Here is a 128,133-nt window from a genome sequence, read left to right on the forward strand (position 1 = left end):
CGATCGGATGATTCTGCATTACCATTAGAAGCACAAGTAAAAACATTGCAAGTTCAAAATGAGCATAAAAATGCACTGGCACCTGAAAAGCTTAAAATTGATTCTTTGAACAACAAATTCCTGCATGAATTTATTCAAGGTGTCGAGATATCACCAAAGGTTGAAAAGAATGTTAAGTTTGCAAATGATTTTTCATCCACTGACACAAGTGTGCAATCATTCAGGAATCTAAGGGACACATCAAACAGAATGATGTTAGCATTGTATGGCACACATAATTCATATGCACACTATGTAGACCAAAAAGGAAAACTGTACAAAAAGGATCAACCAGTGTTTGAACAACCCACATACCAGCTCATAGAAGTGCGTGAAGGATAGATCAGAAAGGATGGCTCATTTTAGAAGAACGAATCTATTAAAGCCCATCCTCTCTAGAGCTAAAGGATATTACCCGAGTGAACCCAAAAATCTGTTCAGAGCCAAACTCTCCTCCATCAAAAATCAAGCTTTGATGTTGTAACCAGACGAACATATACTTTGACCAAAATAGTCGTAGATATAGACGGGAGTCTAGCATCTATGATGCCTTGGATCCTGAAACCATGGAAGCTCAAATCATAGGAGACCCATGGGATAGACAATATCAAGGCATAGATAATGCTATCTACAGCTTGACTTGGGGAATAATTTGTCATGTTTCAAGGAGATACATAGGAAACTGTGTAGAAGGTTTATAGATGCTAAACATCAACAATGCTACCCAAAGTGTACCTTCACAGTCCCAAAAGGTGAGACTGAACCAAAGCCAAACAATTTTGAACTCCTACAATGAAGTAGGTTATAGTGATCACCCTAGGAAGGGGGGAGTTGTAAATCCATCAAGTTCAACTTATGTACCAGGAAATGCTACACCAAGTAGAAGCCCTAGGGCTTCTAGCCAACATACCCCTTCAAAGCAGAAACCATTGAAAGATCGTATGGTTTATGGAAGTTTCCAATTGACCCATATTCCATCAGAGTCTACAGATAAATGCCTTTATGAAGATTATCAGGGACAAAAGTTTCAGCTGATCTCCACAAATCAAAGTCAAAAGCCGACAAATCCAATAGTGTTCAAGCAGTTACATGTGATCAAGCTCACATATGCATATCAAGATGCACATGGTAACAAATATCAGCAAGGTCATGACCTTGTACAAACCCCTACAGATGGCCCTACTGAAGTCAAAGACTATCTAAAGATGATGCAAAGCCTCAAGCTTCCACAACAGGTGATAGACAAGTCAAAGTCAATGGGAGCTAAAGTCCAGAAAGCTGCACAAAGGTCACCACCAAAATCTCCTTCGAAGAGACAGATTTTTCCAGAAAGTACACTGGATCTTCTAAGATCAAGAGTTACTCACATGCAGGTGGACAATGCTCATCAATTGCAGACAAGAAGTACAATATCACAGCCAATGGAGTCAACATCAATTGAAGCAGGTGGTCAAGGCAAAGAAAACGTAGATAAAGCTCAACCAAAGGATGTTGCCATAGAAAAAGAAGTCAGTTTAGACACAAATCGTGAGATGGTCAAGTGCAACATCATCGATGAAAACGAAGAAAAGTTGTCAAGAGAAGTACAGCTAGATTTTCAGTTAGACAAGAATCTCATGTCTTTTTGCACTTGGAAAAGATGTGGCCAACCACAACTGGAAGATGCTCCTGAATTTGTGAGCATATCAAGAAACAAACGAGCAGAATGCTTGGGAATCATCTCCACAACCATTGAAGTAACTTCACATATCATCATAGCTCAATTCTATGTGATCACAGCAAAAGATATGCCAAACAACATCATCATCGGAATGCCAATGGCACAAAAGATGTTAGAGATACAGAATGTAAACAGGATACAGTCATCAAAGACAACAAAGAATGAAGACTAAGACTGGTCACCCGTGGACGACAGCACAAAGTCCTCAACCACAGTTAAAATGGAGACCGATGCCAAAGCAAATCTTATTAAAGATGATTCATCTCCATTGATCAAAACTTCAAAGCAAATCAGGCAACAGCATGTGCAGATCAAATAGAACAAAGAGCAACCACAAAATCTATTGAGCAGAGAATTCCACCAAAGCAAGAAGTTAAGAAGAACAAGGTTTCCAACAACTAAAAAGCAATAGGAAGTCCAAAGATCAATCACTCATTGCCAGCAAAATCAACTGTTGTAAGTCAGATTGCAACAAAAAGTCTCAAGCTACCCTCCATAGAGAAACATTTAGATCAAGATGAGACCATGGCAAAAGCTGGACAAAGATCTCTAATAGAACCAAAAATGCCAAATTCAGAGTTGCAAAGTCACAAGGATCGAAGACAAATCTTGCAGACAAAGGTAAAGCTAAAGTGGAACTTTCACCGATTAGCAAAGAAGGTGTGACAGAATATGCCTCTACATCAAAGAACACTCATAGATTAGCTTCTTCACGCAAGTCAGGCTTTGAACATAAGTCAATTGCTAACCCAAGTGAACCCTCTAAGGAGACACCTAGAAAAGCAAAGATATTTCAGCCAAAGTACTCAAGAAAGAAAACAAAAGTCAAGCAAGTGTTTGTCCCGAGTAGTTTAGTCAAAGTCAATGATCCAGTTTGGATTAAGGACAGGAAATTAACACAGAAATACAAACACATGGGATGGATAGCATCACAGTGGATCTTCAAAGCACATGAGTTCTATGGAAGTAACAGACAAATATGGGTACCAAAACCGCAGGTAAGGACATATGAAGCATCACAGTGGATCTTCAAAGCACATGAGTTCTATGGAAGTAACAGACAAATATGGGTACCAAAACCGCAGGTAAGGACATATGAAGTAACATCAACTCCCTCCCAAGAAACAAGGTCCACAAGGTATCAACCTCGACAATATTCTAGGATACCTAAGAAGCAGGTATATAGCAGAACAACATCAAAATATGTTGAAGTCTACCACAACTCACAAGAGGATACAGAAAAAAGATGGATCTTAAAGAATTTTCCTCTTAGACAAGGATTCTACAGAGGTTATACAAAGATTTGGCTACCAGTCAACTGTAGCTACACCAGACCTGCATGAAGATCTCAAGAGCTCAACAAGATCTAGAGCTAAACAAAGTCAACAATGAATTTACAAAGTTCCTCAAGAGGTTTGGATTCCTAAGTCTTCCAATGCTCCTAGTCAAAAGTCAAATGTCAACGATCAACAGAGGCCTACAACAACATCAAAGACTTCTTAAACCAAGCCCAATTGGAGAATCAAATAGATAATGGAGTCTTCACAGTCAAAGAAGGACAACCCAACCAGCATGAATGCAGATTCAAAGATTATAAAAGAGGTATGGCAAAAGAAACCTTCAATGCCAACTTGGTCCTTCACTAATCCTCTTTTTCAGGATTCAAGCTTACTTTTACCTAAAGAAATGTTTGTAGTAGTAAGCACAAGAATGTAAAAAGTCAAGTCGACAGGGTGCAAAAAACACTCTTTGGTATAGTCAGAGTCGGGCTGCTGAGCCATAAAATGAGCAAAGCATTAGTCCCGAAGCTTCGAGTCATAATAATCTCTGTGTTAAGAGTCGTAGTTATTAGGCTTACGCTCAAGCTAGAAGAGTTGGTATATCTAAAGTCATGTCGCTCATGCTAGATGAGATGAGCATAAGAGTTGAAGTCTATTAACTTACAATTGGTGGAGTGTCGTAGAGTCCAACACTCACGCACAGTGCACAGTAAGATGAGAACATATATCCTCGTCAACAAAAACCATTCTTAAAGGGGTGCTAGCTTGCAAAGCCATGTCATATGCTTTTATAGATACACCATCTTTCTGAATTACCTCTCAAAATCATTCTTGCACAGCATATTGTTTCCCATGCATTTTTGTGTGTGCATAAATAGGATGTCCATCATTGTACATATGTATTAGACACTCTTTTTTGCTTCCACCTATGCACCTTGAGTGGACTACAACACGAAAACCAATGTTCCATCATGCTACCCTTTCATATTTGCTGCCTTTTTAATTCCATATCTATCAGCAAATAATCCCATCGGTACTTTATTAATATTTCCCATGCTAATACGTACTCCAATAATGCGCTTATCCCAAAGGCACTTTTTTCCCACTGGGTTTTTTCCCCTTTGGTCATCCAGGTATTAGACCCTAATTTAGATCCTCATCATTCTACTTCCCTTGTACTACTTTTCATAAATAAACAACAGCCTCATCATTATGCTATTACAACGGACAAATGCAACATCATCTCTCACAAAACAGACATATTCAAACCAATGAAGATGCTGCAACAGATTGAACCTCATCAAAATCCAACGACAAATGAAGAAAATCAGTCCATCAACAACCAATCAAAAACCTTTCCTTGCCTCCACGGACACTTTTCAACAGTACTCGAGGACGGGCACTAAAATAGGAAGAGGGGAATGTTAATTGAGTCAATGTCAGCTAACAAAAGCTGCTAAAGACCGAAGACATACGAATGCACATCAAGGATGAATGCAAAGAAGCAATAAAGATTGGAGTTACACATTTTCCACATTTTCCAAAATGGTCACGTATTGTAAATTCCCGATTTATTTCAAGCCATTATAATATTTTAATGTGTTACGGGCTCAATGGGAGTTCCAAGTTGTAAAGAATAGGTCACTTACTGTGCCTAGGTTGCAGATTCAGTAAGTGGTGAGCCCTAAAGGCCTTGGACGCCCAGACATTGCATATTTTTAACCTAGGTATATAAGGTAGTGTGTGAAAGAAATTAAGGTTCTCAAGTCATTTGTTGAGAGCACTCTTTGGTGAGAGCTCTTGAGGTGTGTGTCTATGGAGTCCTTGATCTTCTCCTTGCTCATGATACTTGATTAACACTAATCAAATGATTCATTCTCTCTCACTATGCATCTCTCTTACTTCTTATGATTGCCTATGATGCTTAGATTAACTAGATCTTAACTAATTAGTGGTTAATCCCTCTCTAATCTTGTGTGATTGCCCTCTTTTTCTTGTGTGTGCATGTAGGTTTGTTGATTGGAGTGTGGTACTCGACAGATCTATTGTGTGTGCTTGCAATTAGTGTGTTGCATGATAGGATTAGTGTTGTGTGCGTCTTGCAATCGTAGTGTGTGTGATTGGGTTGATTAGAGGTGAAGAGAAGTGGATATGGAGATTTCCCTTCATTGTGGCTTAGCTCCTCCATAGGCCGAGAAGCTCACCTCGTAGAGTTAACCATTTGTGTTGCCACGATTAGCTCACTAACCGTGTGAGTGTTTCCATGCCCTAGCCGGATAGCTCATCCCTCCGGATTGATAATTTTATTGGTCATTGGAGCTATTGCAACGATGGAACCCCCAACAGTGACAGAGATTTACCATATCTATTACATTATCCCAAGAAAAATAAGAAAGAAACAAAACAAAACCCTTGATACCAAGCTTAGTGGCCAATCTGTGTTGTTTGTGTTGCAAGCTCCATGTTTGGTGCAGGGGAGAGAATAAACACACAGTCCTTACACTTTACTCAAGCAGAAATCACACAAGGCTGACTGAGGAGTAGAGTGCATCCTCACCTCTTAAATAGAAGAAGGAGGAAGGCCACCATCACTAAATGCGTGTAGCGTGCAGAGAGTACTGAGTGCAGCGAGCTCTTCCTGGGGATCCGAGAATGAGATGCCGCCTGTGATGCAGTTCGTCATAGCAAAACCACCATAGCGCCTTCACGACAGTGTTTAGTGAGGGCAGTAGATTATAACCACATTTTTTTGCCAGCTAGGGGTTTTGTAACCATCATAGCATTATAAGGGTTCCACCCCACAGTGGATATCCATTATGCTAAAAATCCTATGGACAAGTAACACAGTGTGTGTGTACATGCGCACGCGTGCGTGCACATGCATGTGTGTAGCCCTCCCCCATCCCTGAGGAAAGGTACACTTGGTGGAGGATAGGCCACGAAGTGGACCTATCCTCTACCAATTTTGTGTTTTAAGGTATTAATGCTAAATCTAATGCCAGGAAACTTGCTTACTTCAATGAATTTGGTAATATATGTAACAATACGCTGCTTTGTGAAGCCGTTCTCTACAAACATAGAAACGAGTTTATTTAAATCTATAACATCGTATGATTCTTGGGATGCATTGTATAATATGGCCAGTACTTGTGATATGCATACATAATATGCCATCTTTCTTGGCCGATTTAGTGGCTACATGAATAAATGGAACATTGGTACATGGTAATTTGTCTTTTTTCCAAGCGGTGGGACACTTGTCTTCCAAAGAAATTTGAACGAGCTTCACCCTTCGGGTACTAAGGCCTTTAAGCATGCCAAAAAGGTAAGAAGATTTCAATTGTTCATATATATTAATTAACTTTTGATCACATGGAAAGGTAAGTCCAATCAATCAAGAAGGAAATAGCAAGTTGAAGGATCACAGTGGCATGATAGGAAACTACAGTGCAAAAGTAGAAGAGGGTTGTGTTTGCAGAAGTTATTAGGTCTTTATTAGCCTGCTAAAGGCCTTAGTACCCAAAAGGTGAAGGTCGTTTAAATTTCTTTGAGAGACAAGTGTCCCTAAAAGAGTCAAAAGTCTTGTAAATAGAAAGCTATTCTCCAAATTTCTTTGAGAGACAAGTGTCCTTAAGAGACTCAAAAGTCTTGTGAATAGAAATCTATTCTCCAAATTTCTTTGAGAGACAAGTGTCCCTAAGGGACTCAAAAGTCTTGTGAAGAGGAAGCTTAAACTTTTGAATAGAAAGCTATTCTCCAAAGTAGCACTTACTTGTTCGCTTTCTAAAAGAAGCGTTAGAGTTGAGTTGAGTTAGGCATACTTGCAATGTTTTTAGTGATGATTGAGACTTATATTAAATGTTATTTCAATTTTAGAATAGTAAATGAATCTTTTTGGCGTGCACAAGGCCATAGTGGGGTGGATGGATTTATGGTGCAAAACATGGACCGTAGATGCAAGGTAAAGGGATGCAAGACACGTGGAGTTTTGCCTTGAAAAGGAGGGATTTCATTAAGTTAAGTCTTTTCTTGCTGCGGCGTGCAGTCGGGGAGCTGTAGCTTGGATTTGGCAGGCCATGCGACGCATTGAACGTGATGGGGTTTCTTGCTGTGGCGTGAGGCTTGGATGTGGAGATGCCGTGCGGCGTAGTGAATGTGTGATGCAGTCCGTGCAGAGGACGCTGAGGAGGGCGTCACTTCGCATGCACATGAAGCTCAAAAGCGTGTCAGTTTATTTTGACAGCACGCTTGAAACAGTTTACCGCAAGGGTCACCCGCACCCACTCTCTCTATGTGTACAGTGTACAACTCGTCCTGCTGGTCTGAAGCCTTCTCTTTCAAGTGTAATGGTTAATGTAGTTTGTGGTCTTGTTGCATGTCCATCCACATGTGGGGCACATGAGGATGCATTTGGAATTTGTGAAGGGGGTAATGAAAGCATGATTTTTTGTGTGCAGTCTCCACAGTCCGATTGCAAAGTTTCAAGGCTAGGCTTTGTAATGCAGTGAATGCAGTGGGGTATTTGTGATGATTTGTAAGCCTTTGGACTGTCATACATATGTTGTATTGGTTTTTGCATGGAGTCTCTACGCTCCGATTTGAGAACTACAAGGCTAGGAATTTGTAATGCACTGAATGCAGTAGCATATTGGTGATGATATGTAGGCTTTTAGATTATCTTGAATGTGTTGTACTAGTGACCAGATTGGGAATTTGCAGAATGCTATGAATAGCCAATTGTATTGTGCGACTTTATGATTATGTAGAACTCCTCTATATAAGTGCCGTAACTGATTGCTTCTTTTTGTGTAAACCTGCTATGCAAACTTGAGAGTTTTTTTGTTTGTATAGTTTGTGGTGATGGCTTCTAAACGGCGTGCTGCTAGTCCTGTTGTTGACGTTGGTGCTGAGATGTGGTACGTGAGTAGTAATGAATCTGCGGAGGCTGAGAGCATGGACTTTGAGCAAGGTGAGGTATTGTAAAGGGCTAAAGATTTTCATTGGATGTTATTCTCTTCCTTCTTTATGATATATGTTATGCTCATTACTCGATTTGAATGCTCATTTATAATCTTTACACTTCTTATTGCTTACTCTTTAGTCATGTTTATGTCATAATAATCAATATCTAATTCTCCTAAATGACTTTCTCGTGTTAAACTGATCATTTAATATGGGGAAGTGCCAGGGGAGAAAGCTAGAATATTGGTTAAGTTAGCAGACCGGCCACAATAGGATCCAAAGGAGGGAAAATAGGGATCCAAAGGGGGGGGCCATCTGCAAAAGAGCAATGTGCAACAATGGGCTTAAAAGACCCTAAGGTTCAGCCCATTAAGACTTCCAAAATGCTAAGGTTCCAAAATTCAAAGGTTGTGTCCAAAGGTCAAACTTAGGAAATTTGGATGCTTTGTGTGTGTCCTAAAAGTCTTCAACCATCCCTACATAGGAGGGGGCGAGCCCTAGAATTAGGAGATGAGAGAGAAACTCACACACACACACACACACACACACACACAAGCTTCCTTTACACAAAGGGAATGAGGGACACATGTCAGCTCCCTAGCCTAGATGCCCACAAGGTGTACTCAATTCCTATTGGATGGCCTTGGAGGTGGACCAATGAGAATTAGGCTAGAGTAAATCTAGTTTAATTAATTTAAAAACACTTAATAAAAGAACCAATAAGAATTAATCTCTCTAGAAGATTATTGGACAGTCTCCCAAGGGGTCCAATGAGCATTCAGCAGCCCAATGGCTTGCCTGATTCCTATTGGCCAGGAGGCAAAGGGGTCCAATGAGAGTTAAGCTGCATTTATTAATTACCTAAAGGTCTCACAAAAGGGGAAAGGGGGACACATGTCAGAAGGCTATCACTTATCCTGCTTAATTTCCATTGGCTAGGCCTAGGGAGGTCCAATAGGGCTGTAGTATGAGCATTTAGCAAGGGGGGTCGACCAAGGGAAAGAGGGGGGGCTGATTTTTGCAAGGCATTATCACACACACACTCACACAATCTCATGTGTGAAGCAAGAAGACTCTCTCTCTCCTTCTCAAGCTTTAATGGAAAGCTTACCACCTACTCCAAGCTTGTGAGAAGGGAGGCCTACACCAACAACTCTTGGCTTTGTGATGCAAATCCAACCAAGAGCCAAGCTTCAATGCATGCTCATCTCCTCTACCATGCTAATTACTAAGCTAAGCTATGCTAATATGAGTGATTATGTGAGGAGATGTATATCTTTTTCGTAAGAATACTCCTTCTTCCTCTCAATCTACTCTCATACCCCGCTAGCTCTCACCAACTTCGAAGGTGTGTGAGGTCTTGGGTCTGAGACTATGAGGGAATTGATGTTGTATTTGATAAGTGTTTTGCTTAGTGCATGAAGTTTCCATCTTCGTTGCACTAGCTAGTATTGAAGGAACACAAAGAGTTGTATTGTAAAATGTCTCTCTTGATGGGAGAAACCATAATACAAAGCCTTTTGGAGGGGGGACCGGCTCCATGCAAATCCGGTCCTCAATTGTTGTCAATTGCGTAATTTCTCTCTCTTTTGAATTATTGTTCATCTATCTAACTAGGTGTTATACTTTTTGTTGCTCTCTCCACACAAGCACTCTTGTTATTCTCATTAGGAAGCTATTCTAATGAAATGCTCACTATGTTCATGCTATTTTCTGCTACACACAAGTTACTAGACCATTAAATGCTACATTGGTATCAGAGCACAAGGTTTCTCTTTTCTTGCTCAAGAACGGAGGTCCTCAAGCTAGCTATAAATGGTTGGTACTATTAATTGCATGTGAGTAAGTAGAATAGGGATTTTTCAGCCTTGCAGTGCGCCTGCCTTTGTGCAGCTAATGGGGCATCACCGTCAAGAGCTATGGTCTTAATAGTGGAGTCCTACGGGCTCCCTACGGGGCTTGCCTACCTCTTAACCACTATTGAGCTATTAGAAGCTTGACAGGAGCCAGGGCTGTTTTGGTGTTGAACGACCCTCTCTTCTATTCCTTGCAATTAATGGTATTCGAGCCACGGGTACAGTAGCTTGAGTGCTTTTTTAAAGGGGTAAAGAGGAGTAGCAACTAGGGCTTGAAGTGCCAAAGTACACCTAAAAAGTCTACACCTAAAAGTTGTTGGAATGGCTGACAATAGTAAAGAGAGTGAAATTAATGTTGATAACTTTGATTTTGCTAATGAGCACTACCCCAATGCTTGTTAACTATCTTGTTTCTAGGCTTCAACAAGCCATGGTCAATCCATCCCTCCAAAGTGAAGTGCAACGGCAGCTTCGTGCTCATGGAAGCTCCCCACCATGATGAGAGAGCACCTAGGAAGCCACCTTGCGAGACTTCCAAAAGAGGCCTCTCTCCGATTTGGGAAGAAGAAGAGGATCCATATGAAGGGCTCAGAAATTTGCTCCTTGATGACACGTTTCCTTCTCAAAGGAGAATTCAAGATCCTCCACCGAAGGAATGAGAAAGAAGTGCGTCTCCTCCCACCTCGGCAGAGATGGCTCCAAGAAGACGGCGGGCTAAACACTCTCCATCACCTCCAAAACTGAGAAGACCGTCGCATACTTCTCCACACCATACTTCAAAGAGGGATGACAAGAAGCAAGAGAAGAAAAAGGCGAGAAAGAGGACACCCTCTTCTCCATCTTCTTCCTCTTATGAAAGTGATGGTGTAGACAAAGAAGATCAAGGAAAGAAAAAGACAAGAAAGAGGTCACCCTCTTCTCCATCTTCCTCAAATTCTTCATCTTCTGAAGAAAGTGATGGTGCAACCTTTGAACCATCAAAAAGAAGAGGCCATAGGTAATCCTATGCCGCATGGAAGAGGTCGTCCAAGCTCAAGAAATTCAAAGAGGGAGGGAAGAGCATCTCTTTCCTTACCTATGATGGCACTTTTGGTGCTACAGACAAAGTCTTGGCCTTTATCCAACAATTCGATGCGGTGTTTGGAGATGAGGGCTTCACGGAGTCCTCTAAGCTACGCCATGTAGCTATGCACTTTCAAAAGTCTGCAGGCAATGGTGGTCTAGCCTCCATGCCAACGGTGAAACTCCACGAACATGGAAAGCTTTAAGAGCTTCCATTATGAAGCAGTTTTTGGCCACCAATGCCAAAGACAAAGTACTCACCGAATGGCGAAGCTTAAAGCTCTCTCCTTGCGAATCCATTCACAAATATGTAGACAAGTTTTGGGACCTACAACTCAAAGCCACTGTCTTCAAAAAGTTGGATTTTGGAGAGAAAAAGCAACAATTGCGGGCTTAACTGAAGAAATGGCGGAGTATGTCAACTCCCAAAGGCCACACACCATATCGACGGTTATACACCATACTATGGTGGCCTCTCGAATCAATTTCCAAACAGGGGCTAAAAGAAATTCTAAGCCCACAGAAAACAAAGGTTCCAATGAGCCTAAGGGGAAGGACAATGTCCAAAAGTCTCCTAAGGGCAACTCCAACAAAGCTAAAGAGAAGGGAGTTTATAAAGGCAAAAATAAACTCTCTCCTAAACAGTTTGAGTGTTATTGCAAGGATAGCCGTTGTTTCAAGTGTGGCAAGCAAGGGCATGCGTACCGCGCTTGTCCCCAAAAGAACACCCGCCATGAACCTCCTAGAGCTACCTTGGTTGAAATTCAAGAGGAGGAAATTCACCACAAAGGATCTCCTCTATGCCATGCTTGGGGAAAGGTAAGAGAACATGATGCTTTTATTCTCTTTGACCCTGGTTCTACTCACAATTTTATATCTATAGAGTTGGCCACCAAGCTAGGCATACAAGCTTACGAGATGGGAGATGTCCTACCTGCAAACGGTGCTTTCAAGGGGCAAGAAGCTTCAGTCACTCCCTTAATCAATAAATTGAGGCTCCATGTCCAAAGCTATGTGGACAAATAGGACTTCTATATCTCTCCTCTCAAGCATGAGGTTGTAATCATAGGGGCACCATGGTTTGATCGCATGGCTGCCAATGTTAAATTCCCTAAAAGGAGAATCTCCTTTAAGTTCATGGAAAAAGATATGTATATAGATGCTAAGGAAATGGGTAACACTATACCCAATGTACATACACAAGCTTTCAACAAGTCAATAAAGAGCTCTATTTCCGTGTACATGATTTTTGTTAAAGATTCTCAAAATGAACCTAATGTTTTAGCAAAAGAAAATATACACAATCAAAAGGAATTAGAGTTATCCAATTTTCTCAAGGGGTTTCAAGATTTCTTTATTGACGACATCCCTTGTGAGCACCGCCTAAACGAGGCAATGATGACCATGCAATTGAACTTCTTCCAGGAAGTTCACCGCCTAACAAACCTCCTTATAGATTTTCTCAAGCTCAACAAGAGGAGATTATGCGGCAAGTGCATGAGTTAGTTGAGAAGGGCATGGTTAGGCCTAGCTCATCTCCATTTTGTTCTCAAGTGCTACTAGTGCAAAAGAAAGACGGCACATATCGTATGTGTGTTGACTATATAGCACTAAATAGGATCACTATCAAAAATAGGTTTCCAGTTCCACGGGTAGAATACCTATTTGATAAGCTACAAGGATCCACCTACTTCATTAGGATTGACCTAAAAAGTGGCTATCATCAAATAAGGATAGTTGATCAAGACATTGTAAAGACCGCATTTCGCACTATGTTTGGTCTTTACGAATACATTGTCATGCCTTTTGGCTTGACCAATGCACCAGCCACATTCAACAGCTTGATGGAGAAGCTATTCAGGCCTCACCGAACCTTTACTGGAGTGTTCTTTGATGATATCTTCATCTACTCTAATTCATTAGATGAACACAAGCAACACCTCCAGGTAATATTTCAAGTTGTAAGAGAGAATAAACTTTATGTTAATTGAAAGAAAAGTGATTTTTTCTAAAAAGAGATTCAGTATTTAGGTCACATTATCTCTCAAGATGGCATCCAAATGGATCCATCAAAGTTAGACGTAATAAAAGGATGGCCTAAACCAAGGAATCTTCATGAATTAAGAAGCTTTATAGGTATGTGCGCATTCTATAGATGCTTCATAGAAAAGTTCTCACTAATAGCAGGACCATTACATGACCTAACAAAGAAAAACGTTAGGTACACATGGTCTACCAAGGAGAACAATGCTTTCGAAAAGCTTATCTCTCAACTTGTGCTTACACGACCGTATCTCTCAAAGCCATTTGAGGTCCAATGTGATGCTTGTGGTGATTGCCTTGGAGCTGTTTTACTTCAAGAAGGGCACGCCATAGGCTATGAAAGTCAAAGGCTCAACCCTGTTGAGCAAGCTCTAGGCATATATGAAAAGGAAATCCTCGCATTTCTACATGCCTTAGGCTCATGGAAGCACTATTTATTGGGGACTCCTTTCATTCTGCGAACGGATCACCAAAGTCTTAAATACTTCATGAGGCAGACCAAGCTCTCCGACAAAAAAAATGAGGTGGGCAAACTTTCTTTCGCAATTTCATTTTCATATTGCTCACATTGCTAGCAAGCATAATCAAGTAGTCGATGCACTCTCAAGGCGGCTGAGAGTGAATGCGGTTTCCATAGCAACTCACAATGATCTATCTTCTATGATAGATAAGTATGCTATTGATCCCAATTTTAGAGATGTGATTTCAGCCCTTGCACTAGGGAAGAAAGAAGGACCATTTACTTTACAAGATGGTTATCTTCTCTACGGCAATAGACTATGTGTTACTAGCTCACTACGTGAGAAAGTAATGTATGAATCTCATGCTCCTCCTTATGCAGGGCATAGAGGGATTCAGTCTACCCTAAAGGGGATTGAAACATATTTCTATTGGCCTACCATGAAAGCAAACATACAAGAGTATGTTTCTAAATGTGTGGTATGCCAAAAGACAAAGTTTGATAAAGGGAAGCAACCTGGATTGCTTCAACCTTTGTCAATCCCTAATTCACCATGGGAGAGCATATCCATGGATTTTATCTTTGAGTTGCCTAAGTCTATCCGTGGGAATACGGAAATATTGACGATATTAGACAGGTTCAGTAAACAAGCTCATTTTATACCTGTCAAAAAGACTATCAAAGCCCATCAAATGGCAACCCTCTTCATTTCACAAATCTTCAAGTACCATGGCTTGCCAATGTCCATAGTGTCAAATAGAGATCCTAGAATGACCAGTAATTTTTGGAAGGGTCTCTCTGAGAATTTAGGAACAAGGCTAAACTTCTCTTCGGCCTATCACCCGCAAACGGATGGCCAAAGTGAAATAGCTAACCTAACAATCCTCGATCTACTAAAAGCCTATGTAATGGAAGTAGATCAAAGATCCCAATGGGAGAAGTACTTACCCTTAGTGGAGTACGCCTACAATAACACTATACATACTTCCAGGGAAAAGCACCTTTCGAGGTAATTGAGGGAAGATCAAAAAGTCCCTTTCTACTTAAGGTACACGGAAAGATCTTCGCTGCAGATGAGTATAGCCGAGACCTACAAGAATCTTTCCAAAAGATTAGGGATGATATCTCTATCTCACAGCAAAGGCAAAAGGCTACTCATGAACAAGAACAGAAGAGCCCAAGCCTTTAAAGAAAATGATTGGGTCTTACTCGAATTTCCCAAGGCTCGATTAAGGCACATGACTTGCAAGAATCCTACGGGACACCAAAAGTACTATGCTAAGTTAGCAAAAATGTACTATGGTCCCTTCCAAATTCTTAGGCCAATCAATGAGATGGCATATCAACTCAAGTTACCCAACCATTGGCTCATACACAATGTTTTCCATGTGAGCCTACTAAAACCTTACAAAGGAGAGCCACCTTAAGAACCAACTATTGAAGACCCATCGGAGATCGAGGACCAAGAAGAGGTGTTGCAGCTCGAGTCCATTTTCTGACATGAATACAAGGTAGTAAGAGGCGGTAAGACTATCCGACGATATCTTATTAAGTTTAAGAAATATCCTTTTGAAGATGATAGATGGATGCAAGGTGTACAATCAAAGGATAACCTAAACCTTGTCAATGCTTACAATGCTTCCCTAGAGTAATCAAATGTACAAATGTTAAAAATAAACAAAGTTTTTGTCTTATAGGACTCTCTTTTTCTTTATAGTGTACAAATATGAACTAGTATGCATGCTTAGATCAAGTTTGCGGAGACGAAGTCTCCCAAACACCAAGTAGAGCTTGTCACTCTACTATGGAAGATTAATAGGACTAATGTGCAGACATGCTTGCGCCAGCTTAGGCTCTCAAGCACCAAATGGACTAGTCATCCATTCTAGAACGATGTCGTAGGGTAAAATAGGGATCCTCTACCCGCTAAGAAAAGGACTAATGAATATGCTTTATCTTCTCTACCCCATAGTCGAGGATGACTTGAAATCATAGTCGAGGACGACTATGATTTCAAGAGAGAGGTAATGTCATAATAATCAATATCTAATTCTCCTAAATGATTTTCTCATGTTAAACTGATCATTTAATATGGGGAAGTGTTAGGGGAGAAAAAGCTAGAATATTGGTTAAGTTAGCAGACCGGCCATAGTAGGGATCCAAAGGAAGGAAATAGGGATCCAAAGGGGGGGCCATCTGCAAAAGAGCAATGTGCAACAATGGGCTTAAAAGACCCTAAGGTTCAGCCCATTAAGACTTCCAAAATGCTAAGGTTCCAAAATTCAAAGGTTGTGTCCAAAGGTCAAAGCTTAGGAAATTTGGATGCTTTGTGTGTGTCCCAAAAGTCTTCAACCATCCCTACATAGGAGGGGGCGAGCCCTAGAACTAGGAGATGAGAGAGAAACTCACACACACACACACACACACACACACACACACACACACACACACACACACACAAGCTCCCTTTACACAAAGGGAATGACGGACACATGTCAGCTCCCTAGCCTAGATGCCCACAAGGTGTACTCAATTCCTATTGGATGGCCTTGGAGGTGGACCAATGAGAATTAGGCTAGAGTAAATCTAGTTTAATTAATTTAAAAACACTTAATAAAAGAACCAATAAGAATAAGCTCTCTAGAAAATTATTGGACAGCCTCCCAAGGGGTCCAATGAGCATTCAGCAACCCAATGGCTTGCCTGATTCCTATTGGCCAGGAGGCAAAGGGGTCCAATGAGAGTTTAGCTGCATTTATTAATTATCTAAAGCTCTCACAAAAGGAAAAAGGGGGACACATGTCAGAAGGCTATCAATTATCATGCTTAATTTCCATTGGCTAGGCCTAGGGAGGTCCAATAGGGCTGTAGCATGAGCATTTAGCAAGGGGGGTCGACCAAGAGAGAGAGGGGGGGCTGATTTTTGCAAGGCATTATCACACACACACTCACACAATCTCATGTGTGAAGCAAGAAGACTCTCTCTCTCTCTCCTTCTCAAGCTTTAATGGAAAGCTTACCACCTACTCCAAGCTTGTGAGAAGGGAGGCCTACACCAACAATTCTTGGCTTTGTGATGCAAATCCAACCAAGAGCCAAGCTTCAATGCATGCTCATCTCCTCTACCGTGCTAATTACTAAGCTAAGCTATGCTAATATGAGTGATTATGTGAGGAGATGTATATCTTTTTCGTAAGAATACTCCTTCTTCCTCTTAATCTACTCTCATACCCCGCTAGCTCTCACCATCTTCGAAGGTGTGTGAGGTCTTGGGTCTAGGACCGTGAGGGAATTGATGTTGTGTTTGATAAGTGTTTTGCTTAGTGCATGAAGTTTCCATCTTCATTGCACTAGCTAGTATTGAAGGAACACAAAGAATTGTATTGTAAAATGTCTCTCTTGATGGGAGAAACCATAATACAAAGCCTTTTGGAGGGGGGACCGGCTACATGCAAATCCGGTCCTCAACTGTTGTCAATTGCTTAATTTCTCTCTCTTTTGAAGTATTGTTCATGCTATCTAACTAGGTGTTATACTTTTTGTTGCTCTCTCCACCCAAGCACTCTTGTTATTCTCATTAGCAAGCTATTCTAATGAAATGCTCACTATGTTTATGCTATTTTCCGCTACACACAAGTTACTAGACCATTAAATGTTACAGTTTACGAGCTCTTTGTGATGGATGTTTTGTGACGGTTTTAAGTGTGCTTTTCTAGTGTTGTGAATCGTGACAAGGTTGCCTTTGTGTCCAGTGCTCAATCCCCCGTGCTAGTCGGCTTGCCCTTGACACTATGCCTAGTGCCACTTGATGCACAACCTGAAAAGTTTCGACGATGTGCTACTGTGGCCAGAATTTGTAGCACGGCTGGAAGAAGCAGAGAAGCCAGAAGTGTAGATGTTGGCTTTACCCTATTGTCAGTTGGGCCTTGCATATGGGTTTCATCCTGAACATTTTGCATGCTGTGTTGTTGGGGTCAAAGTATGTAGGTGGAGCCCAAACCATCAAAGAATCCAGAAGTGTATAAGGTAGAAGAGTATCTTATCTCTTCACGACTCATGCGCACAATCAACTGTGCCAATTTGTCTTGCTAAGGTAGGGGATGTTTGCCTGGTGTAATTTCCTTCTCTTTCTAAAATTGATCTACAGATGTTCCCTCTTTGCCTGTATGTAATTATATTGGGTGTGCAGCCAACTTGTAGCATTTCCCGAAGAATAGCCAATGCCTCTTCTTCATTGAAGGTGTCGTGGGAAGCGTGTACAAGTGCAAGTGTGAGAGCAGAGAGAGAGAGAGAGAGAGAGGCCTGCTTTGGGTGGAGCTCACAGCAACGTTATCATGTTGCAGTTCCTTATTCTATTGTATTAAAGAATAATTGTATACATGGTTAAGTTAATAGATGGGTTAGTAGTAAGTGGGATGTCCGGCCAGTTGGCTTGAATCCCAACAAACTCCCACTTGAAGGCCAACGCAGCCCAAGTGACATGGTATGTACAACCGTGAAGCAATTTAGTGGCTTCAAGATATACCCATCAACTCACTGCAATGTGTAAACCTCTCCAAAGCTAAGCCTTTTGCCAAAGCATCTACTGGGTTGTCGTCAATGTGTATCTTGACCAAATCAATGAGCTCTTTGGCCAAGAAATCTCTCACGAGATGATACCTGACTTCAATGTGTTTCGATTTGGAGTGAAGCACGGGATTCCTTGCCAATGCAAGAGCACTCTGACTATCACAATATATCACTGGAGTCTCATCAATGCCAAGATTTCTGACCAAGCGAGATAACAATGCAGCCTCTTTACTTGCATCCAACAATGCAACATACTCCGCGTCCGTAGTGGAAGACGATGTACAATCTTGAAGACATGAACTCCAAGATACTGTTGCTCCAACAAATATGAAGACATAGCCAGATGTCGATGTCCTATTGTTGACACAGCCCACATAGTCTGCATTTGCACAACCCACGATGGATGCATCATTGTTCCCGAAGCATAAACACCTGTCGATCGTACCTTTGAGGTACCCAAGAATGTGCTTCACTGCTTCCCAATGCTTGCTGCCAGGATTTGCCATATATCGACTCACTACTCCCACTGAAAAAGCAATGTCTGGTCTTGTGGCCACCATAGCATACATGAGACTGCCCACTGCCAAAGAATATGGTACCTTAGCCATTTCAGCTCGCTCAGCATCAGATTTTATTGCATCTTCCTTGTTGAGTTTCAAGAATGCCTGCATTGGGGTACTCAATGCTTTCCCCCCCTGCATATTGAAACGCTGCAAAACTTTCTCAAAGTATGTTTCCTGAGATAACTCAAAAATACGATGTTTGCGATCTCTTTTGATTCGCATGCCAAGAAAGTGTGTAGCATCCCCCAAATCTTTCATTGCAAAATTATTGCTAAGTGTTTTCTTCAAGTTGGCAATTTCCAAAATGGTTTCCCAGCTATAAGCATGCCATCAACATACAAAACTAGAATGATCATCAAGCCATCATCTAGCTTTCATGCGTACAAGCAGTGATCCTCTTCGCTCCTTTTATATCCTTGAGACCTCATACATGCATCAAATTTATGATACCACTGCCTTGAACCTTGCTTTAAGCCATAAAGTGCCTTTTTGAGCCTACATACTAGCTCCTCACGAGATGCATTCTCCTGAACAAACCCTTCAGGCTACTACATGTAAACATCCTCATCGAGATCCCCGTGAAGAAATGCTCTCTTTACATCCATTTGGACAAGTTCCATGTCCTCAATCGCTACAAGACCAAGTATGATTCTAAGTGTCATCATCTTGACCACAGGCGAGAAGATTTCATCAAAATCCTCTCCCTTTTGCTATTGGAACCCTTTGGCTACAAGTCTAGCCTTGTACTTTGGATTTGGATCACGTGAGGTAAATTTCTTCTTGTAAACCCATTTGCAAGGTAAATCTTTTGCATCATTTGGCAGTTCTACCAAGTCCCAAGTGTCATTAGCCAGAATCGAAAGTTATACTCAGATTCCATAGCGTGCTCCCACTTTACCACATCATCCGTCATCATGGCTTCTTGTTAGTAGCTTGGCTCACCACAATCGGTCAACATGATGTAATCAAGACCTGGCTCAAAACACGCAGGTGGACGAGAGACTCTAGTAGACCGTCTCACTCCTTGACCATTGCTATCTGCTCCCTTTGGAGCATTGCTAGTGGAAGGTACATCACTAGCCCGCTGAGTTGATTTCACTGTCTCCGAGGCAACATCCTCAAAAGTGACTCTCCGAATCTCTATTTCCTTGATAGGTTGTTTATGCATCTTCGACTCATTGAAGATCACATCTGAACTATGGATGACTCAATGAGATTCTTGGTGCCAGAGACAATATCTCATCTCTCCATCTGCACCATATCCAATGAAAATACATTTGTGTTACTTTGGCTCTAACTTCTGTCAAAGTTGTTTAGGCACATGAGCATAAGCTTCACAACCAAAAACACGTAGATGGTCATAGTGGGGCTTACGTTTAGACCATAACTCTTTTGGAATCTCATAATTCAATGGCGTACTAGGCGAACGATTTATAATGTGCACTACGATCAAGACGGCTTATGCCCAAAAGCCTTGTGTAAGATTTTCCCTAGAAAGCATGGCTATGACTCGTTCCTGAATTGTACCATTCATGCACTTAGTAACTCCATTCTGAGCTGGTGTGTTTGGTGCAGTAAACTACCTTTTAATCCCCCTTTTAGCACAGAAATTGTCAAACTCCTTGGAGACATACTGTCCACCATTGTCAGTCCGCAACCTCTTGAGTTTCTTGCCAAACTGATTCTCAACGAGTGCTAAAAATTTCTGGAACACAGGAAGAACTTGATCCTTATGCTCCAAAGGATATGCCCACACCTTTCGAGTAGAGTCATCGATGAATGTCCCAAAATAGCTGGCCCCCCCTAGAGGTTTGGTTGACATAGGACCACAAACATCACTATGTACTAAATCTAGAGGTTCAACTCGCTTTTGACCCAATGGTAAGTGCACGGACCTAGTCTGTTTGCCATAGATATAGTGCTCACAAACGGGAAAGTCAACATAAGACAAGATAGGTAAGTAGCCAAAACGACTCAGAGTTCTCATTCCTTTTTGGCTAATATGACCTAGCTGGCAATGCCACAACTCAGTAGACGGCAGCTCGGCTGTAGATATGTAATCATGACCAACATCTGACACATGCATGGAATACAAGGTACCATGCTTTTGACCTCTAAGTACAACAAGATTACCTTTTTGTACTATCCACGAATCATTGCCAAATGTGGTGTTGTAGCCCAAATCATCAAGCTGAGCAGCAAAAATCAAGCTTTTAGTCAACTTGGGCACATGTCTGACATTACATAAAGTAAAGTGCGTGCCATTCCTTAGATGCAATTTGACATTTTTGACACCCTCAATGTCTAATTCATAAGCATCACCAAGTCTCACTTTCCCAGAAGAGTGAGAATAAGTACAGAACCACTCTCTATGTGGTGTCACATGGAAACTCGCACCAGAATCTACTATCCAATTCTGTGCATACTGCGCATCTTTTGTAACAAGAGCCTCGATAGGTAGATCTGCTGTGAATACCAATACGTCAGAGGTAAGTGGCATAAAAACTGCTGGAAGAGTCTCTACAATAGGATCATTTGAGGACTCTATCACATTGATCTCCTCTAACTTTGCTTTGCCCTTGTTTGAATCATCAAACTTAGAAGTTTCACCGGATTGTTTATCCTTCTTGCTTTGCTGCCATTTCCCGCAATCCTTCTTCACATGCCCTTTTTTATGGCAGTGATAGCACTCGACATTATTCATAGAATCCTGAGACTTACTGTGCGAGCCCCCACGTTCCTTGCTTTTGGCACAACTTTGAGTGTGACCCCTCTGTCTATCACTAGCAACATACGCATCACCATCCTTCTTGCCTTCGAGAGATTTCCTGCGAATCTCCGCCGTAAACAGACTCCCAAGGACGTCATTGTACACTAGACTGGTACCAGGTGCTGACTTGCTAATCACAGTATAAAACGTATCCCAAGACAAGGGTAAACTGTAGCAAGAATATACATTTGATTTCCTCATCGAAGAACAAACCCTGAGTGGTCAGCTGAGTGAAAATGATATTGAACTCATTAATGTGAGTAGAAATAGTACCTTCTTCCTTCATACGAAGGTAAAACAGCTTCTTCATCAATAAAACCTTATTAGTGGCACTTTTGTTCTCATAACTGGAACACAACTTATCCCATACATCTCTAGCAGTCCTTTCTCCAATTATAGTAAAGTACACAGATTCGGCCAAATGCAAATGAAGGGTAGATTTGGCCTTAGCATCAAGTTTCTCCCACCTAACATCGTATACTCTCCCTCTGGGCGCTCCATGATTGGATCCAACTAGCCTTTTTGTATAAGAACATCTTGAATCTGCTCTTTCCAGATAGCAAAATTTGTCCCATCAAATTTCCGGATATTGTAAATATCCTTTTCACCACTAGATGATATGGTTGCAAGCTAAAGATAATATGGCAATAAACACTAGTAGTTCTAGAAAAAATACGGCATAGTTTCCCTAGAAAAACGAACAGAATCTCAATCCAAAACTGTCACACAAGAGATCAGTAACGCACAAAAAGTAATGCTCTCAGAGCATAAGACAGGCGCATCAACCACTAACTGTGTATAAAAAGTCAAAAGCTGACCCAAGACTGCCAACACGGCGTCAAATGCACCTAGCCCTCTCTATACATGTCCTATGGCAAGGCCACAAAAAAGGGGTACTCCAGCACCGTGTATCACCGAAAGGATCTCAACATTCGAGAATCCCCCAGCTCAAGAAAACCTCACTCTATCGACCCTCACAAAAGGTTATGCAGACAAGAAACCAGCCCAGTCTGAGAAAGGGCCTCCGAACAGAGTCTCAGAAACGGCCGAGACTGCAAAAAACAAGCCAAATTGGCTCCACAAAAGGTACATATGGCAGTTTTTGCAACTCAACGTATATCCACTGTCAACAATACTGCAAGGTGCAGTATACGCGCTCAAACAGGCGCCAAACAAAATGTGCAAGCAGTAAACAAATCCCTGCGGAGAGTAAAATCGCTCTCAAAAGAGCTCAAGCACTATCAAAAGTGCCAAAACAATGCATATGCACATCAAATACTCCCACTGAAATCTGTGCTGATGCTAAACACTGCAACCTGTAAGAAACCTGGATGTCCTCTATGTATGCAAGAACCTGTGAGGAGATGGATGCCTGAAAAATCAAAGACAATGTCAATCCTGAAAAGTGCTCCTAATTGGCCCATAAACACCGTCTCAATAGCACATAATAGCCATAAAATGGCTATATACAATCCCAAAATAGTCTCTGAACAACCTGCACCTGTGTCCATTACCTGTACCTGTACCTATAGCAAAAGTGGAGTTGAAAAAATACAACTCCTGAAGTGTATCTCGGATGAAGCTTTTGACTGCACGAACAGCTTTGAAAGGGGGGTAAAACACTAGGATGCCTGGGAGAAACGCTCTCGGAACGCTGAATTTGCCGATGCCAAAATCAGAAACCTGTTTGCACTTTCGAAAGTGCGCACTTGCGCAGACACAAAAACGGCAAGCACGAACCTTGCTCTGGTACCAATTGAAGGTGCCGCAGGAAGCGTGTGTGAGTGCAAGTGCGAGAGCAGAGAGAGAGAGAGAGAGAGAGAGAGAGAGAGAGAGAGAGAGAGAGAGAGAGAGACCTACTTTAGGTGGAGCGCACAACAACGTTATCCTGTTGTTGCAGCTCCTTATTCTATTGTATTAAAGAATAAGTGTATACATGGTTAAGTTAGTAGATGGGTTAGTAGTAAGTGGGATGTCCGGCTGGTTGGCCTGAATCCCAACATTCATGTCCCTCCTTTAGATAGTTATCGATAAAGGAATGATAGATATAGCGGTTCAGGACACTCTTTTTTGTACATGTTTTCCATTAGGCTTTTTGCCTTGCCCAATTCTCTACCCCTGCAAAGTGAGGCAAATAGGGTGGCATATATCCACATATCTGGGAAAAACCCACTTTTTGACATCTGTGAAAATCCAAAAACAGCAACACTCAATCTGTTTGCATCCACTAACACTGAGATGAACTCCTTATAAGTAGCCATGGTGGGATGACAGCCATAGCCTTTCATTGCCTCAAAGTCACTGCTTCACCCACAAGGTTCTTCTCAGCGAAGTGGCAAGTCTATTGATGAACCTCTGATTTCTTCCAGTTCATTTGTGCCATGGAAAAGCTCAAAGCAACAACTTTAGAAGCCTTGCATGGGTGTCGCACGTGAATTATTTAGCTTGGAAAAATCGATATGTGAGATATCAATGCTATCATTGCATTTTGTGTATGAGCTTTGTTTCATAAAGTTGTAGAGGTGTGTGCTTTTTTTTTTTCACGTTTCACAGCAAAGGGAGTGTCGGAAGAGTGCACTAATGTCAAAAAGCGCACACATATTGAGTTGCCTATTCCACTTCATGTATTGAGTGAGGCAAAAGCTCCACATATTGATCTTTGCCCACCACCACAAGCCACAATATTGCCAAATCCTGTCAACATTACACCTCTAAACACTACCAATGATCCAAGTGCGATTGAAATTGAGCCAAGTGTCCAACCTAGAAGTGAGCCTATTGTCCAATCTTACAGCCAATATGATGTGGGTCAATCATCCCAATTAGATAGCGAGAGTAACAATCTTAGTATTGTTCCATTTGGTTTGAATCTTCTTCCACAATTCTTGATCAAGGAATATTGGTCCATTCCTCAGTAAACCCAACACTTTGTCTGTATTGGATATTACAATTTTGGTGCCGGTTTATAGTGTGCGATTGAGACAGGAGCTTGCTAGTGCATTTGAAGTTCAAACTGAAAGCTTGGGCTACAATCGTGAGGTGACATTACATAAGAAAAATTGATCAATCATATACCATTTCTCCAATTGTCTAACAAAGTGTGCTTTTGCAGTTTGTTGGAACCCTTCGATTTGTGAATATCAACAGTGTGTGAGTGGAGAAGCATTGTACAAAGTGTAGGTCCACAAAAGTATATAGGAGTAGCGAAGGACCTTGTTGCAGATTGTGCAATAGCATCACCACTATAATCACAACTGCAAAGTTGGAAGCATGTATCACAGATAAAGACAAGAAGGTTTAGGATGTACAACTTGTTGGTGCAATAGTAGATTCGATACTTGCATTGGATAGAAGCTTCAACGAGATTTACCTCGACTCCGTCCACGAGGCACAAGATGCTTTGACAGCAACCTCACGTGTCGGTCGCTTCAAAATTAATGCAAGCAGCCATGTGGTGACATATGAGCCCGAAACTTAGTGTTTTGAATTACTCCTTCTAATCTCTACCTGTTTGTATTTGAATGATTCGTGTACCTACATATTTGAATCGGAGCTACATGCTCATCATCCTGGCTTGTTTATAGCTTGTGTATCCACAATTTTGGTTGTGCACTAAATTATTGTATCCTTTGTGTTTATAATCAAGATTTTGAAAATTTACAATGTCATTCTCTTATCTCTTTATCTCTTAAGTACACAATAATTTCATTATCTACAGCCACACACACACACACAGACAAAACATACCTTTTTTCACACATGAATAATCCTGCAAGAACTTGAAAAAACACAACAATTCTGTGTGTGTGTGTGTGTGTGTGTGTGTGTGTGTGTGTGTGTGTGTGTGTGTGTGTGTGTTACAAACCATCGCAATAATTTGTGTCAAATATTAAGCTTTTTGTTTTTATCTCAAACACACAAAAATATACACACATGCATTCAAGAAAGCAGTAACAATGTCTGATTGATGTACATCCCAACCAAAATGAGCTGCCAATGCACATAGAAAACGCACAGTAGTCATACGACAAGTGGGAGCAAAGGTCTCTTCATAATCTATGCATTCTTGTTGTGCATAACCCTTTGCAACAAGTCGAGCCTTATGGCGATTGATCTCACCATCTGGATTGCATTTCAACTTGTAAACCCACTTAGTACCAATGGCCTTTTTGCCAGGAGGCAAATCACATAAAGTACATGTGTCATTTCTTATAAGTGCATCATATTCTGATTGCATGGAAGCCATCCAATTTTCTGAATTCTGTGCTTCATCAAAAGACAGAGGTTCCTCAACATCATGTAAGCTAGACACAGCCAAAGCATAACAATATGATGCATAAGATGCATGGTGAGATCCTGAACGAGTATGACTAGACAAAGGTGTATCCAATTTACTGTCACGCAAAGTGTGCACCAGCCATTTTGGCATACCTCTAACCTGCTCATTTTCAGCCCTTTCCTCATCAAGTACATCATGTACATCTGCATCAGTAATAGGCTGATCTGTAACATTTTCAGAAACCCCCATAGGCTGTACATTTGCCTCATTGGAACTTACATTCGTATTTCCACCACTGAAAAGAGGCAACAAAGTGTCATAAATGTCCAATGAGCTTACATTATTGTCTCTAGTACAGGACAGCAAGGGCTGAACAGAATCTTCCACAAACACTACATCCCGTGAAACCAGAATACGTTTTGTTTGCGGATGATACAACCTGTAACCTTTGCTTTCAGCACTATAACCAACAAAAATACATTTGACAGTCTTATCACCCAATTTTATGTGCTGTGTTTGTGGCACCAAAGCATATGTTAAACAGCCAAAAACACGCATGTGCTCAATAGGAGGCTTTCTATCATGCCATGCTTCATATGGAGTAATAGACTACAAAGCTTTTGTAGGACACCTGTTTAGTACATAAGTGGCACACATGATGGCCTCAAGCCAAAAAGAATGCGAAAAAGCTTGACTTTTGACCATACATCGTACCATTTCCATAAGTGACGTGTTTTTCCTCTCAGCAACACCATTTTGCTGAGGTTTATAAGGCACTGTACATTGGTGTTTTATCCCATGACTAGCTAGAAATGCATTGAATTCATGAGACATATACTCCCCCCCTCGATCAGAACGGAGGGTGCCCATAGTACATTTCCAGACATTTTCAACCATAGCCAGAAATTGTTTGAAGCACATAAAAACTTCGGACTTCGCTTTAAGCGGAAATACCCATGCATGCCTGGAGTAATCATCAATGAAAGTCACGAAGTACAGGTAATTGCCCAAGGACGGAGTTTGCATGGGCCCACAAACATTACTATGCACAAGCTGCAACCTGCATGTGGCCCTAACTGAACCATCCTTTGGAAACTTAGAACGCTGCATTTTACCCAGAATACAGCCTTCACAAACATGTTTGCTAGGTGCTTCAAGAGGCGGCAAAGAAGAAACCATATCAGATTTCTGCATGAGGAAGATGATATGGAAACTTTCCTTGCTAGTGTCAAGGATATCAATGAGCAACTTATTTCTGTAGGTGAAGTCATTTCAGACAGTTCCCTTGTGCAGACTGTTCTTGATGCCTTATCAGATTCCTACCAAACTTTTGCTAGTACTTGGAGACTGATGACCCAAGGAAATCCTGCAGTTGTCAAGTTTGATGCATTATGCACATTGCTGTTGCAAGAGTCACTTTCTAGAAAAAACAGGACTAGGCAGCGTGCAGTTGAACAGGCTTTTATTCCTTCTCAAAGAAAGGGTGCTAACAGTAATGCAGCCACTTCTTATGGTTCTACTGCGAGTGGCAAAAATTCTCTTCCTAATGCTTCTGCTGGCAGTACTTCATCTGGAAATTCTGGTGATAAGGAAAAAAAGAAGATGCATTGCCATTATTATAAAGCCAATGATCACTTGATCAAGTCGTGTCCTAAGTTGAAGGCCAAAGAGGCTAAGAAGAAAGAGGGTGGTTCCACTGCAAATGCTGGTCCACTACAAATGCAGCCATTGTTGAGTCTTCTGTGAAAGGAGACTATGTTGTTGATGTTGATGCAGAATGGGCTTTTAGCGCAGAGTGCACTTACAATTCTGCTGTCCATGATGCATGCTTGTCAGTTGCTGCAGATTCACATGTGTGGTATTTGGACAGTGGTGCTACAAAGCACATTACCTCACATCATGAAATGTTTACCTCTCTCGAGTCAGTCCCTCATGGGAATTCAGTCACTTGTGCCAACAACGCCTCTTATCCAGTTCAGGGAGTTTTGACACGCGAGTGTCCACAAGTGGTTTTTGTTTCATGCTTGGCAATTCATGTATATCATGGTTGAGCAAGCAGCAACCTACTATGGCCACTTCGAGTTGTGAGGCTGAGTACAGGGCAGTCTTCACAGCTACGGTTGAGTGTGTATGGCTCAAACGCCTTATGGCTGATTTGGGTGTTGGACAGGACACTACCAACAATATCTACACTGACAGTCAGAGCGCATTGGCAGTTGCAAGGAAACCAGTTTTTCATGCTCGCACAAAGCACATTGAGGTGCATTACAACTATGTCAGGGAGAGGCTCTCAGCAGAAGAGATCAGCTTGGCTTATGTGCCAACACAGGACAACCTTGCAGATCTTTTCACAAAGGCATTGTCTCGTAAGAAGCTTGAAGCTTTCATCAAAGCTTTGGGCTTACTCCCCTTTGTGGACTGATCCTGTCCTCAGGGCATGGCACTTCCCTTTACTCATGTGCCAGCTCTCATTCACCGCAACACTCCAGGGGGGATTTGTTACCATATAAATGTGGTAGTGATGTGTGTGAACACACTAGGACCACTGGGGAATTTTTTCCCTCTTTAGGAGGCTATCTATCTTTCCATTGCACACTAAGTAACACACTCTCTATTGTGTGCCTTGAGCTTCCTTCATCTTCTCCAAGCTGTGTGTGTTTCTCTACAACCCTAATTCCAACAATCAGCAACACAGTCTCCTTTCACAAAAGACTCAACAATGGTTGCATTTGTAGTCGAACCAGCATTTGCAGTGGAACCACCCTCTTTCTTCTTAGCCTCTTTGGCCTTCAACTTAGGACACGACTTGATCAAGTGATCATTATCTTTTACAATATGGCAACGCATTTTCTTTTTGCCCTTATCACCAGAATTTCCAGACGAATTGCTGCCAACAGAAGTATTAGGAACAGAAGTTTTGCCACTCGCAGCAGAACCATGAGAAGTGGCTGCATTGCTGTTACCACCCTTTCTTTGAGAAGCAATAAAAGCATATTCAACTACACGCTGTCTAGTCCTGTTTTTCTCGAAAGTGCTCTTGCAACAGAAATGTGCATAATGCATCAAACTTGACAACTTCTCAATTTCCTTGGGTCATAAGTCTCCAAGTACTAGCAAAAGTCTGGTAAGAATCTGGTAAGGCATCAAGAATAGTCTGCACAAGGGAACTGTCTGAAATGACATCACCTGCAAAAATAAGTTGCTCATTGATATCCTTGACACTTTACCTGTAAAAATAAGTTGCTCATTGATATCCTTGACACCAGCAAGAAAAGTGTCCATATCATCTTCCTCATGCATAATCTTCGACTCGAGCTCTTTACGCAGCAAAGCAATTTTAGCCTCATAACGACTTGCATAAAGACCAACCAAAATATCCCAAGCCAGTTTTGCAGATTTTGTTGAACGGATGTGAGGAACAATGGTGCGCTTCACGGACAACGCAATCAATGCATGAGCATGCGCATCCTTTACATCCCAACGAGCTTGTTCTGTCGTAGGCAAAACAACTCTAATAGCAGCAATCCTTGCAGCAAGGCCTGCAACATCCTCAACATCGCCTACATCCTCAGAACCAGGACGTACATCAATGCCCTGCACAATATTCCAGATGCCTTTGACACAAGAACGTGTTGCATCATGTAAGCCCACATAGGGTAATTGTCCCCATCCAACCTGTCCTCAGCAGCAAACATCTTGAACACATCTGTATTGTTGTCAGCCATGGTAAATGTTGCACCTGATGTGAAAACTGCCCGGAAATAGGAGAAACAAAGCGGGAACAACACGTGCTATATAGCACAAACCGTGAAAATTGTAAGGAACCTGTTATGCAGAAAACGGCACTAACAAAAATTCTGCACAAAATGACGAAATTGCCTGTGCAGACTTGCCTGTAGTGGAAACAAAGGCCGAAATGAGCTCGAATCAGAAATTTGAGCAAACTAAGCTCTATGAGTCTTCCCGAATTGGTTATCGACCTGCGAACGCTTGCCAAACCTCACTGTACTTGGAGAAAGTGAGCAGGCGTGTGTTGGAGCAGCTGGTGACTAAGCTCGGGAGGACGTAACCTGCTCTGATACCAATTGTCAGAATTAGGGTTGCAGAGAAACACACACAGCTTGGAGAAGATGAAGGAAGCTCAAGGCACACAATAGAGAGTGTGTTACTTAGTGTGAAATGGAAAGATAGATAGCCCTAGAGTGATGGGCGTATATACAATGCACAGGGGAAAAAACCTCCTAAAGAGGGAAAAAATGCCTCGGCGGTCCTAGTGTGTTCACACCCACATGTATATGGTAACAATTACGAGGTTGAATGCTTTGTACAAAACTTGTAGTACATCAATGAGTCTAGCAATGGAGGTCATTAATATTTTTACACACAAATTCAAAAAAGCCCTTGTTCTCATGCTTCATACTGTTGCAACTGGAGAAACAAAAGAACAAATACTAGGGACATCACTTAGTAGATTTCACAAAGGCCTTATGATTATAGATACATCAACTATGGGTTTAATATATTATACTTTCACAGCTTGACATTCGCAACATAAGGTCATACATTGGACAACCGAACATTGTGGTATGTTAATGTAGTTGTGGCGACAAAATCAAAATAAGCCAACAAGCGAAATCGTAAAATTATTTCTTGAAAAACAAACACTTTGTGAGCATACACAGTCTGCAATCACAACGAAATTAAAACGACTAACAAATATAAACTCTTCACAAAATCCCCCATCAAACCAAGATTCTTTTGTTTATCTACAGCAAGAATCCAAGACTGTGAAAACAATAACGAAGGCACTAAATGACACACCTACCTATCCATGTGAAAAATGTGGACGCTTGCTTTTCCGCTCACAAGTTACACAAATGCACCATCCAATATGTTCACAAAATGGAAATAGAAAACGTAAGAGAGACTATTCTAAATACCATTCACGTGCGTGCAACCGAAAAACAAATAGTTCTAAAGTGTCATTCAAGAACTTACTCACGTTAGGGTTTAATGAGCCTTTAGCACCAGTCTCACAACTCAACTCTATCGAAGCATGCCTTGTCTCTATTCGTATACCATTTGCAAAGATTCGTGAACTAACGTATGATGGTCAATATGGCTTGCGTGGAAGTGTGGTTAACGTTCTCGCAAACACTGAAAAAGCACAACAAGTTCTCCCTCGCTTTATTGAAGACGAGGCTTCAATGTTGGTAGGCATTAAACGCAAGTTAGAGTTCACACATTGCTATTTATTTGGACTCGTGAGACCATTTCTTACATTAAAAGCCACGCATACTCTTCTTAATAGCTCTTTATATAAAAAAGACAAGATAAGCATAAACAAAAAATGGCTTGCTCACTTGCAACAAATCTCAAAAATATCAATTTCCTTGCAAGCAAACATGGATGAAATTGAGGATGATGACAATACTGACACTGATGTCATGCTACATAGCATCACTACCATTGAACAAGTAGTTGATTACAATGACAAAATTCTACATGTAGCACCATCAGAAGGCAACACGCCACTTGGCTTATTTACTAGTGAGTTCTGTGAAGAGCTTAGCTTTCCTACAATCTTCTTTGGAGAACCTAGGAAATATCATCATCACTTGTCAAAAAATTATCAAACAATAGTTAAATGGGAGCTTATGCACAAAGATAGATGTTTCACTCTTAATATTGAAAATTTGTTCTTCAAGTCCGTAAAGACCATGACACAAAAAATACTATCCTCCATTTGGATACTCCTTCGCAAACGAAACTAGACGGAGCAACATCGTGTGCTGCACAAGTTTGTCAAGACACAAGCATCAAAAAGCTACTATCATCACAACTAGGCTATAGAGATTTTGAGGCACTTTGTACTTTACTTGACTACAAAGAGAAATTAAAAAAGAATGTTTTTGGCATGATTCGACAATTGGGCCCACAAATTTTCTTTGTCACATTCTCCTCAGCCGAAAAAAGGTGGAAACCCACTGTCAATGCATTGCAACAAATAGTTCCCCTTGAACGACAACGCAATGAAAGTGATAGTTCTTTCATCAGACATCTAATCCGTGCAGATCTAGTAACAACAGCTCGCTTTTATCTTAACCACTTCACATCCATGAAAAGACTGCTTCTGAACGATAGTACAATCCTGTTCAAAAATTGTTGACTACTTCTTCGTCACAGAGTTTCAAAGCCGTGGTAGTCAACATGATCATGGCCTTTTGTGGGTCGAAGAAGCTCCAATATTTGATCATGACGAAGATAGCAACATCACTGCATTTGTGGATAAGCACATAACTATAGATAGCTCTAGACTCCCATCAAACCTTCAAGAAATACAACTACATCGACACAAAAAAACTACCTTAAAAAAGGAAAATCTTGCCGCTTTGGTTTTCCAAGATTTGCTATGCCTTTCACAATTATTTTGAGACCCAATTACAATAAGCACCAAAATCGAGCTAACAACAAAACGACTTTCAAACAAATTAAAAACAACCTTAATACACTTACTTCAAAAGATGACATTCCTTTCGATAAATGGTTACAAACCTTACAAATATCTTTCGATGAATACACTTTGGCAATGAGCAGCACACTCTCCACTGCAACACTAATTCTAAAACGACATGTAAAGGATATCCACATAAACAATTTCAACACCACAATTGCAACACTATGGGATGCAAATACTGACATTCAATTTTCTTGAATGCACATGGTGCAACAAGCTATTGCACTTCATACATGACAAAAATGGATAATATACTAATCCAAGAAATAAAATCCCAATTTGACATATGTGTGGCCAATAATGCAACAACTATTGAGAGACTACACAAGGTGGGCAACACTATTTTAAATACACAACAAATCACTGTGCAACAAGCAGTTTATATAGCATTGTCATTACTACTCCATAGTGCAACTCGTGACTTCATGTACATAAATACTAACTGCTTTGATCAACGTGCATTGGTCCTAAAAAGAAAATCGTCCTTGCAACAACTTGACCCATCAAGCAAAGACATATTCTTTTAAACTATTTTTTATAAATACGCAAAAAGACCAGAAAGCCTCCACTATCTATGTTTGGTTGAATATACAGCAACAATTAAGCAAGATGGAAGAGCATACAACACTACGAAAGGGTAAGATCATACGGTTTGTAAAATATAACGTTCTCAAAAGCCCAGAAGACTACTACAGGGAACAATGCTTACCATTAGAAGATTTCAGAGGTCATTTGGAGGGCCTTCTAAGAAATTCTATTTCTCTCTTTAGAAAATTTCTTAAAATACCTTCGTACTTATTCAGTACATCCAAAAGGACAACTAAATACTCTAAAAAGTGAACCTAACTTTTCAGCATTCCTTTGAAACGGTCACTTTTTCACTAAATGCGAGTGTCTTTTTCACGAGCTCGGCGTCGCTCATTTACGATGTCTTACGTCATCAATGAAATTTAAAAAAATCACAAAACTCTGAACTAGTGTCACAATTTGAAAATTTTGACACCGCCAGTGCGTCCGAAATGCCCAAAAACCTAAAAATCGAATGTCTACTTGCCTTTTTGTGACACCCAGAGAGGGAGAAATTACCAAAAAACCCCTAAAAATGGGTCTTGGGATCACGGTGCGCGAGGGACAACAAAGTGGATCACGGCGCGTAGAGGCCACTTTACAAAAACAAAAGTTGTCCCTTGCGCGTCGTGATCCCAAGACCCATTTTTAGGGGTTTTTTGGTAATTTCTCCCTCTCCGATTGTCAGAAAAGGGCAAGTAGACATTCCATTTTTAGGTTTTTGGGCGTTCCGAACGCACTCGCGGTGTCAAAATCTTCAAATTTTGACACTAGTTGAGAGTTGTGATTTTTTTAAATTTCATTGATGACGTAAGACATTCTGAATGAGCGGCACCGAACTCGTGATAAAGACACCCACATTTAATAAGAAGGTGACCATTTTCAAGAACCGTTTGCTCATTGAATGCATCTTTTATATTTTTGTTAATATCATGCTTTTTTCTACGTAACGTAAGCTCTTCTCTCATTGGAGGAGCTCTTTTTCCTCTCTCTACTACAAGGCCCTCCAAAAGACCTCCGAAATTTTCTGATGTGTACCTCCCTTGGACTACAAATGAGAACCAACATCTAAAAGAATCTTCTTCATGGAGAGATGTATATGACGAACATTCACAAATCATAAAATCAAATGAAAAAAAGTTCAATAAAGACAACACCCCAATAGAAAAATTACCAAAACAACAGGGCCTCTCTCTGACCACAACTACCACAGCAAACAATGACCCACAAGAATTACATGAAGCAGATATTGTCAATGACTTAAACATGCCACAACACTCTAAGACACAATCCTATGTACATAAATTCAAGTATCTCACAATGTCAAATAATGACTACTACGCTGGCATCGAGAAACTTAACCCCCAACAGCGACACATACTCAATGATGTAATGCTCAAAAAACAAATACATCCTAACAAAGCAATACATTTGTTCCTTACAGGAGGAGCAGGAACACGCAAAACTTTCACCTTGCTATTGATAGTAGAAGCATTGTGAAGATTCTATAACCATAAAATGCCACCATATCCAAATTTTCCAATGGCACTACTAATGGCTTATACAAGAAAGGCAGCTTTCAATATCGGTGGCACAACTATTCACTCTGCTCTCCACTTGCCTTTAGTTCCATCTTTGCAAACAAGTTTAAATGCCAAAAAATTGGATGCACTTTCTTTCCTCTACAAAGATTTACAAATTGTAGTTTTTGATGAGGTCTCTTTAATTGGCTCTATGGTCTTCTCAATGGCGGACTCGCGCTTACGTGCAATCGAACGAGTCCACGACAAACCATTCGGTGGATTGGATGTCATTCTATGCGGCGATTTGTGTCAAGCAAGTCTTGTAAAAGACACATGGATCTTTGTATAAAAAAAACACTCTTAGAAATTGTGTCGCCTTCATATTGGCATATACATCCAAAGTGCTATGAACTCACAATACCTATGCGACAAAGCGACCCAACATTCATAAATATCTAACAAGCTTCGAGTTGGGCAACATAGCATTGAAGATCTAGGCTACCTTAACAAAAACTACCATAGACCTGTTCCAAATAGCCTTCAAGTTTCTCATCTATTTTACTCCAACAAAGACAAGGACAACCAAAACCTTCAAGTAGTCAATCAAATAGAAGGAGAACCACACACATTCATTGCCATCGGTAAAAGAAACAAGTCATGCAACAAAACAATAATTATTTTGATAGATCCCAAATTAATTGCAGGGTTGCATTCCATTTTGAGCTTTAAAAAATCAAATATGGTTGTCGAGCTATGTGTAGGAAACTTAGACATTCTCGATGGATTAGTTAATGGCACTAAAGGCGAGTACAAAAATTTCACAAAAACACTTAACAAAATAATACTCTGGGTTCATTTTGCAAATCCTATTATTGGAAAGAAAAAACGCTATGAAAATCAAACACCATACTCATCAACCATCATTAGAGAATGGACTCCAATAGAGAATGTTGTGCGCGAGTTTCAAGTGGGAAAAAAATATTTCAACACAATGTTAAGATCACAATTCCCACTACAACCAGCTAGTGCACGGACAATCCACTGTTCACAAGGCCTGACATTCCAAACCCTTGCATTCAATCCCAGACACATACGAACACATGGCCTTGCATACACAACACTATCATGCATTCAAGACCCAGCAAACCTGCACCTGCTCGAAACACTACAACCTTCCCATATCAAAGTTGACCAAATTGTGCTAGAAGAATTAAATCGGCTCCAAGTACAAGCCAAATGGATCTCCACCCAATAGAAGATTATTGCAACACACATGTCATCATTCAATCACTAAACGTTGTGTCTTTCAACAAACACATTGCAAAGATTGTAGCAAGTTCCACATTAATGGCATCACATGTGCTTTGCTTGCAAGAAACGAGAACTGACAAATAATGTGCCACATGCCATAGCAAGCTACTTGCAACACCAATTCAATGCAAACATGGGCGTCTCTCTACCCCACCGACAAGATCTGCCCCACTCAAAAACTAGCTGTATCTCTCGTCCAGGAGTAGAGATATTGCACACAACTATCACATTTACAAACACCATACCATTGAGGTTGCTTCCAATTCCCCTGCAACACCCCTTCCAAATTTGATTGATGCGTTATCTCTGATTTTCAAAAATCGTGATACCAAAATTCCAATCGTTATCTTGGGTGACTTCAACATTGAAATTAATGCCCAAAATAAGTCATACAACCGTCTATCCTCCACGCTAAAAAAATGGGGCATCAACCAATTAATAAAAGATGTTACAACTATCCATGGATCATCCCTAGACCACATCTGGGCTACCTATGAAATAGGAACAAACTTCATGTACTTGTCAAATCACTCCTCGACTTACATTATCATCCCCTATTAACACCTTTAATATTTCCATTCCACACTCAACCAACTTCAATTAACTTTGTGCAGGCCACCGTGATTCTTCACCTTGTTATTTCACTTTCATTTCATATCCTGACATGTCTTGACTTTTCTTGCACTCTATTGTTTTGGAATGTGAAAGTGAAACTTCATTTGCATCATTCTAGTAAATCCTATGGATACCACACACACACATATATATATTAATGAGTTTTTTTTTATTTCAAATTTCATTTCACAGCCTCACATGGCTTGACTTTTCTTACATTTTATAACTTAATTTTAGTAAATATTCAAGAAAGCCTCTTTTATTAAGTGGTTGTCGGCTGAGTTTCCTTCCCACAAAGAAGCGAATCAAAAATACTAGCATAAATTTAAAATTTGTAGGATTTTTGAACTATTTTCTCACATATTTCACCAATTTTTCTTCGCCACTGTTAGCTTTTGTGTCATGTGTAAATCATTATACTGCTTCTACTTGATACATGACTTAATTAAAGCCTTACAAACCCCAATTAATTTCCCAAGTTAGTAACTTGCTTTAAAAGGGCCTTATCCGACATCATTCGCAATAGATGACCATATGAGCTATCATCGTCCATTTGTCCCCAAACCTCATATACATGATGTGCAGGGGGCTATTCGGTTTCAAATTTGAAAAATTGCATCTTTGGCTAGGGGTTAGACTTCTATCCTTTTTCAATTTTTATTCACCCTTAGCTTGTATTCTTTCTTCATAGCCTACTAACAAAGTTTGGCTTGATTTGGACTTGTATTTGGCACTTTTTGGATTTCAGTCTCGACAACAATGTATGGGCATCTCTGACACCTTCTGACTGCCAAACTTGATGAAATCAAATATACCCTGAGCATCCTTTGAACATGTAGAACCAATGATGAGGACCATTTGGTTTGACCCTGGGTTGCTGTAAACATTTATCGCGATAGATGACTAGATTGTCATTTCTACCCCCTTTTTTTTCTTGTCAATAATGTTAGTTACTTTTGTTTGTTAGGCTTCATTAAGTCACATACAAGATATAAGATTTACATATAAGTATACTTCCTGTATATGGCCTTGTAGTCGCATGAAGTGTCTGAGAGGCAACTTTGCACTTGATTCGTGCTTGTGTTTAGTCGCATCATCAACTTTCTTTGTCCTTGTACGCCATCTACCACTCTCAGTCATTTTCGGCCTCATATTGTTGTCGAAGATTGGTTGGCGATTTTTTTCTTACCTTTCACATCATAGCCTTGTGCATATGGCTTTTGACACATGCCTCGTGAAGTTTTGTCATTTTTCTGTACCTTCTTCTCTTTCTACTACTTAGGGTCTCTTCAGCGTTTTCTTCATCTAGATTATGGATTTTTTTCCTTTTTTTCAAGAAAATATCTAAAAACAACTAAATAAAACCAAAAATCAACTCAACAAAAAGCAAAATCATTTGAATAAAATTCTAAACGCTATGTACATTGTACACATGTCCCTAGGGGCTCATATATGGATTTTGTCCATGTACTCATCTTGTAACGCTATTATGAGGACATATACTCTGAATTTTGTCAAAAAATTATCGCAATCAAACGCAAAATTAAATGTAGCTCACAAAACGTTGCCCTCTAATATTCATAATAATAGGTTTGCATTTAGAATGTTGCCCTCCCTCCTATTTGGAGTCCTCCTGGACAACAACGTATCATCAAGGGTATGTGTTGTGCTTGGGCAACAACAACAACGTATCATCAAGGGTATGTGTTGTGCTTGGGCAATTAAAAATTGTGCCAACGCAGGCCTTGTAATGTAGCCCTATTATGCATACATAGTCAATGCATGGAAAAAATTTATGATGTGCAAGATGTGGGTATACACAATTTGCTTTTTGGCATTTGTTGGCGAGGCTTCATGTGATGGTCTTTGAAGCTCCTGTGCCGTTTGCTTGATTGAAGGTTGTAGAGAGATTTGGTCTTCCTCTTTGGTTGCCTATGGTTATTTTCCTTCGAAGATTTTCTTGTGCATTCACTTCATCTCCTCATCCATAAGGCTTTGTGAGAAACTTGATCTCTTCTAACTGTACTGTAATTATAGGACGAATTGAAATAATTCAAGCAACAGTGCGGTGATAGTAAAGGTTTATTGATTTCCTTTGGGACCTACTTCTTTGTGATTACTGGCTATTTAGTTGACGATGCTCGTTTGGGACCCATACTTGTCCCTGCTTTGTTTGTGTTTGAAGAGACTTCTTTGGGATCCACCTTGTCTTTGTGTGAGTCAACAACTGTCTTTGCTTTAGCCCTTGTATGCTTGGTTAGGGACGGGATTCAGACTTTGGGAGTTGACACTTTAACCATTTCGGAATCCAGATAAACTATTGACCTCTTTGTGCTTGAATCAACTTCTTTGGAATCCAAATCTGAGTTGGAAAAGCTTGAGACTTTGTGATCTTCTTAGCGGTTCTTGCATACTTTGACTGTTTTCCTTTTGGTGTTGTCTCTTGTGATTTTTCATCAAAGATCTTCATCTTCTTGATCATACCTGCTTTTGGCCGAGCTAGCTCTTTGGTATCCAGATTTGTCAAACTTTTTGGCTCTCACTTGTTGTTCTTTGCTTTTTGCCTTCTATGGTTGTTATGAAAGATACTAGTGAGGGTGATGACATGAGTTCCTGGTAGGGGATCTCATAAGAATCATCACTATCGCTAATATCCTTAGCAAGGTTGAATTTTGACACTTTCCCTTTGTGGTTTGGATGCTTATGGAAATTTACTATAATTTTTCCCCTTGGATTGTTGTTTTTGGGATGACTTTTCTAGCCAATTGATTAGAGCGTTGTTAGCCCATTGACATGGCCATCTTCTTCTTGGTTGAGTCTTTTCTTCATGTATAGGAGCCGTGTATGAGATTGCTTGTTGCGTTGTGTCACCACTAGAGATTTTGGAATCCACTTCTGATGCACTTTATTCTTGTAGTGGTGACACTGGTTCCTAGATCTTTGATCTAGATCATCATAAAATCGTGAATTAGTCAAAGTTCTGTTCATGTCATCTTTTGGGTTGTCTGGATTTTTGTTTTCGGCATCTTCTTGAAGCTCCAAGTGTTCTACCGAGTCATAGAACTTGTCTTATGATTTGTCACATTTCTTTGTTTGCCCTTCATCTCGTGAACTTTTGATGCTTGGTTCTCTATGTTTCCTGGATCACACTCACTACAAAGTAAGGAATGACATCATAGCCATCTTTATGAAGAAACTTTGTTGTGGGACCATCAGCCACAATGCACACATCTAGAGTAGACAAGATGTGTTCCCATTCTAGTGGCTCTAATGCTTCTTCAAGAAATGGTTCTGGGATATAATCCTTATCTTAGATCACCCTTTCTATGATACATTCCTCTCTCTTTAAGCTTTCACATTGCAAAGCTCCATACATCCATAGTTCTTTAGGCTTACCCAACCATGCTAGAAGTTATAATCCTGCTATCGTAGCGGAATCAAACTCCTCCATGGCGGTTCGGTTCACATCCTTGTAAGTAAGGTCCTGGAGATTTATTCTTGTCATGGTTTCCATGTGTCTCAAGTAGATACGGTCATATCCCCAATCTTGGACCATTTTTAGTTTCCGCATAAATGGTCTTCCCAATGTTATGTTGTAATTGTTCTTGCCAAAATCAACAATAGCAAAGGTATGCCCAATGCCGTAAGAAGTAACTACTTTTTCTAGCAGTCATATGGGCTTTTCCATGTGTCCGTCTACAAGCTACGGTTTCAACCTGGTAGCCCTCACTGCTTGTTTTCCCATTGTTTCCAAATCTCTTTTGTTGTGATGGCAACACCAGCTCCACTATCAAGGATTGTCACAATTTTTACACCTTTATATTCCACAAGAAGAGTGGTGTTCCCATCTTCTTCCTCATAGTACTCACCTACCTTGTTTAATGCCATTGGCCTAGTGTTTAGCTGAGGCATTTCAAGATCTTTGATCCCTTCTTCAATTTGAATGATTGGTTTTTTAGGCCAAATTTCTCTAAGCATTTTTGTACAGTAGTCCACATGTTTGGTCTTATTCTGAGCAACTCGGCTAACGTTATAGCACATTTGATTGGGGTAGATAGAATATCTATTAACCTTTTTGAATTGACGACCTTGTTGGAAGAAAATCTCTGTGATGGAACTATAATAACATCTAACTTGGCCTTGTGCTCTCCCGTATAGGACGGCAGTGTTCTTAGCAAATGGGGTTGATTGTCCATAGACTGTACAGATCCTTTGTCTCCCCAATATGATTGCACTTCTAGATTCATTTGAGATCCAACCTCAAATTCACCAGTCTCGTTTACTCGCCTACTTAGCTCACTGGCTTCATTGGCCTCTCTGACTTGTTTCCACAATCCGTCAAGACCATCTATTTCTTTATAATCCTCAGGTATAGCTAGGTGAAATCCCTCGGAAGAGTTATCCGTGGTATTCAACACTATCATTGGTTTTGATGTTGGGTCCTTGAGCAATGGTCCGTGCTCGTGACAGTAATGTGGCTCTATTTGTTTCTCGTTTGGTGGGATTACTGGTGTAGGTGGTACAAGGATCACATCTTCAAGTTTTCCAATTGGTGGTTCTAGTAAATCTTGGGCGGTTTGAGTCATTTTCTTGCATATTTCAAGCCTTTGCTTTTCTAGTTCCGCATAGGGATATGTCATCCACCTTTGTTCTTCGGTTTGGTTGTTTTTGAGCCGCACTTCATAGGCTTTCAAGAGGGCATCTAATGGCTCATTAACCTTCTCGACCAACATTGGTCCTCCTGAACTAGCACTTCTCAATTTCTCTTCCATGGATGGTTATTCTGGAGGTTGAGACGTCTGCATAACAGAAGGTGCAACCCTTTCCTCATTTTATCTTATCTTCTCTTAACTTGGGAAAGCTCCTCAGCTAGGGATTCCTACTCTCATTCCCTACGTGCTTTCATCCTAGCCTTTCTAGCTTTCCAACTGTTTCGTTTGCTCTTAAGTTTTTGACTAGGTGCATCAGTCTTTGGTTCACCCGTCCCTAAACTCACATCAATTTTCATTTTTTGTGTCTATAGGTTCTCATCATCTTCCTTTTGAGCTTGGGCTCTTGTAGCTACTTGAATTGGCACGTCGTTTTTGTTTTTTGAGCTACTGGGTAGTACCTGATACTTTATGACTTGGTTTGGGTTTCTTGGACAGTCGGGGATCATGTGAATGACACCACAATCAAGACAATAGGCATTTACTTGAGTGATCTCCGTTTGAGGACATTGTTTGACCAAGTGGTTGTCATAGTTGTTGTGACAATTTAGCTTTGGTTGAGGAGCTTCTTCTTGCATTTCCTCTTGAGCTCTAAACTGGCTCTGACCTAGCTAAGCCGCTATTTACAATGAACTGCTTTTGTCTATCTCATACCTTCTTCCTTCAGGTCAAAACACAAGAGGTGGAGGTTGTACCGGCCTCACCATTCCATGTGTTTCTCTCATCTTCTGTCATTTCAAAGGGCAGTGCCCGCTTTGATTGTTATAATACATTGTAGTTGGTACTAGTGCTTGTTTATTAGATGCTTTTATCATCGGTGTGTATCTCATGTCTACAAGCATTCTAGCACCTGACAGTGGAGGTTGTTTTCCTAAGATAGGATGTGGCCTTGAAATTCCTACTGGACCTCGCGCATTCTCCGTAACGTATTTAGGTGGAGTAGGTGCTACTCGAATAGGTTGTACATACCTCTCCCTAGTATATTCCATGCTATAGTAACACTCTTGCCTCATATGGTTCGTCCATTTCCTCTCAGTTTTGCACCACTTAGGCTCTCTCGAATCAGCCTTTATAAGAGGAGTTAACCGTTTGACCATTTCGTCTCGACAAACTATTCTTGATCAATAGGGGTCGTTGGTTTTGCAATGGACTCAATTATCTGTGAAAATTTGAGCTATGCCTTTCTGCGAGAATTCTTCGATGATTCCTCAAAGAGCTTGTTTAGAGTCTGAAAATTGCATCTTTCCACTGAGTCGAACCATGTAGCCTCATCATCTTCCAGGGTCAGTCCGAATCTCGCAAATTGTGTTGCAAAATCCAAAACTTCCTTTGCTCTATTTGAAAGCCGCTACATGATCTCTTGGATCTTTATCTCCGATCATATTTACCCATTTTTGAGCTTGGGACGGTCTAACTCTCCGATTGTGTACATGTCTAATCAAAGACTCTCCCAATCCTTCTCTCGCTTCAGGCCTTCTACTATGCCTTCTTCTTTGAAGGGATTGGTTGTTCTATTGGAGATTGGTCTATTAGGGAGATTCACTTGAGGAGGCTTGTCTACCATCTCTGTGATCATTTCATCTCTCGTTATCGCTCTAGGAGGGAATCCATGTGGTTCTCTCTTTGGAATTCCCTTAGGAATTCTCGTGTTTGGTGAAGGTATCTGTTGTTCTTTAATGACCAAATATCCACCTAGTTCTAATGCGATATGTGGATTTGTGCTTTCTATAGCTCTGTATTCTAGTCCATATTTTTCGACAACTATAGACTTCCATTGACAATCGACTCTGTATGTTTAAACATATAAGAGCTTGTAATCCGTCAACTCTTCTGGGTATGGCTCTGAGCACCTATAAACGTTGACTTCATTGTCATCAATGTATCTATACAGTCCTTCACTCTCATGATCTGTCATCCAAACTCTCTCAAAAAAATTGATCTTTATGAACTGCAAGTTTGGAAGATCCATTATAGGTGGATACTCCTCTATCCGCTGGGATCCGGAAGCTTGTGTAAGCTGAGTTTGAATCTAAAGTAGACATGATTTCTGGGCTTAACAGCTCTAGCATGATGTAAGAAGAATTATTCCAATGTGTTCAAGTGCTTTTGTTAGGAAAAAGTTGAAACTATGTCCAAAACCATGACCGTTTTCTCACAATTCTCTAAAATTGTCACTTTTAGACACAACTAACTTCCGGATGTATTTTGAAGCCTCAAACGATGTTTTTTTGAACGTTGACCATCAATGAATAATTCAAAGAATTTTTTATTTTTATTCAGGAGGGCTACACTGAATCTTGTAGAGCTACTCTGGAGCTTTGCTATGGACAAAACAGTCTTCTATTGCATTCAACCTTCTTGTAGGTCAATTTTGGCAATTTTAAAGTGTAAACACTAGATGCATGCTTTGGTCCACTTACAAGTGTCCAGATTTTGTTTTGGAATGATATTTGGGATTCTAGGGTCAAAAGGAAGTCCTTTGACTAGTCAAAGTTCATATCTGGCCTCAACCTGTGGCTGGGGAGTCTTCATACGTGTATGATGTCTCCTGACTTAGAATTTCTCCAAACTTTAACTATAGACTCTCCTTGATGTACTCTAACCATTCCAAGTCTCAGTTTGTGATTCTAATACTTTTAATCAGGTCTATCACTCCTTTTTTTGTTTGGTTGCTTGCAACTTCCCTGGGAGGTTGAAATTATGTCTGTATGCCTACTTTGTGATGGCAAACACTTCTGTGTGCTCATATGTAAGTTTTGACCTCAAATTTGGCATTTGAGACATCATACATGTATGATGTCTTTTGTGGCAAAATGAATTGACTTTTATCCCAAAAACTCTTTTTCACTCAAGCAACTCTCAATTGCTTTCAAAATTCAGTTTCAACACTTTTTGTGCAAGTTATGGTCAATACAAGCATGAACCTTATCCAACTCCCATCTTTGTCACTTTATAGCCCAAATGAGCTCTCAAATGCAATGAAATTTCGGCTAGGGACTTCTTTTATGCTTTAGGACAGTATGGTATACTCAAATGTTTGATTTGACCCAAATCTGGCCTAAAAGTCTTCATACGTGTATGATGTCTTTTGGCTCAGATTTTGCTTCTGCTTCTTCCCAAGGTTCTCCTTGATGTATACGGCAAGAATATGTGCTCACAAAAAAAATTGGATGTCAAAATTTCTCAAAATCACTACTTTTTCACCTTTACCTTCTTAGAATTGCATAAAATTTTCTTAAATTCAAAGATATGTGTCCAAATGAGATGAAATTTTGCAAACAAGCTTAAATTATCATTTCCAAATCTCCTATGTGGTCAAAAGTGTAATTGGACCTTCAGATCTTGACTTGACACATATGATGTCTATGTGCTCAGATTTTGGAACTGTCTTTACCTTAGGTCCTCCTTATCATAAGCAACAAGAATATATGATCACAGCAAAGTTTAAAGCTCAAAATTGCTCTTTAATTACAAATTTTACTTGTCACCTCCATGAAATGCAAAATCACACTTTCCTCTCAAGACATATGTCCAAAATGATTCAAACTTGGGGAGGATGCTCAAAACAATGTATCAAAGCACCCTATAGTGACAAATGGTCAGTTTTGTTCAAAAATTGGCCCAGGAGACATCATACGCGTATGATGTCTATGTGCTCCAAATGCAATGAAATTTGGTCTCTAAGCTTGTTCTTTGGTGCTAAACACCCTGGTAAGCTCTGATGTCAGCTTTGGCCCCTAAAATTTCCCTTTAGACATCATATGTGTATGACGTCTCATATGGGTATGATGTCTAGCTGGTCAAATTAAAGTGAAACTTACTCCAGAGATCTCCCACCTCACAAGAAACTCACAACAGCTTTCAAAATTCAATTCCAATGCTTTTGTGCTAGATATGATTAGTTCAAGCATTCATTTTGCCTAGATACGTCTTGTGGCCTTTATAAGTCCAAAAATGCTTCAAATTCAATGGACTTTTTCGTATTTGCTTCCTAAATGCTCTAGATCACAAGGGTTCACTAAGATGTATCTTTTGACCTCAAATCTGGCTTCTAGGACATCATATGCGTATGATGTCTATCTGGTCAAAATGGACTTCTGTTTCTACCTCAGGTGCTCCTTGGTATGTACAACATGCACATGTGCTCATATCAAAATTTGGAAATCAAAATTGTACAAATTCACCACTTTTTGACAAGGAAATTTCTTGAAAGAGTAAAATCTCCTCAATTCTCAATTTATATGCCCAAATTAAATGAAATTTGGTATATGTGCTCAACACAACTTGCAGAAGATGGGTATAATGTCAAAAGTTTATTCTGGATGCCATAATTACCCTTCATACATCATACGAGTATGATGTCTACTAATGAATTTTTGGCCAAAAATTTACCACAAGCATCCCCAAGTCTCCATCAATGGTTTTCAAGCACTTCTACCAATTTTCATGCAAAGATATGCCCAGAATCACAAGTTTCTCTTTTCCCAATTTTTGACACTTCGTCTTTTGTCTTTTGGATACCAAGGATTGGTCAAAACTTTAGTCTCAAGGTACACTTAGGGTAAAACACCCCTTTTGAACACTCTATTGTAGTTAGATTTGTCAAATTTGGTCTCCAGATGCCTCTTGAGACATCATACGTGTATGATGTTCAAGTTTTTAGAATCTCAATTTTTCTACACAAAACTCTTGCAAATGCCCTCTTATATGCACAACATCAATCAATCTCATGAAAAATTATACTTACTTGTTTATTGCATTTTTACCCTCAAAATCAAACTTTCTCGTGATTTCAAATGCAAACAAGCACTTCAACAAATAAAGCAGTGATGAATAGCTCTAGATCAAAATCAGATCACTTATCTAAAGCTACTCCCACAGATCATATGGGGTTTTACATTTATGAGTAGAAAAACGCTTCACTGCCACACACGGATTAGCAAATGCTTTTATCACCTCACAAATCACTCAACCACCAACAACTACTCTAATCTACAACTAATACTACAAATCCTAACTAAATTTATATAGTCGCAGACCCTCAGCAAGACACATGCGTCTTGGCTATCCACTTGATCTTGAAATATCCTCTTCCGGATCCACTTAAGAAGAATTCTCTCTTTAGTCAAAACTAAAGCAAGAAACCATTGCACAAGTGTTAGTAGGATTACCTACTCAAGTCCTTGTGTCCCCGACAGTGGTGCCAATGTTGCAGGAGCAAACCACACCACCTATAAAGTCCATGCAACACTATCTAGATCAACATAATATCAATTGAAGACACAGATGACATGATAGGCACACAGAGGCAATCTCTATAGCTTGTCAGGCTGAGACCATCCCACACATACAACACTCTAGGAGGCCAACTAAACCAAAATCAAGAATCTCACAGCTCTCAACTACACCACCCATCCCACATACACACAAATGGAAGGAAAGTCACCAAATCATACAAGAATCGTACAAAACTTAAAGAACACCAACCCCTCACTAGGACACACCTACCCCAAAGCCTCTACACTCAAAATCCTCACTCCAAACCCATCTACAAAAACGCATATAAAGACATAGCAGGATTTTTAAAGTGCCCAAAATTGAAATCTATGAATACCTATGTGTAGCTTATGTCGCCATGATTCTAATGAATAATTGCACGCATAAAACAGACATTGTTTGATACACTTATGACCACAAGAAGCGTTAACATGTGTGCTCCACTTCACGTGGAATGCTTGGTGTTATTGCGTAGCTCTCATTGAGTCTATCACAATGGTGCAGTCGAATCTCCAGTGCGATGAGCAAGGAGGAAGTAGTGTCAGGATGAAGCTCACGCTCTCTCTCTCTTTCTCTCTCACACAGTTGACGGTAGCTGGAAACTTTGATTATGATAAAAGTTTTCTTATTTAAAACAGCTACACACACACACACACACACACATGTGTGTGTCAGGATGAAGCTCACGCTCTCTCTTTCTCTCTCACACAATTGACGGTAGCTGGAAACTTTGATTATGATAAAAGTTTTCTTATTTAAAACAACTACACACACACATGTGTGTGCGCACGCATGCATGCATGCACACACACAATGTTCTTTTATGTTTGATGAATATCTTGTGTCATCGATTTTGTGTCGATAGAGGAACAAAAAATCCATTGGCAAGTTATGGTAAGAAGCAATATTCTCACATAAGCCAAGCATAGACAAGAAGAACATTATGAGGAGTCATGATGAGATTGTTGTTTAGGGGTTGTTGCATGAAAATGTTGTGTTGGTCAAGAGTTGTTGCATAAAAATGTGTTTGTCTAGGTTGTTGCATAAAGATGTGCTTGGTGATGATGTATGCCAAATGTGGTGCCCTCACCAAAGCATAAAAAGTTATTGATGAGCATCCGCTATGAAATGGCATGGCATCACTTGGAACGTGTTGATTGCAACAAGTGGCTATGACAAGAAAGCTCTTGACTATTTTAGGAAGATGCAACAGAAGGACTTTCTCCAAATGCATTCACCTATGCTTGCACAGTGTAAGGAGGCCTATGGCCTTAAACAACATCTTCACATGGCTAAGAGGAAAAACTAGTTTGGGACTATTGGAGAAAGATGTCAAGTTTGGCCATGCTTTGATCAATTTGTATGCCAAATATGGTGTCGTCACAAAAGCACAAAGGGCTCTTGATGAGTTTTCAATCCAAAATGTGGCACTAATTGCAAGATATGCCCAACATGGTTGTGTCACAAGGAAGCTCAGGGCTGTTTTGATCAGATACGAAGGGAGGGCCTTCTCCAAATGCAATCACCTATGCTTGCACCTTGAAGGCCTATGGCCTTACACAAGCACTTGAAATGGGCCCAAAATCTTTTGATAGTGTGAGGGGAAAATATAGCATTTTAGAACCCTACAATTGCATGGTTGAACCAACTCATTTGACTCAACACAAATGCAACTAATGAAGCACTCTAGTACCAATATAGGACTTTATGCGAAAAGATAAACTCAAACTTTGCATGTGTGTCCCACCTTTAAGAGTTGGAACAAGTAAAAGCACACTTTTCCAAATTTCTTTTGTTTCTATGCTACACCGCTTTTATTATACCTCCTATCTTAGGATTCATTGAGTCCAATCTTTTGCAAGCTTGCAGGATATAAAACCCATTAAGAGGAGAGTTAACTCCAGCAACCTTGAGGATTAAGCTTCAAGATCGATTCCCACTGGCATTGCCAAGGCAAGAAAAAATGGGTGGACAATCGAGAAAGCACTCTAAAACAAGAAAAAAATACATGGACTATTAGCACAACTCAACTACATGTTCAACTCATGAACAATGCAAACATTGTGATCTCATCCTCAGCAAAATTTAAATTTTGTGAGTCTAGAAGTGTGATCCCATTCTCATCTGCCCAATGCAATTTGTTGAGTCACTTGTGGGACAAATATATTTCCACAAAGCTAGCTTTGTACAAGTTCACAAGAGCAATTTATGAGCTATGCATATGATGCCCATTGTACTATCAAAAACAAATAAATTTACTAGCAGACCTTCTCGAAGGTGGTAGGAATCATTTTCCCATCATTACATGTGTTGCACAAAGATACCTAAGACTCAATGCAAGATTACTTGGGACAAGCAACACACACAATTTGAAAGGCTCAGGAGCAATTGAGGCTTATAGGTACCATAATTCTAACAACACGTGTTCACAACAGACATTTATCCGAGCATGACTCATTTATACTTTGCTAACCTAATGAGAACAATTTTGACATATAATGAAAAAGTACCTACATGGAAGGATATCAAAGGTTAAACATCATCTTTGACATGAGGATGGTGATCTGCCTCAGGTTGAAAGCACATGGCAGCAACTTGCACAACATTAATGACAATATACATTTATTATTGAGAGTGCTTTGCTGTGTCATTTCTAAGTATTCTTCCATCATAATCACCCATTTCAACTCTTTAACGCTTATACATGTATAAACCTTAGATCCTTTACTACAAATTGTCCCGATCCACCATTTCCATGAGCTATGTGAGTCAAGAAGTGCCTAGAAAGTACTTTTGCATTAGAAACATATTGCAAGTACAAGTGGCTACAAGGCATCTAGAAAATGTTGAGGCACCATTTTGAAGCTTACCTAAGAAACAAAGGCACCTTGCCTAGGTGGCATTTTCAAATAAAGAGAAGCTCAAGTAAATAACACCATAGCTATATACATTTTACTTTCTTGTCAAATGCCCCTTTAATGCATACCTTCTAAACACATGGAAGAGCATCAAGAAACTCTGCCAGTGCTCAAGAGACTATTGAGATCCAATGATGACAAAACCCATGGCCTTTCCTTTTGTAGCTTGCCAAAAAGTGTAGCACAAATCAACCCATGCAGCTGCAATTGCATTGAACACTCAACACCACTTGCAGGCAGAATTGTACAGAGAAACAGTTAGCAAACCCAGAGAAGTGCACATAAATTTGCAATAGAAAGAGATCTTCTATCAATGTTACTAATAAGGATCTCATTGTTTCCTTGTAGATGTTGCATCGTGCACAAAACTCGCGATCACAAACAAAAATGCAAGCATGTGTTGATCGACCCATGCGATCATAATTGCATTAAACACTCAACATCTGCATGCAAAAATTGTGCAAATCACTAGTCAACAAAGGCCGATGTGGACCTCATTGTCGCCCTGCAAACATTGCATTTTGTGGACTCTATTCACATGCACAAGGGCCGATCTCTGCCATGAACTCTCCGCATAGGGCACGAGCGTGGGCCCAGACGTCGACTTAAGCCACATATTCCCCTGTTGCACTGTCTTGAGGTTGTTGTTATTGAATGCGCCATAAGCTAGCATTGTCCTTCAAAAAAGTAACCTGAACCATGGCCATCCATGTGGACGGTCCATGGCAAAGTACGCCTAACGCGACTGAACACTAAGGCCTTTTTTTCCAGTAGGCCAAAAAGTGAACAACAATTAAAAGAGAACATATTACAAATGATCCGGATCATCATTTTATATGAATTCTAACCGTCCTTATGGTTCTTTTGTGAGATATACTGATCAAAAGTAGGACATCACAACATCATAGCGTACTAAACATTGTACCAATCAAAAGGACACATACTTTGATGAAAACATAGCACAACACCAAAAATCATCAAGCACATTTTTGTGTGGATGACAAGAATGCACATAGTACCATGAGATTTATTCAAACAAATAATCTATACTATTATAAAAGAGGGAGTGATTCCACCCCCCTTGACATGTGTCGCAACCTCTTTCAACCAGCCTATGTTCCTTGCAACTTAGACGACACATTAGACAACGTGCACAACGAGAAAGGTGCAGAGAGAGAGAGAGAGAGAGAGAGAGAGAGAGAGAGAGAGAGAGAGGCGGCCGACCACACTAGTATAATATTTTCTTGAAACAAATTTAAATGTGCCATGTTGGGTATTGTTTTGGTCAAGATGTTTTCAAATTGTGGTGATCAAATTGAGAGAGAGGCGGCCCAAGGCCGCCACCCACACTAGTATAATATTATCTTGAAGCAAATTTAAAATGTGCCATGTTGGGTATTGTTTTGGTCAAGATGTTTTCAAATTGTGGTGATCAAATTCTTGACGCTTTTTTCTTAGGGTATGGTCTCTTGCAATTCAATGAGTGCAACATATATGACATGGCTTGAGCTTGCTCGATAAGAGCACGATCAAGAAGATTTGAGTTGTTTACAACGAATTTAGAAAGAGGATTGTCTCCAAATGCAACAAGGTGAAAATTCACTATGGCCTACATAAAGCTACATAAGAAGAATTTCATAATAAGGGGCTTCTTTGTGAGAGAGAAAAATAGAAAGTGACACTAGTATTTTAAAACATGTGGTATCACAATAAAAGATTATCTTTTTTGAAAAAAGTGTAAGAATGAATTATTTAGATTACATTATATTCCCAAAGCATAAAACATAATGTTTGAAACAATACTGAATGCCCAAGAGGTACACAAATGTCAAAACCCTCTCACAAGGGCATTAAATAATATTAAAAAAATTATCATTAGTTTGCAATGTGGCACTAATCTGCAAACTTTATCCAGTGGTCCAAAGATGCACCCAAAATCTGACCCTTTACTAAGGACTACTTATGTAGTCCAGAAAAATAAAAAACAAGGTGAAAATTAACTATGGCTTACATAAGGCTGTTGAGAAGAGTCTCATAATAAATCATATAAAGGCTTCTTTACGAGAGGGAAGAATAGAAAGTGACACTACTATTTGAAAACATGTGGTAGGATTAAGTTTTTTGAAAAAAAAAATGACAACAATCATTTTTTTAGTTTACAATATATTACAAAAGCATGAAAATAATGTTTGACACAATACACAATGCCCCTCTTTAAAGAGAGGTACACTAATGTCAACATTCTCTCACAAGAGCTTGCAAGAAATCATTTAAAATAAAGTTTAATATCATTAATTTACCATGTGGCATTAATCTCTAATTGTCGAGATTTGCACCCAAAATCCACCCTTTACTAAGGACTACTTATGTAGTCCAAAAACATACACTAACGAAAGGCAAGATGTTACACGCATTCTTCTATATATTTGAGTTGTTCTAGCTTCTACCTTTGACCACTTTACTCTCAATGTCTTTGTCTACCTCCATTCATTTCAAACTAGTGTTCAACCCGCACGTTGATGCGGCCAATGAACACTTGGCCATTAGGTCACGCACACGCACACATTTGGAGGTGTGTGTGTGCATGCATGCAAGCAAGGAGGGTGGATTTTAGTCCCTGTAATCACTCCAAGAATATGAAAATGCTCTCTCTCTCTCTCTCTCTCTCTCTCTCTCTCTCTCTCTCACTCACTCACACACACACACACACACACATAGTGGTACTTAGATATAGTTTCTGGCATTTATTTTTTAAACTTCACCTCCTCACCATGGGACTAGGCCCGTATCCATTACCTGTAAGTAGGTTTTTACTTAATGGTTTACTACCCTACTACCATTACTTGCCGTGAAGGCACAAGGGCTCTCTCTCTGCAACCATAGGCGGCCTCACTGTCGTGTAATGCAGTCGGTACACTCATGGTGATTCTTCTCATGACTGCGATCTAGCGGATTGCCTCCCTCCTTCCTCTATATAAAGAGGTGAGGCCACTTCTCTAGCCCTCACTTAGCTTTAATTTGTTGTTGCCTTGCCTTGAAAAATCTGTGTGGTGTTTTGAGATTTATAGCATGGAGCTCACTACTTCTAGCACACAGGTCCGCTTCCTTGGCCATATGTTTTTTTGTTGCAAGTTTTTTGAAATAACTAATGTTGAGGATGGTTTTTTCAACAAAAAAAAAAGTATGTTGCTCTTGCTTTAACACGGGGTTATGATACTCTTTGATGAGAAGCACACATGGATTATCATGCCATGACATGGTGGCTATGGTAATGTTGCGGCACTATTAATGTTAAAAGATGTTTTCTGGTTGCATATTACATGAGGCTTTTGATATGTGCTGCATTTTTCTGTTAAAGATAACGTATTAGTGGTTCTTTTTTTATAGCTTATTGTCTACTGATTGCTCTTAAAAGCTTTGGTTCTCTACCATGATACAAATCAACTACTATATCGGTGGCTGGACCACTTGTTTGGCTATGGCCTTTTACCCTAGTAACTGGTACAGACATGCATTTTTTTGAATACGCACTAATCTGTTTGCAGGCTGGCCGGCTAACTGGTGCCTTGATTACATGGGTTGTTGCCTTTTGACTGGTTGAACCATAGTTGGGTTTGGATAGTGAACTGGGAAAAGGGGGTATGGTATTCCACCCTCTGCACACCGATTGTGTGTTTATATGCATTGTGCCAGGCTGTACATTATGGCTGTTTCTGAACGACAACCTTCATTTTGAAAAAAAGCTATACTTTACGTCTTAGCCTGCCCACTAGTAGTTGGTGTTCCCTTTAAGGACTTGATATTATGGGTTACTGTTGTCTGCGTTTTGAGACTAGTTATATTACTTTGGCATCAATTTGGTAAGAAAAAGGGGTTATATTACTTTGGCATCACTTTGGTAAGGAAAGCTCTCATAAATGCATTCGATTACGTCTTTTGTAACGATTCCCTAACTCTGGCCGATATACTGCTTTTTTTGCATTGGCATCTTGTTTTGTAAAAACAAAAAGATAGAGCTTCACCCTTCTGCATACGGGTGTTAGATGGTTCTTTTACACCCTACTTCTTTTACTTTTGTAAGGTTAGGATATACAATACAGTTTTTTAATTCACTCGACCAAATGTTGCTCCGGTTATAGCTTTGGTTATTGTTACGGTGCTAACACTTTAAACATGGTATATCTTTTCCCTAAAAAAAATCTTCATGGTTCGGAGTAAGGCCTAGCTTTTAGCAGCGCTCCTTGTTACTTGGATGGCTTAAGAGAAGTATATGGTATATGATGTGCAAATTTAAGGGATGATTTGGAGTCCATTCACTATAATGAGTTTCTATCCTAATAGCAAGTTTAAACGAGCTTGATATTTTATATATTTAAATAAAACTGTAAATAAAACTTTTTATAAACTTCATTTGGTAGAGCTTTCATAACTGATAAAACTGTTGAAAATATATGGATAGGGGGATTCTGACACTTGGATTAGAAGGGGTGATGGCCTTCTAATCAAAATGGTATTCTTTGACTAGAAACTGTGGGACTCTTTTTGGAAATTAGAGAATATATATATTTTAAACTTTGGACTAAGCTTGTAAAGTTCAAAAAAGTTTGTAAGATGGACATGGATAACAACTGGTATAGTCCATTGATACCTGTAAAACACACCAAGGCTAACTGAATTGTTGTCTTGTTTGGATGGATGCAAGTAAGGACTCTATTTTATCTTGGAGTTTTTTTTTTTACTTTGGCAAGCTGGCCTACACTAGATTGCACACTCACTTATGATTCGGGAAGTTTTTCTACTACCTGTATACTGGAATGGACCTCATTCCTACAAACATTGTACATAAATGATTCTAATACTGAGTTGTTTCTGTACTTATCTTTTCTTTGTTCCATAGCTAGCTGTCTTTTGAATGTAAAAGTTCAATTATGTCTTATTATCTAAAATTAAACAGCTACACACACATCCTATACATAAGGTTTTTCTTTCTAGAGAAACCTAGATACTGGCTTTGGAAATTAATTCTGAAATTGAGCTCTAGGTTGGACCCACAGTCTATAATCCGTTGAGACTGGTTGACTGGTGTTAGGTGGTCCTTCATAGACTCTATTTCTGGTCCCCTGCTCACCGCTACTATAGTCTTTGACTTTGCCGGTTTAAGGTTTGCAAGCCCAAAACTACAATTACTGTTTTTATTTTTATTTTTATTTATGTTTAAACTATTCCTTTTTCAGGACTACATACCCTTTAGAAAGACAGCCCGCATGAGTACTAAACACAACCCTGAGAATCTTGCAAAGATTCTTGAACAGATTAAGCTATACCTTAAGGACCATAAACCAAAGAATGCTTTGGCAGTTAGAACTAGACCCTTCCTTACTAGGAAAGCCAAAGATTGTATTACTTACTACGATAAGAAAAAGTAAACCTCACCACACTTTTTTGAAATATTGCAGACTCTTGTCTCCTCTCACAAGGATTAGAATTGACTTGTGAGCCCCTCTCAGTGGCCACATCTCTTGTACTCAGATGTATTAGCAGCTTGGATGCTTCTCAACTAATATATGACTCGGCTCTTGTCTCCTCTCACAAGGATTAGAATTGACCTGTGAGCCCCTCTCAGTGGCCACATCTCTTGTACTCAGATGTATTAGCAGCTTGGATGCTTCTCAACTAATATATGACTCACCTCTTACCTCTGACAAGAAATTGTCTTGTCTTACATATGTTGTCTTTTAATGATTGGGTCAAAATTTTGGCTACTCTGGACAAGGACTCCAAGGAAGGGGTGAATTTAATTACCCAATACATAGCCCAACTCCCCTTACTGTCTTCACAGTACCAACAAGAGCTTGCCCTATTCTCTTCCTCAGGTGCTGATCTGTCTAACTTTCTAAGGAAGCTGTGCGGTCTCAATCCCTCTTTTGTCTATACACCGGGTACTCCGACTATCCCACAATCTGGTGGTATCATTTGTAGAGACAGTGCAGCTCTTGAAGCAATTAAATAATTTCAGAGTAATCTTTGTTCCCTCAATGACTCTAACCTCCTGGAGATGGTACTTAAGATCTCTAAAGTTTTTCATGTTAGACAAATTGAAATTGAATCCCTTGGGGTTAACCATCAGCTTTGGGTCGTGCCCAGCGTTCTTAGTACCCATTTTGAGTGAAACTTGGGTATACATTGCCAACCTCCCCGCCTCTACTGTGGAGGACAACAGACTCAAGATTTTGAAAGGAGGACAATTTTTGGACAAAGGGGAGATCATCAAAGCACCCTTAAACCTCAATCTCATTGACCACTCCAAATGTCCCTCCAATACCGGCCTCTACATCCGCACTAAAGGAAACATGGAAGTTGTTACCATATACATGTGGTAGTGATGTGTGTGAACACACTAGGACCGCCGGGGCATTTTTTCCCTCTTTAGGAGGTTTTTTCCCCCGTGCATTGTATATACGCCCATCACTCTAGGGCTATCAATTTTTCCATTGCATACTAAGTAACACACTCTCTATTGTGTGCCTTGAGCTTCCTTTGTCTTCTCCAAGCTGTATGTGTTTCTCTACAACCCTAATTCCAACAATTGGTATCAGAGCAGGTCACGTCCTCCCGGGCTTAGTCGCCAACTGCTCCAGCACACGCCTGCTCACTTTCTTCGATTTCAGTGAGCTTTGGCGAGCGTTCGCAGGTCGACAAATATTTTGGGAGCGCTCAAAGAGCTTGGTCTGCTCAGAATTTTGATTTGGGCTCATTTCGGCCTCCGTTTCCACTATAGGTAGTACTGCACAGGCTATTTCGTCATTTTGTGCAGAATTTCTGTCAGTGCCGTTTTTTGCATAACAGGTGCCTTATAGTTTTCTACGGTTTGTGTTATATAACACAGGTTGTTCCCGCTCCGTTTCTCCTATTTTCGAGCAGTTTTCACATCAGGTGCAGCATTTACCATGGCTGACAACAACAACACAGATGTGTTCAAGATGTTTGCTGCTGAGGACAGGTTGGATGGGGACAACTACCCTATGTGGGCTTATATGATGCAACATGTTCTTGTGTCAAAGGGTGTTTGGAACATTGTGCAGGGCATTGATGTACGTCCTGGTTCTGAGGATGTAGGCGATGTTAAGGATGTTGCAGGCCTTGCTGCAAGGATTGCAGCTGTTAGAGTTGTTTTTTCTACGGCAGAACAAGCTCGTTGGGATGTAAAGGATGCGCAATCTCATGCATTGATTGCGTTGTCTGTGAAGCGCACCATTGTTCCTCACATCCGTTCAGCAAAATCTGCAAAACAGGCTTGGGATATTTTAGCAGGTCTTTATGCAAGCCGCAATGAGGCTAAAATTGCTTTGTTGCATAAAGAGCTGGAGTCGAAGATTATGCATGAGGAAAATGATATGGACACTTTCCTTGCTAGTGTCAAGGATATCAATGAGCAGCTTTTTTCTGCAGGTGAAGTCATTTCAGACAGTTCCCTTGTGCAGACTGTTCTTGATGCCTTACCAGATTCCTACCAGACTTTTGCTAGTACTTGGAGACTTATGACCCAAGGAAATCTTGAAGTTGTCAAGTTTGATGCATTATGCACATTGCTGTTGCAAGAGTCACTTTCCAGAAAAAACAGGACTAGACAACGTGCAGTTGAACAGGCTTTTATTGCTTCTCAAAGAAAGGGTGGTAACAACAATGCAACCACTTCTTATGGTTCTGCTGCGAGTGGCAAAACTTATGTTCCTAATGCTTCCGCTGGCAGCACTTCGTCTGGAAATTCTGGTGATAAGGGAAAAAAGAAGATGCGTTGCCATTATTGTAAAGCCAATGATCACTTGATCAAGTCGTGTCCTAAGTTGAAGGCCAAAGAGGCTAAGAAGAAAGAGGGTGGTTCCACTGCAAATGTTGGTTCCACTACAAATGTAGCCATTGTTGAGTCTTCTGTGAAAGGATACTGTGTTGCTGATGTTGATGCAGAATGGGCTTTTAGCGCAGAGTGCACTTACAATCCTGCTGTCCATGATGCATGCTTGTAAGTTGCTGCAGATTCACATGTGTGGTATTTTGACAGTGGTGCTACAAAGCACATTACCTCACATCGTGAATTGTTTACCTCTCTCGAGTCAGTCCCTCATGGGAATTCAGTCACTTGTGCCAACAATGCCTCTTATCCTGTTCAGGGAGTTGGAAAGATTGTGCTCACTGCTGCTAATGGCAGTTCCTTCACACTTGTTGATGCACTTTATGTACCTGGGATCAAGAAGAATCTCTTGTCTGTATCCGCACTTGCTAGACTTGGACTTGTAGTCAAATTTGTGGATGACAGATGTACAGTTGATGATCTCAGTTTTGGTGATGAAATTGTTGCATCTGGGCTTTTGTGCCGTGGTCTGTATAAGCTCACTTTGTATGACAAGTGTGGACAAAATTTTGCAAATACTGTTGCAAATTCAAGGGCTATTTCAGATGCAAAACTTTGGCATGCACGTTTTGGTCATCTGAATTTTGCCAGTTTGCTACGTTTGCAGAAATCTGATATGGTTGCTTCTTTGCCGCCTCTTGAAGCACCTGTCAAACATGTTTGTGAAGGCTGTATTTTGGGTAAGATGCAGCGTTCTAAATTTCCAAAGAATGGTTCATTTCGGGCCACATGCAGGTTGCAGCTTGTTCATAGTGATGTTTGTGGGCCCATGCAAACTCTGTCCTTGGGCAATTACCTGTACTTCGTGACTTTCATTGATGATTACTCCAGGCATGCATGGGTATTTCCGCTTAAAGCGAAGTCCGAAGTTTTTATGTGCTTCAAACAATTTCTGGCTATGGCTCAAAATGTCTTGAAATGTACTATGGGCACCCTCCGTTCCGATCGAGGGGGGGAGTACATGTCTCATGAATTTAATGCATTTCTGGCTAGTCGTGGGATAATACACCAATGTACAGTGCCTTATACACCTCAGCAAAGTGGTGTTGCTGAGAGGAAAATGTGTTGCTAAGAGGAAAAACAGGTCACTGACGGAAATGGCACGATGTATGGTCAAAAGTCAAGCTTTACCGCATTCTTTTTGGCTTGAGGCCGTCATGTGTGCCACTTATGTACTTAACAGGTGTCCTACGAAAGCTTTGCAGCCTATTACTCCATATGAAGCATGGCATGATAGAAAGCCTTCTATTGAGCACATGCGTGTTTTTGGCTGTTTGGCATATGCTTTGGTGCCACAAGTGCAGCGCAGAAAATTGGATGATAAGGCTGTAAAATGTATTTTTGTTGGTTATAGTGCTGAAAGCAAAGGTTACAGGTTGTATCATCCGCAAACAAAACGTATTCTGGTTTCACAGGATGTAGTGTTTGTGGAAGATTCTGTTCAGCCCTTGTTGTCATGTACCAGAGAAAGTAATGTAAGCTCACACGAGATTTATGACACTTTGTTGCCTCTTTTTTAGTGGTGGAAATACGAATGTAAGTTCCAATGAGGCAAATGTACAACCTATGGGGGTTTCTGAAAATGTTTTAGATCAGCCTATTTACTGATGCAGATGTACATGATGTACTTGATGAGGAAAGGGCTGAAAATGAGCAGGCTAGAAGTATGCCAAAATGGCTGGTGCACACTTTGCGTGACAGTAAATTGGATGCACCTTTGTCTAGTTGTACTCGTTCAGGCTCTCGCCATGCATCTTATGCATCAGATTGTTATGCTTTGGCTGTGTCTAGCTTACATGATGTTGAGGAGCCTCTGTCTTTTGATGAAGCACAGAATTCAAAAAATTGGATGGCTGCCATGCAATCAGAATATGATGCACTTATAGAGAATGACACATGGACTTTATGTGATTTGCCTCCTGGAAAAAAGGCCATTGGTACGAAGTGGGTTTACAAGTTGAAACGCAAGCCGGATGGTGAGATTGATCGCCATAAGGCTCGACTTGTTGCAAAGGGTTATGCACAGCAAAAAGGCATAGATTATGAAGAAACTTTTTCTCCCACTTGTCGTATGACTACTGTGCGTTTTCTATGTGCATTGGTAGCTCATTTTGGTTGGGATGTACATCAATCAGACATTGTTACTGCTTTCTTGAATGGTGACATATTTGAGGAAGTTTATGTAACGCAGCCTCGCGGTTTTGTCATAAAAGAACAAGAGGACAAAGTGTGCAAATGTAACAAGGCTTTGTATGGGTTGAAGCAATCTCCTCGTGCTTGGTATGAGAAAGCTGACACTCATTTGGTCAAACAAGGCTTTCGTAATAGTCCAACAGAAAGCACATTGTATGTAAAGCGTGAGGGTGATGTACCTCTCATTGTGGTTCTTTATGTTGATGATTTGCTGATCACTGGACCAAATGAGAGACATATTGCTGAATTTAAGGCTGATTTGAATGCTACTTTCAAGATGAAAGATTTGGGGTTGTTGCGTCATTACTTGGGTATACAGTTTAAGCTGTGTGATGGTGGTATTGCCTTGTGTCAGAAAAGTTACATAGAGACATTGCTATGTAAGTTTGGACTTGAGGATTGCAAACCTATTGCCACTCCCATGGAAACAGGTTTGAAGTTGAGTCTACATGATGCTGGCGATCCTGCTGCTGATGTCACTCTTTACCAAACTGTTGTTGGCTGCCTCATTTATGTATGCAACACGAGGCCGGATATTCAGTTTGCAGTCTCACAGGTCAGCAGATTTATGCATAGCCCAAGGTCTAAGCATTGGGAGGCTGTCAAGAGGATTTTCCTCTACCTTAGTGGCACTTTACATCTTGGCTTGTTTTATCCCAAGGGGAGATCATTGCCGCCGGACTTACATGCTTTTTCGGACTCAGATTGGGCTGGTTGTTTTGACACGCGAGTGTCCACAAGTGGTTTTTGTTTCATGCTTGGCAATTCATGTATATCATGGTTGAGCAAGAAGCAACCTACTGTGGCCACTTCGAGTTGTGAGGCTGAATACAGGGCAGTCTTCGCAGCTACAGTTGAGTGTGTATGGCTCAGACGCCTTATGGTTGATTTGGGTGTTGGATAGGACACTACCAACACTATCTACACTGACAGTCAGAGCGCATTGGCAGTTGCGAGGAACCCAGTTTTTCATGCTCGCACAAAGCACATTGAGGTGCATTACAACTATGTCAGGGAGAGGCTCTCAGCAGGAGAGATCAGCTTGGCTTATGTGCCAACACAGGACAACCTTGCAGATCTTTTCACAAAGGCATTGTCTCATGAGAAGCTTGAAGCTTTCCGCAAAGCTTTGGGCTTACTCCCCTTTGTGGACTGATCCTGTCCTCAGGGCATGGCACTTCCCTTTACTCATGTGCCAGCTCTCGTTCATCGCATCACTCCAGGGGAGATTTGTTACCATATACATGTGGTAGTGATGTGTGTGAACACACTAGGACCGCCGGGGCATTTTTTCCGTCTTTAGGAGGTTTTTTCCCCCGTGCATTGTATATACGCCCATCACTCTGGGACTATCAATTTTTCCATTGCACACTAAGTAACACACTCTCTATTGTGTGCCTTGAGCTTCCTTCGTCTTCTCCAAGCTGTGTGTGTTTCTCTGCAACCCTAATTCCAACAAAAGTTGCTAAAAGTAACCCGGATTTCTACACTGAATCCATCTGGAATGTCTTTCGGTCTTATGTAAAATGTGCCTGCAAATTTTTTGACCCTAAAGCCTCTTGTGAATCCAGCATCATGTGGTTCGATCATACCATTTGGTTTATTCTCAACCATCTTGACCTACTCTTCTCAGAAAAACTTGTGGATTTTCACCTCTCTCTCATTTGCTCTTGGTTGGGTGGCCAAGCTAAGCAAATTGTAATTGCGCAGATTGCCTTAAACATCTTCCGTGGACTAATGCTGGATATCCTGAAGAAATTAAAAATTGATGAACCTGTGATTTACCTAACTACTTATGCTAACTATAAAGGTGTTAAGATCATCACTAGTTTACTTAAACCATGTATTGATGAGGATGACTCCCTTGCTCTAAAAAGACCCAACTCTTTGACTACCCCCAACTCCTTCACTTCCGTTTTAACACCTAGCTCATCCTCTAACCGGGGAAAAGCTCGTAGCTACACTAGGGGTAGAGGCAAGATTCCCCCCATCAGGAATTTCCTTGAAATGTAATCCTTGATGATATTGCAGGTTACTACAAGCCCTTGCGGTAGAAGAACTCTCAACAAAGTGGTTCCGAACAAAAGATATATCTACATACACTGTCTCTTTCACAATGTACTTCTCGATTGGATTCAACCAAAAAACCTTTTTTGTGAGTGCTTTGAACTCCTTTTTGGCAATCACAAATTACTTGATAATATACTCATAGGATGGAAGTATCAACAACCCGTGAAAAATTTGGTTTACAGTAATTACTTTCTTCGACGTGATTCTGTTTCCGAACGTACATGCTATCAATTTACCATCTTTTGCAGGAACTTCGAGGCATATGGAAAACATGTTTGTACCTGTGATCTTAGCATTATTGAAAATACTAAAGTACGTAGAATCTTGGCCAATGGGCTCGATCATATACCTAACTTTCCCAAAAACCCTACCTTGCTCTATTAGCTATACTAAGCTGCCTCACTGATCTTGTCAGTGCTCTCCAACTGGAGATGACAGTCCGATCGGACTTAAAAAAAGTTGTGAAGGAATGCTTCCTTCGAAAAATATCACAAATTCCTAGAAAATGGTTATCCTTGGATGAATCCTGGCTTACATCACAACTTGACAAAATGGTTTGTAGTTGGGCTTGACAAAAGCTCTAACTACCCCACTCTTATTTGCAAATACCTTGCTTGGAAGGCTGCCTGCGATCGAGTATCTGGAAAGGAATTCTACAATATTAACTCTTCACTACAAACAGTTACCGATAACATCTCAAAATGCTTAGGGAATCTAGGCTACTTTGTACAGAACACTAAGCTACCAGTATTAGTTCCCACCTATAAGATTTATTCATAAGCATAAGTTCGGATGGATATTTGATGCTTCCAATGGTATCTTTACTGATATCACCAAGGATATCATGCTTTGCCTTGACCTTATACTAGCAGAGTTTGAGCTTTTTGTGCCACTAAACAAAAAATCTGCCATGACTTCTTTCATATACATTACAACCGAGTTTGAACTTTTTATGCCACTAAACAAAAAATCTGCCATGACTTCTTTCATATACATTACAACCCCTTTTGGCTTACGAAAAACTCTACAAAAGTCTCGCTTAACCTTCCACAACAAATCTTTCACATTTTCACTGCGGACATTACACAATGCTACGAAAACATTCCCCTTGATGGGGATCTTGGCCTTAAGACCATTCTTGCCAAGGTGATTAAAATGGCTTTTTCCAATGCTAGAAAGAAGAAACTGTTTTACATCTCTCTATCCAAAAAACCCAGGTGGATTAAAAAATATCACTCCTTACACTTCAATGAAGAAAAGCTTTGCTTCTACATCTCATGGCTGCTTAATAACTGTACTATAGTTTCCGGCGGTCTATGCTTCAACCAATGCCTAGGCATCCCCATGGGGTTCTCATGTTCTCCACTTATGTGTAATATCTACCTTGCTTTCTTCGAATATGAATGGTTTTATGAGCCATGGAATCTTGCAAAAATAACATTTCACAATTCAGACATACCTATAAATATATGGATGACTTATTAAGTGTCAAAAATACAGCCTTCCTCAAAGAAATTTGTCTGATTTATCCTCACTGCCTTAAAATTGAACCTACATCTTTACATGGGATCATTACACCCAATGGGGATTTTTGCACATTAGTCCAATTCCTTAACCTTTCTATCTCTCTTCATGTTACGTCTGTCGGTGGATATGACCTAAGGTTCGTTTGGAAAAGAGATCTCCTGAAACTACCACTTGTGGAGCTCATAGAAAGGAATACCAATAGGCCTCACAAGGCTGCTATTAGCTCATGTATCAGCCTGCTACACGTAATTTTCTATTTTTCCTCTGATTATTTCCTTGCTTGGGAGGATGTTAATTTACTAATCAGAAAGTATTACCTTAACGGGTTTAATAGAAACCAGGTCTGTGACATAATTACACAATCTCTCACCCAGCATAATTGGGTGGATTACACTTTAACCAAGATAATTACACAATCTCTCACCCAGCATAATTGGCCTGGATTACACTTTAACCAAGATAATCTCATTTCTCTAATAAGGTAGTAGGCCCATACACAATGGGCCTACTACCAACCCATTGTGTATGGCGCCTGGGTTAGGGCAGGTACACACACACACACACACACACACACACACACAGTGGTATTTAGATATAGTTTCTGGCCTTTATTTGTTAAACTTCACCTCCTCACCATGGGACTAGGCCCGTATCTCTTACCTGCAAGTAGGTTTTTACTTAATGATTTACTACCCTACTACCATTACTTGCCGTGAAGGCGCAGGGGCTCTCTCTCTGCAACCATAGGCGGCCTCACTGTCATGTAATGCAGTCGGTACACTCATGGCGATTATACTCATGACTACGATCTAGCGGACCGCCTCCCTCCTTCCTCTATATAAAAAGGTGAGGCCACTTCTCTGGCCCTCACTTAGATTTGTTTTGTTGTTGCCTTGCCTTGAAAAATCTGCGTGGTGTTTTGACATTGAAGCATGGAGCTCACTACTAATTCTAGCACACAGGTCCGCTTCCTTGGCCATATGGTTTTATGTTTTGTAGGTTTTTGAAATAACTACTGTTGAGAATGGTTTTTTAAAAAAAAAAGCATGTTGCTACTGCTCTAATACCGGGGTTATGATACTCTTTGATGAGAAGCACACATGGCTTACATGCCATGACATGGTGGCTATGGTAATGCCGCAGGCACTGTTAATGTTAAAAGATGTTTTCTGGTTGCATATTACATGAGGTTTTTTTTATCTATGCTACGTTTTTCTGTTAAAGATAAGTATTAGTGGTTCTTTTTTTACAGCTTACTGTATACTGATTGCTCTTAAAAACTTTGGTTTTCTGGTTGCATGTTACATGAGGTTTTTTATTAGTGCTACATTTTTATGTTAAAGATAACGTATTAGAGTTCTTTTTTACAGCTTACTGTCTAGTGATTGCTCTTAAAAACTTTGTTTCTCTACCATGATACAAATCAACTACTATATCGATGGCTGGACCACTTGTTTGGCTATGGCCTTTTACCCTAGTAACAGGTACAGACATGCATTTTTTTGAATACGCACTAATCTGTTTGCAGGCTGGCCGGCTAACTGGTGCCTTGATTACATGGGTTGTTGCCTTTTGACTGGTTGAACCATAGTTGGGTTTGGATAGTGAACTGGGAAAAGGGGGTATGGTATTCCACCCTCTGCACACCGATTGTGTGTTTATATGCATTGTGCCAGGCTGTACATTATGGCTGTTTCTGAACGACAACCTTCATTTTGAAAAAAAGCTATACTTTACGTTTTAGCCTGCCCACTAGTAGTTGGTGTTCCCTTTAAGGACTTGATATGATGGGTTACTGTTGTCTGCCTTTTGAGACTGGTTATATTACTTTGGCATCACTTTGGTAAAGAAAGCTGCCAGAAATGCATTCGATTACGTCTTTTGTAACGATTCCCTAACTCTGGCCGATATACTGCTTTTTTTGCATTGGCATCTTGTTTTGTAAAAACAAAAAGATAGAACTTCACCCTGCTGCATACATGTGTTAGATGGTTCTTTTACACCCTATTCTTTTACTTTAGTAAGGTTAGGATATACAATACAATTTTTTCATTCACTCGACCAGATGTTGCTCCGGTTATAGCTTTGGTTATTGTTATGGTGCTAACACTTTAAACATGGTATATCTTTTCCCTTAAAAAAACTTCATGGTTCGGTGTAAGGCCTGGCTTTTAGCAGTGCTCCTTGTTACTTGGATGGCTTAAGAGAAGTATATGGTATATGATGTACAAATTAAGGGATGATTTGGAGTCCATTCGCTATGATGAGTTTCTAACCTAGTAGCAAGTTTAAACGAGCTTGATATTTTATATATTTAAATAAAACTGTAAATAAAACTTTTTATAAACTTCATTTGGTAGAGCTTTCATAACTGATAAAACCGTTAAAATATATGGATAGGGGGGATTCTAACACTTGGATTAGAAGGGGTGATGGCCTTCTAATCAAAATGGTACTCTTTGACTAGAAACTCTGGGATTCTTTTTGGAAATTAGAGAATATATATATTTTAAACTTTGGACTAAGCTTGTAAAGTTCAAAAAAGTTTGTAAGATGGACATGGATAACAACTGGTATAGTCCATTGATACCTATAAAACACATCCAAGGCTAACTGAACTGCTGTTTTGTTTGGATGGATGCAGGTAAGGACTCTATCTTATCTTGGAGGTTTTTTTTAACTTTGGCAAGCTGACCTAGATTGCACACTCACTTATGATTCGAGAAGTTTTTGTACTACCTGTATACTGGAATGTGACCTCATTCCTACAAACATTGTACATAAATGATTCTAATACTGAGTTGTTTCTGTACTTATCTTTTCTTTGTTCCATAGCCAACTGTCTTTTGAATGTAAAAGTTCAATTATGTCTTATTATCTAAGATTAAACAGCTACACACACAAAGTTTTGAGTTCAAGACTTGTTGGGTAGATCTTTGAAATCTTCGTTATCGAATAAGAAGAGGAAACTGGAATAACTTTGAGTGTGGTATATTGGTTATCATAGTTCCCTCTGAAATACGGGGTCTTAAGTTCAAGACGGGGAAACTGGAATAACTTTGAGTGTGGTATATTGGTTATCATAGTTCCCTCTGAAATACGGGGTCTTAAGTTCAAGACTCGTCTTTGAGGCCTCTTGATGTGTTCATGTGACATTAAAACCTCTCTCTCTCTCTCTCTCTCTCTCTCACACACACACACACACACACACACACACACACACACACACACACACACACACACACACACACACACACACACACATGCACACACACGTTGGATTTTAGCCCTCAGTTCCCCTCTTTTTCTCCCCCCCATCAATCGTTCTCTCCTTATGGGCAAATGCAGGCCGGTAAGGAGTTGCAACTTTCTCTCTCACACACACAAAAGAAGACGGTGTTGGAATAACCTTTCTAATTTGTTATCATAGTTCCCTCTTGAATAAACATGCCTTCATTTCAAGACTTTGCTTGAGATTGTGTCTACGACGTCAAAACTCTTCTCTCTCTCTCTCTCTCTCTCTCATGAAGTCTCGTGTTCAATACTCATTGGGCATATCTTTGGTGCTGTGTTGGATTTCCTCCAACAACAAAAAAATTCTCTTATTCCTCTTTATTGATTATATTCCTTTCCCCTTCTCTTAGTTCTTGATTGAAGACTCGTTGGTTAGGTCTGTGTGTGTGTGTGTGGATAGATGATCCTTGTTGAACAATGTTAAGATATCTTTTCTAGTCAAGATATGCTCAATTTGCATGGCCTTGATGCCCCTATGGGGAGGAAATCTTGAGATAAATTGTTCACGCATTCGATGCCTTTATGTGGAAGAAATCTTCATGAGTTCTATGTAAAAGGCAATGTCTTATGAACCAGATCCTAGTTCTGCAACACAAATGCAAACGCCCTCTACTCTGAGAAAGTTAAGGCTTTGGGCCTTGCCTATTGAAATTGTTATTTGGATATCCAAGTTCAATGGTAATATAATTCTACGCACACCACCTAAGCTCATGCGAATTTTCAAATAATACTTCTCATTTCCCTCAATTAAATTTTCTTTGTTGCGGGTCTCAAAAATACAACCATAATAGCCAATAGTGTAACGTCTCAATCCACCACCACAATTTCACTTCCCTCTTTTGATGGTCAACCTCAAGTCCTTCCAAACTCTGTTTTCGTACATTCAAGATACTTCGTCTTTGGTTTTTCATAATATTTCCTTGGCAAGATTGGCATGTCTACAAACTCTAATGCCACCACTCTTTCAGCTTGTGCAACATTGAAAGCCAAAGTAGTGAGTGCTAGGGTAAAGGAGCCAGTTGTAACACAGGTGCCTTTTAAAAGTCATACACGCCTCGATTTAGAGACACAAAATTTACTAGGAATCTTGCTTATGTGTCAACTTGTGATTTGTTGAAAACTGTCCCACTACTGGGCCTTGGGTGTCTCTAACCCCTAAAAGACCTCAAAATTTAAACTTTCTCAAATTGACTGACTAAATTAAATAAAAAAAATATCAATCTTGGTATTACCTAATCTGCCTTTGCATGAGGAATCTCATACAATTTTCAAAATTCAAATCTGACCAAATTTACAAAATCCCGCCTAAAATTACGCTTGTTTTCTTGAGTGTCTCTAAACTGGCTCCTTTACCCTATAGGTAGATAAAGGATTTCTCATCGTAGAACTCCTGACTCCCTTTTTTTGTGAAACGGTTTGTGGTTGCTTTTGGAGAGCTACCAAGTTGCCGAGGAAACTCTCTCTCTCTCTCTCTCTCTCTCTCTCTCTCTCTCTCGCGTTGGTGCTTCACGCGAGGGTGTAACAAATTTTTGACAGGTGCGTCCCTCCTCTCTTTGTAGAGCATGTCCCCTGGGTGGCGAGATAGTGATCGTGGATGTACTAAGCATCCAACTTTTCTACATCCATCATGTCCTTCCATTTTGGGCTACTTGAGACCGGAAGAGTTTATAAAAGTAGAAGGGTTTTCGATTCCAAGCTTTCATTGAAGAAATCTGGCACTTGCAAATTCTTCAAATTTTGAACTAAAAACTCGAAGAGTTTCAACTGTGCCCTTATTTACTTCCAATGATCTCAGAAAGTTGGAGTTTCATTTTTTCAAAAACTTCCCAAAAATGCAAAATCTTTGCTACATTCCAAGCTCTCCTTGAAGAAAATTGGTAAAATTTTCCCGCTTTTAGGATAAATATCGGCAAATTCTTCAAATTTTGACCTTAACACGGGAAGAGTTTTAACTTTGTCCTTACTTACCTAAAAATTATCTTGATTAAGAAAAATGTAAAGCCTTGTTCAAGACCTCTCTCTCTCTCTCTCTCTCTCTCTCTCTCTCTCCATATGCTCATGTTGCCCACGTGAGGCACATGTAGTGCTAGTTTGACTCCGAGACCATCCTACTCTATCTCTTTGTGTGAAGCTACATCACATCCTCAAGGCTAGCAAGATAAACGTGTGGAGGTGCTCAATGCGATGTTGTTGATTTAGCATTGTCCAAAGCTTGGAAGCATGAGAGTTGGACATTTCCTCAAGATCTTTAAGATAAAGTATAGTTAAATACATGTCTGTCTCTTTTTCAACCATTGGCCTTCATTGAATGAAATAACTCTCTCTATCTCTCTCCTTTCCCTCCTCATTTTCTGTCTTCCTACTCTCTACCCACATTTTGTCCCACCCTCCTTACCTAGCAACCTCTCTCTCTCTCTCTCTCTCTCTCTCTGTTTTTGCCTTATCTTTTCTTCCTTGAGTGCCCATGTGCAGTGACATCTGCACGCTCACACCGTATTTGGTGATGCACCCATGTCAAGTCTACTCTGACCTTGAGCTACTTCTGCTCTTGAGCAGCTTCAACAATCTATTGCTCGCAGGCCCTGCTCCACAACTAATTAGCCATGTTCGATATACTGCACCTCCACCTCTGTTTCGCCTTCAACAATCTCTAATGCATGCCTGGTCCCCATCTCTGCCTAGCTTTTTAGCATGCCCAATCCCTGTCTCCTACAACTTGTCGATTTTCACCTTTGCGACAACCTCGTCTCTGTCCATGTATGCCTGGCTTTACCGCCTCGTCGCCACTGTTCGCTGCAGAGCAATACTCACTTGTAGGTTTTTCAAAAATTTGGATTTTTTTTTTCAAGTATTGACTCCCAATCGCTTTCTCTCTCCCCCTCTCTCTGTCTTCAGTGCACAATAATGACATCCAAACAGATACATGCACACTGTTTGTCACCCTCTCTCTCTCTGACACACACACACACACACGCTGTACGCATGCGAGCACCTACAACCAGTAGGACCTCTCTCTCGTAGGCCTTTGGGCTACTGTAGGTATGTAGGATTGAAAAACAAAGTACCTTCAAGGCTACACGTAGTTGTACGCGATGCTTGGAAAAGCATATAATATCGCATGGATGGCTACGGTCAACAACGAGGAAGGCTGAAAGCGATGGAGTCCATGCAAGGCCTGGAGAACTCGACGCGTGGAGGCCTTCTCCTTCTTCAAAAAATTTACGTTGCATTATAAAGAGTATAGCTGTGGCATGGACGGATGCTGTCAACAACGAGGAAGGCTGGAAAGCGATGGAGTCCATGCAAGGCCTGGAGAACTCCACGCGTGGAGGCCTTCTCCTTTCTCAAAAATTTTACGCTGCATTATAAAGAGTATAGAGCTGCATTATAAAGAGCATAGATGTGTCGCACTATTCAATTATACTTTTTTGTTCGTAATGCATGGACCATTCCTAGCACCCCAAATAGCCAGTTCTTCTGTCTACGCGAAGATGTAACGCTATGCCGAGAGTATCAGAGTGATCGCAAGCCTCTTGCGTACCGAGAGAGAGAGAGAGAGAGAGAGAGAGAAAAAGAGAGAATGGTTTCTTTTGTACGCCTCTTTTACAGATATCTTTGAAGCTCGCCTACAGAGAAACCCAAGCACCATTTGTGCGTTCATAAAATTTCTGTTTAGCACATAGTTTTGTGCTGAAGCTCTAGCAATTGACTTGTTGACGTCGGTATTGGGGACCTCGTCTTTTTTGGGACACTACTTATGAGATGGATGCAGATAATGCTTGAGTTGCAGCAGAGGGGATTTTCAGTCCGAGGAGAGGGATGGAGAGATCTTGCTCCTCTTACCTTCTTTTTGGCATCGAGACAAGCTTAAATTCCATTCTGCGGGGCTTCTTATACTGCTTCCTACTCGCATATTGTTTTCTTGGACTCTTCGCCATTACAGCTCGCTTTTTCTTGGGCATGGAGGCCATTGTTCAACAGACGCGTCAAGTTTCCAAACGTGATCCTAGTTCTGGGAGACTCATTGTGAAACGTGAAAGGTTGTGGAACTACACAGTAGCAGACATCACCCTTCTTGCTTTTGGGACCAGTTTTCCTCAAATTTCACTGGCCACAATTGATGCATGCTTGAACCTTGGAAATCTTTATGCAGGAGGTAATTCATTTTGATGTAACTTTGTTATCTGTGAGGGATGATATAAGTGTCGCTGTGTGTTTTTGTGTTTATGCAGTAAATGAGGGTTTGTGTACATTATCTATGCATCTTTGAAGTTGTTGAGGAATGACTGTGTTTGGATGGTTAGTGCTAAGTGCTAATACCAACCGTACGAGAGGCTCAAGTTATAGACATATGCGACCACCGTTTCTTTATCACAGGTTGTGAGAAGAGTGAAAAGTTCTGTTTGGATGGTTAGTGCTAAGTGCTAATACCAACCATACGAGAGGCTCAAGTTATGGACCTATGCGACCACTGATTCTTTCTCACAGGTTGTGAGAAGAACGAAAAGTTCTTGGACTACTCCCTTGTACAATGAAGGCCCTATTAGAGTTTCATCTCCTGTCTGGTGGTGGCTCTAGTATTTTCCGGGAGCAGATTAGGAAGTGAGGGCTATTTTGTGGGTGTGCCTAGCCATATTTGAGGTAGACATACCTTTTCCGGTGGTACAAGCCATGTATATGCCCACCCGATAGGCTGGCTTGAGGACCCTGCTCCTAGGCTTTCCTAGGGTCAGAGTCTTTGTTTTCAGCCATGTGTCATCATTTGATGACGTGACATAAATATGCCACAATGGCACATTGATGCCATGTAGAGTAATATGGCGGAGCAACTCTCTCTTCTGCCAATGTGATTGCCATGTGATCACTTTGTGACAATTGACCTAGTTTCTCTCTTTATGCTGTAAAAAACAGCCAATGTTCTCTCTGTCCCTCTATCTCTAGAATTGCCCCTTCTCTTCCCCCGTCTTTGGCAGGAAAAGCAAGACACCCCCTCTTTTGCTCTATTTCAGCCGAAAAGCAAGAGCAGGCCCCCTATTCGTGGTGGCTGCCCGGTTGCCTAAAAAAGCAACCCTGCCGCCCCTTGAGTTTGTGTTCTTGCAGGAATATCATCTCTCTGAGACTAGAGCAGGAGAAGGTTTTGGCCCGTTGTAATTTATGGTGATAACTCAGGATAAGTGCTCTATGCGTACTCAAGGTTGCTTTTATTGCATGAGAGAGCTCCTTTTACTTCATGAGAGAGATATGCAATAGACTAGAGAGAGAAGAGAGAATGATACTTTGAGTGAAGGTTCTAGAGGAGAGAATGATACTTTAAGTGAAGCTTATGTGAGTGATAGAGAGAGAAGAAGACTAACACTAGATGGGGTCCCAGGACCCAAACCCCCCTCCAAGGGCGCCCCCTCTCTATCGCTAGAGGGTATGCAGCTACTCTAGAGTGCACATCCTGCGTACAGGCTCACAAAGGAGCCAGAACACTGCCTAGGCTGTCCTAAACCCTAGAATTAGGAGTTACAGCTTTTCCACATGCACATAGGGTTAGATGTGCTCGTGACACCTATGCTCGAGGTATTTCCCATTGGAATCCGAGTCAGTTTGAAGAGCGGATTTTCACTGAGATCAAATCGAGTGACCTACAAGTACCCCATCTCCGGTTCATGTGCTTAGATCCTCCCCAACAATTAAAGTATTTCTTAAAAAGGGGGGGGGGGGGGGGGGGCAACACATCTTGTGGTCCCTAATGTGCTGTCGATCTTCTTTATTCTCTCTAGCTCCCTTTCACTTAATTTGGTTCATTTATATAATTCTATTGATATATGTGTGCACTTCCACTTGTGACAGCAGACATGCTCATTACTATTCATACTGCGTGAACACATGGCATACATACCCAATGCAACCCAAAGAAATTGGGGAATGGGTGTTTGGGACTTTTAGTATAGAGTAATCCACACCTTCATCACTTGTAATTCAGGGCCATCATTCTTCAATTATAGGACAACTCCTTCCTATTGTAGCTCGCGAGGAAGATCATGAGTTGAGCAGATCTCATCTGTCAAACATTGTTTGTGTTGTCACTTTTGCTCTCTTATTCCACTCTTTTGGCTTTTCAAAACATCTTTTTTGGCTTTCTTTTATGATTAAACACAACAGTAACGCTATATTGTGAGTCTTACTGGTTAGTTTTCTGTAAATTTGAACTTCTTTTCTTTTTTTCTCCCTTTCACTAAAACTTGCACTGCATTGTGCCACTTTTGCAACGAGCATGACTAATGGAGCCTACCTAACCTGTGGCTTAGATACAGCCACTTGCGGTTCAGTGCCAAAGACCACCGCCTCTTGTCTTCTCCACAACAACTAGTAAATACTCAGTAGGAATGACACTGTTCTGCTTCCAGGAAACTGCCTATTTAGTATAAATTGTCCTTGCAAGCATCACAGTCACCAAGACCATCATTTGAGAATAAGTGCTACTAAGTTCAAACTCCAAATTGGAGAGCAAGGTTTGTTTGTGAAGGTACTCACCTGCAGTTTTTTGCACATTTCCAATAATGAGAAATGCAAAAGGAATGAATCTTTCTTGGTTTGGGGTGTTTCTGGGAATCAAATATATGTTGTCTTTACCTGCAGTTTCCTTTAAAGGTGAATCTGGGGATTCATCTATGTATATATTGCATCTACAATATATTTTAAGTGCCCTGCTGGAAGAGTAGGATAGTTGTTGTTGATGATGATAGTTTAGATTATGTGAGTGATGCATGGGCATATTTAGTACTTTTGATGGTTTGATCAGAAAACACTCATGAGCTACTTCAGCTGTTTTACTTTGCTGCGTTTTGGTTGGACAAGATCCTGCTAACTGTTTCTGCATGCAAGACGTATGACGTAAAGATGCTACACTTTATAGTAACACGTTAGTATATTTACTGCAGGTGTGGGTCCAGGCACTCTTGTAGGCTCTGCTGCTTGTGATCTTTATCTTATACATGCTATGTGTATCATCATACTGAAAAAAGGCTCAATCAAAAAAGTTCTAGATCTTGGAGTTTGGGTGGTGGAGCTAGCTTGGTCACTGTGGGCATATGTGTGGCTTTACATTATTCTTTTGGTTAGTCTCAATGAATACTCTCTCTCTCTCTCTGCTATCTAGAATACATGGAATTAGTTTGGTAAGAGAACAGATTGAGCTCGAAGCAGAACAAACTGTGCAAGATTCTTGGTGTTGTCCAAAACACAATGGTCCAGTGGGGTTTTAAGGCTCTTTGCAAGGCCTGATGCGTTTTAGGTAGCCATCTATGGTTTAATGATTCAACAAATGATTGTATTGCCTGTTATCATGGTAGGAGTGCACCTTACCTGCATACGGATATTTTGTTGCTTGGATATTATCCCTTGAGCTTTGACCAAAAATCAGTTTGCAGACCTTTATATTCTAGTAATCGTCTGTGTGTGTGGTTGTGAGGAGTGTATGATTTCCTTTTGATACCTAGTGTTCGCAATGTGGCACTCTTGGTGTTACTGTGAATGTCATAGTGTTCAATTTACTTTCTGCATAATGAATTTGATAATTAGTAAGTCTTGAGGACGATCACTAGGAGTTTATAATTTGTACTTAGTTGTAAATGATGTTTTTGGATTGCTGTGCTTACGTGTCCATGCACATGCGTAAGTGAAACATGGAAATAATCAAAGGAGTCAAAGGCAGGCTGTCAAAGCATATGCTTCTATTGCATCTGCCAAATGGTTAAGAAATCCTAATATCCTAGCCCAAGGCTGAAGGCATGGTCTAACAAGGTATATGTGCTAGATATATTGTGGGGGCATATACAGAGAAATATGGAATGTGGCACGGGAATGGCCAAAGTGGCACAATGGGAACAGGGACCTGAATGGGGACACAAAAACATTTAAATACACAATTTTCAGTAAGCTTTAAGCACAACAGCAACTGGGGAGGGGGAGGCAAGTTGTCCCTCGCAAGAGTGCTTGTTACTTCAAGAGACCTGGGAGCGGTAGAGCTTCAAGCTTTACTTGCAATAGGCCTAAGGGGAAGGGGATCTCTTATATGGCTTGTGAAGAGAGACCCCTTTCAAAGAGAGCCCCTCTTGAAAAGGTACCCTTCCCATTTGGCCATTTTATACATTCAAAATGTGTTCCAACTGGAGTCTGGACATGCCCATCTCGGACAACCCCACATTCTGTGTTGTTCAGGCAGTACCAAAACAGAAAAGTGGACGAATTAAGCATTTTGAAACGTTCTAGAGCCGGTCATTCAGCCATTTCGAGGCACCAATACATGCATCCCTGATTCTTTGGGTATGTATGGTTGTCACAAAACTGCATGGTTCAAGAGGTGTATATGTGTTGGGCATGCTCTGGGGGACATGCATGGTTGGCACAAACCAACATTGAATTGATCTGTTAAACAAACAACGTATCGGGATCATTGAATAGGGGTGTGTGCGTTGAGATAAGATTGAAGCGTTGTTTGCCACAGTGAGAGTGTCATTAGTGATTGGCTATCTAAGGAGTTCAAGGAAGGTGCTTGGGGTCATGCAACCTACCACACCTTGCCCCTAATTTGGAGCATCGTTGGAAAGGGAGGCTCCCAAATTGAGGATCCACAAAGATGATGAGATTGCGGCAATTGTGCAAGTTGCAACATATGTTCTCATGTTACATTGATTGGCACAGGAAACCGGAACGTCATTTTCATCTAATTGTGAGTATTGTCAATCATCATGAAGCGAGTCCCTCTTCATTCAAATTGACAAGATGCAATCTGAAGGGGGGGGAGGGGTGTGTAATAGAATTGAACACCCCAAGCCAAAGATCTATTGCAAGACACATGAGAAACTGCAAAATAACTTGAACAGAGAGAGGGAGAGAAGAGGACAGTCGACACGGCAGGGCGTAGTTCCACGCCCAGATGCACTGGCCCCAAAGACTGCCCCTTCTCGGTATTTCTTTATTATTATGCTTCATAAAGTAGAATGTCCGAGGTTCCTCCTTCTCTTAGCGCTGCCAAGCCAATCTGAGGAGAAGAGGAGGCCCTGGAGGCTGGAAACTTACAAGGGGGCCCCAAAAGCTAGGCGCCCCCAAAAGCTGATAAATAAAAAGCTCTAGGCTCAAAAGCAATTTCCCCATGGGCAGGTCCGTATGTTGTTGCCACGTCATCAGCCGAGCGCAAATCACACCACGATTTGCGGGTGTCCATACAGCCTGTCACGTGTCACCTTTTGACGTAAAAATTTTGTCGTGCTTTATTTAAAAGGTTTTAGGCCCCTCGGCAGTGTGCTTCAAGTTGGAAGGGGTTAGGTAAACCTAACCCCTTCTGGGTCTTTCAGCCATTATGCTTCTGCTTCTTTAAGTTGGCCCCTTCTGTCCGGGCTCTATTCTTTAGGCCATGTCACATCATCACTTTGTGACATACCCCCCTCTTGAAAGAATTGTAATTGCCCGCCAAAACAGGCGCAATCGCCCTCGATTACGCCTGCAAAACAAACATAGGACAGAAACTAGTTCAATAGAAATTGACTCTTAAGTACCGACGTACTAGACCACACATATCCAGCACTTGCATGAAGACGACAATCACTGAACATTCACACCACTATCCCCGCCGAGATCTTAGATGAGAATCATGATCATTGTAACTTATTCAGCAACCACGTCCATACCGCGTTGATCTTTTCATGGATGTTTTGATCTACTAAATCTCGTTATTATCACATTCACATCACCCATCAGGTGACTAAGATAAAATGGTGCAGCCATTTCATCATACTCAAACAACACACATGAGAGAGCACATGTAAAAGATTCATTTTAGGATTCCCATTTTAAAGTACTTCTTTACATAAAGTCATTCAACAGAATACTGTTAGCCTGTCCGTATCCTTGAAAGCTTAGCTTCTTTACATAAAGTCATTCAACAGAATACTGTTAGCCTGTCCGTATCCTTGAAAGCTTCGAAGAAATCAGTGACTTTAATCCATCAAGGTAATGTGTGACAAAGGAGCGGAGTAACTATCCTCTTGTGCAATCCGTGCCGCACCAAATTCAACATGTTGATTCATGGCAACTCTTGTAATAGTCGGTGCTAAACCAAAAGCTTCAAGGTAGAGCTCTAGTACATGAGGAGTATTTGCTAAGTCCTCCTTCTCCATCCACTTGGCATCAAGAGCCAGATAATTCTTGAACTTAACCAAATACCGTCGTGTCAGCTCACCTTTCACTTTCCTTTCCTTGTGAGCCAGGACTTGTTCGGGAATGATGATCTCCTCCGTCTCTTCTATTTCGGGCTGCTCATTTGGCTCCCTGTCCACTGGCACTTTACCATTGAAAGGTCTCAGTGGACTCACATGAAGTGTGTTGTGAATCTTCCAAGTATTTGGTAACTTCAGTCTGAAGGATACATCATTGATCTTTTCTTGTATCTAGAAAGGTCCATAATATCGCATACTTAGCTTTTGAAAAAGCCTCTCCTTACCCTTCCGTTTTCGTAATCGTGCCTTCTCAAACCGGAGTAGCACCCAATCATCTTCCTTCAGCTGCAAGTCACTTCGATGCTTGTCTGTTGCCTTCTTATGCCGTGCTTGAGACCACCATATCTTGTGTATACTGATCTGCTTAAAAAATCTTATCTTTGGTGCTCAAAATGGGTGGACCCTTCGTGACACCCTCGATAATCTCAAATGGTGCCTTCCTGGTAGGCGTATGAAGTGTATATTGTAGGCAAACTCCACCAAGGGCAAAAATTTCTCCCACTGAGTCTTTTAATAAGTGATATAAGACTTAAACAAATCGAAGACTACTAAATTGGCTATCTCCGACTGCCCGTCTGTCCCCATCTGTCTGTGGATGAAATGAAGACGAGAGTTTAAGCCGTGTGCCTATATTTTCCCAGATTTCCCTCCAAAACAAACTCATGAAGCGGGGATCTCTATTTGAAACTGTAGATTCAGGCATACCATGTAATTAGAAAATCCGCGAGACAAACAACTTAGCTAAATGGTCGGCTTTAATTGTCTTCTTCACCGGAATAAAATGGGCTTGTTTGTTGAATCAATCGATGACTACGCAAATGCCATCATGCCCACTGTGAGCCTTGGGAAAATGAGAAATGAAGTCCATTGCCATACTCTCCCAGGGTCGGCTAGGAATGGGTAAAGGTTGTAGGAGACCAGGCGCCTTGAGCTGATCAAACTTGACCTTTTGACACACCAAACAATTGCAAACAAAAGCGTCCACATCCTTTTTGAGCCTTGGCTAATAGAAATGTTTCTCCACACCTTTCAAGGTGGTGTCAATGCCGTGATGCCTAGCAAAAGGTGGACTATGGCACCCTGTCAAAACCTTGCTCCTCAACCCCTGAGTAACACACAACATTGTCTTCCGCATTAAGGAACCTTCCTATAGAGTATAGCTTGCAACTGCCTCCCCACTCTGCAACTGGTCAAAGATTTCTGGAAAATCCAGATCTGTGGCGTACTGATCACCCATATCCTATCCTTGAAGTTGTGATGGTGGATTGCTGAAATAGCCGATATCTGTGGCTTTTGAGACAACTTGTCTGCCCACCAAGTTCTTCTTTCCCTTAACATGGACGATCTGGAAATGAAGCTGCGACAAAATGTTTGTCCATCTCATCTGCTTATTTGAAAGTTGCTTCTGGGATAAGAGGTATCTCAAACTCTGGTGATCGTGAACACTATAAAATCTGCTCCGAGTAGAAAATGGCGCCATTGATTAAGAGCATGTACGACTGCCAATAGCTCCTTCTCCTAGATCTGTGCAATCCTTTCTGATCGTGAGAGCATTCTATTCTCGTAAGCTACAACATGGCCTTCCTGCATTAAGACCGCCCCCAGACCGCGTCCACATGTATCAGAGTAAACCTCAAAGGGTTTCTGTAAATCTAGTAGAATCAACACTAGACTAGTTGTCAATTTCTCTTTAAAGAGTCTTGAATACGGTAATTTTCGATGGTCCACAGGTGAAGGGTACTCCTTTTTGAGTCAAAATGTGTTAGGGAAAAGCAATCTCCGCGAACTTTTGAATGAACCGCATGTAGTACAAACATAAGCGCAAAAAGTTACGAACTTCATGTACATTCTTCAAATCTGGCAATCTCTAATAGTTTCGACCTTGGCCGGGTCCATCTTTACACCCTTAGAAGAGACAGGGGGTGCGGGCAACAGCAGCGAGCGCGCGTCAATTTTTCTAAGCGTCAATTATACTTCACAAAGTACAATGTCCGATGGTCCTCCTTCTCTCATTGCTCCCAAGCCAATCTGAGGAGAAGAGGAGGCAGGCTCTTCTTATAAACTTACAAGGGGGGCTCAGGAGCTAGGCGCCCCCCAAAAGCTGATAAATAAAAAGCTCCAGGCTCAAAAGCAAGCGCTTCATGGGCAAGTCGATATGCTGTTGCCATATCATTAGCCAGAGCGATTTGCGATTTAGAGGTGTCCGTACAGCCTGCCATGTGTCACTTTTTTATACAAAAATTTGGTCCTGGCTTCATTTACAAGGTTTTAGGCCCCTCCGTCAGGTTCCATAAGTTGGGAGGGGTTATTTAATTCTAACCCCTTCTGGGCCTCTCGGCCATTATCTGTAAGTTGGTAAAGCTTCTTCTGCTCCTTTAAGTTGGCCCCTTATGTTCTTTAGGCATGCCACATCATTACTTTGTGACAAGGGGCAACAATCTGGTAAAAATTTGAAGAGAGGAACCTAAGGAGCTGTACTTAATGAAATGCTAGATGGCGGAGAAGGCAAGGCTTGTAGAGGGAGTGCTACAGGCAATTGGGAATTTATATCAAAGTATTGGAAGGCCTCCTATCTAGTGGTACAATAGGAGGTGACTAACCAACAAAGAAAATACGTATAAACTTTGGATGCCCTTATTTGTTTCATGGGGTGTGGGGGTGGGGGGGGGGGAAGAGAAGCCGCTCGGTGTTTGTGGAGTGGTAGATACGTGGGAAGGAGCAGAGGAAGATTGTACCATAGGAGTAAGGGATGTTGACGAATCCCTTCGATAGTCGTATCCTAATGTGTCGATCAAGTAAGGGTGTAGAAAGCATGGTGATGTGAACTTGCTACCAACTGACAATTGGCCTAAGGGATTGCTGGTATAGGCAAGGCAAGGTAGGATTGCCACGAGTCAAAGTCATGACACCGCAAGTGATGATCAGGGTGACCACGACTAGTTTTACCCCAAAGATATATTCGATAACTACTATGTCACAAAGTGATGATGTGGCATGACTGTCCCCATCAGAAGAGGAGAACATGAGCTTAATTGGACCTGGATGAGAAGACCCAAGTCTGAGCCCAATTGCACGTTGGAAATGGCAGCGGGATTCGAGGTGCGAATCACAGGACTGCAAACGTGTTACGTGGGAGTCCATGTCACAAAGTGAGGACATGGTGTGCCCAAAAGGAAGAGAAATGGCCGGGTGGACAAGAGGAATTGAAACTGGAAGAACTGAACCTAGAAAGTGTGGCCAAAGATCCTAAGCAGAAGGGATTAGGGTTTTTATTAAAAACCTAACCCTATTGAACTTACGGAGCACCGATCGAGGGGCCTAAAATCCTAAAAACACCAAAGCTTGACCTTTGACCGATTTTCGTAAATTGTGCTGACAGTGATGACGTGGCAACTGTATGGATTTCTGCATTTTGCATTGCTGGCTTTTGGGCAGCTGTACGTGAGCTTTTGAGAGTAGCAGCTATCGGGTTCAATGCTTTTAGACTTGATGCTTTTGGGCATCCCTTGTAAGTTTAAAAGAGCCGAGAGGGCCACTCTTTTGTGCAGCATCTAGAAGCAGAGTCTCGGAGAGAGTTGGACTCTCAGGAGCTGTACTTTGCGAAGAGCAATAATAATCAAAAGGGGCGCCAATCGTTGGGGCCAGTGTATCTTGGCTCAAAACTCCGCCGTGCCGTGTCGACCTTCTCTCCCCTCTCTCTCTCTCTCTCAAGTTTAGTGATTTTGCAGTTTTTGTTGATGTGTTGCTATTGATTTCTCGCTTGGAGTGTTTAAGCTTGTAACGGTGGTATCAGAGCTCATAACGATTCTTCTTCTACGGAGGATCTGATCCTTTTTGCAACACACATGGGTTCTCGCGCGGAGAATCTGACAGAGAGGACACCTCTGACTTTGGTCACCAGGGTGATGAAGAAAAGTTGAAACCCAACGTGGGAACTAAAGAAACTGACAAAAATTTTTGCAAATTTCTGGTGGGAATCTCGACAAAGGGGGAGTACACACGTCAACTGTAGGTTGACACGGGTGAAAAGATTGATCAAGTACTCTTAAGACCCAAAATATGTGAAACACCTGAAGGATTATCCGATTGATAAGATTCACTCGAGATGGCGAGAGGCTGTCGATTCTCCTCTCAAGACGTGAAAGAAAAGCTGAGTGCAGAAAGGCGGAAACTATACTCGCAGAAAGAGTTGGACAAAGCTCTTGAAAAGATGAACGGGTTAAGCCGATAGGGGAGGCCAGCAGGGCTACCAACAAGTCATAGGGCACAAGGAAAGAATAGAAAGGTAAGCTAGGTCCACCGGATAATTTGGTCAAGGGTACTTTTTGGCCCTCGATGCAAAGTGGATGGAGGAGGAGAACATCGCAAATTTTCTTCAGAGAGAGCTGTACCTTGAAGCTGTTGAAATATTAGTCGTGTCTATGCCAAAAGTTACTGATCAGCAGGTTGAATCTGGTGCGGTGTGGAATGCACAAGAGGGGAGCCACTCCACTCCTTTGTGACAAATTGCCTAGATTGAATAGAGTCACTAATTTCTCCTTGAGATTTTAGGGATCTGACGGGCTGATAGTATTTTACGGAATGACTTTATGAAAATATGTGCACTGAATTGGAAATTTCCTTAATCGAAGTGAACAGTGAAGACATGTGCTCTATCATGTGTGTATTGTGAGAGACATGTAGAGAAAGATGAAATGTCTGCAGCATTTTGTCTAATTAATGATGTGCATCTAGACATTTGTCAGAGATCAGTGAGATCTGGATATGATGGCTAAGTGAATTTGAACTGAATAAGATTCTAGTGCATCGAGATGTCTATTTGGATGAGATGGTTGCACAATGATCTAGGCGCATCAAGAATTCTGGATGGAATGAGATCGGTTAGATTGAATGATTGAAACACGGTGTTCAGTTTGAACTAAGTGTGTGGTTTGTGAACTGCATGCTATGTGAACTGTTTGGTGGGGATGGTCATGGGCATGGTTTGCTTGATTGAAATGTGAAAAGAAAGGATATGAATCTGATAGTAACAAGATTTAGTACATCAAGACATCCGTGAAAAGACAATGCGGTCTGGATGCGATTGCTAAATGGTTACAATGATCATGATTTGTATCTGAGACCCTCGACAGAATTGTGATTGATTAGTGACTGATGTTTTTGTATAAGTGCTGGATTGGTGGAGTTTGGTGCATGGGTACATAGAGTCAGTGTCTACTGAAGAAAGTTTATGTCCTTTGGCTGTTTTGCAGGTGTAATCGAGGGTGATTACAATTCTATCAAGAGGGGGGAATGTCACAAGGTGATGACGTGGCGTGCCCAATTGGAAGAGAAATGACGGCATGGACAAGAGGAACTGAAACCTGAAGAACTGTACCCATAAAGTGTGGCTGAGGCAGAAGGAGTTAGGGTTTTTATTAAGAACCTAACCCTACCCAACTTATTATGGAGCACCAGCGGAGGGGTCTAAAACCCTAAAAACACCAAAAGCTTGACCTCTGATTGATTTTCGTAAATTTCGCTGATAGTGATGATGTGTCATGTAGCAGCTGTACGGATATCCGCGATTTGCGTTGTTGGCTTTTTGGTAGTTCTATGTGAGCTTTTGAGAGCAGAAGCTTTTGGGTGCAATGCTTTTAGACCTGATGCTTTTGGGCATCCCTTGTAAGTTTAAAAGAGCCTAGAGGGCACTCGTGACTCTTCCGTAGAGCATATGGATGCAGAGTCTTTGAGAGAGTTTGGACCCTAGGGAGTTGTACTTTGCGAAGAGCAATAATAAAGAAATACCAAAAGGGGCGCCAGTCTTTGGGGCCAATGCGTCTTGGCTCGGAACTCCGCCGTGCCCTGTTGACTCTCCTCTCTCTCTCTCTCTCTCTCTCTCTCTCTCTCTCTCTCTCTCTTTTCAAGTTCAGTGATTTTACGATTTCCGTTCGTGTGTTGCTATTGATTTCTCGCTTGGAGTGTCCAAGCTTATAACAGGTCCATATGGTGGTGACGTGGTAGTAGGTGACGTTGATACTTTTCTGGCCAGTTCTTGATACCAGTTTCTGTTTGGGCGTATGTACCTTTAAATATGAAGCTTAGGGTTGGAGGCTGTAGAGCGACTCCTTAATAGTTGTATCTGTGATTATCAAGCAGTAAAGCAATACTGCAAAGGGGCCAGTCCATCTGGGTGAGAACTCTGCTCCATCATGTCTCATGTTCAGTTCTTTGAGTTGTGGATTGTTGCCTTTTTAAGTTCAAGTATTTGCTGTGCTCAATTCAGTCGTGGGTTGTTGGGAAGATGGTCACAGGGAAATGAGGGATCCATTGACTGGGGTCGAACTTCTTTACAGAAAATCCAGGTGGAGCAAGGAGTGAGTAGGATGATTTTAGAGCCAAAGATGATAGAGGAGCGTGCGAGCACATATAAGTGCAGCTTGCATTCAAAAATCGAAGCATAAAAAATCAAAATCCTTCATCAGAAGAAAGAGAGCTCTATAATGAGGTCCACAACTCAAGAAGCGCCAATCCAAATGGAAAGGCAACCAGAAACGACCACTCCTCAGCGTGTCGCAATGCTGGAAACCTAATCTTGAAAATGTAGGGGTAAGCTGGGAAGACGGTCATAGGGTCAAAATTCGTTACAAAGAACCCAAGTAATTCAAAAGATGAACCATAAAAATCCTTCATGTCAAGAAAGAGAGCTCTATAATGAGGTTCTTAGATTCATCGAGAGTAGGCTAGAGTCCCCCCCGCCCCCGCCTCCCCCCCTCTTTAAAAATATTGAAAAAGAAGAAAAGTCACCTTTTCTCCCTCCCTCTATGGACAATGGGGGCCAAATAGCCTCTCTCCATACTTTTTGGAGGGTGTAGAGTGTTACCACCACCACCTTCCTATTGGTCCGTGAATAATCATCCCTTAACCTTAAGCGCCCTTTTGTGCCCATGGTTTCCTTAGGTGAGAATGGCTATTGGGTGCTTTGAGTGGTTGCAGTCAATAAATTTCAAAGTTCATTTTAGCAAGAGCCATAATTCTGGTCTTTGCCAGTTTAATAGGTTGAAGTTCTACACGCGAACCATGGTATATTGTTTGCTAGATTGGTCTCATGGCAAGGGGTCTCTTTTCATTTTTTGGCTCCCTTATGTGTGTGTCATCTTCTAGCTGTGTTCACATCTTGTAAAATGTTCCTGCTCTTTTCAACACAATTAGTATTTCTCAGGTTTTTAATTGGATCATGTGATTGTACTTACCCATTTTCTCTCGCCCTCTCTTCGTTTGTACTACATATATGGTTAACTTATAGTGTGGCTATGTAGTTTCAAGGAAGATTAGGAAACTCAGAATCACTCCTAGCATGTAGAGCACATATAACAAACACTACTGCTCTCCAAGCAAGGTATTTATCTTAGTAATTGGGTCCATTTGCATTCAGCTTATTCTGAAAAGTGTCTTGACTGCTTTGTTGCTGATTATGTCAAGTTTAAAATTCTAATTTTGTAGTGCTTCCAGGTGTGGACACCTCAGGTAATAACTATTTTGGAAGCAGGATTGACAGTCCTTCAGTTTTTCGTCCTGATATTGCATGCTTATGTGCAAGATCAAGGCTGGCCGTACATATCCATATCCTTGTAAGTCCTGTGTCGCTTTGTAATGATCTTGTTTTTTTTCTAGCCAGGTAGGCCTCCCCTATCTCGAAAAAATAAAATTCCTTTCAAAACATTGCAAATGCATAATTGAAGGGTGGGTTTAGGTAATGAAAAGCCCAATGGAAATGGAAAGCCAAAACATTTTTCTTGTCTTTATAAAGATGTGGACAAGCATTCATTGACACATTTGTATTCATCACCATTCTTTTAGCTTTCTTTAGCGTTTTTCTTCTCTTTAGAGTTTCTTTGCACTATATGGGAATGAATTTATTTGTTTTGGAGCCATTAGGAATTTTCTAGCCAGTATCGTTCTTGTTATTTACAATGACAAAAACAAAAACACAAAGCAGATCTCATTGTATTCAGTGAAATGCTTATAATTGCAAACACAGTATACGCATAGTATTATTGATTTTGTGAGATGAGAACCCGCAAAATGCTGCTTACTTGAATCTAGGATGCCCATTACGAGACTCCCTGAAGCTTTTACTCTTGTAGACCAATGGAAATAAAAAGCCCAATGGAAATGGAAAGTCAATTTTTTTTTCTTGTCTATATAAAGAAGTGCACAAGCGTGCATTGACACATTTGTATTCATCACCTTTCTTCTAGCTTTCTTTAGTGTTTTTCTTCTCTTTAGAGTTTCTTTGCACTATATGGGAATGCATTTATTTGTATTGGAGCCATTATCGTTCTTGGTATTTACAATGACAAAAACAAAAAAACAAAGCGATCTCATTGTATTCAGTCAAATGCTTAAAATTGCAAAACACAGTATACGCATAATAATATTAATTTTGTGAGATGAGAGCCTGCAAAATGCTGCTTACTTTAATCTAGGATGCCCATTCCTCAACTCCCTGAAGCTTTTACTGTTGTAGACCGAGTCTCAATGAAGAGATCTCCCATCTGTTCTCAAGCTCTTTGGGGAGATTGTAACCGAACAATCCCAATTTCTTCTCCATGAGTCAATGGTGGACCACCCTATCCCTGCCATAGTGCTTTGGTAAATACAAGGAGCCTGTTTGAAATACAGTGTGCACCTTGCAGGACAGATACACCATACGTTGGTACTGGCAAATGTACTAAAGATCTATGTGAAGGTCTGAATCCTAGAACAAGTACAAGCTGCTCAAGGAATGCTAACGAGAACCTTGAATGTAAAGCACAATGTGTGCATCATCAGCCTCGTATAAAAGAGGCATAGCTGGTCCTGCTTAAAGCTTAACAAAAATCTCCCCATGTATACCACTTTCGAAAATCCTAAGGGATCCTCTCTAAACCCACTACGCATCTACAATGGCGGGTAGTCTCAAAAAATCATGACAATTAATACAGCCAGCTGACATCTACCTGTAAGCTTTGCAAGGGATGGGTGAGCTCAAACACCATAGCTAGCACCTAAAGTTGGGGTAGTGCTGTACAAGTTTAGCCACACACAACACCGTAGCTATCACATTGTCTATAAGACGGAAGGCTTTATTCATACACCATGGGCCATAGAGAACTGAATACCAGCCAACATCTACTGGTACTCCTTGCAAGGACGTCCAATGAGCTATCTGACGTAGGAGCAGTGCTAAAGACTTACCACCCAACCATAGGAGTCCCTTTATATAGACCTGGCCATCCATAGTTGGCCGGACACTGACAAAGTATGTCCAAGTCTATGGTGTGCCAGGCTACACACCATTATGGATATCTAGGCCTCCTCAAATCCCGTGTGGACTCCACCCCTGAACCATGGCACGTGCGTGTGCTCTACACGCTCTATTGGCGCGTGCCATGTGTGCTCCATGGTCCCAATGCTATAGATGACTTGACAAGATGGGTGAATATTTAGTAGTGTCGTGCAAGTATAACCGGACTCAGACTCTATAACTACACCCTTGTGAATATTGTGATAGTCTTGTCCAAATTTAGCCACACACAACACCGTAGTCATCACGTTCTCTAGGAAGGCTCTTTTCATACATCACTAGCCTTAGAGAAACCCCAAACTACATTTTATGTGATATCGGTAGCCTCAACTATTGACTCAGCAGAAGCTAGCCTTTTGTTTCGAAACTGTTGCCATAACAGCTAGCGATATTTTTGGTGCGAGCGATGGATAAGGTAAGGTTAAGGTATTGGGTAAGTTCTCTTGAGTGTTTTTGGAGGGTCCAACAGAAAATGAAATCTCATGTAGGGCCTCCAAAGTTTGCACATCTCTATATCCTAGAGAAGTGATATAGTGTCACGTGCACATCTAACCCTATGTGCATGTGGACAAGCTGTAACTCCTATTTCTAGGGTTTAGGACAGCTAGGAAGTGTTCTGGCACCCTTGTGAGCCTGTATGCAGGACATGCATGTCCAGGCACTTCAGCGTAGCTGCATACCCTCTGATTGCACATGATCACACCAAGTGTGTGCTAGGTGTAGGCACTGGGGAGTGTTCCCATACAACACCATTAGTACAAAGCCTAGGTAATAACTGCATATAAAGCACCTCTTATTAGTAGTTCCTCAACTTATTAATAATAAGTGACATTTTGGCATCATTTTATAAAGTCGTGGGGCTCAATCTGACATTTTATAAGTGACATTTATCATTTTATAAAGTCGTGGTGTAGGCATTGGGGAGTGTTCCCATACAACAGCATCAGTACCAAGCCTAGGTAATAACTACATACGAACCACCTCTTATTAGTAGTTTCTCAACTTATTAATAATAAGTGAGTACCCGCCCGCAATACAAGTACCCACAGCACAAGGCGTTTTTCAAGCATTAGCAGAAGAATCAGCCCAGTGTTTCCAGATTTCAGCCCTAGCCTCATCGTCAGATGGCAGTTCCAAGCCATATCAGCCCTAGCGTTTTCAGTTTTCAGCCCTTAGCCTCGCAGATCCAAGCATCTACGGCAAGATCCCATCAGTATCTCAGTATCTGGGACCATTGTATCAACATCTGTGCAATCTAAAGCAAATACCTCTCTAGCGATAGAGAGGGGGGCCCTTGGAGGGGGTTTTGGGACCCCATCTGGTGTTCTCTCTCTCTCTCTCTCTCTCTCTCTCTCTCTCTCTCTCTCTCAGGACCTCCTCGCACAATATTATTCTCTCTTCTATCTCTAGTCTTTGCACATCTCTCATGAAGTAAAAGGAACTCTCCTTGAGAATTTTGGAGGCTTGCTGCTGCTCTCGCAGGTCCCCCCCTCGCCTGCACTTGTCGCCTCCCCTCTCGCCATGGCTAGCCTCTCCCTCCCCCGCCCTCACACCGCGCGCCTACCATGTTGCGTGCTGCTTGCCTGCCCTTGCCTGCGCACTTTTGTCCCTGCAACTAACCAACGTGGCTGGTCAACCCGCTCCCCCACACCCCCGTTGCTCGCCATCACCTCCCCCCCACTTCGCTCGCTGGCCTCAATCCCCGCACACCCTGTCCCCTCCTCCCCCGGTTTTACTTGAAGGCCTTGCCCTGATCACTCGCGGTTTGGTGTGCTCTCTCTAGCAAGGCTTGGCCTCGCCTTCATTCCTTCAGCATTCTTGTTAGCAACAGACATAGATGGAGTCTCATGCTCCGCCCCAGAGGGACTCTCCAGAAGCCCCCTCGCCAGACCTTGTAGAGCCCACCATCCGACTTGCTCTCTTGCCGACAGAGCAAGCGAGCCTAGCCGCAGAGGTGGAGCGCCTCCAAGCGACTCCCATCCATCTGCAAGATCATCGACACCCGACCTAGCAGAGGAGAGGTGCGCGATCTCCTTCAGGCCGCCTTTTAGCAGAGGTGGGTACGATTCCCGATGTTCAGTTTCTCTGGCGTGGCTACTACCAGATAGAGTTTGAGATTCCCGAGATGGCGTCTAAGGTCATTGCGATGAGCCCCCTGGCCATCTGAGCAGTTCGGGCACTCTTTCGACAGTGGCGCCATGGTTTCGACCTAGCTACCGATGTTCTTGTCGAGAAGGCAGACCTGCCCATCTCAGTCTGCTTCCCTGGCCTACGGAGGGAGTATATTCCGCTTTTTTCTAGGATAGGATCAGAGATTGGGACTGTCCTGGAGACACCTCGCACGACAGCCTTTGTAGCTACCAAGGCGGCTGGCATCCCCACAGACGTGTTCTGGTTCGGGACACCCACACTCTCCCGAAGGTCATTCTACCATAGTAACAGGGAATGGCCGTTTTCAGGTCTCCGTTCCCCGTTGCCATTCCAAGTTCCCGTTCCGAATCCCCGTTCCGTGTTTCAAACGTGAGTATCCGTAACAGGGAATGGCATTTTGTTCCGCATTCCCGTTCCTTGTTCCCGTTCCGGTTTCCCGTTCCGGTTTCCCGTTCCTGGTAACTATGCATTCTACTACCTCGGGTGAGTGAAGGTTTGTTTCATCAGAGTGTGGAGTATTGGGGCCTCCCGAATCAGTGTTTTATTAGTCGTCAGATGGGCCATCTTGCGAAGGTCTTTCCACGGAAGAGACCCCGACCTACATCTTAGGCTCAGCCCCAGCCTTCAAGGACTGGCTAGCATCAGTAGATAGAGTCACAACGTACGCAGGCAGAGCCACCCTCCGAGCCTGGGGCTCAGGCGGAGGAGGGCTGGCAGCAGGTTCGTCGTCGACGTCGACAGGGGCCACCACGCCAGCCTGGCACTTAGAGTGGTCCTGCAGGTGCAGCTTGTGACCATCCCTTGGAGAGTCAACGTCACCGTCTTTGGGATTGCCCTATGGCACAACAGGTGTGGCTTCGGGTCCTTCGGCTGATGCCAGTTCTTTCCATTGCATGGCAGTACAGTTGGGGGGTAGCTGCTTGGTCCACTCTCACCGGCCCTGCAGTACAGTTTGAGCTATCCTCCACCAACAGGATGATAGTGATACAGGGGGGTTGACCTACACTCTAGCCTGCTACAGAGCTTACCCCACAGGAGTGGTGCAGTGAGAGAGAGGTGTGTTGGGAGCTCGTCTGTGGCCTGACACTCTGGTTCATCTGGCGGGCCCGCTGCTTCCGTATCTTCGAGGCTCGCCCTTGTGCCACCAGCAGAGACTGTTCTCGAGATTTTTGGCTGGAGCTGATCCATACTCTCAGGGAACAGTTCGAGAGACTTCAGGGCAGCTCCGACCGCATGCAGAAGCGCAGAGAGGAGTTCCTTTGACTCTGGCGCCCTTGGCCTTTCTTCACCATGGTCCGGGGTGAGCTCAGCTGTCACTACCGTCCACCTGTGTGGCTTTTCCCCCCTCCCATCTCCTGATCTAGCCTCATTGTACATATTCTGTTTTTTTTTCATTGGGAGAGTCTCCCCTTATGAGTGTTGTAGCCCTCTCTAGTAGAGGTGGTTGTAGCCCTATGGGCAGTTTCAGTAACTAATAGAAGGGTCTCGTTCTCGGGAAAAAAAAGTAAAAGGAACTCTCATTCAGTAAAAGGAACCTTGAGTACACACTGAGCATTCACCATAAATCACCTCCACTGCACATTACATAAAGGATAGTACAAATTCAGCATTTATTTTTTAAACTAGATTGGACCAGAGCAAACGCAAAAGCTGGACGTCTTGTGATACTTCTTGCATAAGTGAAACTCCAGACACACAAGGTGAGGGTCCTGGGTTTTTTTTTTCATTATTTTACAACTTGCATTATGGTTTATAGTTTAGTTGTACTAGCTTGAGCTTGTGGTTGTGGATTGCTTGCTATGGGCAGAATCATTACAGTTCATGAGGGCACAAACACACACAGCTGTCAATCTCTTTATGGATTCAAACATACGTGTAACAGCGGTAGGCGAAGAGGAGCATGCGTGGTAGGCGAAGAGGAGCATGCATGGCTTTATACAAAGCTACTATGGAAGCAGCAATTCCCTAATATTTTTACTGTAGGTATTGATCTGAGCTGCTTGTTCTTGTTGCATGTCCTTCCTTTTCGAGAGTTAATTGTTTGCTTTCTTGATGAAATTTCAATAAAGTGAAGGATAGGGTCATATTCTATGTTCAGAACTTAAACCCTTCTTTAATCCGGCTGGGACGCAGCAAGATTCAGACTTAATGTAAACTGCATACGACTGGCAACTTGGATAAAAACTAGACCAGTGGCTTGTAGCACCAATCTTGAGATTTCTCTAGGTCCTCCATTCTTTATGCAATTGGAGTGTCCAATATATTCTTTCCCATCAGCCTCGCCCCTGTTCGGCCGCTGCTAACTTGTGAGCAGGCTTTTGAGCCCCTTTGACGCTGGTCTTATCCACATTAGGCTGGTGCACCCAGGCATCGAATTCTGAGCCAGCGCTTGCAACCGCAGTAAGGTTTTGAGCTGTGCCCCGGTCCCCGCTCAACCCGTCTCCCTTGATAGTCACGGACTACCTCCAGTGCTTAGTGCGACGGAAGAAGAGGGCCTACCTCGCCTGTCACAAAGTGATGATGTGGCTACCGACAGGCAGAAACCCTAATTTTGCCAGAAACCCTAAAATTCCTGCAAACCCTAATTTTTGCCAGAAACCCTAATTTGCAGAAACCCTAATTTCTGGAAACCCTAACCCTAACTGCTGGCTGAAACCCTAAAGTGGCTGGAAACCCTAAAACAGGGGCCAAATGCCACGTGGCCAGCAGTGTACGGATTTCTGGATTTTATGGAGGTGGAAAAAAAGCCCAGCTGAGCGACGCAATTTCAGCTTTTTGGCTACGCAAATGGCCAAGGAGAGAGAGAGAAGGTGATGTGCTTTATTTTTAATGAAAACCCTTAAGAGGGTTTGAGAGAGAAATAGATTTTGCTTTATTTTTGAAGCTTTTGGGGCTTTGCATTTGGGCATCCCTTGTAAACTTTAAATAAGTGGTTGAGGGCTCACTCTGCAGAGCATCTGGACGCAGAGTCTGAGAGTGAAACCCTAACCGCTCTCTTGTACTTTGATCATTGATTAATACATAAAGAAATACCGAAAGGGGCGCCAGTCTTTGGGGCCAATTTCTCTAGGCACGGAACTCCGCCGGGCCAATGTAAATCTATTGTGATCTGTGAATTGTTTTGAAGTGGTTATTTGTGAAAAGATAAATGATGTCTCCTTCTGATTGAAACTGCCAAATACTTGGAGGATTCACAATGCATTCCATGTGAGTCTCTTGAAACCTTTTAAGGGTGATGTGCCTGATGATGGGGAGCCTGATGAGCAACCCGAAGTGGAAGAAAACGAGGAGATCCTTGTTCCTGAACAGATTTTGGCACATAAGGATACGAAGAATAAAGGCAAAGTCCGAAGGCGGTTCTTGGTTAAGTTCAAGAACTATCCTGCATTGGATGTGAAGTGGATGGAGGCGGAGAACCTAGCAGATATTCCTCAGATTGTGAAACTTCACCTAGATGCTTTTGGTTTAGCATAGTCTACTCCCAACGGAACCCAGAATTCAGCTTGGTCGGAGATCTGGTGCAGTGGGATGCACAAGAGGGGAGTCACTCCGCTCCTTTGTCAACAGATGCCTTGATTTTGATACTAAAGTCATTGATGTCTCTTTGAGCTTCAGGGATACTCAGAGCTGACAGTATTCTGCTGGATGACTTTATGAAATGGAATTCTTGATTATGATACTGATTTGTTCTTGACTTCTTTTGAGTGTAGGAACTGATAGACGAAATGATTGCAGCATTTTGGTCTGATTGATCTCGAATAGACATGGTTGCAATAGGGGTTAGTCAATTGGACATCGATGAGGTCCCGAATGGACCTAGATGTGATTGCTAGCTACATTGCCGATAAATCATGGTCTAAGATCGGAATGAATGTTGAATGTCATGTGATGTCCTGTGATGTCGTGTGATGTGACTGTCGATTTGGTACGTGTGCTAGATGTGTGTTCCTAGTACATAGGTACGAACAATCAGTGTCTGCTAAGACGGTTTATGGCTTCTGTCGGTTTTGCAGGCGTAATCGCGGTCGATTACAATGCTTTCAAGAGGGGGGTATGTCACAAAGTGATGACGTGGCTACCGACAACAAAAACCCTAAAATTCCTGCAAACCCTAATTTCTACCAAAAACCCTAATTTTTGCCAAAAACCCTAATTTGCAGAAACCCTAATTTCTGGAAACCCTAACCCTAACTGTTGGCTGAAACCCTAAAGTGGCTGGAAACCCTAGAATAGGCGCCAAATGCCATGTGGCAGCAGTGTATGGATTTTCGGATTTTACGGAGGTGGAAAAGAAGCCCAGCTGAGCGACACAATTTCAGCTTTTTGGCTACGCAAATGGCCAAGGAGAGAGAGAAGATGATTTGCTTTATTTTTAATGAAAACCCTAAAGAGGGTTTGAGAGAGAAATAGATTATTCTTTATTTTTGAAGCTTTTGGGCATCCCTTGTAAACTTTAAATAAGTGGTTGAGGGCTCACTTTGCAGAGCATCTGGACGCAGAGTCTGAGAGTGAAACCGTAACTGCTCTCTTGTACTTTGATCATTGATTAATACATAAAGAAATACCGAAAGGGGCTCTAGTCTTTGGGGCCAATATCTCTAGGCACGGAACTCCGCCAGGCCAGTGCAAATCTATTGTGATCTGTGAATTGTTTTGAAGTGGTTATTTGGTGCTGTCGTGATTGATTCTCGACTTGAGTGTCCAAGTCTGTTACATCGCCTAGCTAGAGCGGGACTTGTACCAGCTATTTCGGAGTCAGGACTCAGATGAGGCATGGAGCCCCACCCCCAGCCATTACCTCCATTGAGACTTGGGGTGAGTATGCAGCAGGTAAAGAAAGCTATTGATAGAATGAGGATTGGGAGGGTATATGATCATGATGGCATGGTGGCAGAGCACTTTATACATGCTAGAGATATGCTTGCAGATGATGTTCAACCGAGCCATTTGTCAGGGTCTCCCTGATATTTGGAGTAGGTCCACTATAGTGATTATCTTCAAGGCAGGAGGAGATCCTACGGAACCTGGGAACTATTGCACTATCAAACTATCACACACATTGGCTAGGCTGTATGCATCCATTCTTGAGCAGCAATTGAGTAGATGGGCAGAGAGAGAGGGCATACGAGCACTAGGACAAGCGGGTTTTGGGAGGAGGTTTTTTACTTTGGACCATATATTGACTGTCAGCTATTATTGATGTTAGGTGCAGCGTAATGAATGTTTGCGCTTTGCTCAAGATGAGTGCTCCGAACTGTGCTCTTCCTTTTGTTCTTATGGAAGGGAGAGCCTTCCGTTCTTAATGAGAGAGTGCTATGATCACAAACAAAGTGAATGGACATTGCGTGCAAGTGTATGAGACTGAGAGATAGAGAGAAGAGAAATACGACACCAGAGACATTGTAAAACCCTCCTCCGAAGGCCCCACTCCAGTTGGCGAGAGTGGTCTACGATTGATTGCACAAACTGTTACAAAGTGTATGCATGAAACTGATGCAAGTCTAGGCTATGTCGGTGTCGTCGACGGGGGTGACGAGGCCGACGCTAGGGCTGAAAACTGAAGCTACTTATCTGCTGTCCAAAAACGCTCAAGGCTGAAATCTGCTACTGCTGAAAATGCCATGGAAAACGCTGGATTTGCTGGTCTTGATGGCTGAAAACCTGCACTTCTTGTAGGGCTGAAAACTGATGGGCTTTAGGGCTGAAAACTGTAGGTCTTCATCTGCTGAAAATCGCCATGGCTGAGGCTTCAATTCTGGAAACGCTAGGGCTCTGAAGAACGCCAGGGCTGCAGATACTTGGCGACTGTTGGCTTGGATCAAAAACGCTAGCAGAAGGGTGTCCTGGCGATGAACTTCTTGCCGAAAACGCCAATGATTGGGAGGTCTATGGCAAGGCTTACTTGATGATGAAAACGCTAGGTTGATGGGGGTCTTTGCTTGGAGAGAAAACCACCAAGGGGATTCTTGCTGAGAAGTTGCCTGTTGGGCGATGGAGCTCCTGCTGCCTCTTCTGCCAATTAGTGCTAGCCTAGGTTTGCTTATATACAAACTTACTCAATTTGCCCTACCTACTTTCCAACAAAAGTCACTTAAAAATAATAAGTGAAAAATATCAAAAATAGGGAAAATAGGCTAAATGCACTGGAAAATTCCCCTGAAGGATTCTGATGGATTTCTGATGGGAATGCTTATGATCATGCTGTGTGCAACCAGAGTATATGCATCTACAGTAAGTGATTGGGCATGCACGGTTTGCGAACAGACTCATAAAAGTGCCAGATCACTTCCTATTCTAGACTGACTTGGCTGAACTAAACCCTGGTCATGCTGTAGCTTGTCCACAGACACATAGGGTTGGATGTGTCACGTGACATCCCCTCTTTTTCAAAGTGAGGTACTGGTACCGAACTGTATGGCGTCGAGGGAGATCGCCAACAGCATCCGGAATCCTGGAAGGGACTCTTCGCCGGCCCACTTTGATGTGTGGGTCGTGTGGTACTTTGAACTTCATAAAGATATGCAACGCTTGCTTCTTTGGGCCGCGCCGAAAGCGATACAAAGTCTTGTGTGGCTCCTTCAATGCTTCAACTTCGTCTAGAGTCATGCTTCTTTCTTCTTCAAGAATTTCCATGGCTCAAAATTCCTGAAACCACTTCCAACACAAAAACATGAACATAGCCATTCCATGTAAAGCGACTGGAAAAAATCTTGTCTTCCTAAAAGATTGTGCATGCAATGTAGATGAACAAATAGACGGAATGCTAAACCGTTCACTACACACACGCAAACAATGAGATCGAATCTTGTCCTTTTGATCTAAATCAATTGACTGTGGCAATTCACAACGGAAATGCCCATGCTTGGTGCTCATACTTTCATGTGCTCGTTCTACGAATGTGTCATGCAAAGGAAGAGATAGGGAATGTGACTTCCTTGAATGCATGCTTTTCAGCTTTTCATGAAAAATCCGCATACATTGAAACGTGCTCAACATACAATATGTCATGCCTAGGAAAAGGGATCACATAAAGATGCTGACTAAAATACAGGAAACGGTCACGAATGAAACACTCGAACAATGCGTGCGTATCAATCATGCGAACACACAATACTTCCTGTGAGGGTTCTTTGGACCTAGGCTCGAGAGCCGATATCTGTTCTTCTTGAAGGGGTTCTTTAGACCTAGGCTCGAGAGCCAAGACGATCCTTCGTGATGGATCGAATCTACAACGAGATTAGCTTTGCTAGAAAAAGCATCAACTAATTCATCATCCTTGTGAACAATCACATCATCTTCATGCAAATCATCATGCTTGTGAGAAATCACATCTTGATCATGCAAATCATTATGCTTGTCATTGTCATCCAAATCATCATGCTCATCATTATCATTCAAATCATCATGCGTATCATCATGCAAATCATGTGTGTCATGCTTTGGAGACGAAGAGACTGAGAGAGTCTCCTTCTCCTGAATCCTCTCAATCTTGTCCTGCATATTAGCAATGAAAGAGGGAGAATGAACAATGTTCTCTCTACGAATGACAATGGGAGAGTCACTTTTGGCATAGAGAGTGAAAGTGTTAGCCTCTCAATCAATGAGAGGGTTAAGATCATGAAACCATCGAATGCCCAAAATCATATCACATCCTGAGAGAGGAGAGACTAAAATTTTTCTACGGAAAGCAGTTTGTTGAATTGTAAACAACACACCAAGACACTCTTGCGTGATGAGAGAGTCCATACCGGGAACAAAGCCAGAGACCTCGAGAGGAGATTTCTGACTAACTTCTAGGTGGGCTCTCTCAACAAGAGAGGGACTGATCACATCATGCATACTACCTGGGTCAAACAATATGACAAAACGTTGCCCCGACACATGACCATAACATTTAATGAGAGAATCATCAATGGGAGGGTCAAGAGAAACTTGGGGCACACTCGTGTTATCAGTAATTGCATTGACAGAGGAAGTGGGTTCTGTGGATTCTTTAGATTCATTCGATTCAAGCTTATGACATGTTCTTTTTATGTGACCCTTAATGTGACAATGAAAACAACGACCTTCCTTAAAATAAGTGCTTTGCTCTTCCGACGTGATGTATCCTCCTACAATTCCTTGTGCTACCTTTTCATATGGAGTAAGCTTAGGTTTAGCAATTGTGTTAGCCTTAGGTTTGCTTATATACAAACTTACTCAATTTGCCCTACCTACTTTCCAACAAAAGTCACTTAAAAATAATAAGTGAAAAATGTCAAAAATAGGGAAAATAGGCTAAATGCATTGGGAAATTCCCCTGAAGGATTCTGATGGGAATGCTTATGATCATGCTGTGTGCAACTAGAGTATATGCATCTACACTAAGTGACTGGGCATGCACGGTCTGCGAACAGACTCACAAAAGTGCAGATCACTTCCTATTCTAGACTGACTTGGCTGAACTGAACCCTGGTCATGCTGTAGCTTGTCCACGGACACATAGGGTTGTATGTGTCACGTGACAATTGAGGAGGGTAGATTACATGGGAGGAGGATTTATTGTAGCTTTGTGGATTTTTGCAAAGCTTTCGATACAATTCCTAGAGCTAGATTGATGCGCAGACTATAGGAGATGGGGATGCCCATAGAGATGATTTGGGGGGTCGTGGCTTTATATAGGATAGTAGTGGGGCCGGTCCGCACTTCCAAGGGGACATGTGACTCTTGAGTCGGTTCACTCCACTATTGGGGTGAAACAAGGTTGCCCACTCTCCCCTACTCTCTTTGGTATATATGTGGATGAGGTTTCAAATCACATAGAGAGAGGGTGATGGAGGAGCACAACTGGTAGGGACATAGATTCCTTTGTTTCTATAAGCTGATGATATTGTGTTGATTTTTGACTCCCTAGTGGAATGCAACGTCACATGGATGCCCTGCACATTTTTGTTGAGGATAGTGGCTTGTATGTGAACCTTGGCAAGACCAAGATGGTGTTCAACACCACAGTACGGTGGGTCAAGAGGGTAGCATCCAACTTTACCTAGGGTGAGGAGATGATGGAGTATATAGATGCATACACTTATCTTGGGGTGGTATTCAATGGCCGAGTGTTTTCCTTGAGGAGAGCAGTAGAGACTAAATTGACTGGAGCATATGCAGCTGAGGATGAGTTCACAGGTTAAGTTCCCAAACGAGGATCAAAGCTTTGGCTTTTTGATACTTTGGTGACTCCATCTATGCTTTATGGAGTGCAGATATGGGGGTCTTCTGTATTGCATAGCACTGAGGGATTGATATGTATGGAAAGGTGTCACGTGACACATCCCAACCCTATGTGTCCGTGGACAAGCTACACCACAGCAGGGTTCAGTCAGTCCAGTCAAGTATAGATTAGCAGTGATCTGACACTTTTGTGAGTCTACTCATAGACCGTGCATGCCCAGTCACTTAGCATAGATGCATATCCTCTGGTTGCACACAACATGATCATGAGTATTCCCTTCAGAATCCATCAGATTCAGTCAGGGGAATTTTCCAGTGCATTTAGCCTATTTTTCCTATTTTTGGTATTTTTCACTTATTATTTTTAAGTGACTTTCCAACAAAAGTAGGTAGGACAATTTTGCTAAGTTTGTATATAAGCAAACTAGAGCTAGCACTATTTGGTAGAAGAGGTAGTAGGAGGACCTTGCTCAATAGGCAACTTCTCAGTAGAACCCAAGGACTTCTGGCGTTTTTGCTCCACAGCAACTTGGCTAGCGTTTTTGGACAAGACACAACAAATCAGCCAGCGTTTTACCTTTGCAGATCCCTGGCGACAAGACCACAGCAGATCAGCCTAGCGTTTTTGCATTTGCAGAATCCCGGCGACAAAAGGACCACTTTTAGCCCCTAGCGTTTTTGATTTGCAGCACAACCCTAGCGTTTTACAGATTCCCCGCAACGGAAAGTCAAGGACCATCAGCGTTTTCAGTTTTCAGCAGTCAGTACCCGCAGATCAAGTCCCGAATCTCGCAGATCTCACCTTCCCGCATCAGTTCCTCGCCGCACGGTCAGTTTCCGCAAGGTTTACAGTTTCAGCCCGGAAAACGCAGATTTCAGCATCTGCGTTTTCAGCGCATCGTCGTCGCATCGTCGTCATCGACATAGAGTCAGAATTCAGCAGATAGAAGATTTGCAGATTTCAGCCCATAGCGTTTTTGGACAGCAGTAGAAAGATTGCAAATTTCAGCCCTTAGATCGACTTCGTCATCACCGTCGTCATCGTCGACATAGCCTAGACTTGCACCAATCACTTGCATTCAGTTGTACCAATTTGTGCAATCATAAGTAGACCACTCTCGCCGACGAGAGTGGGGCCTTCGGAGGAGGGTTTTACAACGTCTCTAGTGTCGTATTCTCTTCTCTCTCTATCTCTCAGTCTCATACACTTGCACGCACAGTGTCCATTCACTTTGTTTGTGATCCTAGCACTTTTCATTAAGGACGGAAGGCTCTGTCTTCCATAAGAACAAAAGGAACCTTGAGCACAGTTCGGAGCACTCATCTTGAGCAAAGCGCAAACGATCATTCCGCTGCACCTAACATTGGTATCAGAGCTTTGGCAGTGTTCTGTATCACTCAAGGAAAGAACCACAAGAATTTTTTTTTGCTTGTTGAGGTCGCACAAACCCAAGTTCACTTGGGCGTGTCGATTCCTAATCATGTTTTTTTGAAGAGTGACAAGAATCCCAAGAAAGAAGGGCTTGTCCAGCCTCCTCTTGTATCTCTTTTCACTCATTGAGAGCGGACCGTGCACTTAGCGGCCGGCCAATCGACGTGAGGTGGGAAAAAGCAACCTTGGTGTGAGCGCAAGGCCGCCAAGGGGTGCGCCCGCAGAAAGGAGTAGAACTCGGGTGAAGAGAAGATTTTTCTCAAACACGATTTGCAAGCGAAAGAAAACCTCAAGAACCTCAAGAACCCAAGAACCCAAGACCCTCAAGAATCCAAGTTCCTTGTGAACTTAAGAACCCACAAGAACCCACGACTTCAGACTGGTCATCACTCGAAGCGGAATGGATACTTCGCTTGAAAGTAATGAGCATGAGAGAGGCGAAGAAGAATTTTCCCCACCAGGAGGTTTTTTTGACCCTTCCCCATCTACGACACCGATTGCACTAACTCCAATGGAGGAGTTGGAGCCGTTGTTTATGGAACAGAATTTACAACGCGAAGCAAGAAATGCCGCAAGAATAGCAGCCATAGAGCGCACATACCAAGAAAGAATGGCAGCCATAGCGCGTGAGAGCGAGCAAGCACGCTTGGAAGCCAAAGAACGACAAGCCAACTTTGATCGTGAATGCAAAGAAAGAAAAGCAGAAATGGAACGCAGACACGCAGAAGACGAAGCAGAGAACAAAGCAAGACAAGCAAAATTTGATCGCGAGATCAAAGCAAGGAGGGAAGAGTTCTTGCGACTATTTTCTCAAGCTCAAGCACAGATGCAAGAGATTCGGGAAAAGGAGACTCTCTCAGTCTCTTCTTCTCCAAAGCATGCCACACAGGATTTGAATGACAATGATTTGCATGATGATAACTTATAAGCATGATGTTTTGGATGATTATGAGAAGCATGATGATGATTTGATTGAAAATGATAAGCATGATAATGATGAGCATGATGATGTGAATGACACTCACAGGCATGATGATTTGCATGATCAAGATGTGATTTCTCACAAGCATGATGTTTTGCATGAAGATGATGTGATTGTTCACAAGGATGATGTGTTAGTTGATGCTTTCTCTGGCGACGCTAACCTCGTTGTAGATTCAATCAGTCACGAAGAACCGATCTTGGCTCTCGAGTCAAGGTCCAAAGAACCCACATAGGAAGATTTGACCAATCAGGAAGAACCGATCTTGGCTCTAGAGCCTAGGTCTAAGGAACCCTCACAGGAAGTATTATGTGTTCGCATGATTGATACGTACGCATTGTTCGAATGTTTCATTCGTGATCATTTCTTGTATTTTATTCAACATCGTTATGCGATTCCTTTTCCTAGGCATGCATGACATATTGTGTGTTGAGCACGTTTCTCTCATGGATGAGCACGAATGTATGCGGATTTCTCATGAAAAGCTGAAAAGTATGCATGTAAGGAAGTCACATTCCATGTCTCTTCCTTGGCATGACACAGTTTCCGAACGAGCACATGAAAGAGGGTAGCATCCAACTTTACCTAGGGTTAGGAGATGATGGAGTATATAGATGCATACACTTATCTTGCGGTGGTATTCAGTGGCCGAGTATTTTCCTTGAGGAGAGCAGTAGAGACTAAACTGACTGGAGCGTATGCAGCTGAGGATGAGTTCGCAAGTTAAGTTCCCAAACGAGGATCGAAGCTTTGGCTTTTTGATACTTTGGTGACTCCATCTATGCTTTATGGAGTGCAGATATGGGGGTCTTCTGTATCCCATAGCACTGAGGGATTGATATGTATGGAAAGGCCATTTGTTTTTATGATATCTCGGATGATCAGAGCCAAAGCTTCAGTACCATATGAGATTATTTGAGCAGAGCTAGCTGCCCCCCCCCCCCCCTCCCTTGGTGGTAGAGGCACTTACTAGATTAGTCTCCTTTATACGTAGTATGTGGGACCTCCCTAGAGACAGATATGTCCGATTGGCCTTGGAGTCCTCCTATCAACTAGCATCACAGGGAGATACATCTTGCTAGTATGCACAAATGACATCCTCGTTTCAGTATGGATAGACTTCCCTCCTTTCGGTACTCATTGGATGCACCCTCCTTGTCTCTCAAGCAGATAGAGATCACCAGACTCATTAGATAGGACTTGATTCAGTTAGACACCGGATTGACATGGATACAACTAACATGAGTTTGGCACGAAGATGGCTTTCTATAGAGAGCATCTTCTTCAAGATGGGTTTGTGATGAGACCTAGCTACATGGACACTCCCTTATCTCATGGGATACGATGTGCTATTGGATGACCAGCTAGAGATTGAGACTTGTAGATTCAGAGGAGTATCAGCGGAGGCTAGGACATGTCAGCTATGTCATATGGATCCAGAGACAGAGCTGCATCATATATGCCATTGTCCAATGTACTACGAGATACGGGCCCGTTTTCACTGTCTATTGTCTAGAGTTATGAGATACTAGGATCAGAGATGCCTTGGTTTGTATCTTTTAGAGCTGTGCATACACAGAGAGTGTTTATTTAGGGGATCAGGCGGAGAGAGACAGTCCAAGAGACAGATCACATACTTTTTCAGGCTAGCTACTGTGCAGCCAAAGGAGCAGCCACCGCAACAAATTTCAGAGTCCACCTATACTAGAGGTACATTGATTGACCAAACCCTTCAGCTTGGAAGATCCTGATACCGCAGCAACATCTCCTTTTTGCAAAAACTGATCCTCCCCTCTGAGTAGCTGCTCGCGTAGAGGTCGCGGCCGGTTTTTTTTTTTCGGTGCGTTGTTCTGTCAGAAAAAGAGAGAGAAAACGCTGGCTGATCTGTTGCCTTATTTATCAGATGGCTGCCCACTTATTAAGTGGGCGGCCGACATATTTTAAAAATAGTGAATCTGCCCAAAAACTCAATAAAACCTTATAAGTTAAAAACAATGCTTTCACAACACTTCGCAGGCGTCCCTGGATGCAATCACACGCACATTTGCAATGCAGACATAAACTTCCTCGCGGAAAAGCATCTGCTTTCCCGAAAAGCAATCCCGCTTTCTCAGAAAGCACTCGTTTTTCCTCAAAGTTTCCTCTGAACCCATCTTCATTCAAGTGCTCGCTTTTCCTTATTCACAATTTCAACAGACTTCCTCTTGACTATGAATATCCCCTTTCCGATGCACCCGTCACCCACCTTGTGACGCATCAGGAATACCCATCACCTAGTCCTTTCCTACCGAACTTACGGTACAATCTTCTTCACGATGCTCTCTGTCACCCATCCTATGACGCATCAGAGATGTCCATTCCCGGATTGTCGGATACTTCTTTCCGATTCTCCCTGTCACCTATCCGATGTGACACATCAGAAGTACCCGTTCCTGGTGGCCTTACAGATATTCCCGTTCTCAGTGCTCCCGTCATTACTTTGAATGACGCACTAGGAATACTCTGTACTCGGATGTCTCCAGTGAGAAAAACCCTCTCACTTAAAATTCCAATAATTCATTTAGAATTATTTTTCCTTGGTGTTCCAAGCGAGAAAACCCTCTCACTTATAAATCCAATAATTCATTTAGAATTATTTTTATGTCAGATAAAGCCAATTTAGCAACATCCCTCTCACTTATAAACAGTTGTCCTCAACTGTAGAGGTCTAACTGAATTGCCGGGCAAAAACTGGAAAGATTCCAAATCTTGCTCAATGGTGAGTTGAGCTAGTGCTTTCTCAAAAGAGAACTTAAAAATTAAATTAAACAAAAATTCAATAATTCAATACTTACCTTATCGGTTCATGTCGTTTGTCTAGTACCTCGAGGATATCCTTCACCATTCATCAAACTAACGAGCCACGTAAGAACTTATCATTCACGTCTTTCCAACAGATTGGAAGTTTCCTCATCCGAGAATCTGTTAACTCAATTCCACCTTCTCAATTCTGAGAAGAATAATTCTTCTAGAAATCAATCTAGGTCTATGTCCTTACGCATAACCTTGCGCTATTAGTCCTGAGGATATTAAACCTTGTGTCCTCCCACATAGGGAATGCCCAAGTCATAGAGCATTAAGCTCGATGTCTTTCTTTCACAATTTGCGATCACCTTAAAGAAGGTTCTTGTTCCGGGTCGTCGCTCAACGTAGGCGGACGGTTCCAATCCGAAGATTCCTTGTGCACGGCGGCTCTTCCTTCCAATCTTTTCCTCCTGCGAGTTATTACCACCAACAGTGTTTTCCTGACGCCCATTAGAGTCTCTTCCTTACAGAATCATAAAAAATGATTCACCTTGCGAGCATGAATGACGCCTTGCAAAATCTCAGGCAGATAGGATTCTAGACATAGCATTTTTTGAACGTACGTTCAAACCCGGTTCACAATAGAGCGAACCCTCTTTGATTCTCAGGGATGTTCTTCCATACGGCGAACTATATTCTTACGAACATAATAGTTCGAATTTATTCCAGCAGCGTGTAAATGCTACTTGACCTGCTCATGGAGAAACATATACCGCAACCAAAAGTTGCTACTGTAATGGTAAAGGCACATAGTGTCTCAATGATCAACGAACATCAGAAAACCTCTTCTCCGTAGAGAAACTCAAATTCCTTCTACTGAACACATGATTCTCGTGTCGGAATATCCTTGCGCGCAAAAAGGCGCTCAAGAGAGTATAACAAACTCCCGTCGAGATCCTAAAAAGGAAGTTGGTTCATCTCATTCCGTTCAGCAGAAAAAAATTCGATTGGTAGATGGCCCACCTTAGCATAGGTCTGCATCTTCGTGTGTTATCTACGTACCCAAAGGTGTACATAAGTTTCAGTGAGCCTGGGAGTTACCTTCCCTTCGTAAGATCCTTAGAGCGAAGACGCTCAACCTGTCGATCCCTTGGCTCAATCTTAGAGCAAACCCGCTCGTCAAATAAACTAGGATTTTAATCCTTAGATTCCTCGATCACAGGCCGTAGTTGTCGCTTGTTCCTTCCCTCGTAAAGAGAGTATTCCTTCACTTGTGCAAAAAGCACTACCATATCTTCCCTTACCGGGTAGGGGGTGTGGGCTTAAAAAGTACTCAAGCTTCATGAAAGCTTTTCTTTGCTTGAAAGCTCAGAATGGTTCCTTCATAATTTCCTACCCGCAGTAGCAGGTAATCTGTTCGAGAATTACCGGATTCCAGATCAATCATGGACCTTCCGGATGGTTAAGCAAAGTAGTTCATCGTATAAAACAATGTTCTGACTCAACCCTACTCTCATAAGCACTCAAGTGTGATCAATCCTGGTTAGACTTATGCATTCCTCGTGCGAAAAAGAAAACGCACTTTGTAACTTCCTCAAAGATGTAACTTTGATCATACTTGCCCTCTCACTTGAAGTTTTGAGGTCTTCTATTCAAAAACTCAGGAGTTAGATTGAATTCCCTTACTCCAAACTTTCTCCGGATAGCAACGTATCCTTCGAGGAGGGGTAATGTAACAGACTTGGACACTCCCAAGTCAACAATCAACCGCGACAGCACCGAATAACCACTTCAAAACAATTCACAGATCACAATAGATTTGCACTGGCCCGACCGAGTTCCGTGCCTAGAGATATTGGCCCCAAAGATTGGCGCCCCTTTCGGTATTTCTTTTTATATTAATCAATTCAAAGTACAAGAGAGTGGGTCGGGATTCACTCTCAGACTCTGCATCTAGATGCTCTGAGAAGTGAAGCCCTCACCACTTATTTAAAGGTTACAAGGAATGCCCAAAAGCAGAGCCCCAAAAGCTTCAAAATCAAAAGCCCTGAAAGCAAAAGATCTTTTCCCTCTCTCATAGAGAGTTTCTGAAAGCAAAAGCAAATTCTCTCTCTCTCTCTCTCTCTCTCTCTCTCTCTCTCTCTCTCTCTCTCTCTCTCTCTCAATGAGAGCAATAAAAAGCAATTATGCTTTTCTGGCCAAAGGCTAAGATTTGCGTTGCTCAAAATTTTTATTTTTTTTATTGTTTCTTTTTTGGTTGACCTCCGCGATTTCCGGAAATTAGGGTTTGTGGCAGAAATTAGGAATTGCAGGTTTTTTTTACGGTTTCTAGCAAAAATTAGGGTTTTTGTTGTCCGCCACGTCATCACTTTGTGACATACCCCCCTCTTGAAAGCATTGTAATCGACCGCGATTATGCCTACAAAACCGACAAAAGCCATAAACCGTCTTAGCAGACACTGACTGTCTTAGCAGACATCTAGCACATGTACCAAATCGACAGTCACATCACACGACATCACAGGACATTCAACATTTATTCGGATCTTAGACCATGATTTATCGGCAATGTAGCTAGCAATCACATCTAGGTCCAATGGGGACCTCATTGATGTCCAATTGACTAACCCCTATTGCAACCATGTCTATTCGAGATCAAGTAGACCAAAATGCTGCAGTCATTCCGTCTATCAGTTCTTGCACTCACAAGAAGTCAAGAACAAATCAGTATCATAATCAGGAATTCCATTTCATAAAGTCATCCAACAGAATACTGGTAGCTCTCAGTATCAAAGAGACATCAGTGACTTTAGCATCAAAATCAAGGCATCTGTTGACAAAGGAGCGGAGTAACTCCCCTCTTGTGCATCCCACTGCACCAGATCTTCGGCCAAGCTGAATTCTGGGTTCGGTTTGGAGTAGACTATGCTAAACCAAAACATCGAGGTAAAGTTTCACAATCCGAGGAGTATCTGCTAGGTCCTCCTCCTCCATCCACTTCGCATCAAATGCATGAAAATTCTTGAACTTAACCAAGAACCGCCTTCGGACTTTACCTTTCTTCGTATTGTTATGTGCCAAAATCTGTTCAGTCTCCTCGTTTTCTTCCACTTTGGGTTGCTCATCAGGCTCCCCATCATCAGGCACATCACCCTTAATAGGTTTCGAGACTCACATGCAATGCATTGTGAATCCTCCAAGTATCAGGCAGTTTCAATCGGAAGGAGACATCATTTATCTTGTCAGTGATCTGCAAAGGTCCGTAGTATCGCATACTAAGCTTTGGAAAAAGCCTCTCCTTTCCCTTTTTCTTTCGTAGGCGTGCCTTCTCAAAACGTAAGAGCACCCAATCATCCTCCTTCGATTTCAAGTCGTGACGATGGCGATCGGCTGCCTTTTTCTGTCGTTCTTGAGACTCCTGCAAAGTCTCGCGAACCTTGGCAAAAGCCGTATCCAAATCTCGCGAATATTCATCCGCTTCAAATATCTAATCTTTCGTACTCAGGAAGGATGGAACCTTCGCAGCACTTTCAACAACCTCACATGGTGTCTTCCCCGTCGAAGAGTGTATCGTGTTATTGTAGGCAAATTCCACCAAAGGTAAGTTCTTTTTCCATTGAGTCTTCTGATCGGAGATACAAGACTTCAATAAATCTAAAATCATTGAATTGGCAATCTCAAATTGCTGTCAGTCTGCAAGTGGAACGATGATGAGAACTGCAACTGCGTGCCAATGTTCTCCCAAATTGCCTTCCAAAACAAACTCATAAATCTGGGGTCTCTTGTCGGAGACAATCGTCTCAGACGTGCCATGTAATCGGAAAATCATCGTGATCATTCTGTGCTCTCGGGAGATCAAAAATAAAATCCATTTCAATACTTTTCCAGGGGCGGATGGGTATGGGTAAAGGCTTTAACAATCCCTGTGCCTTATGTCTGTCAAAATTGACCTTCTGGCATACTAAGCCACTGCGCACAAACTCTTTCACATCCTTTTTGAGTCTCGGCCAAAAAAAGGTATCTCTCTACCCCCTTCATGGTGGTAGCAATGCCGCGGTGACTCGTAAAAGGTGGACAGTGGCATTCAGTCATAACCTTTTCCCTCAACGGTTGTGTAACGCACAACATAGTCTTTTTCATCAAGTAGCCTTGCCGAAGGGAGTATCCAGCTACTGTCTCCCCATCCCGTATCCGTGTGAAAATATTTGCAAAATCTGTATCTGTGGCATACTAATCGACCATATCCTCGAAGCTCCTATGATGTATCGCGGAAATAGCCAGAACCAACGGTTTCCGAGACAAAGCATCTGCCACCACATTCTTCTGTCCCTACACATGGACAATCTGGAAGTGAAACTGTGACAAGATGTTCGCCCACCGCATCTGCTCTTCCGAAAGCTGCTTCTGTGACAAGAAGTAGCGCAAACTCTGATGGTCTGTAAAGACAGTAAAATCCGCTCCGAGTAGGTAATGCCGCCACTGAGTAAGAGCATGGATAACCGCCAAAAGCTCTTTCTCATAAATCTGTGCTGTCATCTCCGGCCTAGAGAACAAACGGCTCTCGTAAGCTATGACATGGCCTTCTTGCATCAAGACCGCACCCAGACTATGACCAGAAGCATCACAAAATACTTCAAATGACTTCTGCAAGTCCGACAAAGTCAAATCTGGTCCTATAGTCAATTTCTCTTTCAAGGTATGAAAGGCAGTCACCTCTGTGGATTGTCCCACGAGAAAGGTACTCCTTTCTGTGTCAAGATATGCAAAGGGAAAGCAACCTCTGCAAACTTTCGTATGAACCGCTTGTAGTATGAACACAGTCCCAAGAAGCTTCTAATTTCATGGACATTCCTCAAATCGGGCCAATCACGGATAGTCTCTATCTTGGCCGTGTCCATTTGCACTCCTGCTGCTGTTGACATAATGTGTCCCAAAAAGTGTATCTCTGGTATGAAAAATTCACTTTTCTTTGCATTAATCACTAACGTGTGATCTCGTAATGCCTGAAAGACTTGAAGCAGATGATCTCTGTGTTCTCCCTCATTCTTGGAGAAAACAATGATGTCGTTAAAGAAAGTGCCAACAACTAGCCTGTACTCTCGAAAAATCCTGTCCATCATCCGGTTAAATGTCGCAGGAGCATTGGTTAAGCCAAAAGGCATCACCAAAAACTCAAATAACCCAAAAAGTCGTCCGAAAAAGCTGTCTTGTAGACATCTCCTGGCGCTATCCTGATCTTATGATATCCACTCTTCAAGTCAATCTTGCTAAAGCACCAGGATCCCTGTAACCTGTCGAGTATATCATCGATCCTAGGAATCGGAATTCTGTTCTTGATGGTGATTTCGTTGAGAGTGCTATAATCGATGCACATTCTCCAAGATCCGTTTTTCTTCAAAACCAACAACATTGGAGAGAAATACGGTGAAGTACTAGGCTGGACAAGACCCTTTTCCAAGAGGTCTTTCACTGGGTTCATAATCTTTTCATTCTGTACTCGGCTCACACGGTAAGGTGGCCGATTCGGTGGCGTGCTTCCAGGTATCAGATCAATGGTTTGATCTTCAGACCCTTTGAAAAGCAATCGGCATGAGTGTGGAGAAAAATCTTGGCGTTCTTTTGATCAGGTCAAAACATATTCAACCTTTATCCATCGTTCAGTTCTCTCCCAAAAGAATGAGTAAGAAACTGAAGTTCATCAAGTACAATCTCTAAGCCCTTCATTTATCAAAGTCGCTTTCTCGGCCCGGTAGTCAACCACGGCGTAGTTCTTGTGGTACCAAGGGATCCTGAGTAGAATGTCACTCGCGTGCCCTGAACACCCCTGTCATTGCAAACGAAGTTTGCCAATGCTTGATGTAATGGCAACATCCCATCCGGGTGCCAGTCGAACTACCTCCGCCTGTGGCGTTAGTCTATCGGGCGTAATTTCCAAATCGAGCCGCCAATTCCAAGTGAAAAGAAGTCGGCCTTGGCTCCTTCGAAAGAGCTTCTTGATCCTTCACTTTGCCCCAAAAGCGGCAAAGTTTGTACTTTCATTCATTAGATTCGGTGCAGGTTCCACACCATGTGGTACCAGTTCTGTTTTTCTATCTGCCTTTTCTGCCATGTTCCTCAGCTGCTCTCGAACTCTCAGGCCCGTCCTCGTCTTTATCATTCTATTCTTTCTGTGCCTTTTTAGGGCACTTCGAGGAGATATGTCCATGTTCCCCGCATCCAAAGCACTTCCCCTCTCTAATGAAGCGAGCTTTCTCGTGAGGAGTAAGCTTGGGTCGTGCATCCTTTCTCTCTGGGTTGCTCTTTCTTTTTCTACTTTCATTCCCATAAGTTTGTCCGGTTTGTTGTGTCGTGACCTCATCTGTGGGGTAGGTCAGACTGCCAGAGTGAATTGCAAAGCCCCACTTCGCATGACTCATCAACTCTTGAATAGAAGCTGACTTCTGTTCCAAGCAATGATCTCGGATCTCTGTAGGTAGACCCAAGGTAAACCGCTCAATCTGTTCTCTGAACGAGATCTTCTTGAATGAAGAGGCGGGTAGAAAAGAGCTCCAGAATCTTTCACAGTAAGAATTCACTGTATCGCTCTTGGTCATCCGGAGATGGTTCCAAGCAGCTCGTATATCTCGCTCAAACTCTTGAGTCAACCAAGAAGAAATAAAAAGCCTCTTGAATTTCAGCCATGTAACTGGCACAGTCTTGCTTAAAAGAAGCGTGGACCACCAAGTACGAGCATTCCCCTTAAAGTAAGAGGCAGCTCTCCGAATCTTGGAGTGCTTTGAATAGCGTCTTCTCGCGAAAGCGATGTCAAACTGCTGTATAAAAGACAAAGCCTTCGAAGCATTTGAGTACCCTGAAAAAGTATCAAACTTGATCGAGTGGCCACCTTCCTTAAACTCTCAGACTTTCTTGCTTTTATCTTCGAGAAAGTCATACTGGTTGGTTTTGTAAAAATTCTTCTTGTTCGCATAAAAGTTTTCGTTGTCAGAGTCTGAACTGCCCGTAGACGAGTTCTTCTGTAGAAGTGTCACTCACTGGGCGAGACTTGGACTTCTTTGCCTTTTTCTTGCCCTTTCCGAAGCGTTGTTTCTTGCTTCGCTTTTTGCTTTTCCTGTCTTCTTCGCTCAAGTCTGAAGAGCTAGAAGAACTGTCAGAAGAAGAAGAAGAAAAAGAACTGGGTAAGCCTTCAAACTTGACACGCTTCTTCAGTTTCTTTGCCTTGTCGAATGTCGACCGATGACCCAAATATCCCGGGAAGTCAGTGCCTATCTTGTGCTTTTTGCCGTGCTTTTTGTCTTTCTTTAGCACGTCGAAAAGCTGAGCAATCTGTGCATCAACCATTCTCCAGTTCCTTCTCCGTATATTTCTTGGAGGCAGAAGGTTTCTTGAGAGCGGGTTTTTGGAGTGGTGTTGTGGTTCTCTACCACTCCGTCTGTACCTCTTCCAAAGAGGTCTGGTTCATATATTTTGCCATCTTTGGGTCCTTGGCAAAATTGAGCATCATCTTTGTTGCATCGCCAATCAATTGACGACGCTCCATCTCCTGCTGCTCCGCCTGAGTAGGCCTAGGCGGGTCATACTCCGTGCCGGAATCTTCGTTGTGATCCCTGCCCGCATCTCCAGATGCAGAGGGAGTCGACTGATCATTGCCTAAAGCCATAGGTGCCGCGGGAAAAAAATTGGGGATCGGATTTCCCGTAGAAGAGAAATCGGCCGTGCTCTGATACCACTGTAACAGACTTGGACACTCCAAGTCAAGAATCAATCGCGACAGCACCAAATAACCACTTCAAAACAATTCATAGATCACAATAGATTTGCACTGGCCCGGCGGAGTTCTGTGCCTAGAGATATTGGCCCCAAAGATTGGCGCCCCTTTCGGTATTTCTTTTTATATTAATCAGTTCAAAGTACAAGAGAGTGGGTCGGGATTCACTCTCAGACTCTGCATCCAGATGCTCTGAGAAGGGAAGCCCTCACCACTTATTTAAAGGTTACAAGGGATGCCCAAAAGCAGAGCCCCAAAAGCTTCAAAATCAAAAGCCCTGAAAGCAAAAGCTCTTTTCCCTCTCTCATAGAGAGTTTCTGAAAGCAAAAGCAAATTCTCTCTCTCTCTCTCTCTCTCTCTCTCTCTCTCTCTCTCTCTCTCTCTCTCTCTCTCTCTCTCTCTCTCTCTCTCAATGAGAGCAATAAAAAGCAATTATGCTTTTCTGGCCAAAAGCTGAGATTTGCGTCGCTCAAAAATATCCCAAAATTTTTTATTTTTTATTTTTATTTTTTTTTGGTTGACCTCCGCGATTTCCAGAAATTAGGGTTTGTGGCATAAATTAGGGTTTGCAGGTTTTTTTTAGGGTTTTTGCTGTCCGCCACGTCATCACTTTGTGACAGGTAACAAAAATTCATTGTTTCTGTGTTCAATGGTTCCCGTCCCACTGTGGGGATTAGATTCTATGTACCCTGAGGTGTACACTTTCAGCTTGTACTGCTGACTCTACTATCCGCTACAAAGTATCTTGCGGATGCGTTAAAAAAAAATGCGGGCAAAAGTCCTTCGTTAAACTTCTTTATCTTTCCTTCCTCAGAGAGGGTCAAGAGTGGAGCTACCTTGGCAAGAGTGAACCACTACTTGCTTGGACTCGCTCGTATTTCTATTGGGTAAACCGATCCCAATCTTCTTGGATGCCTTCCTCAAAGTGTAGAGGAAAACAGCCTTGAATTGAATCCAAGTCTTGTTGTAAGTTCCTTGGAGAGCTTTGACATACCACCAAGTACTTGCAATCCCCTTTAGGTGTTTGGTCACATGCCTCACCTTCCATGCTTTTTCAGAAATTGCCGTTTGCAAAGGCAACTTCAAGCTGTCGAATGAAAGTGGTAGCTTTCGGGGCATCTTCCCTTCCGTCAAAAGTATCAAACTTGATTGGAAGTGTTCCTAGGTCTAGAGACCTTCATATCCTTCTCGAAATGACGGGATTTCTTAGCTATGGTTCTGGATTGATGTTCATGAATATCTTTTGGGTTCTGAAGGATCTTCAGCATTCCGCTCCTTCGATTCTCTAGGTTCTTGAGCATCATGCTCTTGTCGCCTTCTCAGAGAATCCCAAGTCTTGTGTCTACTTCTTGCAAAGAGAATTTTTTTTTCCAGCTCTACGAGCTTTTCCTGCAGGACTTAGGTTCCGCCTGCTTACTTCTCTCTTGGCTTGTCATGGCTTCTTCCCGTATCTTCCTAGAGTCGTCCTCCTTTACAGAGAAAGAGAGGAGACCATGCTCTGATACCACTGTCACAAACGGGAACGCATAAGAATATAAAATACATTCGGATAAATAGGATTTATTATTTATTACTGAAGCCAGAGGATATAGAGAGAAATAGATAGAGAAAGAGATAGAGAGTGAGAAGATCGACACAGTACTGGGGACCAGAAGATGGGCTGGTCCCCCCCCGTAATAGTATCTTTATTACTGAGGAGAAGTCTATACAAGCACTTGAACCGAACATATTACCACGTTCGTTCTAGAATAAGACTTGATGGTTCTCGGAAGCCTCAGCTTCTGATTCCTAGGGCAAAACCCTATTCCAAGGAACTTTTGTTCCTTATTCCAAATCCTTGAGAACCAAAGTTCTCGCCTTTGGATCTCACCTTCCAAACTCAGGGCATGACATCCCTGCAACTCTCTTTTCCAACTCTGTTTCCAGAGTCCTCTTCCCGCAGAACAACTCTGCTTTCCCGCACGCGAAGTCCTTACTTGGGAATCTCAACTTCCGGATCACAACTCGAGAGACTACCTCTCTCCGATCCGTGGATCTACTTCCCAAACTTGGGTACGAAACCCTTGGGCTAATCTGGCTCTAGTTCCTCAAAGCGTTTTTCCCCTGCAGAGGCTCATGCCTTCCTCTGCTCCTACTCCCTCACGAAGAGGAAGTACACTTGCAATCAAATACTCAGAGATCATAACATGAAAATCGTTACCTTCAAAGTCTCGGCGCTCGAAACGCAACTCGGTTCTCGAAAAGCAATTCCGCGGAAGAGATCTCTACATAGAAAATCCTCTCTTCCAATCCTACACACAAAAGAGGTGTGTTCTCGGGTTCCTTCTCGTAAATCAGCCCCGTCTACGACGTTTATGGGATGAAAACAGAGAAAAACAGCAGCTTGTCGCGATGGAAACACGCTCCGTAGGCACTTCTTCGCGAGGGAACTCATGCACTGGGTCTTGGCGACATCGGGTACACTTGGGACAGTCATGGGCATCACTGGCAAACTTCTTCTTTGCGAGTGAACTCTACAGCAGCATCTCCTTCTTGCAAAAATTGATCCTCCCCTCTGAGTGAGGGCATATGATGCTTTTATAGCTCCTGGCCACACACACGAATAGCTGCTCGTGTAGAGATCGCGGCCGTTTTTTTTTTTTTGGTGCGCTGTTCTGTCATAAAAAGAGAGAGAGAAAACGCCGGCTGATCTGTTGCCTTATTTATCAAATGGCTGCTCACTTATTAAGTGGGCGGTCGAAATATTTTAAAAATAGTCTGAATCTGCCCAAAAACTCAATAAAACCTTATAAGTTAAAAACAATGCTTTCACAGCACTTCCCAGGCGTCCCTGGATGCAATCACACGCACAGTTGCAATGCAGACATAGACTTCCTCGCGGAAAAGCATCTGCTTTCCCGAAAAGCAATCCCGCTTTCTCAGAAAGCATTTGTTTTTCCTCAAGTTTGCTCTGAACCCATCTTCATTCAAATGCTCGCTTTTCCTTGTGCACAATTCCAACACAATTCAGAATTTCCTCTTGACTATGAATATCCCCTTTTCGATGCACCCGTCACCCACCTTGTGACGCATCAGGAATACCCATCACCTAGTCCTTTCCTACCGAACTTACAATCTCCTTCATGATGCTCTCTGTCACCCATCTTATGACGCATCAGAGATGTCCCTTCCCGGATGGTTGGATACGTCTTTCCGATGCTCCCTGTCACCCATCCGATGTGACACATCAGAAGTATGCGTTTCTGGTGGTCTTATAGATATTCCCGTTCTCAGTGCTCCCGTCATTACTTTGAATGACGCACTAGGGATACTCTGTACTTGGATGTTTCCAGTGAGAAAACCCCTCTCACTTAAAATTCCAATAATTCATTTAGAATTATTTTTCCTTGGTGTTCCAAGCGAGAAAATCCTTTCACTTATAAATCCAATAATTCATTTAGAATTATTTTTATGTCAGATAAAGCCAATTTAGCAATAGCCAGTGCTCTCTCGGGGTGGAATTTCGGCACTCCCCGTCTCGTGTGTCGTGCACTCTCTATCTCTTTCAGTTCAATTGCTATTTGAAGTGCTTAATGTTGTTCGGTTTGTTCTTTTCCGTTGGCACGTGGTGCCCGTCCTCGTGACAGGACTTGTGGATCCTTTTGTATCTCAATGATTTAGGATATATGTTTCATCATAATGCTCATTCTACATCTATAAGATTAGATCGGTGGTATGTCCTCAACATGCAACAATGTGTTGAGTTTGTATGCGAAATGAGCATAGACCATACTTTGCTATTATCCTATTCGTGACAGGACTTGTGGATCCTTTTGCATCTCAGTGATTTAGGATACACGTTTCATCATAATGCTCATTCCGCATATGTAAGAATAGATCGGTGGTATGTCCTCAACATGCAACAATGTGTTGAATTTGTATGCGAAATGAGCATAGACCATACTTTTCTATTGTCTGATCATGCTCCCGTTGTGCTATTGCGCTTTGAGCGACTACACTATGATCAGCCTCTTTCTAGGAAACGTCTGTTGCATATCAACAATGCATCTCTTTCACAGAAGCATTCCGTGAGATGATTTATGATGTTATTCCTCTTTGGTCGCCCAAATGCACCTTGATTCTCATATTGCATGGGTTCGCTTTGTTGTGAGTGTACAGAGTGTGCATCAGGATTATGGCAAGCATTACATGTTCCAATTACATGGTGATGTTGAGGATGCCAAGCATGTGTATCAACAACTCCCAACTCTTAGTTGACACACGTTTGTAGTGAATCGAGAGCTCTTTGCCAGGCCCGGGTGTGTCTGCAGCATAATGATAAACGAAAATTGGACAAATGGCAGACTCGTGCTCGCCATCGAGCGCGTGGGGAAGGGGTGTGCCTCAAAACAGTTTTTCAAGCACTTGCGTCATTAAAGGGCTTCTCAAACTATTAAGAGGGTTATGCTCCAAGCAGGTGCTTGGACAACCTCAAAACGTGAGCTTGTTTTCCCATTTGGGGAATGTTTTTGCCACTCCTTCCTCAGCATCTGCTGAAGTTCTTCATGCACCCCAAATTTTGTTATCTACGATGCATTCAATTATCTTGCCTCGAGATGCTTTAGCCATAGAGACGAATTTTACGAAAAATGAATTGCACTCAGCATTGCTTGCTCTCGGATGATGGGTTGGGATGGGCTCACTGTGGAATTTTTTATCTCCTTTTGAGAGCCTCTGAAAGATCCTTTACTCTATATGATGAATGCTGCGTGGGCTAAACAGAATTTGCCGATATCTTGGAAAGAGGCAAAAGGAGCCTCTGAAAGATCCTTTACTCTATATGATGAATGCCGCGTGGGCTAAACAAAATTTGCCGATATCTTGGAAAGAGGGTATGTTGAAGTTGTTGCCTAAACAAGCACTTTGCGAGAAGTTCTCACATTGGTGGCCGATTACTCCTATGCCGGTTATAAATAAAATCTTGGCCAAAATGATTGTAAACCGTATAAAGGAATCTCTTATGGTGGGTATACATTAGGCGCAGTATGGCTTCATTCCTCGTCGTCGAATCTTGAATAATCTGGCTAATGTATTGATTGGAATGGAATATGCAGCAGGATGTTCTTGTAATGCAGGTAGACATTGAAAAGGCTTTTGATACGGTACAATGGGATCTTAATGCGGCTACACTGTAGGCCCTTGGATTTGGTCCAAAGTTAGCCAATGTTGTGTACTTCTTGTATGCTCACAGTACGTCTTCAAACCTTCTTGATGGTGAGCTGACTGAACCTTGGCCTCTTGGATGCTCTGTCAGACAGGGTTGCCTACTCAGTGCCTTGTTGTATGCCATTGCCACTCACCCCTTGTTATTGCATTTGGATCACTTGACTTTGCTTGGTCGTCTTCATGGGTTGAAATTACCCTATGGGAATGACTTCATAGGGTAGGCCTATGCTGATGATTTGTTGTTCATGCCCCGCAATAACCAGGATGATGTAGAAGAGATTATGTAGCCATTGGATACATTTGGTCTGGTATCAGGCCTTAGAGTTAACTTTCGGAAATCCAAACTCTTGCCACTTGGTGTTTGTGATTGGCATCATCTTTTGTGGCCTGGCGAAATTCTTAATCCGCATGTGGTGATGAGACACTTAGGGCATATTATTGGCTGGCAGGTAACTAATACCCGACAAGTGGATTGGGTCATGCAACAGTTAAATGTCAAATTGCACTATTGGAAACTGTCTACATGGCCGTTACATGTTCGACTTCGTACTGTCCAAAGTATCATGATGGCATATGTTCCGTTTTACTTGCTGTTGTTGCATTGGCCTCGCTCTCGCCTCTCGTTGCTTATGTCTGATATTGTATCTCACTTGTGGCGCACTCATAAGAAAGGCCTCCGTTTGTTATCAGTGGAGAAACCTTGCACTCCGAAGCGTTTCTGGGCCCCATCGGATGGGGTCCCAAAAGTTGGTGGAACTTTTACTACTTCTATTGCTGCTTTTTAGGGTTTAGGCCCCTCGGCCTGGATTTGAAGGTTGGCTCCGTTCTTCAGTAGCTTGACACGTCAGGCGTGCTTGAGCAAACGTTGGCTGTTTTCCTCCCCATTTTGACGTTCGCCAGTGGATGCCGTATGTAGGATTGGAATTTATCGGTCACTCCTTTTGATGCAATTTCCACCCAGAATATCTATGCTTCTCTTATGCAGGATTCTTGGCTGGCTGATCACTATAATGCGCTTTGGTCTTTACACAAATCTGATCGATGGTGGAGAAAGGCTCTTACTACAATCTGGAAGTCCCACTTGCCTCTTAAGGAGCGTCTGTTTCTTTGGCGCTGTTTGCTGGAAGTTCTTCCGGTTGGAACTCTCCTTGCGGCGTGTCACATCAGCTCTTCTCGTTGTGTCAGATGCTCCGTTGGTGATGAGACTGTCGGACATCTGCTGTGGGATTGTCGCTTCACCAGGGCTTTCCTTGCCCACATTTCTACTTGTATGCAACTTCGATTTCCCTCAGCATTTTTCCACAAACGATTCTGGGTTTTTGGCATTCTCCCGACTTTCCTTAAACAATTTGCGATCTTCTTCACACAGGTCAGAGATTGGTCGCTACGGTCTTTGTGGCGGCAACGCAATTTTCGCATGTTCCATTGGCATGAGGCGGATCCTTTTCCCTTCTTCAATATTTCGTTGAGGCAATCTTTACATTTTACCTTTGAATATTGGGCACATATCCCTGAAAATCTTGCAACTCTTCTATGTTTGCTTTTAGCGCTTTCACATCACAGAACACTTTTGTGTTCCTCCCTTTGTATCTGTCATCTGATCTTTTTGGTGGGTTTTTCCTCGTTTTGAGGTTTCCTACTTGTAAATTAATCAAAACAAATTTACAAAAAAAAAGTGTGTATGTTAGCCTGTTTAGCATGTTTATTGCTTGTTCTTTGTTGTTTTTTCTCTTGTTTGATGGGTGATTTAGGTTTGGAATTGGTTTGTGGGGTGTGGGCTAGTGGGTGTGTTGGGCGGTTCCTGCCTCGCCTTTAGATTTGCACCATATGAACCGCCTCGCCTTTAGATTTGCACCATATACTACTTGTGCTTGCAGGTTGAAGAATGCCATAGCCCGGTTTGTTGATCATTGCCAGGGATGGCTAGAGGCTCCCCCCCAGATTTTTGGTGCAGAGTCTTCTTGCGGTGGTGATGTCTCTTCTGCTGGGATGCGCAGTTGTATATGGCCTTGAAGATCTAGAGTTGGCTATTGGAGATTCTTTGGTGGAGTTTTCGGCCTCCTCTCGATGTCAAGGTGGCCTGTTTCTACTTCAGCTTTCTGCTACTTGCTTCCCTCACTCCCCTGCTCTTAGCTTTTGTTGTATCACCCATCTTTTGTAACTTCGCATCACTCGTAGTTTTTCCCCTATGGTTTGTAATCATTGAATATCTCAGGGGTTCTTTCACTATCAGATCCGTTATGTGTGTGCCTGCGGACTAATGTAATGCCTTCGCGCTTGTAATTTTGATTGCGTAATACAAAAGTGTACCAAGCCCCACTTTTTTGCCGAGAGAGAGAGAGAGAGAGAGAGAGAGAGAGAGAGAGAGAGAGAGAGAGAGAGAGAGAAATGAAATGAAATGTTATATTAACGTCTTCAAAAGGCCAAAGTGACCTATGAGACCTAAAAGTTACAATGTGGTGGATCTGATACAAAGTCCGAGTAACAAAATGAAATGAAAATGACAATGACAATATGACAAAATGACTAAATGACTACTATGGAATCCTAAACTCCAAGGTGTGAACTAATCAGCTAGCTGGGATAGCTAAAATCACAAGAGATCCAGCATCGGTCGCTGGCGGATCTCATCAATCTCTTCCATGGTCATTAGTCTGACCGGGCGTCGTGCATGTCGGGCCAAAGTGATCCGAATCCTCTGATGCAGCCTCTGTCGGTGCTGTGTAGTCCTCCGTAGTCGCGGGCATCTGGATCTCCCCAGCTCGGTCGCCCGGTTGATCGGTGTGCCTCTGGCGTGAGGCGGCGAGCTCTGCTGTGGTAGTAACTCCTCCGGGTGTCCAGTGTCTGCTCTAAAGAAGTCTGTGATCTGTCTCTGATGCTAGCTAGCCTCTCCTCTCATTAGGCTCTCTCTGTGTCTGCGCAACTCGAGCAAAAACAAACCCAAGCATCTCTGATCCTTGTACCGCATGACTCTGGAGAGTGGTCCAAAGCCCTCTCTGAACAAGCAATGGAAGCGGCCTCGTATCTCGTAATAGACGGGGCAGTGGCATGTGTAGTGCAACTCTGTCTCAGGCTCTATGTCACATAGGGGGCATGTCCTGGCCTCTGCTGGTACTCCGCTGTATCTCCCAGTCTCGATCCGCAGCTGGTGTGAAGATGTGTGTATCTGGCCAATAGCACATCGTACCCCATGAGACAAGTGGGTGTCCATTTACCTGGGCCTCGTCACAAAACCGTCCTCCGTAAGCTGGAGAAGATGCTCTCTGTAGAAAGCCATCTTCGTGCCCAGCTCCTGTGCTGGCTGTATCCATGTCCTCCTCGTGTCTAGCTGAGTCAGGTCCTGGCGGATGAGCCTGGTGATCTCGGACTGTGTAAGAGTCAGAGAGAGAGAGAGAGAGAGAGAGAGAGAGAGAGAGAGAGAGAGATTTTGGTGCAGGCAACTGGATGGAAAAGCATCAATAGAAGGCCTTTAAAAGGGATACATTTCTTCTATGGCTTGTTAGCTTTCCCATGGAGATTTATTTTTGCATTTGTTCCACCTCACAGTCTTTTCCAAGGCTGGGCTACCTTCATGTGCTCTTTGATCTTCATTACAGGCATAAGCTATGTGGTGAGGCTTCTAACTGGTCTGGTTGGCTGTGTAACAGGTTTGCATTTAAGCCATTATGTCTTTGTTGGTGGGTATCAAAGAGTCGTGTGTCATGGTAGAATTTTTTATGGCAGGCATTAGTCAATATGTGATAGCTTTAACAGTTTTAGCGACTGGGACATCGTGGCCTGATCTTACAGCGAGCATGATAGCAGCCTATCGGCAGTCCACGGCTGACTCTTGCCATTGCAAACATTACGTGCAGGTAACAGCTTGAGCCTATCCATTTTGTGGCAGACATCTTGTGCAATAAGTGCATAACACTAATCCCTTTCAAATTCAGAGACATGCCATTTGCAAACGCATGCACATGGATGGGTGCATAAATTGGATTTCTAGCGTCAAATGCACGCCCACATGTGTGCACGTGCACGCACTCGGGTGTGCGTGCGCGCGCACACACACATTGTACAATTTTGGGATTTATTGAAGGAGCCTTTATTATAAGTGGTGAACAATGCTTGGGATATGCAAGGTGTCCCACTTTCTTGGAAAGAGGGGCTTTTGAAACTCTTATCTAAACAGGCATGATGTGAGTCTTTTGAACATTTGCTGCCGATCACTCTTATGCCTGTTATTACACACACACACATACATGCTTGGGTTGTGCATGGTTTGGGTGTTTACATTTGGGTTGTGATATGGTGCAGCAACTCAGTGAACATCTTCGTCGGCATAGGAGTGCCATGGGTGATTAATACAGTGTACAACAGAGTTGTGCTTAAAGAGGAGCTACGGATCCCCTCGCTTGAATTGGGCTTCATTCTGATTGTATATTTTGTAACATTCGTGTTATGTATAGCAGTGGTGATTGCAAGACGACGCTTCCTAGGAGGGGAACTTGGTGGGCCGCGAAAATGGGCTTGGACATCAAGTGGATTCATCCTAATCTTGTGGCTTATTTTCCTTGTGTTGTCATGTCTTCGAGTATATAATGTGATCTAATGCAAAGAAGATAGGCAGTAAATGTGTGGGTGGAGTTTTAAATGTTTATTGGCCCTACCTTTCAAGAGAAAGGGAGTGTTGATGTGGAGGTTTATTGAGCCCGTGTGAAAAGGGCATGCTTTTCTCGAACCTCGCTACGTGGATGGAAAGAAATAGTAAGAGGTCTCTCTCTCTCTCTCTCTCTCTCTCTCTCTCTCTCTCTCTCTCTCTCTCTCTATTTATGAAGCTGATTTCTATTATAACGTCTTTTTAAAATATTCAAGACTCACTTTATGGGCTAGATTGAGTTATTGTCCTCAGATTATACAAAAATCCTAGATAGCGTTGACATAGTCTTCCTTCATAGCGCTGATCAGAAATAGTGCGATTTGTGCCTTACCTTGCATTCTAGTCCAACCTTTGAATACCATTATATTATTCCCATGTTTAAATGATTGATGGCCATGATGGCTTTTCAGTTTTAATTTATTTTACATAGGAAGGAATTGAGTCGATAACATATTCTCCATGTGGTTGGATCTGAATGATAAAGTTTGATTTTCTCTATGTCAATTGATCCAAAGTGTTGAAGGTTGACATAATAAAAATTCTTTGCTTGTAATAGTTTGTGTGAAGAAACTACAAGTTGAACTCAGCATCTATTACGTCTGTTTCACATCATTCTCAAAACTCTCCAAGTGAACATGCCAAGCATTTTTGCACTTCATGTATGAGTTTGGTATGTTGTGAAGCTTGCTAGCGTTCAAGTCTCGTTTGGCACAAAAAGGTCACCTATATGATGCACTTGTTTTCCCAATTTTCAAGGCTCTTGCACTTGACCACTTGCATCCTTTGCCTTATTTTGGTGATCACTTGATCACTTCAGGAAGGAAACTTTTTGAAATGAGCATGAGTGGGATATCTACATAACTCGCATTATAACTGTCACTGAATGTCAACAAGTGGTTCTTACATGCTGTTATGTGGTCCATTCGCCATTAGACCCATGACTTATATGTGAATTGGTCTATGTATAACAGGGGGTGAATTAGCACTTGATAAACCCTTTTTTAATTGCCCTTTTTTTAGATAGATCAAATTGCAAGAGGGTGACTTGTCTATGTATAAGAGGGTGTGAATTAGCACTTGATAAACCCCCTATTATTGACCAAATTGCAAGTGAAAAACAGGAAGTGGTACTAGCAAGTAAATTCAAAATATCAGCCTTTTTTTTTTTGGTGAATTCAAAAATATCAAAGCTCGGCAATGATCTATCCAACAAAAGACAATACTTGCATGGAGGTAGAGGGAGGATTGGTAGTCCACACACGCCTCCTTGTCCATCATACCCCAACCTTCCATCCTACTCTACCAGCCTTGGTATAGCTGAGGAATTTAATGTTGTCACAGCTTTCGCATGCATATAGCTTCCATCGATATTCAAAGAGAAGAGGTTGTAAACTGCCAACTTGCTTTTCCTAGAATGATGATGAGTTTTTGATGTGATCTCTCTCAAATAAAGATTCATCAGCTATATAATTTTTTTAATGATATATATGAGTTGAAATGCTCTCTTGTTGCTCTAAAAGTAAGAACAATAAGATTTCTCTTGTTGCTCCAAGAGAAAGAACAATGAGATTTCTCTTATTGTTTTTTTCTTGTCTTTGTACTCTTTTGATATCACACACAATGTCTTTATGGTTTTTATTTTTGCTTTTGACTCTCTTGATATCACACACAATACCTATAAATCAGTCATGATGAAAGTTTTACATTCTTTTTGTGATCTTACTTAAAGGCACACCTTTTTCATTTTTACTCAACTTTTTTTTCAATGGTACCTTGTTAGAATTCAAACGTTCCAACTTATGGACATACCAATTCGACAAGAATATTATCAGTATCAATATAAGCATTGATGATGTTGCAACTATGTGTCTGCTTATCCACCTTGTCACAAAACACATCCATTGTCTTTGACATTCATAGCTTCTAAGTGTCAATTTCTTCATTCTGTGTATCCATTTCCAAAAACCATCGTGGTGATCTACCATCTTGGCATTTCATGGAAAACTAACTCAATAAACCAAGAGGATGAGCCATCCACTAGAATCATAGAAAGAGAATCATATCCCACCATCTCTTCCATGCTCAACCTATTGGCTTGCAGACATTCGAAATCGATGGTGTTGACATCCATGTGGCCTACTAGGAAGGACATCAAGTCCTTAGCAGTCCAAATATGTAGTCATAGCTAACATAAAAAATGTACCTACTGAACTATTTGGACTATTAGAAGATAGTTCAATGCCTTGTGTGTAGCTACTTATGGCGACTCCTTCGACTTGGAGATTAACCACAAGTACAAGACTTGCCACCTTTGATCAATCTGCTGATATCGCCACCTTCAATGTTTGTCATTGACCCAATTTTAACCAATGGGGCTTCTTCTTATCCCATTGGGTAGGGACATTGTTTATTTGTGCCTTATCTCCATTATGCATATATTACCTTCTTGTTTGAGATTCCATAGTTGTACCATTATCAATGCTTCAACTCTACCTCTTCATATGCGAGCACGTGATGATTATTATAGATCTCAAGAGGCAAAATGCATTAAGAGTTGAATTGAAGGGTATTCCTTAGGTCCATTCATGAGGATCACAAAAGTGGCATCAAAGCACTAACATAGAAATTCGTGTTTTTGGAGACCATTCCACCATGAACTCTATGCAAAGGCTTCTAAGAGGAGTTCATAGACTATTATAAATCATTTTTTAGGTGAAGTGAAGAACTACAATCGCTTGTTGACTTTTGATTGAATACATCTTTTATATGTGTCTTGCTAAGGGCCTTGTCTTTTTTAGAGGAAGAGGGAGTTAAAATCATAAAGCAAGTTTAATGCATAATAGTAATTGTGTATGCATACAATGCTTAGCAAAACATGTGAGATAGATAGGGAAAGAGAGAGGTAGAAGAAACACCTATTGGGGAGTGCATGTTTGGAGCAAGCTTTGCAAGCGAGCTATGTTGTGGAGTGAGCTTTTGAAATTTCATGGGCATCATACCTATCATCATGTCCACCCCTTTACAAGAGCACATGCCCAACGTACAAACATGCAATGCATACTCTCTCTCTCTCTCTCTCTCTCTCTCTCTCTCTCTCTCTCATACAATCTCTGTCCCACACTTACACACAATGATGTTACATTATGAGCTCCTTATATTGTGCATTTATTATATGGGGTAGATCTATCAAGATTGTTCGTGCACGCCCACACTTCCTTCCCCTTTCTATACCATGCATTCTTCTTTCAATATGGTATGGGGACCTAGCTGTGTGTCCTAGTGTTTGTCTTAAAGGAAAGTAGGTTCTCTCTTCATCTCATCCTTATCATCCCTTCTACTCCTACTCATGGTCTTCGTCTCCTTGAAGTGTATCTCTCTCTCTCTCTCTCTCTCTCTCTCTCTCTCTCTCTCTCTCTCTCTCTTTTGACATATGAAGTGGAATCTTCTTTGTGTGTACGAGTATGTTTCTATTGACTTAGATGTTTATTTATGCACTCTCAGTTTGATATATGAAGTGAAATCTTCTTTGTGTGTACATTTATGTCAATAGAAACATACTCGTACACACAAAGAAGATTTCACTTCATATATCAAACTGAGAGTGCATAAATAAACATCTAAGTCAATAGAAACATACTCGTACACACAAAGAAGATTCCACTTCATATGTCAAACACACACACACACACACACACACACACACACACACACACACACACACACACACACACACACACAGAACCTATCAAGCGTGTTCGTATCATAATTTGGAGGTGAAAAAACCATAGGGGAGGCGGGTAAACCACACAAATTCTAACTATAAAGAGTCATCTCTCTCTCTCTCTCTCTCTCTCTCTCTCTCTCTCTCTCTCTCTCAATACATGTGTGCATGGTGATTGGTCTACCAATTGGTCTACAAGTTTATGCAACTTGGGATCACTCAAATATTATCGATGTTAAGTAATCCTAAACTCACTCAATAATTCCAATAATTATGATAATAGCAAGACATAAGACAACTATCAAGGCACAAAAAAGGAAGAAGGTCGATCAAGGGGTGGCCATAAGCTGGTTGATTAAATTAGCATACACATATGATACAAAAGCCATCAGTTCGACACAAGCTAATTAGATTTGGAAGATTGTTTACTCTACCATCTATGATGAACAAATGATGGTGGTCAAGCTAAATAGAGTAAAGAACGAAATAAAAGAAGAAATCATTGAGTGGGGGTAAGCAAGAAAGAAAGCCCTAAAATTATTGAAGAATCGATGATTAATGTCACTCAATGCTATGAAAATATTTCCCTTGGTAGAGAATTTGAACATTTTAATATCCTACTTAGAAATATCAAATAACTTTTCTACAAAATCAATCTTCAAAGTTACCCCAAAATCTCATTATTGTCTATTTCAACATATGTATGATGAACAAATAATGGTAGTCAAGGTAGAAAAAGTGAATAACAAAATAGAAGAAGTAATCATTAAGTGGGTGCAAGTAGCAAAGAAAGTTCTAAAATTAATTGAAGGCTCAATGATAATCATCACCTTGATCAAGCCATTGGATTGGCACAACTACAAAAAGTGGTCATGCTTAGTTAAAAACCCCATGAAGACGAGCCGGTTGTTGATAAGGCCCATATTGCTAAATCAAATTAACAAGCCCTAGTAATTGATTGCATCCATGCATGTGAAAGAAACATTAAACATAACCAATGCAAGAAAAATATTCCAATACAAAGATTTTACCAAGAACAACTTCAATCATAGCTCTTTACTCTAAGATTTATCAAGTCCTCCCAAAAAACACAAAGAATATTAGCTTTATCACACTCTCAGAGGCGAGAAAGTAGGACCATGGTAGATTGGCGTGTAACTAACTATGAATTTTTTTTTCTCTTTCACTACAATAGCTCACATAACTCTACACACCATCAAGGAATCCCAACACAATTACAATATTTGATTAAGTTGCAATTTGCAAAGAGCATTGATCACTCTTGCTCAATGTTTGACTCTATTCCTTGATTTTCTTGTAACCTATAATGTTGTGAATACTCGTGCAAGGTTCTCATTTGTGCGTTTACATTGATGAATAAACATGTTGTGGTTTACATTTAATCCAAAGATACACTAAAAAATGTAGTAAATATGTTTGCATGTAAGGTATGGATGTTTGTGGTTTACATTTAATCCAAAGATACGCTGAAAATGTAGTAAATATGCTTTCATATAAGGTATGGACGTCCTTGTGCTGCTCAATCTGCAAAGTCTTTGTAAATACACATTGGGTTTGTTGCAATGCTGCACTTCGTTTGCTTCATCATGTACTTGCCAACTTGAAGTCCCCCCACCATAAGTCTCTCATGTTTTTTTTCTTTTATCACAACATATCCCTCAATCTTAGCCTTCATAGTTATTGCAAAATCTATTTGGTTATCTGCAGTGTGGTAGAGATACTTGGACGATACTGTTTATCAACTCATTCAGCAAACCGCTTTTAAACCTTAAATCCTCCTTCCTCCAACATCTTCATTTCAACTTGGGACACATTTGTCCCTCTCTCCACAGGCCATGAGTTTGGTACTCTCCTCAAACATTCGGTAATCGTATTGCAGATTTACCATGTGTGATCCACAATGATTACAATACCACATGTACTGGGCTTTTCCCCCTCGTCCCAAACCTACCTCATTTCCATTGTCCCAAGTTCTAATGCCCAAAATGATGGTTCTATAATCAAACAAGAATGCTCTGTTCCATCCAGACCATTTAGCGGTCCTCTGTTAATAAACAATTCGAATTGCTCTCCATTTTGCAGTAGCTTTGTTAGCCATGAACCCTCAAAAATCTTCTTGGGGATGACAATTATCTAGCATGACTTCATTCTTCATTTCCCAAAACATGAACTTGGCTTTTGTATACTCCTCTTTCATTTTGTACATCACTATATTTTGCATTTCTTGAGCTTTGTACCACAAATGAAAGTAAATTTATTTTATGAAGTTATGATGCAACATCTTCTTTTTACACCAACTTAGGTTGGATCGTACACATGCTACCATGGATGTCCAATTGGACATCATCTTTAAGGTCATCCCAAAGTCTCATAATTTGTCTAGTCCAACATGTATGATGAACAAATAACCGTGGCAACAAAGTACTTTAATTGTGTGTTTCTAATGTATTGTAGACGCATGTTTGATATCAAGGTAGTCGAATGTAAACAAAACATAGATTTGGGGCAAAAAGAAAAAAATGTAGTGAAATTTAGAGAGATAGACTGAAGTTGCAACAATGTTTAAGCAAGGTTCTCTTTGGAATTGATCTTGGATCCCGTTTACTCATGCAATGTACATCACAGACTGTTGACCACGCTCCGTTTGGATCGCCATTGCTCCAAGACACGACAATGATGAAAAAAGAAAAAATTTCAAAGAGTCTTGGCATTTCTTTCGTTGGCGAGGAACAACGAGTTTCCTTTGCAATATATTGCTCTCACGTGTTTTGATTTTGAGGGAGTGATCTTACACAATCATTACCCCATTTGCCAAAAGCACGAGAGCCAATGATGGGTGTTAGGGGTTGTTGATTGTATGCAGTTGACACGTGTTCCGTTTGTTGGCAATCATCACATCAAGCCACATATGCATGGGAATCCGTATTCAGAATGGAACACCATATCTTGACTACAAAATTAATTTGGTGTTCATCACACAACAGAGAAGTGAGCCTCTCCTATACCCCCCAAGCATTTTGCTACGATCTAAATCCGTGCATAGATTCGTTTTGACGTTAGAGGGATCCACGAGATCCACCAATAATTAGCAAAGATTCTAAACAAAGATACATGCCATGCATGCAAGAATGATGGATCTATTTTCATGCTTCCACTATGATGCATGATACTCTATCAAGGACATGCTCAGTCCAATTTCAATATATTTTTTTAAATACATGCACTAGAGTACTTGAATATGTTCAAGTTCAATAATCTTACCCTCTCTTGGGTAGTTGTTGTAGTGACATTATTCTAGTGTAACAAGGGCCCTGAACTTCTAGGTGGAAAGTTCACACTATGATTATTGCAAGGTTTGGTTGTTCTGATCATAGTCTTAAACATGTCCTTGGATCCTAAATTAAACTTGCACATCTTGGAGCCTTTGTGCATGGTTTCCCACATAACATAGTAAGGCCACACTGCGCTCAAAACATGTAGACCAGGTAGTCCGACGCCATCATGAAATGGGATTATGCATGGATACAACTATACTTTTGTGAGCATGCATTGGTTCAACCTTGCAATGCTTTTTCTCATTCTAGTTACTAGTATTACATTCAATTTGAATGTTTAATATGCACCAAGACTCAGAGTGGGTGTAATCTAGTTGCGTTGCATTTGCAATCTTTAGGAGATAATATTCAGACTGTGTATCAGATCACAATACTTGTGCATTTCTTTGCAAAACCTTTTAGGTGCTATTGGATTTTTTGATGCTCTGGTTTATTCAATGAAATCCTCATAAATCATTATTTAGTGTTTATCGCATGCTCATCCTTTGATAGAATTCAATGTTAAGTATGGAGCCTGATTTACCCCTTATAATTCTCTATGTTAAAAACGCACATTTGTAAGGCCCCCATCGTGCATGAAGAAAAATAACTCGCCGAAAAATAAAATCACTCGCTGGAAATCAAAATTCTTCACTGGAATATTCCTTTTCGTCGGGATTTATGGCCGGACGACGGCTGAAAAGTGGTTGGAAAACGACCAGTCGGTTGGCCGGTGGCGGGTGGTTGGAATTCAATGGCCGGTGGCCGAATTCAAAAGTGGACTTGTCTTCTCAAGGGCGGCCACACATGGGCAAATTTGGACTTATCTACACAAGGGCGGCTACACATTGCTGCCTCTCATGAGAGAGGGCAGCCCTTTTGGCCTATAAAAGGAGGCCATTTCTACACACATTTCACAGTGTGAAGTTGATGCAACAAGGTGGGTGTGAGGTGGTGAGAGTGAAGCAAGGCGGGAGCTCCAAAAGGGTATAATCCCTTTGTAACCTACTTCTTGTTTTGAAGTACTAAAGCCATTGAGTGGTTGCTTTCCTGTGGACATAGCCCACATTGGGTGAACCAAGTATATTGTGTGTACTCTCTCTCTCTACTCTATAATCTCTTGTGTGTGAAATTTATCTCTCTCCATTAAGTAATCTACTCAATTATCTACTTAGCTACATCATATTTCCTAAGATTCAAGGGTATTGAGGAGATCTCTCCTAATTTCTAGATATGGTCTATCATGGAAGAACCTAAAATCCTTGTGGTTTGATAGATAAGCT

The 128,133-nt window shown here is 41.7% G+C and overlaps 1 protein-coding gene and 1 pseudogene across 10 annotated transcripts; one reads left to right on the forward strand and one right to left on the reverse strand.

Annotated features, from left to right (window-relative positions):
• Positions 1-66,553: 66,553 nt before the first annotated feature.
• On the reverse strand, positions 66,554-68,705 carry LOC147463058 (peptidyl-prolyl cis-trans isomerase FKBP19, chloroplastic pseudogene; annotated as a pseudogene).
• Positions 68,706-69,450: 745 nt separating this feature from the next.
• On the forward strand, positions 69,451-119,707 carry LOC147463059 (magnesium/proton exchanger 1-like). Of its 10 annotated transcripts, none has more exons than XR_015184847.1 (9): positions 69,451-70,189; positions 72,963-73,138; positions 83,790-83,908; positions 89,404-89,477; positions 89,585-89,760; positions 118,589-118,762; positions 118,876-119,006; positions 119,085-119,333; positions 119,452-119,587. XR_015184847.1 is itself a non-coding variant. In XM_086486901.1 (5 exons), exons 1-5 carry the CDS (start codon positions 69,853-69,855, stop codon positions 119,497-119,499), a joined length of 846 nt encoding a protein of 281 aa, XP_086343027.1. In that variant the 5' UTR covers positions 69,460-69,852; the 3' UTR covers positions 119,500-119,707. The 10 variants fall into 10 exon arrangements, 1 of the variants encoding a protein (XP_086343027.1); XR_015184849.1 differs by having other exon boundaries at positions 118,749-118,799; XR_015184848.1 differs by having other exon boundaries at positions 89,585-89,756.
• Positions 119,708-128,133: the final 8,426 nt, after the last annotated feature.

This window comes from Adiantum capillus-veneris, chromosome 2 (genome assembly GCF_014529385.1).
Source record: "Adiantum capillus-veneris isolate H3 chromosome 2, ASM1452938v2, whole genome shotgun sequence".
Classification (NCBI taxonomy): domain Eukaryota; kingdom Viridiplantae; phylum Streptophyta; class Polypodiopsida; order Polypodiales; family Pteridaceae; genus Adiantum; species Adiantum capillus-veneris.

Bases quoted from the DNA above. Each gene is read 5' to 3' on its own strand.
- LOC147463059 (XM_086486901.1), top strand. From the start codon at position 69,853: ATGGAGAGATCTTGCTCCTCTTACCTTCTTTTTGGCATCGAGACAAGC. The intron at 70,190-83,789 runs GTAATTCATTTT...TAGTGCTTCCAG, and splicing joins TGGAAATCTTTATGCAGGAG to GTGTGGACACCTCAGGTAAT. The intron at 118,800-118,875 runs GTTTGCATTTAA...TTTTTATGGCAG, and splicing joins TCTGGTTGGCTGTGTAACAG to GCATTAGTCAATATGTGATA.